General features: G+C 43.0%; 7 protein-coding genes across 8 annotated transcripts; 6 read left to right on the top strand and 1 right to left on the bottom strand.

The window, feature by feature from the left end:
* The first annotated feature begins 12,232 nt into the window (after positions 1 to 12,232).
* On the top strand, positions 12,233 to 18,145 carry tspan36 (tetraspanin 36). The gene is made up of 7 exons (XM_080851992.1): positions 12,233 to 12,363; positions 14,888 to 15,079; positions 15,399 to 15,473; positions 15,592 to 15,687; positions 15,958 to 16,107; positions 16,585 to 16,668; positions 16,781 to 18,145. Exons 1-7 carry the CDS (start codon positions 12,304 to 12,306, stop codon positions 16,853 to 16,855), a joined length of 732 nt encoding a protein of 243 aa, XP_080708118.1. The 5' UTR covers positions 12,233 to 12,303; the 3' UTR covers positions 16,856 to 18,145.
* Positions 18,146 to 24,724: 6,579 nt separating this feature from the next.
* Positions 24,725 to 32,523, top strand: mapk4 (mitogen-activated protein kinase 4; the record flags this gene model as incomplete). Its single annotated transcript, XM_080852510.1, has 5 exons — positions 24,725 to 25,267; positions 28,725 to 28,869; positions 29,625 to 29,786; positions 30,145 to 30,346; positions 31,527 to 32,523. 5 exons carry the CDS (start codon positions 24,725 to 24,727, stop codon positions 32,521 to 32,523), a joined length of 2,049 nt encoding a protein of 682 aa, XP_080708636.1.
* Positions 32,524 to 35,503: 2,980 nt separating this feature from the next.
* On the top strand, positions 35,504 to 49,679 carry me2 (malic enzyme 2, NAD(+)-dependent, mitochondrial). Its single transcript, XM_080852477.1, has 15 exons — positions 35,504 to 35,645; positions 40,397 to 40,529; positions 41,484 to 41,617; positions 42,288 to 42,437; positions 42,783 to 42,858; positions 42,943 to 43,104; positions 43,508 to 43,721; positions 43,897 to 43,994; positions 44,098 to 44,211; positions 44,569 to 44,680; positions 45,596 to 45,738; positions 46,094 to 46,196; positions 47,156 to 47,226; positions 47,327 to 47,425; positions 47,641 to 49,679. The coding sequence occupies exons 2-15, from the start codon at positions 40,422 to 40,424 to the stop codon at positions 47,800 to 47,802; spliced, it is 1,746 nt and encodes a 581-aa protein (XP_080708603.1). The 5' UTR covers positions 35,504 to 35,645; positions 40,397 to 40,421; the 3' UTR covers positions 47,803 to 49,679.
* A 417-nt stretch (positions 49,680 to 50,096) lies between these two features.
* Positions 50,097 to 52,253, top strand: elac1 (elaC ribonuclease Z 1; the record flags this gene model as incomplete). Its single annotated transcript, XM_080853006.1, has 3 exons — positions 50,097 to 50,253; positions 50,445 to 50,915; positions 51,778 to 52,253. The coding sequence occupies 3 exons, from the start codon at positions 50,097 to 50,099 to the stop codon at positions 52,251 to 52,253; spliced, it is 1,104 nt and encodes a 367-aa protein (XP_080709132.1).
* A 680-nt stretch (positions 52,254 to 52,933) lies between these two features.
* On the top strand, positions 52,934 to 59,814 carry smad4b (SMAD family member 4b). Of its 2 annotated transcripts, none has more exons than XM_080852849.1 (12): positions 52,934 to 53,116; positions 53,904 to 54,323; positions 54,494 to 54,668; positions 54,794 to 54,823; positions 55,025 to 55,243; positions 55,673 to 55,798; positions 56,284 to 56,391; positions 56,492 to 56,542; positions 56,632 to 56,815; positions 57,076 to 57,244; positions 57,587 to 57,725; positions 57,953 to 59,814. In XM_080852849.1, the coding sequence occupies exons 2-12, from the start codon at positions 54,084 to 54,086 to the stop codon at positions 58,162 to 58,164; spliced, it is 1,653 nt and encodes a 550-aa protein (XP_080708975.1). In that variant the 5' UTR covers positions 52,934 to 53,116; positions 53,904 to 54,083; the 3' UTR covers positions 58,165 to 59,814. The 2 variants fall into 2 exon arrangements, with proteins under 2 accessions (XP_080708975.1, XP_080708976.1); XM_080852850.1 differs by having other exon boundaries at positions 56,638 to 56,815.
* A 628-nt stretch (positions 59,815 to 60,442) lies between these two features.
* mex3c (mex-3 RNA binding family member C) lies at positions 60,443 to 64,956 on the bottom strand. Its single transcript, XM_080852179.1, has 2 exons — positions 64,348 to 64,956; positions 60,443 to 63,714 (listed from the first exon to the last, which is right to left on the bottom strand). The coding sequence occupies exons 1-2, from the start codon at positions 64,877 to 64,879 to the stop codon at positions 62,531 to 62,533; spliced, it is 1,716 nt and encodes a 571-aa protein (XP_080708305.1). The 5' UTR covers positions 64,880 to 64,956; the 3' UTR covers positions 60,443 to 62,530.
* Positions 64,957 to 70,447: 5,491 nt separating this feature from the next.
* Positions 70,448 to 95,041, top strand: stpg2 (sperm-tail PG-rich repeat containing 2; the record flags this gene model as incomplete). The annotated part of the gene is made up of 13 exons (XM_080852642.1): positions 70,448 to 70,553; positions 70,902 to 71,008; positions 71,110 to 71,259; positions 71,381 to 71,554; positions 72,437 to 72,552; positions 73,559 to 73,667; positions 76,219 to 76,326; positions 78,118 to 78,277; positions 78,739 to 78,902; positions 78,994 to 79,086; positions 88,450 to 88,618; positions 90,493 to 90,608; positions 94,907 to 95,041. The coding sequence occupies 13 exons, from the start codon at positions 70,448 to 70,450 to the stop codon at positions 95,039 to 95,041; spliced, it is 1,707 nt and encodes a 568-aa protein (XP_080708768.1).
* Positions 95,042 to 144,179: the final 49,138 nt, after the last annotated feature.

Below are 144,179 nucleotides of genomic sequence, written 5' to 3' on the forward strand. Positions count from 1 at the left end.
TAGACACGTCATTTTGTGATATTTGTATGGACTTAATAAATACACCTTATTTTGTGAAAACCCGTTGTCTGCCTCCAAATGTTTATGTTTCGGTCACGAGCAGGCTGTTGACTGCGTCAATGGTCTGCTGCCGAGCCACGAGTTCAGCGTTCAGTTTGCCTCGAGCATGGTAGCCGTGACAGGTTAGTTCGTTTATGGATAACTAAGTAAAGAGGGGAGAAGCTCTAGCCCAAACAAAGGGAGTGTTTCCTAGTGACGCACACGGTGGGGTTTACCTCACCAGGTTTTTTTTTTTTTTTTTCGTTGAGAGCGCATGTATTTGTACGTAGTTATAAAATGGGTTATGATTAGCGTAATGATTCTCAGCAGGCTTACATTGTATGATAATATTGTTGTCTTTGATGGGTGGTCTTGTGTTGAGTTACACTGACGAATTGGTATGCCTGGAGAGTTTAAATGCCTTGAGCTAGACAGACTGTTGTGCCGGGTGAACATAACGGCCCATTCACACGGTTGCGTCGCAATGCGTTGATCCGGCAAGGTTGACGGCGACGTCATCCTTTGCTGAACTGAATTGTGCCTCCGTTGGGTTCCGTTGCGTTGCGTTTCATGCATTGCTTGCAGCAAGAGTTGAAAAATGTTAATGCGCATGTGTCAGCCAATCAAATTTTCTTTCATGCATAACTGAGAGCCCAGGCACTAGCCAATCAAATCCCGTATATGGATACCTGTAAAGAGCGGCAAGCAAAAAAAAAAAGATGGCGGACCAAACTTCATAGATGGTCGTATTTGTACCTAAAAGTTGATTGTTTTGGCTTTTTTTTGCTCAGATTTTTTAAATGTTACCGATAAATAGACACTGTACAATGTAAAAACCCCTATTGACATGTAGGCTTATACCTTCTGCCTACCTGCACAGCGGAATAATGATATAACGGAATGTACGAAAGTTCAGCCATCAACCTCGTGGCATAATTTATTAATGAACTCACAACTTGCTGTGACTCCGTTTGGCTCTGGGCCTCGTTTCCCGATAACGATGTATCTTAACGGCCTACGTGGATTTTCGCGACATCGTACACTAAGTAGCACTTTGTATTTACGTGCGTTTCCCAACCATCAACTTAAAGTCAGGTGCACGAGCGCAACGTGCACGAGTTCTTAAGTAGCTCTTAGGAGCTGTTTACGTCAGGTTAACCTGTTTACGTTAATTGCTGTGAAATTAGCTAGCCTATGCGTGCATCGAACGTGCAATGTGCACTAAATTCGGGGCGGGGATAGTAACGCCATCTCCAGCAGAGAAGCCTATTTAAACTGTGTTCCCATTGTAAGGACATTTATTACGATCTGTCTGAGAGTGGGCTGTCAAAGCTAGCATCATCAAAGTCATACAGTACAGTAGGCTACATACATTCAATAAAATTAACCTACATTTGAGTCCAACTGCATGACCATTCTTGCCCTACACTTACCCTTACAATAAAGAAGTGATCCTATTTCAACCATAACTTCATTTTAAATAATGTCTTTCTTTATGACATTTAGTTTATAGTTTAGACAGCAACGTTGACATCTACAGTATATTCAACTGCATCCACTACATAATCTCAAACTTTATTTGTTGGTAACTCTCCAAAAAGGCTACCATTAACACATTTCTTAATGAAAAGGAAACATGCATCACAATAATACTTCAGTGTAACCTGTACCTATGTGGAGTGCAAATATGTCTTGCCATTACACTACCCAACAGCCCTACGTCTGCTAACACTACAGAATGCATAATTCCTACGGGCTATGCACTAGTTTTGTATAGCCTAATCTTTATTTTCAAATACTCAATATTCTTTATTTCTATTTTGATGGGAATAGGCAGGTGAAACAATGACATTCTCATGATGTGCTATACACAGAAACATCGTTTGGATTTCTTCTACATAATATACAACCATCTAGCTAGAAGCTACCATATAAGCCAATGGAGTGGTGGCATAAGCGCTAAATGTGCCATCAAACTACTGTTTGAAAGCTTCAGTCAAGACCTAAATACCCTGCATTGGTCGCGTAGCACATTTCCGATCAAACCGAGTCATTATAAACATATAAAAAGTTGTGTAGATAGCTTTATTCATGTAAAATATTCCTCGCTTCAAGTAGCCATGTTTTTTTTTTTTAATTCCCGTTTCTTCCGAACGACGGTCGAACGACGCCCCTGGTGGATTACATCGCTAAGTGTGAAGTTACTACTGGTCCTGACCACACGTAGAATTCCTCTCAATGAAAGATACACTTAAGCTAAGTGTGGCGTTGGGAAACCCGTCTGCAACGTAGGAATCCTCTTACGAGCGATTTCAAGTGCTTTTTAGGCTAAGTGCGCGTTCGGGAAACGAGGCCCTGTTGCGTTGCGTTTCATGCCTTGCAACATTTGGACATTTTTCAACTTTTCGAGAGGCAATGCATGCGTCAGCCAATCAAATTGCCTTCATGCATAACTGACAGCACAGGCACTAGCCAATCAGATCACGTTTATGCTTACGTCTGAAGAGCGGGAATCTAAAAAAAAAAAAGATGCCGGACCAAACTCTGTAGATGGTCGAAATTGTAACTTGAAGTTGTTTGTTTAACTTTGTTTGCTTAGAATTTTTTTTAAAGTTACCGAGAAATAAGTAAAAAACCCTTTATTGTAACTGAAAAAAACGTCTGATAGGATTTGTGAGGTGTCTGAGTCACCTATGTTAGCATGCTACTTCTCACAAGGGAAACAGCTTGCTAGTGGCGTGATTGGTTTGTTGACCTGTCAATCTCACTATAACGTCTCTGGTATTAACTCAACCCCATGCGCCAGACTCCTCCTCCGCCAATTTTGGATCAAAGCATTCAATTACAGTATACAAAGGCTTGTGAGTGAAGCTCAATTAATCAAGAAGCTTGTGAGACTGGGCTATTGTGTTTAGCCAGCTTGATTTAAAAAAGATTGTGGCAAGCCTTTGGAAACTGAGATTGCCTAGATCTTTTGGTTAATGTTGGGTTGTAGTCTTGTAATTGGAGGGGTGGTTTTCCACTCGTTCCTGTTCTGTTTAAACAACTGTGTTGTAGGCTAGTGTCTGACAAAAGTAAGGTGTAGACAGTGGTTTGAATATTTGTGTAGTTGGTGCTTAGACTCCAGTGTTTAGTTGATAAGTGTATTTAGTATTTTCTCTGATAGCACCTTAGGTGGGGTCAGTTCGACTGACATGGCTTCAGAAGTGAAGGAGATTGCTATAGAGCAACAAAAAAAACGGACGGGCGAACGGGAACAATGGCAGTTTTAATTGCGAAAATTGGAGATCGAGTTAGCTGTTAAAAACATTGAATCCTCACCATCTCTTGCCACTTATTTCACATCAGCAAAAATGTTAGGATGGTGCCACCCTTCTCAGAGCGAGAAGTATACTGTAAACGGTGGTGCAGCCGTGACCTGCTGGTTAGGGTTTCAGGCCAGAAACCGAAGGAAGGGTGGCCGGTTCGATCCCCGACCAGTAGGAAAAATGTGGGCGGGGGAAGTGGTAGACCACTGCTCTCCCAAGCCCACATCCACGGCTGAAATGCCCTTGAGCAAGGCACCTAACCCCGATCACTGCTCCCAGAGCGCCGCCAAAGGCAGCTCATTGCTCCGGGATAGTGTGTAACCTCACTTCACTGTGTGTGTGTCACTTCCCTGGATGGGTTAAATGCAGAAGTGGATTTCAGAGTGTGTGTGTATACACCACCTCTCCCATAGAGAGGACTTTCACTTCACTTAAAACTACTACTTTCCCTACTTTGAGAGAGTGGCTACCTCTCTGAAGTGGCCAAAAGAGACCTGGACACTTCTTTTGCAGTGTTTTATTGGCTAGTGCTCTTGATGTCGATGTTTCATTGCCCATAGAGCAATTTATGTCGTACGACACTGAAGAAGGAAATACTTTGCATGTATGAGGGGAACAAAATAAGTATAAAAATATTTTTAAAAAACGACTGCAGAATTTCATGTAGGCCTGGATTTAAAAAATAGCCTGTGGGCCTATGGGCAATGAGAGTGAAAGTGAGTAAGGGGAGGGTAAAGTAGCTAGTTTGGGGAAGCCCACTGTAGGTGCGGTGCAGTGCTACAAGCAACCAGCACCTGAGACCCTACTTTTTTGCCTCGAGAGACTGTCACGGTTGTCTTGTGTGACCTAATCGATGCGCAACTGCTTTGGCGTACTAAGAAAAGGTGAGTTTTAAGTTGTAGAAATGAATAACAAACGAACAATCATCATCAAGTTATATGAAATGCAAGAATCAGGCAGCTAGCTTGCCTGCCAGACAACCAGCCCGCTATCACATGCTAATTTGGTAGAAAAAACTAAGCCTAATGTCTGCTGATGGTTGGTTTCTTACATTTCATTTTTACAAGAAGAATAAATGATCGTAGAAATGCATCACATTAATTATTTCATTCAAAATGGTTAAATGTCAAATCACTGTCACAAGTGAAGTGCGGTAGAAGCTAGAATGCCTACGGAAAAGAGAAGGATTCAGGAGAGAGAGAAGCATTAAAGTGCTGTTTATACGAAGTCCAGTTTGTCTGCGTCCGAGCTGTTCATAATACAGATAGCCCTATCATTTAGACGAACACTCTCTATCCGCACACGGTATCCGCAACGATCCGAATCGGGGGAGAAAGTGTGTAGATTTGAATCGGTACGGGGGCTGGTGTTCGTGTGCACGGATTCACGCAACCTGATGATGTCCTTATCCCACGTGATCCACACACGATCTCCAACCAATATATATAACACTTGTTGTCACATTACATCTCACTCATGGTGTGTCTCAAACTCACTCTCATTAATCCAGCCTACAAAGCCTCATGGGAAATGGGATGACAGACATGTCATGTTGTACTGTTCCAAACTCTTTGAACTCTTTAGAATTCATTTTCGCATAACCTTTAGTCTGATTTGACTGATTTTATTAACCACCATAATGTAATGTTGCTAATTGGAGCTTGAATGTCTTGTGTAATGTGTTTATCCACGTTTTTTTCAGTTGTCTGTAGCAGCGCTAAAGCGCCACCAACAGGCGTGGGGTATGTACTACAGCCCGTTCAACCCAATCTGGTGGCTCCGTCTTAACGCTTAACTTAATCTCTCGTTACCAGGCTCCATCCTTACGGAATTAAAAGCTTCGATTCATGTGAAAAATGAACCCGATTCAGTGAAACTAAATTCAGCCTAAGGGAGGCAGCAAAGGGGAGCACAACAAAGCAAACCAGCAGGTGAGACAGAGACATTTCACCGTGATAAAGATGACAATGCGTAGGTTAAATAATGAATGAATGAATTAATTCATTATTTAATGTGAAACAGGCTCGTAGTTTCAGACTTATATTTGAAGCTTACTTATGGTAATGTATATATAATAACATCACATTTAAGATGAGGAGCAATCACAAGTCTCCAGACACACATAGGACTGGTAGACCTAAGTGCTGATCACCAAGAATGAGATGAAAGGACCATGCTAGAAAGTAAAGGGATAAATAGCCATATGCTGTATAATTGTAATCTTAAAAAAGGTATAGGCTATTTTAGAGATCCTTTCAAAGATCTTGCCTGAGCACAACATAAATAGCATACCACTGCTTCTAGTGGGCCTTATAATAGTAATGATAATGGTAATAACAAATATATATAATTGGACAGATGATGAGCCAAGTACATCTCTGCAGACAAAGACAAAGAGCCAGATCCAGATGAAAACAGAACAGACTTGGAAAAAAGCCATGCCATGCACTTAAGAAAAAGAAGCTTACGTAAGTCTGGGTTGGAAAGGCCAAAGACCAAAATTCAGAAGCTGCAACTGAAAGAGTGGTCAGGAAAAATTTAAGCTACGCTCAAACAAAACAATCAGAATTTGCAAATAGAGGCTCAACAACTCCCGGTGGTTCAGCTGCAAGAGACTCTGTCTCTTCTTCAGTATCAGGGTACTACCTTGAAAGCAGGACTGGTGGAGGACACCATGCTGCAGAAGCAAGCAACAGAACACACTTTGCTACAGACTGAGCTTCGACAACAGAAGGTCTATGTGTCAAGACTTAAGAGTGGATCAGAGACTCTGAGAGGAGAATGCTCAAGTCTAAGAACTGCACCAAAGGAATGAGTTGGTGGTTTCTCTTAGCAATCAGTTGGACAGTGTTAATGAAAATAATTTCAAATTGGAATCTCATATTGTTTGTTTCAAGAAAAAAAGTAGTGGCATGGCGACATGCCGAAGTTGTGGTGTTGGCTACCTCATTGTTGATGCTCTTTCTGTAGCTCAAATGATTTGCCTTGTGACCTGTTTTTCTCTTTGTTCCTGTTTCTTAGGGCCCTGGATGCATGGGGATTGCGCAGGGTCACAGAGGATATTTCGTTTTTGGTGGGCTTTTTTAGGTTTTTAGGTAACCTCCTTGGGAGGGAGATGTTACGACCCCTTCCGCCACTGCAGATGATGTAGTGGTCATGCATGTCCTGCAGGCAACAGTGGGGACGGACAGGTGCTTGATTGACTGATTACCAAAACCTTGGGAGGTGGGGAGGATAAATAGGACCAGTGGACACCTGTCTCTCCCGTGCTGACTCTCAGCGTACAGACGTTCAAACCTTCTAGACACATCATTTTGTGATATTTGTATGGACTTAATAAATACATGTTATTTTGTAGAAACCATTGTCATCTTCCTACAAATGTTTATGTTGCGACCACAAGCCGGCCGTAACGTAACACAAAGCGATCACAGAAACTCAAACTTCCCTTTCAAGTCTGAAGCACTTGCCCGAACTAGAAGTGCGCTGTCTGTTGTGTCAATTTCCGGAGGACGGCTACTGCCACTCTGATTAGTGGTACTATGGCTCCTGCTGTACCTCCTGATTACTGCTGAAACTGTGTTTCGTCTAAGTTTTAGTTGACACTTATCACTCAATTTTGTTTGCATGATCACAGGTCTTCCAACTTGAATGTCAGTGATCACAGGTGCTTTCACTATTGTTGCACTGAGGTTCTACTTTGAGGCCAGAATTTGCAATATAGTCTTACTTAAGTATTGTTTTTTTCAATTGTTCCCAATAGGAAACAATCTACTTGTTAACTTACAAATAATGCAATTATCTGAAGGTGATACAATTTTGAATATATATATACACAGTACGTATGTATACTGTATATATTTTGTCACTCAAAGGTAGGAAAAATTAGGTGTAGGTAAACCATTAAAGGAAAAAGTAATCAGCATAAATATATTTGTGAGAAGATGTTTGTCACAATGATGTCACTATGCCAAACAAAAACATAGTATAGGCCTATGTTCTTGTACATTCATTACAAGGTGAACCTGAAGTGGGAAATCAACATAAACACCATCATCAAGAAGGCCCAGCAGAGAATGTACTTCCTGCGCCAGCTGAGGAAGTACAACCTGCCTCAGGAGCTGCTGATCCTATTCTACACAGCAGTCGTTGAGTCTGTTCTTTGCACATCCATCACTGTCTGGTTTGGATCCGCAACCAAACTGGACAAGAACAGACTTCAACGGACTGTCAGGACTGCAGAAAGGATCATTGGTGCCAACCTGCCCACCATCCAAGACCTGTTCACATCCAGAGACAAGAAGCGGGCAAGTAAAATAACTGCAGACCCCTCCCACCCTGGACACAACATGTTTCAACTCCTCCCCTCTGGTAGGCGCTACAGATCTCTGTTCGCCAAGACCTCCAGAAACAAGAACAGTTTCTTCCCTCTTGCTGTCTCTCTCCTGAACAGCTGACCCTCTGTGGCACTGTAAAAATAACCAATGTAGAATTACCCCCGCAACCATATCTATTTTTTTCACCCTTCCTGTATAACCCAATACCATATTGTTTTTATTACAGTGCATGAAATGCCCTGTATTGTTATTCCTAGGCTTCTTCTTCTTCTTCTTCTTCTTATTCTTGTTACCTTTTTCTGCAATTAATTCAGCCCGAACCGCTTAATGTAGAAACTTCATTCAAACTTTGTCGCGTAAGTCTTGTAAAGCTATTTATGCTATGTATTTTTCACTTTTCTAAACTTTATACTTTTTAAGATATTAAATAAAAACGAATCAAAATTTTCCCATTGACTTACATTGGGCCATTATGACATCATAATAGGGTCTTTAAACTGGCTTGCACCTGTGCTTCACTGACACCTGCGCCAAATCCAAGGAACCTCTTCTCTGTCCCTCTCAATTTAACTGTAACTAGGAACATTAAGACACCTTCCATTCTCTACTTTTTTTTCTCTCCATCTCTCCATCTTTCTCTCTATCCCTCTCAGTCTACTTTCTCTCACACTCAATCTCTCTTCTTCACTCCATTTTTATCTCCTTTTTTCAATATTTTCACTCTTTTTCTCTTTCACTCTTGTTCACTCTTCTTTCCTTCTTCCACTCTTCTTTCCTTTCTTCTTTCCTTCTTCCACTCTTCTTTCCTTCTTTCACTTTTCTTTCCTTTCTTCACTCTCCTTTCTTCTTTCCTTCTTTCACTCTTCTTTCCTTTCTTCTTTCCTTCTTCAACTATTATTTCCTTCTTTCACTCTTCTTTCCTTTCTTCACTCTTCTTTCTTTTCTTCTTCCACTCTTCTTTCCTTTCTTCACTCTTCTTTCTTTTCTTCTTTCCTTCTTTCACTCTTCTTTCCTTCATCCTCTCTTCTCTCCTTTCTTTACTCTTCTTTCCTTCTTCCACTCTTCTTTCCTTCTTTCACTCTTCTTTCTTGTCTTCTTCCTTTCCTAACTTTTGCATTTCATGCACTGGTATTTCCTTCAGGAAATGCATTTTCTAGTTTATGCTTGCTCTTCCTGGACTCTCCACTTTGCACTATTGTTTATCCATTACACTGTTGTATTGTATTGTTTTGCACTGTTGTACTGATTTGCACTGTTGTATTGTTTTCTGTTGTGATGTATATATGTGTAATATGTGTAAGCACACTGAGAGCCACTGCACCAAGACAAATTCCTTGTTTGTGCAAACTACTTGGCCAATAAAAGCTGCTCTGATTCTGAGGTGCACTTATGAGGTTACCCATGACTTTCATCGAGATGTTGAATTATACGTGAGACTCGAAAAATAAACATTGAATTGCTAGTCTTTTTTACACGTAGTAAGTTTCAATAACTCCATACCATTACAGATAGACATTCAAGGAGCAAAGATGAGACGTCATTGTGTGGTGAGAACTGATAGAAAATCGTACACAACAACAATCGCTGGTGGGGAGAGGCCATTTTTCCATTGACTGGAATCCTGTTTTATTTATTGGTGGCACCAATAAATAAAGATTTGGGGGAAAAATGGTTGATTGTTGTTGTTTACGATTTTCTATCAGTTCTCACCACACAACGACGTCTCATCTTTGCTCCTTGAATGTCGATATGTAGGCTAATGGTATGGAGTTATTGAAACTTACTATGTGTAATAAAAGACTAGAAATTGAATGTTTATTTTTAAGCCTCGAAAGTTGCACTGGGTGCCTTTAACCAACGACTGTAAACGGCAGTAGCAACAAAGGCTAAATCAACTGGGGATGTATTCCAGGAACATGGTTTATTGTCAAACCTGGCTACGTTAAGTCAAGTAAGTGGTAAACCTCCTACTAGAAGGTTGTCCGGTAAGAACAGAAATGATGTCACTCTGAGTCCCAAAGATGATGGATTTTATTAGTACACACACCTATGGCCGGATGGACATGAAATTACCGTGTTGAACCGTGGTTTCTATAGAATTATATAAATAACAAGACATACAAATATGAACACTTATGTACACCAAGGATGAATATATGACATAGGCCTACATGATTAAAATCATGACTACGACATGAATGTGTATCCATTTAACACCGTGCAGCATTGCTGTGAACATTCCATTCCCTCCGTTACCAACCGTTGAAATAGCAGTAACAGAGTGAAATACCACAAGACAGTGATGATTACCACATTACATCAACTTAACTAACAGATATTATCTACACTGATAGCCTACTTACAGACTTAATCGCTAATAACACCAACAACAAAACACTCACTATCTTAACGACGCACGGCATGAACGAACGTGAATGTCTCTGATCTGTGAATCGTCCAATGAACTTCTCGATGGTGATGCTGCTCTCCAGTTTCGCTTGACCAACAAAGTAAACAGAGGTCGGTCGGAATTACTTAGGGGTGATGAAGGGAACCTTGAAACCGGGTTTGGGGTAACTTAAGACTGTCAGTGCATTGCCTGTGCATGCGCCCCCACGGAACGTTGGGAATACCCGATTGGGTGACCTCTCTGTGTTCCCGAAGTCTCGTGAGTGGCCTGCTCAACGGGGGTGCACAGCTGGATGACGGGGGTGCACAGCTGGATGACGCTGGTAGTGGCCGCCTTCTGAACAATTGTGATGGCCAAGAAGGAGGGGGTAGATAATGGACAACAGGGAGGCCAACAGTGACACCTGGGGGCTACCAGGGGGAACAGGAAGCCCGTTCAGCTCCTAAGATAAGGCCATATGGTATTCAAAATGTACACACACCCAAGCAGGAAAGGACAGTCATGTTTTCCTCAGCTTAAGCCTGTTTGTGATTCTGGCAAAAGATTGTAGATGATATTTGAGCACAACAGCCAATCAAATTACACTCTTCCCTTCCGTGCTCCCAAACATATGGATTGGATCAGTCCGAGCCACTTGTTTCCTGTGTAGAGAGCAAGTGTAATAACACCAGGAACTTTTGAGCGTACACAGAAGGGAGAGCTAGAGACCTGCGAGGACTAATTAACTGAATTTGACAAAAAGTGTGAAATTGCGGAACCTGCAGAATTAAAGAGCCTGAGTACATTGTACATGTAACTGTAGGCCTATAGTTCTTTGATGTTTTAACACTTGAGCATGTAGAATGATGGTATGGGAAGATGACAAGGGGGTCTTATTTTAACATCTGCCTTTGTCAAAGAGACCTGAGGTGGTCTGTAAAACTATATGAAAACAACCCAGAACCTGTTGTTTAAGTTACTAATGTTAAATTAAGTTGCTTGAGTACAGCCTTGTTGGTTGAGTCAAGGCAAAGTCACAGTGGAATTATTTATAGCCTGGTTATTTTCCATCTGAAAATAATGTCAGGCAGGGAAGTGAAAATAAAAACTCTGTTTACTCTGCAGAGTACAGGGCCCTTGGTAGTGCACAGCTTGACACCTAGGCATACCCCTCATAAATGGGGAAGTCCCTTTTGAAAGACAATTTGAAAATATAATTATGTTGAAATGACTGGTCAGAGAATGACTTTGGTATATTCCACAGGCCTTAATGGAATCTAATTGAAACTATTTTGACATATATCTGCATTGAGAGCAACACTGGTTTGAAACTGAAACCCATAATTAGTGTTACAATCTGTTCCACAGATGATCATCTATCTCTTTAAAAAACCTTTAAAATCTCATAGAAGTTTCGCAATATGGAACATTTACCACAGTTACCGACCTACATGTGGTGTGGGATCAATTCCACAGCATGCATAACCATGTAAACACTACCAACCACTCAGCTGGCACAGATAGAAGCTTGCTTACTTGCATCTTCTGGCGATATTTTTGGCGTGCTGTGAAGGATTTTCTTGCAATTTCACGAGGTGCACGATCCACACCACACATAGTGCATAGCCTGGACGGATAGTGAGAACGACATGTGTGTTAGTTTATCAGTCGTCCATATCATTTGAAGATGATCCAAAAGTAGTTGCTCATAGAAAAAATACCTCAAAAATTGGCGAATTTGTCCACTTAAAGTAGGCCTAATGTAGAAAAGTACCTCGGAGAGTCAGACAACTAAAGGCCCACTTATAAAATTACTGAAAATCTCACTATTTCCCAAACTTGATCGCTCTCCCTTATACGTCCCTCTGGATACAAGCCTCTAATGACTAAATGTGAATGCTATGGCTATATGCCGAATAGTGTTTTGAAGCAGGCTATCACTTTTAACATTACAGGCCAATTGTGAGACTATGTACCTTCGTTTTTTAGTTTACCCCACTTATTCTAGGGAGTTTTTGGTAAAGCATTTTGGGTATTTACATGAGGTGCTTGTACACGAGGTGCTTGTAAAGCGTTTGAGTCTTGTGAATTACGCAACCGCGCCTGAGCATGTGACTGATATTTCCAGTTAGTTACGTGGTACTTGGTACAAATAGAGACTGCAGGCGGAACGGTTCAGTTGAGGAAGACGCGTCGTTCTTTACTGTAAACGTATAGCACCTGATCAAAGATGGACTGTGGGATCATCACATCTAAAACTGTCTTGCTGTTCCTCAGCCTTATGTTTTGGGTAAGCCAATGTTTACAAATCTACGCTGAATGTTTAGTCTACAGGCGAATTTGTTCACTGAAATGTTGAAACGCACGGACTATGGACTAGTCGGCAACTAAATAATCAGTGGAAGTTTGTGTTGACAATTTCATAGTTTAGCCTACTTACAGAAAATGTACACTCTCGGTCAGTTGAGGGTAGCCTAGCGTGAACCACCGTCGTCGTTGAAAATCCTTATTAGGAAGACACTAAAAATATGTGATTTGCTTTGGCCAATATTCAGTTCCGCCTTTTCCTCAGGTTTTTAAAATAGTGATTTTTGAGTTAAAACCATGTTGATTTTGAGTTATATTGCGTTCAAAGTGACTACCCTAACGTTTGCCTACATTCCTAATTTAATTTGGTCTTGCGTTTTACATTTCAGGTCTTACGGTAACAGTTTAGTCTATTGGCAGTGATGTTTTGCAGATTTCTGGTTGTAGCTTACTTCTGGTTTGAATCTAATAACCTAAATTAACCTAGCTGCGTTCCATACGACTTTGCTTACTTCCGCTTCATAATGTATTTAATACATTTTATGTACATATTATTTATTTTTGCTGACAAATCAGGGTAACCACTGCCACTGTTTAGAGCTATCCCTGGTTTCAGCTAATCTGAGCATCTATAACCTCCTAAGAAAACATGTTTACAATTCATTCGAGAAAATCTCTCCGTCTTCTTCACTCTCTCCTCCTCTCTTCTCATGACCGAGTCTTTGTCTTCTCATTTATTTGAGTTAAAATGACCACAGTTTACTTCAGTGTGTCATGAGAATCAGTTTAACTCAAAGACAGAATTATGAATAAGACTTTTTATATATTTTGTTCACTGGACTCAACTGGGAAGCTTTAGAATTAGGCTAGAAAATGAAAATCTGCTGTGAAACACTAAAATATGCAACCGCCATAGTTGGTAAATAGTACAGTGGGTTATTGATACATTAATACCATTCCTAGGCTGCTGTATGTTTACATCATTGGTTTGCAAGGTTTTTTCATGGTCCCTCTCAGTACTAATCATGTAAAATCCCAATCAGTGAGTGTACAAAGTCCACTTTCTCTTGACCCATTTGTATTAGCTGCCTTTGGGAGAAGGTTTATGATGGATCTTTTAAATATAATACATGATGAGAAAGATTTCGAAGACGTTAAAAGACTCTTGGACTTCCTGAAACATCTAAACCGGAATTTCTCTATTCATCTCTTGTGAAGAGAAAGAGATGTTTTTACCACATTTGCTTATTACCTCTGCTTGCTGACGCTTTCTTAAACATCAGAGCTGCACCAAGTTCCAAGAAGGATTAAGGGGGATAGTGTCCTGGGTCCCATGACGGCAGTCTGATTGTAAGAACAGTCAGTCATGTGCTGTGGAGGGGTGAGAGGGGGACTCATGTGATTTAACGACCCTCAAACCTCAGAAACTGCCCTTTTTTTTGTAACACTTCCTGTACTGTTTTGTCAGTGTGTCATGAGAGCATATTTCCTAGCAACACATGAGTCACATTCCTGTCTTTTTATGCAAGATGTCCACGTGATCAGGTGATCGTTAATGGATCTTGGAATAAGGCAGTGGGAGAAACCTTTATAGGTGCTGATTTGGGTACCACAATAAAGCAACTGCATGTGGTACACTTTGCCAGTAGTTTGGAGAAAAAAAAATGTGGACCCAAGAACACCTCAATAAGTACACTGAAAAAACATGCGTTGTAAAACTGAAAGTAGACAGATTCTCAAGGAAGCACATCACATCAAATGTATCCTTATATGTACTGCTAACCCCTCTACCCTATTTTGATAAGGAAACATCTTTGTTGGATCCATGTTCCACCAATGAGATGAGCTGCCTGCTTTACATTTTTGTGTGGAAGTGTGTTTTACTCAACAGAGGAGGATTCACATTTTGATGATGTCCACGTATTCAGGGTTTTTCTTTCCTTAGCTATACATGCAGTTTTACCTTTGGTTTTTGAATAACAGGATGAACATATGACAATTCAAGGAAACACTTTAATTTTTTTGGTTCTGTAGAAAATAACTGTAGAAACAGACACTTATAATTAAATTATGATCCTGTCAGTGGCAAAAACTGTTCTGATTAAGAAAGTTTTTTTCTCTGTTAAAAGTTTGGACTTGGACTGGAAAGATGGGACTATAGAGCCCAGGTTAAAAAATCCAAAAGTTTTCTTTTAAGTGCAAAACAGTAGCTGAACATTACCCCGCCTGCCAAACCTTGTATTACTTGTTCCTTGTTTAAACAGGAAGATAAAACTAATAGGAACCTCAAAAGAAGATGTTAAATGGAAGCATATGATATGTTTGTGGTTTGGGGTGTGTCCTCAGTATATACTTGTGTATCAACACGTCTTGCTCTGTTTATTTAGCTTCTATTTCACTGACTTATTATTGAAATTTAAGAATTTGAATGCAAACAACTTCAAGTAGATCCTGTCTAGCTGCCCATCATGGCGAAACGTTGAAGAACCTGCATTTTCTTCTTCCAGGCTGCAGGAGCTGGTTTGGCCTATGTGGGAGCATATGTCATCCAGCGCTACAATAGCTTTCAGAGCTTTCTGGATGACAAGACCACCCTCATCCCTGCTACCATCATCATAGTTGTGGCTGCTGTGATGTTTATCATCGGGATTGTGGGCTGTTGTTCCACCTTAAGGGAGTCCAAGATTGGTTTAGGCTTTGTAAGTAGGGATATATCTCGGTTTGTTTAACTTTCATGTGTGTCATTGTCATGTCATTGTAAGTTGAACATTTAAATGATTTGACAATGGGCTGTTAACTATCCATTGCCTTTGTGCCTTGTCCCTAAACAGTCAGTCTGAAATCAAGGCAGTTGGAAATAATTGTAACAACTGAAAACATTACTCCATCAAATTATATTTTAAATAGTTTATTTAATATAGTAATATTTAACTATTAATATGCTAATATTATGTGTTGTCTATAGCTATTTACCATTGTGGCTTTCTTTTTTTTTAAACAAATTTGATCTCACCCCAGTTCATGATAATCATACTCCTCATCTTCGTGGCGGAAGTAGCAGCTTTTGTTTGCGGCTTCGTGTACATGAAAAGGGTAAGAAGAGCCTTTCACACCTCAGGCCAAACACCGCATGAAAGCAGACCATAGTTTATTCTGTCATGTTTATTCTGGCTTTGTGACTGTCCTTTTTGTGTGTGGGGCTTTTTCACAGCTAAATGGCGAATTAGAGAAATCGATGACCACAGTGTTCGCCAAATATGACGGAACGAATACAGAAACTCGTGCGGTGGATTTATTGCAGTCTCAGGTGAGTCTCTCTTTGGACCTGTGGACCTATATTATGATGTGTCAGTACTTCTATATGTTGATGCTGCTGGCTGCTGCTGTGTTACATAAGGGCACATATGGTAGTAGTTGATACCTGCAGTGCATCAGTAGTGTTTTGAAGGAGGCCTTTGCTTCACTTCAAATACAGTATTTAAACTGAAGAGAATAGACAACTGTGTATTCCTATCTCTGTTTTTCTGTCTTTCTCTCCTCTCACTGTGTCTGAAGTATGTCAAAATTCCCTCTCCAGCTTACATGCTGTGGCGTCCGAAACTACACTGACTGGTCCAGCACCTCCTGGTTCAGCTCTCACAACAACACCGTGCCCCTGTCCTGCTGCAAGACCAACAACACCGAATGTACTGGAGGCCTAGACCAGCCAGGTCTCCTCAACACTGAGGTAGAAACGGATACAAGCTTCAAGACTGTTTGGTCATGTGTTTTAAACCTTGTCAAATTCAGCTCTAGTGGCCAGTCACAGCGCTGAGAGTGAAGAATCAGACAATTGCCACACACACTGCTCTTCAATACCGCCTATATGTACTGTTTTCCACACTTGAACACTTGTGTATTTTTGAGAGTAGAGTAGAGTCGATTTGATTAGATCTTTATTGTCATTGTACAGACTACAGAGAGAACAATGCAAATATGTGTAATAGCTCTTCAGCAGCACAAGAAAACCGTAATTTTTAGGTAAGTAACGTAAGTAGGTGCGCTATGAGTAAATTGGTGCAGTTTGAGTCGAGTATGAGTAAGAACGTCCATGAAGTGCATAGTGCTTGATAAATGTTTGTATGTTTGTGGTGCAATGACTCTTGTTGAACTGTTATTGATCATATCCTGCTGGCCTGGTCATGGTTGGTGTATGTCTGTACAGGGATGTGAACCCAAGCTGGAGAAACTCATTCAGGATGTGCTGAGTTACGCCATGCTGGTCGTCTTGGGTTTCGCCATCATCAAGGTTCTTTTTCTTTTCCTTTGTAACATTTGAAATGTGTATTTGTTTGTTATAGAATATTTGTTTTGTCAGTCAACTTCTGTTTGGTTAATAAGGTGCTTTGTCTGCATTCCAGTTCTTCGGGATAATCAGTGTTTGTGTGATCACATGCCGAAGCCGCAGAAATGATTACCAGCAGATGTATGCGTGACCTCAGCATAGAAGCGTCTGAGGATCTCAGCCACTGAGGATGGGAAAACTCTTCAAACTTACACACACACACATACATGCACCTGTTGCTTACATCACAATAAGATAGAATCATTTGTCACAGTTTTTATGTTAGTTTTTTTTTTTGATGCACCAGATTTTGACGGGATTTTAATGTTGTAATTTTTAACATATCACAGGTTTTGAAATGTTATTCAATAGGAGGGAAATGAATACATCAGCTGACATATTATGCATTATACGAGATCTATGTACAGTACAGCTCAAAGACATAGCATCTGAACTATCATTAAGGTTATTAAGGCTTGCCAGGAATGTGAGTAGTTACCTACATACACTCAAAACTTTTCTAGCTTTCCTCTATATCATTTTTATGTAACAATTCCAACAGTTGCATTCCAAAAATGCCCTGCTAAAGAAGACCTTTAAATACTGTTGACTGTACCTTATCTTATGACTTATTAACCTTATTTATGTACCTGGCACAGAGAGGGAAGGTGATTATTTTCTTGTCATGTAGTATCCATTAACTTAAGATTAGTGTTTGGGTTGTTGTTCACTGTTGAGAAATAGAATGAGGACTGGTGTCAGTCATCCTGCAAGCGTATTTGGTCCATGACTTGGTTTGGAATTGTATAAGGTTAGTTTTACTCTTTAATTGCTACTCAGTTGGAATTAGACTGCAGCTGGCTCAATGAATTTACTTTAATAATATTCACTTTTGGTAAGGAAACGTGTATGACGTCAGGAAAATGTTTTGGATGGTGTGGAGTGTGGACATACTCATCTGCTTAAAACGGTTTGTAATGCCAGCTATGTATATTTCATCTTTGTTCAATATCTACCATTACAGACCGAGATATAGTTTGGTAGGCATATCGCACTGCAACTCCTGGTAGCCAGCAGCCAGTTCTTAGAAAATGTGTGCTGCAAGTACAGATAACCCTTGCAGTCAACGACTTCTGCCTATCTTTTATTTTTGATACAATTTGGGATGCTTTCCAAAAGATTGTCAAATATGGTGTTTCCCAAACACAACATCCTCATGTTTGGTGCAAACACGGAAATCTAAATCATATACAAAAGTATATTTCCATATTTTTAACTCAACAGACAGGTAATATAGTAATTAGAGTGCATGGATATGTGTTAAAATTATCTTGCAATTATTATTTCAATTTTGTTATGTACTTTAATGTTAGATTTTAATGCTGTTAATATCAATGTCACTGAATTTATTTTCTAAATAAAATCAACATATTTTATGACCCTATAATATACTTCATGTTGCACCTCACTTTCATTAAACATCTTTTAATGTAAATGTTCTTACCATATATATATAAACATATATATAATTATGTGTATTTTATGTATATATATATATATATATATTGTTGGTCTAGTTGATTGTATGTGATGTAGTGACTGCTATAGAAAACCAAGATACCAAACTGCATCTTTGGAAGTCAAGTGGATATGCTCTTCACAAGGGGGCAGCATAAACATGTTTTTTTCGTTTGAAGAAGTGAAAGAGACTTCTTGTCCTTTACATTTGAACATTTTGTTGTAGTTAAGTGAATTTGGTTTTATAAAGTGTTATCTTCCCACAACACAAGTATTATTTGAGGACTTGCTGCAGGCACTATTACAAGCAGCAGCAAATGCTAAAGAATGCTTTTTCTTTTATGGCCTACTAACAATACAATATTAAAAGAATTTATACTGATGGCCACATTGAATAAGAAATTCTAATATCTTTGCATGTCTACTCATTAAGGAGCTCTTAGAATGATTCATTCTCAGACACAAAGGATTTCTGCTTGATATGGCTGCCATTTGATTTCAGGCTAAGCAGAAGTTCTTTATTCCCATACAGGCATACTGAAGAGGTTTCCATACTTGACACTCCCTCCTGTATTCCTATACCCATATGCAATGAGTGTGCCCTACATAATGTATCTCACCTCTATGATCAAGTATAAAAACCTAACAGCTTTGTTGTTCATAACAACGAGTTACTCAGAACCTATAGAAGAGCATGCACAGAGGTACATAGTCATAGAGCACCTAGTTTGCTAAAGCTGAAAAAGGCTCTACTTCACCTCAGCAATGTGAAGGAAATTGAATAATGGAAACAAAGTATGCCATGTCTACTATACTATGATTATTAAACTGATAAAATGATTGATGATTTCATTTCACGCAGCAGCCTCTTACGTATGAGAGAGTCTTGGTAGAACTTGTAACATTCCTATAAGGCTAACTGTGGAGCTGCATGATAGGCCCCGCGTGAGGTACTACAGTTCATTGAGTCTTTTTTTTTCTAAATGTCATAATACTTGAAACCTTGAATATGCAGTAGTATGCCTTCAAGGGGTTGCCAACTGAAGATCTGTGTGAACAATGTACAAAGGCACACAACACACTTACCACCCATATGACATTTATGGACATATTTCAGGTTGCTGGCACTAGAAAGGTAAAATGTGATTCATCTCAAAAAGCTACCAAACCTAAAATGGCCTTGACTGGAAAGTATGATAATGCCTACTTTGAATACAGAGGTAGTACAGTTATAGGAAGTGGACAACGAGTATGGATATACAGCTGCAGGTAACATTACATTGACGTCAAATTATAATGGCAGACAAAACATCTAAAGACTCTTTGCTGGGAAATCAAAAGATTTATTTTGGGTGGTGTTCATGTGGAGGAAGGGCTTTATCAGTCCCATCACAAAAAGGTTTGCACACCACTTAGTCAGTTCTCCTCAAACTAAAGGTCAGCAGAGTGTCAACAATCATGCTTTAGTGGCCAAATACAATAATGATAGGGAAAAAATCTGCTGCTAATTTAGCATGAGGAGAGCACTGTCCAAACACTAGTAAAGACAATCTGCTGGCCATGCAGTTTCACTGATATTAGGAGTGTATTTGTGAGTAATTGACCAGAGAACTTAGTTCATGCAAAGTGACGTGGTAACATGTTACAAAAGTGCAATAGAAAAAGGAACCCAAAACCTCTGAAGCCCCCATCCTCAAAATCATTTTAATCTTCTACTCTACAGGCCAATGGCAACAGACAGTTTTTTGGCCTATTTAAAAAAAACTCACTCACTGAATGGATTTTTCATGGTAGATGAACATTGGCTCTACCAATGATATGCTTGGACAAGGTCACCTGTTATTTGACACACACTGACGATGGCGTAAGGCCGAAACGCGTCTGTACGAAAATAAACTGGTCTTATTTCTAAAGAGAAAAGCTTGAGAGTGCGGTTTTTATTCTACTAATAGTTAACATTCTTTTACTCGCACCCGAAAACGTATTTATATATATTTTTTGAAGTAGAGCGCGCCTATCCCTACTAACACCTGTTATTTGAACCATCCTCTTGTTTAGAGCACTGGAGATAACCTTAGTCCCCAATAATTTGCTGCTGACCAATTTGCTGATATCTTTGCAATTTGTAAATACCCTAAAATATATGGTTCATACATTATTTCACTTTAGTCCCTTTTCAATAAAACTATTTTATAAGTAATATATCCTTCTCCATTGCAGTTTTGTATCTATCTATCTATCTATCTATCTATCTATCTATCTATCTATCTATCTATCTATCTATCTATCTATCTATCTATCTATCTATCTATTCATTCATTCATTAATCATCGCTCTCTGCACTCATGGATCAAGATTCTCTGTTATTTTTTTCCTCCAGTGAGGTCACTCAGATTGCTGAGTCAGGTTGGTCCAGTGCAGACACTTCAGACAAGCTCCTAATTTATTTATTTCCACCCCCCCTCCCCCTCCATGCAGAAACCTGACCCCTGCAGATGATGAGACAGTGGGAGGGCAGCCAAACATCCTTCCCTCTCTGAGGGGATCCAAGGACTTCTGCACCGCCAGCCTCAGCAAGACTGCCTGCCTACTGCCTGCATGCTGCTGGTGCTGCTGCAGCCAGCATTTTATGCTTATGTATCATGATGATTTTTAATTCCATTCTGCAAGTTCACCACCCCCCTCTCCCCACACACACACACACACACACACACAGAGAGACATCTGCTCTTCCGGACTATGTTTGCGTATGGAGGGTGAGAGGGTTCATCTTCAGTCATATAGCACAAACCTGGTTTGCATTGGTAGCAAATAAGAGAGCTTAAGCGCAGTCATTGGATGTCAACAACTCCGGTATTTACAGAAGTGGCTTCTTTGTTGATTCATGCAGTGTGGACAGTATTTAGTTGCTCTCCCACACTGGTCTGGCCCAAACACATCACTGTATTCCACAATTTCACGATCACAATTCCGACCTTAAAGCAGAATGTGGAAATAACTGAACCAGCCACTCCTTCATCAATCACTTATGTAAAAGCATGCTTCAGGGTGAGGTGAGAGAGGTCAGTGCTGTTTATGGCATTTTCTGTGGATTTAAATGGGCCCCTCCTCTGTGTCCACCTACAGTATGTGGTAATCCCCACACTGAGAGAGACTGCTCACCCAGCAGCTCTCACTCTGCAATCAGATAATCTGGCGCATGACTTCCATGAGGTTCCATGAGAATTGTGTGTATGTATGTGTGTGTGTGTGTGTGTGTGTGTGTGTGTGTGTGAGAGAGCGAGAGAGACAGAGAGAGAGAGCGAGAGCGAGAGCATGAGTGAGTGAGTGAGTGAGAGAGATTTCAGAGTGCCAACACAACTATTGCAATATTTTTTCGTTGTTTGCCAAGAAACTAAATAAAAACACTTGGAGAGGAAAAACGTTAGACAAGACATGCTTTGCATAACAAATGTTGTTCTTGAAATATTGATCCATTTCCAGATATAGTTTACCGTATTTGATAGCAGGTGTCCGGAGAACGTAGCTGATTGATTGACAGCTCCTTGGGTGACGTCATTACGGGGGGCGCCGAGGAGTTTCTAATAAAGAAAGGTTAATGCACAACGTAGAAGACAAGGAACGCTACAAGGCACAGAGACACTTCATGCTTGGTGCGCCCATTTCTTGTCTTTCCCCCTCTCTCCACCAGTTTATCACGGGTTACATCAGAAGGACTGATACCTTCCTGGAATGAATGGATCTCCGCGCAGTGGGGAGATAGGCTACTGTAATCTTACAAATCACATCAGTGCACCATGCCTCTTACAACGAGAAGCCCTGGGAAAATGAGACAACTCTTTCTTGGCTGTCCACTTCGGTGATAAGTAAGGATCGCGCAATCCCATACAGTGATGTGAAAAGGTTTTTATGTCTAACCATATCATGTTACGGTAAGAGCTGTATAATCGCCGTCTCTACCTCTTTGTAGTTTTCTCAATGGATGGGCCGGAAGATAAAAGATACCCTACTGTTGTTATAGCGTGTCGTGGTGCAAAAGGGATATTTCATGCGGGGATGTTTTTTTCAGGGTGTCTACTTACTTCAGCTCATTATTCGAGGATGAAAGTTAAATTCGGTCCCACACATGTGTTTCAGTGCAATTGTTCAGTGGTTATCCGGGTGTCTCAGTGTTGCCACACACAAAGGCAAATGCAGCACTATTGTTTAATAACCATCTGACGGATGGTCATTGTTTTGGGGGTAAATTAATTATCTGTAACATTTCACAATACACTGTCGGACAGTTAACAAGTGGCCGCTTCGTGCGTGGCGTTTTATTTTTAGAAATGTTAGAAGCTTATTTTTTTTGCGATTTTGTTCATTCGCATGTTATGCAGTAGGCTAATGTTGGCGTGAACCTATTTCGCGTGATCAAAAAACAAGGTTTAATCATATATGTGTTCAAATTCTGTTGTAAAATTAGATTATTTCCCTCGTATGAAACGGTAATGCAAAATACCAGCGGAGCTGATACACTGAGCGCCATACTAGTATACATTATTTATAAAGTTGAGCAGTAGGCTGCGGCGAACCGCTCCTTCCATCTTCTTAGCCATTCAGTGCAACATCAAAACAGAAACAGAAAGGGGCAATACAAGTGGTTATATATTGCAAGCGATTTTCACTTGTACAGGGTTCATGTGTTCCAGGCCAGATGGGAAATCCGATTGTACAAGATTATAAGGAAATTGGGTGCTATAGTAATCTGCTACAGGTTCAAGGAAGCCTGAAATTCTTTTGGATCTCTGCGTCCAGATCTATAGTCCTGAAGAACTTTTTTTTTTTGTGTGGAAGACTTTCATTTTCTCTACTTTGAATTTGCTGACATGTGTCTTCGGGGCTGAAAGGGGTTGAAATCTCGTGTTGAAAAGAGGGTTGAAAAAGTGTTTCTTCATTTTGGAAAAGTAAGGCATCATCCTTTTTTTTTTTTCACTGAAGTGTTGGATTTCATCAACTAATTCACTGGAACAAAAACATTTCGTCATGGTGATTTTCCGAAGGGTTTTCCTTTGGTCTGTCCTATAATAAACTTTTCTCTCATCATACTGCAGGAGGATGCAAGTTCCCTGATACTGTCTCTATGATGGATTAGTTGCACTGAGTACATGAGTGTCCTAACCCCAAACATCTGTTCTATACACTTGTCATATGTCTATACATGTCTATACATCATGTCTTATGGATTTGATGCAAATGCTGATATGAACTTGACATGATGGCAAAGGATGTTACTTTGTTGAATTGTTATTGTTTCAAAGGCATATGCAGTACATTTACTGTAACACGACACAAACCAAATTGAATTGGAACAGCAATGTCATTTAAAAAGTTGAATTTGTTTCTGAAGTAGAGAACCAGGATGTATGCATGAATATAATAAATACACTTTCATCACACTTTGAAGATCAAGAGTTTTTAGGCTCTGCGAAGGAACACACACACACATACACACACACACACTCACACTCAAGGTTCAAAGCTACCGAGATAAATGTACCCCTCTCCTTGTTTTGTCCCCTTTGTGTAAAATTGGGCGTCCTCTGTCTCTTTAACTTTGTCCTTTGTTGTCCCCCCCCCCGCAGGAAATGCACAATGATGCCAGTCCTGAGCAGGTCCTCCTGGCCAGTGGAGGTTAAGGAACAGCCTGCAACCAGAGAAGGCAAGAGGCGGCCTCTTAGATTACGGACGGATTACACTTGGATTTATTAACTCACTGCCACTATAAGCAGATCTGATCTGGGCAAAACCGTCTGTGAGAGTTATGTGTGCGCAAGAAGGACTCAGGGATTCATTCACACAGAGAGAGAGAGAGAAAGACAGAGAAAGAAAGAGAGAGGGAGAGAGAAAAAGGACAGCACGCTGGGAGGCAGAGCAGGAGGATGGCTTTGATTTTCTGGGAATGTAACTCAATTTAGCCTTGGATAGATTAGAGGCAGGATTGCTCTTGTAGGCGACCAGCTGAGAGCAGAGTGCAGCCTGCAATCCTGTGCATATGGAAAGGCTACTGTACCACTGTAGCAGGAACTGTCTGTGGGATGTTGCTATGGAAACACTTGCCCTGCACCAGGGTGTTGAGTTGTCTCTCACACTAATTCTGGTTTCTTGCTGATGTCTAAGGTAGATGGAAGAGACAGCAGTTTATGGGGTTTATCTGTTCAGCAACAACTTTGAATGGGTTGTGTTCCTACTAGTTCTGATCATGTGCCTATCTTACAGTAATCAGTAGTCATAACGATGTTGTGATGCAGATCTGTGTTTATTTGTTTATTTATTTGTACACAAAAAAATGTAAACATTTAAAAAAAATATTAAAGGCTATTTGTTGGGTTGTATCTAGTTTCTACTGACTAAGTCTGGTTGTTTGCAATTCTATAAGTTGTTGGTATTGATAAATGAGAAACTTCACATGTTAAAATCCTCCCTTCCATCTCAACTCTCTCCAGAGGCACCTGTCTGAGCCATGTCCAGGCAGACCTCTTCGCCCTTCCGTCACGCCTTCGACCTCGGGGGCCACTTTCAGGACGTGCGGCCCCTGGGCACTGGCGCCTCGGGCCTGGTCCTGTCGGCCACGGACAGACGCACAGGACAGCGGGTGGCCGTGAAGAAGCTGGTGATGCACAACGCGCTGAGCATCAAACACGCGCTCCGTGAGGTCAAGATCACGCACCGACTACAGCACGAGAACATTGTGCGTGTCCACGAGGTGCTGGGACCCTACGGCCAGCCCCTGCCTGCCGACCTAACTCAGCTGTCGGCCATGTACATCGTCCAGGAGTGCATGGAGACTGACCTGGCATGCCTGCTGGAGCAGGGCCCTCTGCCCGCCGGGCACGCCACCCTGCTCTTCTACCAGCTCCTGCGTGGCCTCAAGTTCATCCACTCGGCCAACGTGCTGCACCGCGACCTGAAGCCCGCCAACATATTCCTTAACCCTGAGCAGCTGCTGCTGAAGATCGGGGACTTCGGCCTGGCGCGCATCGTTGACCCACACTACTCGCATAAGGTTGGTGGAGACAGGGCGGCGCGTCTGAGGCTCGCTCCATAACCAGTGTGTGCACTCACTCTGCAGGCTGCCTGAGGCAGGCTGGTGAATACAGAGCAGCAGCCGTAGTGGCAGTTTCATTACTCGGGATTGACCAGGGTCTGGAAATGAATTACGTTACTTTGTGGCGCAGTGCTGCTGGAAAAGGCAGGGAGGAGGAGGAGAGTTGTGTGTTTGTTTAACAGCGACTTTAAAATCACTTGTCTCTATGGCACAAGGGATGTTAGGTGTGCATACTAAAACTGATCCCCAGTGGCATAGTCTTGACACTGATAATATAGGTCTATACGCTGTTTACATTTAGCCAATACTTTGCTCTGAAGGGACTTACTTAGCTGACAAGGATGATAGTAGTCCCAGATGAATGGGATCCGATTATTGTGAGCAGATTTAAAATGCCTTAGCCAACATCTCCAGAAAACTCTGGCTTTTGCCTTGGTTTAGGATGAGTTTCCATCATCTGATTCCAACTCAGCACCCACTCTTGCAGGTTAATCTGAGAAAGATTTATATAGTGCATATAATTGCTTTTCTTATTTCCCTGTTTCCCTGTTTCAAGAATTGTGTTGGTTTGCATTGATGAGGCTGTGGAAAATGTAAAAACTGTTGCCTTCAAACTACCTCAAGCATAGACTCAAAAACACAGAACACTAGACGGTTGGGGAATCTGTTCTCTTCACTGTTTCTCTACAATCAAAGTATTATTATTATCGTTCCACTAGATGCATTTTTTTTTTTACAACATAATATACAAAGTGCACCTTTAATCACTCGGCCAAATTAACATCACATCAGTGAACTTCCTCATTAAGCCTCATGCAGACATCTTCATAGCGAGAGGGTACATTTTAGCCACTCAGATGTAATGGACCCTGCCATAGCGCTGCAATAAAAGCAGAGAGCCATTAGTCTTATGCAAGCGTACAGCAAAATGAACTATTGCTGGGACGCTGGAGGTTTCCATATGGGTTTAAGCCTTTTGATTTGTCCCCTGAGGTTATTATACAGGAATGCACAAGTGTGTGCCTAAGAAGGAGTGGATGCCTCTGGTAGGACTAAGTCACTGTAAAAAGCCAAACTGTGGACTCAATGGGTCAATGGCTTGAGTTTAGCCTTCTGAATTCTGTATTGCTTTCAGAAGTTTTGGTGCGTATAATTCCCAGGTTTGGTTTTATTTCCTTAAATAGATTTGTAATCTCTAAACTATGCAGCAAAGCATGTTCTTAGCTCAGCTTTTCGGTGGGCTACAAATATTTTCTTTGGGATGTTGTTATTTACATCCTGCTGGACTAGTGCTACCATCTAAAAATGTCTAAAAGCCTACAGCCCTGATAATAGCAAGTGTATCAGTAAGCATATTTTACTCATGCCGTGACAGGTAAATTACCGTCAGTGTTACATCAGTGCAGTGTACACAAAAACTGTTTAGAATCCCAGGACTTCCGTGAATTAATACTCTTTAGAACCTCATCAAACACTGCCATATAATGTTACCCAATAATCAAATTGAATCACTCCCGCTGTCTGAATAGGATTAGGGCCTGAAAGATGAATGTGCCAATTTACTGCCTCATTGTGAAGGTTTATTATTGCCGGGGAGCCCACTGTGTAACTCTATCAGATCAGTGAAGGCCCTGTGTGAAAGGGGGGCTTTGTGCGTGGGGACAGGATGAGCAGGAGCAATGATGCACGCGGAGGGGAAGGTTTCAACATGGATTGGGTTTGGGCATGGATGGGGCTGGCAGCAGCAGCAGGAGGAGGAGGAAGAGGAATGGAATAACAGACTTGTCAGGGTGCAGCCTGGGGGCCACAATGGGCCACGCTGTGCAACAGATACTGGGGTCAGACAAAACAGCCCCTATACAGAATTCGATGCGTAACAGACAAAGAAAGGCTTCGACACATTATGACAAAGGCTCCAGTGTCTAAATGCTCTGTGTTGGTGCAAGCGTGAGTTAACAACTGATTTCTAAAAAAAAGAACGTCCACGCCGCTGCAGTTTGGCCACAGTGTGCCTTTTGTGTGTGGGCCTCAGCGGCTGCGAGTCATATCGCTAAGCTGAAAAAAAGTCCAGAATGTCAGTGCTCTTTATACATTCCCCTCAGGCATTACTGGAGTCTGTGATGCACTCAGTTTAATAGGAGAGGACACTGAGGTCCTGCAATAGTTAAGGCTCAGTATGAAAAGAGAGACAGAGAGGGGGAGAGAAAAATCGTCAGTGCTGTGAAGAAGAGAGAGAGAGAGAGAGAGAGAGAGAGAGAAAGAGCGATAGAAATAGTTAAAGTGATAGTCACCGGATCAATGGCCTCACTGACAAGCTTCCTGTCACACCTACAGAAGCCTCTTTAAACAGCGACTGGGTTCAGCACAGTGCACCAGTACGAGACAGAGAGAGAGTAAGAGAACGTCTTGGGCAAACAAAGTGTATTTGTGCCCACACATGTCACGGTTTTAACAATCAACAACTGTGTTATAAACACTCTAAAAGCTTTCAAAGGTATGTCTATGCAGTCTTTGTTCAGAGGGGAAACACATTTAAACTGTTGAAGGTTATAACACAGTAGTAATGTCCCTCTGATTTACTTGCATGTACTCTTATATATGAATGTTTACATTACCATGGTACAACTTTGATACATCGCTTTGAACAAAGTGTGCAGAGACAATAAGCAGCCGCCACAGGGAGTCAGCGTAGCAGCATGTGTTGGATATTTGTGCCAGCTCACCCCCCAGATCCTCCCTGCTGAGTCTGCCTAGCCAGAGCCCACAAATAATTCATCACCTGGACTCGTTGTGCGTGGGAGGTGAGAAGGGAGAAGGGGAGAGACAGAGGGAGGGAAGGAGGGTATGGCGAAGGACAGAGAAGAAATGAAGGGATAGAGACAGGTTGGCTTGAGGCTGTCTCTCACGAAACACTGAGCAGCGCTCCGTCAGTTATTGTCAAGCAAAGCCGTGGAGGATTAAGAGGGCAGGCTAATACGTACCTGGGCTCTGACAGGCTCAACCTGAGATGCCAGCGCCTGTCACTGCACACAATGTGTCCTTTTCTCTCTCTTGTCTCACGCCTGATAAGTGCAAACCTCACTGGTCCTCAGCAGGTGCCTTTGGAAATGTCTCGGAAATCGTGACTGGAGAGGAAATGGAGAGAGAGAGAGAGAGAGAGAGAGAGCAAGTGTTTCTTTGACTTTCTGAAGCCTAGTTCTGTCACTCATTAGATAGCACTACACACTTTGTAGTGAGGCATTGTCGTCCAAAAATATCACCCCCTTTTTTCTCTGCTGTAGAGCATCTAAATAAATAAACTCACTCATGAGTTTATCTCTTGGTTTTTATCCCTTCTTTTTGCCTGAACTTTCTCTCTCTCTCTCTCCTTCACTACCTCTGTCTTTCTCTCCATCTCCCCCTCATTCCACCTTAGGGGTACCTGTCAGAGGGCATGGTGACAAAATGGTACCGCTCTCCTCGCTTGCTGCTCTCCCCTAATAACTACACCAAGGCCATAGACATGTGGGCGGCTGGCTGCATCCTGGCTGAGATGCTCACTGGCCGAATGCTCTTTGCAGGTAAACAAGAGATGTAGGATGAGATATGTGTGCTGGGGAAGATAATGTGATTCAGACTGTGCTGCAGGTCATAGCTCCACGATGCAGCTCTGCAGGAGTAATAACCTCAAAGTATTTGTTGTGGAAGACCATATAGGCTTATTGTCTGACACGGTGTACTTTACATTTTTGTATGTGCCTTATCAGTCTTTTTTATTGTAGTGCTGGGGTGTGGAACTAGAAGCTGCTATATTCAGATGGAAAATACGAAATAGCACAGAGCTGAAAAAAACTGTTAAGCTTCTTGATGATCTTTATTGTACCTCCCCCTCACTATATATAGCTTTTACTCTCTAGCCATTGAATGTGTTTGACATTTCTGTACTTACAGCCGTATAAATAGATAACATCCACTTAAATGGTCTTCTTCTCTCTCTGTCTTCTTCACATTTACCCTTTGGCTTTTCTGTTTATATAATGTTTTACAATATGCACTAATTTCTTCCTGTGTGTTTATATATATGCCTGTGTGTACGATTTATGTGCATGTGTGTTTTTGTAGGTATGTGTGTGTGTTTATGTGGTGTATGTGTGTTTTTGTATGTACTGTATGTGTGTGTGTGTTTATGTGTGTGTGTGTTTATGTGTGTGTGTGTGTCATGTATGTGCATATGTGTTTTTGTATGTATGTATGTGTGTGTGTCTATGTGTGTGTGTGTGTGTGTGTGTGTGTGTGTGGATGAATAAATGGCTGGTTGTCGGCTTGCGGTCCTCAGGGGCTCACGAGCTGGAGCAGATGCAGATGATCCTGGAGACTGTGCCCGTTCTGCGGGACGAGGACCGGAAGGAGCTGCTGCAGGTCATGCCCACCTGCGTCAGCCACGGCTGGAAGGTCAGGAGGTCGCTGCGGGACCTGCTGCCAGAGTTGGACACTGAGGGTGAGGGCGAGTGCAGTCGTCAGCGGCTAAAAATATCCAGTGCAGCTCTCTGGGTGTTGCCGCACTGCCTGCTTTTGAAGAATCAGTATGCAGCTTACGCAACGAGATGAGCGAAGAGCTTGTTCGCTTTAGTGCCATGACCAGACATACATTCAATCCAATTCCGAAGGCAACTCAATTTTAGTTGTATTAGAGAAAGCATCCAGGAGCAAAGACTACTTATACTTTCTCTCCTTTGTTTTCCACTCTAGTGAGATAAAAATCTGCTTCTGATTTTTGAAAACTACTGTGTCATCTTAAATGTCCTGTCAATATTAAAGAAGTGCGTTTTCTTTTCCACTCACGTATCTCCCTGTAGCTGTTTGCATCTTGGAGAGCATTCTGACCTTCAACCCCATGGACAGGCTCACCGCTGAGGCGGCCCTGGCTCAGCCATTCCTGCAGCAGTACTCGTGTCCGCAGGACGAGCCCACGTCCCTTCAGCCCTTCCGCATCGAGGACGAGCTGGACGACAGGATGGTCACCGAGCACAGCCACAACTTTTCCTTAAACTGGCACAGGTAGCTAAGTCAAGTCAAGTGCTTGAGATTCATTGTCATGTACATTGCATATAGTCTGACATCATTGAGTTAATGCCAATGTTGGTCCCGTTCAGGTTACCCTGCGATATTTTTCTCAGCTTTGCTCTCATTCATTAGTTCTGTTTTGGTTCAAAGATATCACTAACAAACACATCTGGAATCAGAATACTAAGGAGATCATTTATTTTAGTTGTACCTCTGCAGTGGATAAATGTGCACAGAAATCCTCTGAAAAAAAATATGGTGAAAACAAACAAAGCGATGACAGGTTGTGAACATGTCTTCTCTGATAGACTGCGCACACTCTCAGATAGCTTTAAATATCTGCTGCTTCCTGACAAAAATGGTCTTTTATTTTTAGTGTACAGCAAGACACAGGCTCAGAACCCAGGCTCAGCAGTGTTCAAAAAGAAAGAGAGAGAGAGAGAGGTGTTGATGAAAACCCTACTAGTCCTCATGGAACTAAGAGAACGGGCAAAACATTTCAGACACAATGCTTTCATCTTTCTTTACTCAAAATAAATCCCAGTATACTGTACATCAAAGAGGTGCGTAGACCTGTCAAGGGTGAAGTAAGAGGGTTGCTCCACACATAGCTCATGCTCGTTTCTGCATCTATTTTTCCATTTCTTTAGAAAAATGAGGTGAATTGCACAGTTCTTGCTCCTGAAAAGAACTGTAGAGGGGAAATCATGGAGATTCATGTCTTATTGAGCTGGAAGAGATGTTGGAATGAAACTTAACTCATAATGGTGACAGGATGGGTGCTTGATTATGAGACAGAGGAAGATCGGGGAGATATTGATTGGAAAGTGAGAAGAAAATCTCAGCAGACTTGTTGAGACTTAAAGCCAGTTAAATATAGCAACACATTAATTCTCCCCTTAATTGCATCTCCTGCTTAATGCCCTTACAACTTTATTGTCATGTCCTTGTTGTTCCCACTCTAGCCATATGGCTATTTATTAGTGTGCTGCGCCTGAAGCAAACAGAGCAGAAAGACATTTCTTTACCATGGATTAATGACTTAGAATAAAGAATTAATGAAAGAAAGAGTGAATGAGAGAAATATATAAATAAATAAAAAAGCACAAAGGAACAAACAAATAGCAATCTAAGATACTAAAATACTGATACTTTAGTCTTTCTGTTGTTACAGGACGGTCACCAGCTTGTCGTCTGACACGTGCTGGCAGCAACAGGAGAGGTGCGAGTGCATGCAGAGCGTCTCCGAGATGGGCGACGTGGATGAGGAGGAGGTGCAGAGGGACCCCAGGGCCAGCTCAGCCACCCTCCTGGAGGAGGCGCAGGTGGATCCGCGCAAATACTCCCACAGCAGCTCGGCCGAGCGTTTCCTGGAGGGCTCGCACTCCTCCCTGGACCGTGCCTGTGGCGGGGCCTACGGCGAGCTGGACTGTGGGCGCTCGTGCGACTACAAGGTGGGCTCACCGTCGTACCTGGACAAGATCGCGTGGCGTGAGGGCAAGCCACAGAACTACTCGGAGCCCAAGCTCATCCTGGACCTGTCACACTGGAAGCGCAACGGCCGGCCCGGCCCGAGGAGGAGGAGCATGGAGGAAGAGGAAGAGGCGCTGGCTGCTGAGGAGGAGGAGGAGGAGCCAGGGGACCTGTTTCAGGAGATCTCCCGCTGGGTGGAGAGCACGCAGTCACGCCTGCACTCCCCCAGCCCGCCTCAGGAAGCCCCTGGCACTCCCAGCTCTCCCCCGCTCCCCTTCTCCCCTACCCTGCACCCAGAGAGTGTCCTAAGCCACGGCCACAGCAGCATGCTGCAGCGCTCCACCCCCGACTTCATGGAGGAAGAGGACAGCAGGTCTGGGCCCTGTTTCTTCTCCTCCTCACCCCCGTCTCTGTTGCCGTCCTCCCCATCGTCTCCCACCCCGGGCCCCTCTTTCACCTACCCTCAGACGACCAACACGCCCCCTCCCAAGACATCTCCCTCTGAAAAGCTCCAGACACAGTTTGACCTGGATATGTTTATCTCGCGCGCGCTCAAGCTGTGTGGTCAGAGCGAAGGGCTGGGAGGCTCTGGTCCAGCCGGATCCAAGAGGCCCAACATTAATGGTGTTCCAGGGCTGTCGGACCACCGTCCAGCCTCACCCGGGCGCAAAGAGAGCTGGTCAAGCATGGCCCAGTAAAATTATTACAGAGCTGGTGATGTGTCTCTACTCCTCTCTGCAGCAAGCAATGGTGCTTCAGTGCTAAGAAAGGCCACTGAGATCAAGGGTGAGGGATTGCTTGGATCCATCCAAGAGATCACTGGGATCGGAATAGGCACCTTCAGAACACCGGCTGTTCATGGGATGTTATTTAGATGAATTTGGCCTTATGAAACACAGAGTCTTTTCCAGCATGTGATTGATAATGTGCATGTAAGGAAAGATGATTTGCCAAGTTCTATATCAGGTTGTAACAGAGGGAAGATCATATTGCCTTTAGGTGCTTCTATGATATACACAGGACATACAGTTGCTTTGTTCCTAATATTATTTCTAGAAGGCAAAGGTATTCTGATTACTCAGAAGAGGATAAAAAATGTTATTGGTAATAAACACTACATCATGAATGTATTTAACTCTTTTTACTGGGCAGTAGGATTGTAGCATTTGAACTCATCTCAAACCAAGAGAACTGCTTGGCTCACTGATGCTGTTAATATCACTGTAATGTTACTCTGTTAACATTATTGCTGAGCTTCCCGGTGATGCTGTGTAAATTTGTTAAATTTGTAAAGGTTTGTGTTCCTGCTGTATTGAAACATTTCTTATCTGATGTTTCTTAGTGTTTGATTATGGTCTATAATATGATTTTATTGTTATCGCTTTTTAAGAGAAGCAATATTTACAATCTTACTGGGAGGCCACAGTGTGTTTTATTGCAAGTAAACCATAGAAGCGGAAATGCTGTAGCCATCTCAACAGATGGACAGCACAATAAAAACAATCACCAGACAAGCATTGATTATGCACCTTCATACCCAAATAGGCTAAAATCACCAAACAGTTTGCCATAACTCATGTCACATAATTCAGGAGGTTAATTGGTTTAATCACGCTATAGGCTTTAAGTAAAGAATAAGTCTTAACCCTTCCAGATTATTTCTGAATACATAAATTTAATGAGGCAATGAAATACAGGCTTACAGTATCAGGTTTCTGAAGAGCACAGTATGCAAGCACTGCCAGATCAGTACAACTTATCTCCACTGTAGAATACACTGTAATTGAGTCATTGTTCATTTACCATGCCACTCAGCAATAATATAATAACATATATAGTAATATTATCATAGTCACAGTAATACTGACTTTTGTCCAGAAATAAACTGACGTGCCTTTGTGTTTTCTTGTGCTTCCAGCACACTTTTATTCTCATTTTTGCATGGCATGTGGAATATTGTTTTAAATCTGATTAACAATATATTGGTATTATTACTGATGTGTAATCTTTCAGTTCTAGCATATTTTGTCCTTTGGATGTAACACCTTTTGTGGAGGTCACATTGCATTTTCCTCTGTGCCGTTTCTACTTTTGCTGACAAGTGAAAAAAATAAAAATTTGCTGATATTTTTTGTTTGAGAGTGTTTGTTTAATGAACACTCACCTCAGCACTTTAGTGTGTGGTCATTAATCCTCGATTGATTTGGCATACAATATAGAGAGATAAGTGGGCATAATTTAGCATTCAAAGTTATTGGTGAAATCTTTTATAACCACTATGCAGTGTATTGTTGCAGATATGACTTTGGTACTGGATTCTCATTAAACCCATTTATGTACAAACAGATACACAGACATACACACACAGAGCGAGAGAGACAGTCCATTTGAAGAAAAAGAACATAAGCTGTGAAAAGTGAACCTGTATAAAAATCCTTTTAAGTTGATTCACGTCAACAAAAAAAACGGTAGCTGAAACCATAAAGATTATGTTTGGTGTGGTACTCCTATATTTTCATGTTTTAGGCTAAAGAGTTTTCTGCAAAACCACGTCAGACTTTTATTAAAAAAAGAAATGAAGGCTATTACATGCAACAAATTCTTAAAAGAACATGAAGATATCTTACACAGGTGTGTGCCACATCCTTCACAGAACATCTCAAACCAGTTGTAAATACAAAGAGAAGTGGGTGGCCATGGTGCACAACTGTGCAGGTGGATAAAAACATCCCAATCTTCAGTTTGAAACAGATTCCTCACAGGTAAATAGTAGGCTACCCAGAAAACATCAGTCTTGTCTTCAGAGCTTGAACGAAAAAGCCATATCCGAGACTGACCAATGAAAGGCCAGGACATAAATGGGCATAAGGAAACAGATACTGTGTGGAAGATTACTGTAAAAAATGTATAGACACTGGGGTGGGTTGGGATGTTTTGGTCACAGAGAAAAAACTTTGTGAGACATAGAACAAATTAAAAGATGCTGGAGGAATTTTTTTTTTACACCACCTGTCCGGCACGGGAGAGGATATGATGGTCTGGGAGTGCTTTGGTGCTGGTTAAGATACAAGTCTTTAATCTGTAAAACAGGGCTTGATGTGGCTAAACATCACCATCTACTGAGTCAACCTTGTAAATGCAATTTGACAGCAATGGTCCTCCACATGGCCTTATGTTCTTCTGTGTGGTTTTGTAATAACATAAAGACAAAACCTGCAACAGATTGCACATCATTAGGATTACAACAGAGATACCTTTACAACCTTTACATTTTGCGGTGACATAGGCTTAGTCTATTAGGCTACGCCTTGTTGTAAACCTATCAAATAGGCTACTATTGGAAGGGGAGGTTCAACTAGAGAAAGAAGGCTAGAGGAACATTGTCTTCACTTGTGCATTCATGACAAATATCTGCTTACGCTACAGTAAACTTTGAAACTACATTGCACAAAAGTGCGCAAAAATGATCCAGAAAACAACGATGCAGTAAAACCATTGGTGTAAAAAAAGCATTATCGTTACAATTATATTGTTTCCTCTGATATTTCTGTTTTCAAATATATTTGTTCGAATTTCAAATGCAGATACTGGCTTCAGGCTTCACCACGGTAATAAGATTTAGAACGCGCTCTTCTGATTGGCCAGGCTCTCAGCTTCTCTCTAACAGACGCCTGTGCTGCCTAGTGTAGTATTTATTCGTGCTTACCGGGCTGACAGCCTTTCACTGGTCAGAACTGCTGTGGGTTGTCGGGAGTGCGAATACCATGTCCTCGAACCACAATTAAAGGGACTAACGAAACAGACATATCCTCATTAAAAGGTAAGGACGATTAAATGAACCACAGCCGTCTTACGATAACATCTGTAGTTAGCTGCTTAGCATAGCCTGCTAACCAACGTTTTGTTAGGTGGTAGCCAGGCTAGCTGACGTTAGATAGCCTGCTCAGTTGACAAAAGCTGACAGCGAGTTAGCTGGCTAGCTAAGGTTTTCAGTGAGGTAGTGAAACGACACTGAGATGGTATGCCCTCTAAGTCTAATGTCTTTCTGTACTCTCCTTTTTATCGTGAAGCCACAAGTTTGTGTGTCATCCAAACCTATCCAGTGGTTTTTGTGTCCTCTACCCACCCAACACCCACAGCGTGACATCTTGACATAGATTTGAAATTGCTTCCTGTCATCTTCCTACATGTAGGCAGCTGGTAATTGGCACATCTTCTTTTATGTGCAAAGCTTTAACTAGCCTATAGGACACATCAATTTGGTGTTTACTAGAGATTATTCCTGGAAAGCCTGCCTTACTCATTTAAAAATCTCAGTGTCGCTGATAGTTTTTGCTAGTTTCCCAAAATAGACATCTGCCAGTTGCTGAATAGCAAGCTAAATGTCATGGGGTTACTGGCTTGTGGCACAGGAATAGACTATTTGTGGGGCATTTCAGGGGGTTTGAAATTCTCAATTTGGCCTGAGTGAGGATATCACTATCTGACAAGTTTATTATTTGGCCAAAGAATTTCACCCATATCACCTTGGTCTTGTAGAGTGTCAGAAACTCGAATGAGTGAATATGTGCTAATATTCCTGAACATTGAAGGGCAAATGTAGGAGATACTAAGGACATATTTCACTTCTTCTATTGCTTTATAAGCTGTAAAACCATAGGTATGCAGACATGAATGTGCACTTTGACTCCTAGGCAGTAAAAAAAACTTTAATCACTGCATTCAGCAAAAGGGAGTGGAATGCTTCAGGTACAGAATGGTATGAAAACAGGAGTGGTCTGTGTTTGTAAAGGCATTGTTAGTCATCCCGTACTGCTTAGGAGGCAATTGAGCTTTGGAAAGCAGTATTCAGCAGTGGACGTGAAATTTCAACGGTGTAACAAATTGCTTATTGCTTAATATGTTCCACGGCAAGACACTTGTATGGTGCAAATTGTTTCAACTGAGTAAACATGGAGATCCAGTAAGTCACGTGGATGTTGCATTCCAATGCACACTGCACAGAGAGAACGGCTGAAAATGAGTAACTGTCGGGTTAATATCAAACTATCAAAGTGATCAGCTATATTCTGGCCTATTGTGTGGTTTTGCTCTGATGCTTTACCCTAAACATACACATGCTCCAAAATAGTGTATAACAATACAGTAACTCCCGGTGCAGCAAACAGCCTGGTTGTAAAATACAATATACAGTACAGTAGGATCAACTGACTTAGGGCTATATAGACTAAAGAGTAGCCTATATGTGTGCCTCTCCCTTTAGAGCTGGATGGGATGTGAGCGCGTTTTAGACAATGTCATCATTTTCAAGTTCCGTGACTGATGTAATGCATTGTGATTATCTGAAATACAGGTGGCGAAGGTGAAATGCATTATAAGAGATTACTATTAATACTTTTCTAGCCGCTTAGCCTCTGTGTCGGCCGCGAAAAAGTGCTTCAAACAGTCGATGGCTGGTTACTAGGAATGCACGATAATTTCACCTGTTACGGCGAAAGAAATGAATCTTGGTGCATGGTGAAATTCAAGGGAAGACTCACCTCAAAAGGTCAACCTCAGTTTCTGTGTTTGGCAGGACACCAAGGCTGTCATGGCACTGTCTAATTACCATGATCCCACTGAGAAAGGGTCAGTGAAGTGAAGGAAGCAAGAGTGCAACCAAATTCGAGTGCCACTTTGCCTTTCTGACTACTAAAAACACATTATCAGTTCCAGCATTTCTCCAAGAAATCCCTCTTCTCCTCTTCTTTTTATTGGCTGTCAGATACTACAGTGCATACATTGCCGGAGGAAAAACATTCAAAGCCAAGTAGAGAGTGGTAGCAAAGAGTGGCTGGAGGATTTGACACTGAAATCCGTTACCCCAGTTTCTGCACGGAGTGCTCCTCAATCATTAAGATTTGAGGGAGCCACATCTGAACATGACTGAGAAACTCCCTCAGAAGAGAAGGATCTTTGTGTGTGTGCCGTCAAGGACTGGCACTGATTTCAGGAGCTGGAGTACTGTAACTCGCTTTTGTCTGGTCTACCAAATAAAAGCAATTAGTCAATTACAAGCAATACAGAATGATGCAGCACAAGTCCTCACTAAAACAAGACAGAGGGCGCACATCAAATATAGTTTGATTTGATTTGATATGCGTCTCACTGCCAACATCTATGGCTGCAGACTAGGGATGCAAATTATCGATTAATTCATTAATCATTAGTTGATAATCTTATCGATCGACTTTCGATTAATTGATAAGCGGCGTTTTTCACCTGAGTTTCAGTGCTTCAATAAGGCCTTTACAAATATCAGCTAAATAGTTGAGTTATTATATTACATTACATTATGATAATTCTATTCTATTCTATTCTATTATACATTCCTCAAGTAATTATGCATTAGGAAAAGAAAGCAGAAAAGTTTTTTTTAATGGTATAACAAAATACAGTCTTTAATTTAAAACAAAGCAATAAATTATGGACTGGCTCAGTTCTTGCATTTGAAACAGACATAAAAAAAAAAAGAATAGAAGAAATTAAATAGAGAGCCAAACAGAATATTATTGAGCCTATCTTGTAACTATATATGTAATCTTGTATCTAACTTGTGGATAGATTATGAAGAAACTGCATCTAGGCTATTACAAGCTAAATAGCCAACATAACTCTCTGAAGTTTAACTCGCGCTCACGTTAGTGAGGGATAGAGTACCGGTAGTTACATTCTTAATGGCAAGCCATCAGGCAAAGGTAAGCTAGCCCGCTAACGAGCTAGGTATCTAATATCATTAAGCCTGAGTGAGCTAGTCCGCTATCAAGCTAAATAGCCAACTCAACTCTTACTTACTTACTAACTCTCATGAGCCAAACTCGCGGGCACACGTTAGCGCGGGAGTAGACAGAGATATTCATATTCATAGCAAGGTGAGCTAGCCCGCTAACGAGCTAGGTAGCTAACTCTATGAAGTCTAGGTGAGCTAGCCCGCTAATGAACTAATAGCTAACCTGAGTTTTAAGACTACAGCCTTAACTCGCGGCAGTAACCAGGTGAACTGGTGGTGCCATGCAGGACAGCAGCATGCACAGTGTTCAAATGATAACTGAGTGATCTAGTGGAACTATTGTATTTCAATACCGCATTACACAGAGAACATTTGACTTCTTTGCCTGAATTAACAATGTTGAAGTGGTCCCACACCGCACTTCTTTTCGCTCGCTTCATTTTGTTTTCAACCGGTCTCTCGCGCTAGCGCCCTCTAGCGATTAATCGTGATTAATACATTTTGATCGAGCAACCTCTTAATCGACAATTAATCTAAAGTCGATTAATCATTTGCATCCCTACTGCAGACAATGCATCGTGGCTTTGGCCAGCACATCCCGATCCGTCAACACCTTCACTCATAGTAGATGATGACTAGATGATGACTTTGTATTACACTGCCTCTTTTTTTTTTTAGACTGCCACTTGAGTTACACATTTATTTTATTTTTGGTTTATTGATTGATCTATTTATTTTAAAAGGTTAATGAACATTAGGGCAAAGGCAATCATTTCAAGTTAATGCTAAACATTTATGACGTAAATTATTTTTATTTCATGTTTTTATCTGCTACAGAAGCTGCCAAATGAAAGTTTAAGTCTCCTAAAAGTTTTTGTTTTTTAGATGTACTTTGCTGAGACATGCTGACAGATGTACTTTGTTTTAGACAATTATTTCCCAGATATCTGAACGCATTTCCTGTTCCTCCCCCCTGTTATCCAATGTCCAGTGCAGGATAGTTGGCACTCGGCAGCAGCTGAAAATAACATCTCTTATCAACTGAATAAATATTCAGATACTCGTGATCACAACAGTAACTAAGGGCTGCTTCATTGCTGGATTCAAACGTGCTGGTGTTTGCCACAGCCATTAAACTAACTGGTTTTGCAAAGTCTGATTCGGAAGAACACATGCTTGAATAATATTCCAAATCTTATGGTAAAACTTCAATTCTAGCCTTCTTCAGAGCTTCTTTTGAAAGAGGATTAAGACAATCACTCGAAAACGTTTATTTCTTTTTTTGTCCTCTTTTTTTTTCTCGTCACATTCGGACATAGATTACTCCTCAACCCAGATTACAATCCGTCTGTTCTTATCATGGGGCATAATCCCTTGTGAAGACCTGCTGTGGACACGCAGTGTGTCTGTCCCAGCTGGGCTTCTCTTCTCTATGTGTACTAAGAATATGGTATAAGGTCAAGACATGGGGGAGGGGCACGCTGTCCTCATCACTGGACTGTATGTCCCTCTGGTGCTCTTTGAAAGGGGGCGGGGTACGGGCGGCCTCGTAATTCAGCAAATTTAATAAGCAAAGTACGCCTGACACCCGTGTGAATACTAATGAATGTGAATTTGCTGCTGAGGCCCTGTAGGCTAGCGTTGAACTAACATGTCCTTCATTTTTCCTATTTTGTTGTGTGTCTGTGTGTGTGTGTGTGTGTGTGTGTGTGTTCGTTAATTTTTTGGGGGCGAGCTACCATATACATGCTTGATCTTGGAGTTGTTCGGCATTGACCTCAGTGACTGCTCTTGCCTCACAGAACCACTACAAGTCATCCACCAGCCATGCTGTCCAGACTAACATCCACTGTGCGCCCGTGCGTGACTGCCTGCCGATGGGCCCACACCAAAGAGAAGGGCAAGCCCCTCATGCTGAACCCCCGCACAAATAAGGTAAGTGTTCAGGCATCATGAGGGTGGCACAAAAGAAATAGGATTTCTATTATTTGATTTAGTGTTGCAGGAAACTATGGACAAAACACTTAAATTCCTGAAGTACAGTTTGTACCACCAGCCTCCTAAATGTACTGTGGAGCCTGGACTGCATTAGAGGCATGACTCGGCACAAGTGCTCTGACTATGGGGAGAGCCCCTCTCCCCACTCTGTATTGTCCAGCCCCTTTAACTCTGAAAAACACTATGCTATGGTTTCCATATGTTGTGTGCACCGTAAACACCCACTCGGGTCCCTGCTGCGGCCACAGGGCCTCTGAGGCTGCACGTGGGAATTTTACACATGCACAGCTTGCCAGCACCCGTCTTCCGCCGAGGGGTGTCTCTCTCAGGACTCCCCTTATTGGTTTCATGGCCAGCTGCCCCTTTCTACACACACACAAAGCCACCGCCCCACCCCCCCACCCTCCTTTGACATTTCAGCCTAAGACTCCTCAAAGGGGTTCTGCCAGTTTCAGTTTCAGATATAAGGGCCTAGGTTGTCAAAACCCCTTCATACCTATTACAGATTTTTAAAGCTGTTCCAATGTCCTGCTGTTTAGGCAGTAGCTTGGTTTTGTGTTGGTTGTGGTGTCCAGTGCTCAGCCAATCAGCTAATTGCTAATGGCTAACCACAATGTTGCATATGGAGCTGTGTCATGGATGTTAACCTCATAAAGCCGTATGTGCTGCGTTCTCATCGCAGATAGCCAGATTGTTGGAGTGGAGGCTGGCTTTGTCTGTCACCCAGCCGAGTCACACTAATAAAGCTGTCTTGCAAAGCCACAAGCCAGCGTTTCAGCACAGGCTTCTGACACCTGTCTGCTTCTGAAATTGTTGCATAAATAGCACAGCACTTATCAGGTAATCTCTGTCTGTCTGTTGGTCATCCTTTTGTTTTCCTGTTGTCTCCAGGGAATGGCATTTTCGCTGCAGGAGCGGCAGATTCTTGGGATCCAGGGCCTTCTCCCACCCAAAATCGAGACCCAGGACAACCAGGCCATGCGCTTCCAGAAGAATCTGCAGAAAATGACAGACCCATTGCAGAAGTGAGACTGGCCACATCATGACCTTGCATTTTCATTTTCGCTTATTGTGATGGGAAATGCTTGCAATCTCTGATCATGTGATTTACCATTTTACTCAGGAAACGCCCTTCTGTTTCACATATGAGTTACATTGTGTTACGTGCACGGTTCAATGCATGAAACATAAAGGGGAGGCCATGCAGAATTTATAATAATAATAATATACGTTTTTTTTATTAAATGATTAAATGACAGGGTTATATTTATATAATAATTATAGCAAAAAGTGTGGTGAAAGTCAGTGTTGTGAATAGAAACCCAAAATGTAATGTAAAGTCAGTTTAAGGGTAATACAAAACAAACGACGACAACAACAATCCAAAATCCACAATCCAATCACTATCCAAAGACCAATGATAACCAAATGCAGGGAAGCCCAAAGCTCTCCCGTCTGCTGGCAGATCAGGGCTTTGTAGCCCAGCCAATCAACAATACACCTGTCCCAATCACCTGCTGTAGAGACAGAGAACAGGCATGCAAATATCACAGGACGGGGCCTAGACCCGCCAGGGTCGTAACAATTGTCACATTCAGTTCACATTAGTTTATGTTATATTCTTAGACAGTAAAATGTTTGTATGAGTGTGTGTGTGTGTGGCAAGGCACGTTCAGATGACTTGTGTGTGTTCAGGTACATCTACCTGATGGGGATCCAGGAGCGTAATGAGCGGCTCTTCTATCGGGTGCTGATGGAGGACATTGAGGACCTCATGCCCATCGTCTACACCCCCACAGTGGGGCTGGCCTGCACACACTATGGACACATATTCAGGAGGCCAAAGTAAGTTCACCTCCGAACACTTCTAGTAGTCCCACAGGGCTAGGGCCTTAATTGCATTACTTTCACTTGCACTCCCAAAGCACACCTTATGGTAAGACTTTTGGGAAGCATTAGAAGGCAGGACAGCAGGTGTGCAGACGTTAAAGGAATTGGAGAGAATGAAATGATAATGGGACGTCTTGACTCGTCTTTCTGCTTCTTTAGAAATGTACCCTAAAATGCACTTGGCTGCAAGGTTGCAAGTGAAAGGTAGTGTGATTCAGGTGCAGTGTTTGAGCAGGCAGAAGTAGACATGAAGCTGGAGTTTAGTGGTGAATACTTCAATCTTGGCCACTGTTTCCGTAGAGGTCTCTTCATATCCATCATGGACCGAGGGCACGTGCGCTCCATCCTGGATAACTGGCCAGAGACTGACGTAGCGGTATGAATTGCTTCCCTTTTTACAAATGCCTCCAACAAACAACACAAATGCTCTGTTGCTTACCTGGACGCATTGCACTGACAGGCTGTGGTGGTGACGGACGGGGAGCGCATCCTGGGCTTGGGGGACCTGGGAGTGTACGGGATGGGCATCCCGGTCGGGAAGCTGTGCCTTTACACGGCTTGTGGTGGAATCAGGCCAGAGAAATGCCTTCCCGTGTGCATTGATGTGGGAACAGACAATGAGGTCAGTGGGCAATGGGCATGGCTGGAGCGCTAGCACGCCTCCGTTAATGAATGTGTTTTGTTGTTTCGCTAACCACTACTGCCCTGAGGGAGGCTTGGGAGGAAGAGGATGGGAAGAGACAAGGAAGGGGGGGGGAGAGAGATGGCTGTTTCAGGAGAGACTGCAAAAGTGTTTTTTTCCCCCACCCCCTCCTTAAAAAACAAAAAGGCTATTTAAGTGGGTGGACTGCTTGTCCCTTCTGACAAGTTTATCAGCAGTGCAGCTACTGGCACAGAATGCAAAGCCAAGAAGCGGCCGCTGCAGAAGAGTACGCTGTCATAAATCCAGTGCCAGTGGAGAAAATACAAAATAGAAAATAAAACCGTCTGAGTGCTGGTGTTGCTAACTCCTCTCTCCCTCACAGACTCTACTGCAGGACCCCTTCTACATGGGCCTGTACCAGAAGCGGGACCGATCCCAGCTCTACGATGACCTCATCGATGAGTTCATGGAGGCCATCGTGGAGAAGTATGGCCAGGACACCCTGATTCAGTTTGAGGACTTTGGCAACCACAACGCATTCCGCTTAATAAAGAAATACCGGGAAAAGTATTGCACCTTCAATGACGATATTCAAGGTAAGTCGGAGCATGTTTCGCAACAGGTAATTCAAATAGCTTGAACAAAGCAAGGCCACTGCAAACTGTTATGTGTTTTTAAAGAATACCTTTCATTCTTATGAGGGGGACTGTGTAGTATTTTGAAAGTATGATCTTTGCACTGTATTCAGTAACAGCGGCGTCTTTATTTCAGGTACTGCTGCAGTAGCGCTTGCTGGGCTGTTGGCTGCTCAGAGGGCGATTGGGAAACCCATCACTGAACACAGGGTGTTGTTCCTGGGAGCTGGAGAGGTACATGTATACACGGCTTAAATAATGTAGATCATCCAAGTTGAAATGTGTATAACCCAAATGGAAAACCAAAGGAAATTAAATATTGTTTTCTTTCCCATAGGCAGCCCTGGGCATTGCCAGCCTTATCACCATGGCGATGATGGAGGCAGGCATGTCTCAGGCGGAGGCCAGGAATAGGATCTGGTTGTATGACAAACATGGCCTACTGGTGCAGGTCAGGGATGAGATTTTTCAGTGCATTCATAATTGAAGAAGGCTATCTGTTACATGTTCTGTTGCTATGTGTGAGCATCCTTGCACACACTTGTATTTCTGATAAGTAATATGATGATTAGGTAGTACTTATTCGGTTTTTCTTTCTCTTTTTTACGTAGAGAACTAAATGTAAGGGGAATTAAAGTAATATTCCATGGCTAACAACTGAAATAATTACAAAGGCTTTTTTTTGTCGTCTTTTTTTCATTTTGTGGTGCAGTTCACATAGGTATTGCAAAACGGAGTCATGTACATAAACCTGACTGCCTTAGAAAGCTTAGGGCCTTGACACTAATATGTTTGTACATGTTTACAGGACAGACCACAGGGCACAGACGGTAACCAGGAAGTGTTTGTGCACCCTAGTCCAGGAGACGTCAGCAGCTTCTTGGATGCAGTCAATGTTATTAAACCCACAGCCATCATCGGTAAGAGTTTGTTCTGCTCCGTGTGCATAGCATCATTAGCTCAACTATTTCCTTTACAGGGTCTCAAAATGCAACCAATGAGCAGCTGCTTCAGCAGTGGAGGTTTCTTGGAAGAGGAAATGCATGACCACTAGTTTCAGTATCTGATGAGAAAAAGGGGAAAACCTGATGTAATTAGAACATTAGTTTTGCAGCTATTTGATATGGCCCTAAATTATATGAACAGTTCTGATTATTTCCTTCTAACATATGTGTTTCTCACCTTATTAAAGCTTCCACATGTAGTACTTTTGGATTATTGGTACATTTGCAACCCACTTATTTCTGGAACTCTCCCAGGCTTTGTAATTAATCACTACCAATTTAGGCTTGATGTTCCTCCATTAATCAGGCTTTCTGTTTCTGGTTCATGGAAGGTTTGGGTTATGTGGAAGTGACGGGTGTCCTCGTCTGCCAGTTAATTTGTGTGTGCACAGCAAATGAAAGGAAGGTTTTGGCTGACGTCACTCACAGCAGCTTTAAGTGTAATCTTCTCTGGGAATACTTTTGCATAAGAGAGGCAGATTCTGTTTACTGAATAGCCAGAATCTTAGTCTTAAATAATGTTAAAAAGAGAAAGGACAAATAAATAAGTATACCTTGCTGTTTCGAATAGTAAGTATAGTATAGTAATATGAAGGGGTTTGACTGGGATGAAGTAACGAGAACATCATCCAATCATAACAAATGTCATCATATATTATTTCACAATATATGTTTGTGACTGCACATCTGCTATCCTTGTTATAAATACAAATGGCATATGCTTTTATGTGAGTGTTGGGATCAAAAAGACAATGAACTGAGCCATTGCAGATGTACGTATACTATACGTTGTAAGGACAGGCCTGTTGTAACATGATGCTGTTTTCACAGGTGTGTCAGGGGCAGGACGACTCTTCACACATGATGTCATCAAAGCGATGGGCTCCCTGAACGAACGGCCAATCATCTTCGCCCTCAGCAACCCTACCACCAAAGCAGAGTGTACAGCTGAGGATGCCTACACACTCACTGAGGTACACACACACACGCACACAGTTGGTCAGTATCATTTCAAGGCTGACTTTATTGCTATGACACTTTCACATGCATTAATAGGGAAACATGAAAAGTTCTGGTATACATAGTCCGTTTACCGGAATACAACAGTAAACCATCTAATGCAAGACATTATGTTGCAGATGGAACTGTCCAACACGATATGCTTCTTTAATTGAAGCTAACATTGAGGAAACTGATCTTTTTTTCTTTCCACTCTGGTGTTTCTTCTCTCAGTGTTTTGATGCTTGACATGGCAAGACTTCTCTCTCGCAGTTTCACAAGGGCCCTCCCCCAACACTTTGGTTATGCGTCTCTCCTGTGTCCCCTCAGGGAAGGTGCCTGTTTGCAAGTGGAAGCCCCTTTGATCCAGTCACGTTGGCAAATGGCCGTGTGCTGACACCTGGCCAGGGGAACAACGCTTACATTTTCCCAGGTGAGGCCATCACCAGCCACCTGCAACCACGGAAACCACTAATCATGATCAGATTGAATAACTCATTAATTCTCCTGTTGCTGTCAAGAAAGGTGGTTTAAAAGGAAGCCTTGTCGTGGTCTAGTTAGTAAAAGCGTCATTGTTGACCCAGCTCTATGAGCGCACTGGAAGAACATGGGTGAAGATATATCAGAATCCACTCAATGCATGTGGGGATTATTGATTCTCATGGAGATATTTAATAGAGGAAAGATTTAGGCTGTTAACAAAGGAACATGCATTGAGCTGTGTACTCTGAAGGCTTTTTTCCTTTAGTTATTTCTGGCTTCACGCACATCAGCAAAGCTAGGGAGTCATGCATGAAGTAACCCTTGGTTGAAGTGAAACAAGGAAATAGGAATTGGTGAACTGCCCCTTTTGAAACTGAGTAGTTGTCATCAAGAAAAAAGTGCCATACCCCGGATCACACTTTACCAACTCACTTAATGGAAGGCACTGGGCTACTCTCCTGAACACACACACACACACACACACACACACACACACACACACACACACACACACACACACACATATACGTATATATAATTATTATTTTTCAGTGCTGCTAGTACACTACTCTTGCTTAGTGTTGTGGAAATGTACTGTATAAAAAAAAAGGTTGTGGTGAGAGTCAGTTTATAGAGTCAGTCGAATCAAGATACACAGGAGTCTCTGTGCGGAACTTCTAGCACGAAATAATTACCTAACTGAGGTAACGGATTTCTGAAAAGCACACAGCGATGAAATGTCAACACTATACTGTAAACCGTATGGGTTGAAAGTATGGTTAAAAAATACATGGAAATATAAACACTTTTTTAGGGGGGGAGGGGTGAGATTCTGTTTATTTGGAGTGCCGTCCTCATGTCCGTGTACTCTGTGTACTCATGTCTGTGTACTCTGTGTTTACTTTGAAGGAGTGGCTTTGGCAGTGATCCTTAGTGGGGTAAGGCACATCAGTGACACAGTGTTCCTGGAGGCAGCTAAGGTAAGCAGTACTCTCACAAAAACACAGGCCTTAAGCATGTCTCCCATCCTCATATGGCAGGCTGGAGAAATTCATTCCTTTTGTTGCTCTCATGAACCAGTGTCTGGCCGAGGAGGTGACCGACCAGGAGATGGCTGAGGGAAGGTTATACCCACCCCTCTCCAACATCAGAGAGGTGTCTATACGCATGGCCATCAAGGTGAGCTAGTGTTCCGTCGTTGGCTGGAATGGTTACTTACCGATCTTTTTTTTTTTTTTCAAATGTGTTTATTGGATTACTTGCAGATCCTTTGTGTTTGAATATTCAATTGAAGGTTCTTTAGAGTAAATCAGCTTGGACTTCTAGTAGACGCACAGGAAATGGTTATACGTAATACCAAATCCTGCTCATTCTCTCTCTGTCTCTCCCCTCAGGTGGTGGAGTATGTGTATGCAAAGGGAATGGCTTTCCGCTACCCAGAGCCTCTTGACAAGGACAAGTTTGTGCGGTCAACTATATGGAACACCAACTATGACTCTTTAGTCCCGGACATCTATGAGTGGCCTGGGGTGTCCCACACGCCCTTAAAGAAGTAGAGGGGTGATGGGGTAGGGGCGTTAGGGACAGGTTCTGGTGCGGTAAGCTGACAGATGGGTTAGGGAAGGGTTAAGAGACAGGAAACCTGATGGGACAGCTTTAGATTCGTAGGGTCACCATCATCATAGTAGACTCAGGTCATCAAAGAAATTAAAAAAGCCAATAAAACATGGCATACACTCCAGTCAATGGTTTTAACCCAACTACTCGTTACTCATTGATTTTATTTTTATGCTTAGAATTGTCATCCTCATTTATTCCCTTTACCTTGAATTTCTGTCGTTTTGCACATGAGGCTTCATGGTTTCAAAGTTATCGTCAGTTATGCTTAAAGCCCAGCAAACCTGCTCCCCACATATAGGAAATATCAGATATAAATTGTATTTTTACAATTTTTGACAATTTTGTATTTTATTAGTATTTATTCACTCCCCATTTCCATGAATTGCATAAAGTAGTGCATTACATGTTGTATAGTCAAAGCAGGAAATAGTTTGGATCCAGATTTTATTCTTCAGGAGACATTGAACATCAGAAAGGCTAGTATTTTCTTACAGTGGGCAGAGATGGTTCAGGAATGACTTTCAGTTTAGTCTGATTTTAACTTTTGAGAGAGCTGTGGGTGTCATGCTTCCATGGATTTCAAACAGATTTTAAGGGTGCTAGTTCCTTAGCATCTATTTGGCCTCTATTGCAAAGTTGTAATGTCCTCTGTAGTGTCCTTTAAGATGGAAAGTTTGTCAAAGACTCACAAACAATGCTCATCAACTGTGAAGCCAGTATTGCAAGTAGGGATAGAATGAATGATGACTGGACCTGTTTCCCTTATGTACCTGTGCTCACTATTCTGTGCAGAACAGATTACGGTGTCCTTACAAACAATAAGTATATGCCACAGCAACTTCACAAACAGTTACACAAGCAGCTATCAGATAAAGTTCAGCATGGGCATTGCAAAGTTTAATTGCATAATTTGCAATATACAGTTAGCTAGTAGATATTACATGTAATACTTACATCAATAGCATAGGAACTTCGCACACTTAAAAAGTTAAGATCAGGGGACAGAAGAGAGTATGGCAGGACATGCATTTTTTCCGGTTGACCTTCTCTGAAGTGCCTGTGTTGACTTCAAGAGATGTCTTTCTCATAAACCATTCAGTTACCTAGCCAAAGAGTTCAACGCAGTTCATAAAGTTCTTTTAATTTATTTGAACATGAAAGCATTGAACAACACCGGTGTATGGTCTAAAACTGAGCTAAGTTTACTTAAAGTGTAGAGGCACTTTAAATGATTATCATTAATATCATATAAAACATATTTATGTACTTGTGGTCATTATGGTTTCATCACTAGTTCATGTTTCAAACATTTTCATATTATTGCCGTAGACTAGGTGAAATGCAGAAGTGAACATTTGGGTTTATTTTCAGTCTGGGAGTTTAACCACCTCCTTGCTGTGATATCTGGATGTCAAACCTGGATTCCGTTTGGATTCTTTAACTTATCGTTACCACTCTCACCCAATGTAACAACATAAGATGTGAAGTGTCTTAACATCATAGTGGTTTTACACAGCTGTGTCTGTGTTGTTGAAGTAAATGTGTAGTGTTTATGTCATACTGGTTTAGTTTAACTCTTAACCTTATCAAAACACTGTAAATGCCCAGGTAGATGATTGCTTATAAACCTCCTTGTTTTTTAATGATCATTTCTGATGAATAGAAGTTTGCATATGTGCAGTGTTAATTTGGTGTTTTACTCTTTTTTTTGCTATGCAATGTTGCCTTAGCGTATGAACGCACAAAGCAGCACATACATTGGACCAGCTCCCCATGTGTGCTGTAACAGAATAAATGAAATTTTAGTTTTCAACTCTTTTGACACCCCTCTTGTGTTCATTATATACATAGCTGTTTGCCTGTTTGAGAAATGTTATGGACAAAAGCTAATTTTGATTAACAACTTCAAATGTGCTCTCGGTTTACATGTATTTTAGTTCTGGATTATATAATATTTTATACAACAGTCATTATTTTCAAAACCTTCAGTAAAAACTATTGCTGATGCAGGAAGTCTCCTATCCCTCACGTGTTTGCGTTTGTCGTCTTAAACTCGTACGTATACTATCATGTGACCAGAAATGGCCAATGAAGCCTTAAAATACAAACACCTTTTGCGCACCATCCAATCAACGATCGCGTCACTTCCTCAACGGAACAACGTGGTGTGCTTGGTAGGAAGCAGATGTGAGCATGCAGTAGTAGTGCTTCGTCTTTTTAACCTTTTATTATGTCTATGGACTTGACATTCCTCGGGACGGGATCAGCATATCCGTCCCCACATCGTGGTGCTTCAGCAGTGGTTCTCCGTACCGAGGGAGAATGTTGGCTATTCGACTGTGGGGAGGGTACACAGACGCAGCTGATGAAGAGTCAACTTAAGTCTGGTAAACAGAATAGCAGGTTGCATTAACTATTTTTGCCAGATCGCATATATCACTGTGGCTTGCATTTAGTCGCTATGCAAATGAAAAATTGACATTGACATCGGCAATGTCAGTTTCTTGCAGAAACTGCGGTGAGTTCCTTGCCTTGTAGGTTTGTAAATGATTCCACAGTTCTGTGTTTTCCCCCACAGGTAAAATCACCAAAGTGTTCATTTCTCATTTACACGGAGATCACCTCTTTGGCTTACCGGGGTTGTTGTGCACTGTGAGCCTTAACTGTAGTCCAACTCAACCCCCGAACTGTGTGGACATATATGGCCCACTAGGCCTTAGGCATTTCTTACGTGTTGCCTTGGGGTTGTCAGGCTCTCAGCTCCTTTTCCCTTATGCCGTCCATGAACTTGAGCCCACTGTAGACCAGTGCCCCCCTGAAGGTCTGTTAAGTCCCACAGTGACACAGAGCAGTGAAAGTCTTCATCCCCAAGAGCGGCCAGGGCGCACCATCTGTTTGGATGGGGAGAGTGACTGCTACTTGCTTTTCGAAGAGAAAACTTTCACAGTGAAGGCCTTTAGGCTCTTTCACCGGATTCCATCCTTTGGGTTCTGTGTACAGGAGCATGATCGTCCTGGACGTCTGAACACCCAGTTATTAAAAGAACTAGGTATGTCTCTTTCCATTTCATTTGCCATTTCAACTTCAACTTCGTCATGTGTATTAAAAGCACAATTCATTACTTGACTCTCTCTGCCTTAACATAAAGGGAACACCATCACAAAAAACAGGACAATAAAGACCTACTGTAGACAACACCATGCATTATTATGTATACATAATGTTCACAATATACAGTACACAATGATCTTACATATTATACAACAATGTGTAGTGCATATGTTTGTGTCAGCTGCTCAGCAACCTGAATGCCTGTGGAAATAAGATGCGTGGTGATGCTCCAGTAACGTTTGATTAGATGGGAGGAGCGAGATCAGAACATGAGAGGGCTGGCTGGTGTCCTTATCGATGTTTTGTAGTGAGTGGTTAGATGTTATGAAGTTGTGGTAGTTCTGTGCCAGTGATTTTTGCAGCTGTCTCTACAGTCCATTGTAGCAGTCTGCAGACCTGAGCAGTCAGGTTGCCAAACCACACTGTGATACAGCCTGTACGCACACTCTGGTGCAGCACTAGAAGTTCACAAGAGCTTTGGTACTCATGCCAAAACTCTTGAGAAACATTTCTTCTGTTCTGTAAATGTGGAAGGACTATGGTGTTAAATAGGAACAAGAGTGTTTAAAAATATGGAAAACTTGAATATTACTTTGCTGTAGATGAAACTTTGAGGGGGAAACAAGACAGATCGATTGTTGTAACATTGTAGGACAAAATTAAGTGATTTCTAATTTTATATCCCCAATTTAAACATACCTGGATTTCCATTAAGTGTTGACACTCATGCCTTTTTATCTAAACACATAATCAGCAACAGGTTCACAATTGTCCTGCTCTCTCTCGCTCTTTTACAATAGGTCTGAAACCAGGACCACGGTATGGGCAGCTCAAAAATGGAGAGACTGTTACGTTAGAAAATGGACAGGTGGTGAAACCAAGTGAAGTCTTGGAGCCAGCCATTCCTGGCCGAAAAGTGTGCATACTTGGAGACTGCAGCTCAATGCAAGGGGGAGGCGGACTGAAAGCATGTAGAGGAGCAGATATTCTTGTCCACGAGGCAACACTGGCTGATGGCCACCAGGAACGGGCTGTGGAGCACGGGCACAGCACACCAAGCATGGCAGCAGCCGTGGCCCGTTCCTGTGAAGTGCGCCGCCTGGTGCTATCCCACTTCAGCCAGAGATACAAGCCTGTTAGTCTGCAAAAGGACAGTGAAGAGGACAATATCCTTGAGCTCCAGATACAGGCTCAGGATGGTTTGAGAGGCACTGCCACAGAAGTTGTGTTGGCTGAGGACTTCCTCACTTTGCCCATCCCGATCAAAAGACCTTAGAGTTGACCTGAGAGTAGGTCAGAAACCTATTTGCTACTTGTTGCAAGCTTTTATCTTATAAAAAGTTATCTGATTATGAATTGGTGTGCCACAAAAGGTTAGTTTGACTGCAAATTTTAGTGAACAAAACAAGAGCACTCATCACTACATTTATCAGTAGTTGACAAGAGATGTCCATGTTCTCTTGACTGAATAATTCTATAATAGAACTGCTGCACCGTTGCTCTGACCAGCCATTAACCTGTGGGCACTTGTTTGAAACAGTTGGGAAGCCAATATATACATTTCTGCAATTGTATGTTATTGTCTCATAATAAAGATGAAGTATTTTGTATTTATGTCTATCATTGAAAAATAGTCGTTCTTATCAGTTTAATAAAAATAATAAGCACCTCCCGGTAGCCTATCCACATACCTGCGTGTTTTTTTTTTGCTAGTCATTAAATCAAGAATAATGCGGCAGGATGTGCAGTCAATGGAAAGAAAATCAGTTTAACCATATTTAAATGGGAAAAGGGGGGGAGATATTCAGGACATTCTATCGCCGAATGAAACACTGTGATGTTTCAACCGAATGATTACCTAAACATACTACTTTAAAGTGTTTCTGGCTGTCAGATTAGGTTACTACTCATGCGCATATCGCCATGTTGATTGAACTTGCAGTCGCTGCGAGGAGCGTGGGCGTCTACATGAATCTCAGCTGATGTTTAGCGGGCTACCAGGCTTGCAATCAAGTTTTAGTTTTAATTTTGGAATTTTTCCTTTATGAGTGTAATGTGCTGATTATTTTGGTGTATGAGAAGCAAATAAAACACGTAGCAAACTGGCATACAGACAGAAATGCATTAATCGTCGGAACGGTAAGATTGTTGACTAGCTAATTTGGCTAACGTTAGCTATTTATTCTGGAAAGGGACGTCGTAGTTAGCAAGCTAAGGTTAGCTTGGTGTCCAGGTTTTCTGTTATAGTTAGGCCATGCATTGACGTATACAGATTTTTAAAGGGTGTATTAAAAGGCAACAGGTTACCTTGATATCGAACTGTAATGCACACTGTCAAGTTTAGCACATCTTTTTGATCTATATATTTATTGTCGTTAGCAGTTCTTGTCGGACTGCAACCTAACCAGCTGATGTCAGTTGACCTGAGATAGCTAGCTAACGCTACTCAACGTATTGAGGAAATTATTGTTGTAGCAAATGATCTTTAAGTATTATCCCCACAGATCCATACTGAAGTTACGATGGATATGGTATTATTTCATATGGTATATTTTCATGTTCTACATTGTACGCGCTGCTCTTTGCAGTATAGACAACTGTCTTGCTAGCATGCTGAATCAATCCATTATAGTTGGATGTCTATTATCTAGCATTGGTAGCAAGCAACTAGGCTACTTTGCGGGAGCTATGTTAGCAAAGTAGCTACATGGCTTGCTATTTACAGTCACGATAGGTGTTGCGTTCAATGTGTTCCGTTGGGAAACAATGATTTTTGGTTCACGCATTCTCAACTCTTCTTTCCAGCGACACGAATGAACACATATGGCAACCCTTTAACAATGTTTCAGAGTTGGTCTTGCTAATTGCTTCATCACCTCCTTTCCTTTAACCTCATGATTTCCCCTCCATTTTCTCAACTTCACAGCTGGGGGTCGGATGTTGAAGTCCAGTCCAGTCCAGTCCAATACCTACAGCTGCTCAGGAGGGATTAAAGTATTTTGGCGTGCTGTAATACTTCACTGGAAAGAGCAACAAGTGTGATGAATTGATACATTGGAAAACATTTTTTCGGTTCTGTTATACGACCCAACTGCAAACATCCAGGATGTCAATCACAAATACACCGACCAGCAATGATGCCTGCCTCAGCATCGTGCATAGCTTGATGTGCCATCGACAGGGTGGTGAAAGCGAGAGCTTTTCTAAACGAGCTATTGAAAGTCTGGTAAAAAAACTGAAGGAAAAGAAGGATGAACTAGACTCTTTAATCACTGCTATAACCACCAATGGAGCTCACCCTAGCAAGTGTGTGACAATTCAGCGCACTCTAGATGGTCGACTACAGGTTTGGATAAACTCTTAACAGCTCAAACATGCTTTCCAAACAAGAGATTTAACTATTTAACATATTTCAGTGCGGGTTGTTGTATCCACATTGCAGCCTTTGCTTCTGTATCCATAGACCTCAGTCTTTTCTGTGTCTGTACCTGATTTGAATGGTCCCATCACATGCAGGTGGCTGGACGCAAAGGTTTTCCCCACGTGATCTACGCACGGTTATGGAGATGGCCTGACTTACACAAGAACGAGCTGAAGCATGTGAAGTACTGCCAGTACGCCTTTGATCTCAAGTGTGACAGTGTCTGTGTGAATCCATATCACTATGAAAGAGTGGTCTCTCCAGGCATTGGTAAGAGGAACACTTTTAATTCTGTTTTTCGTGTGTCCTGTAGTTCAAACTGTGAAGATTACATATGATTTCTCACATTAAAATACGTCTCATAAAATCTCATTAAGAAATCGTTTTATTTGCAGATCTGTCAGGATTGACACTAACCAGCTCGGGTGAGTGCATAAATATGAATCATGAACTTTAATTAACAACCACTTTCAAACGGTAGTCTAGCAGTGGATGCAGTTCTGTACTTATTCCAAGGGATTTTGGGTCTGTCACATTAAAGCGGGTGCTGCACTAGTAAACTAACACAGTAATGTTAGACAGGCTGCCGTTTCACTCCTGCTCCTGGCATTCTTTCTCTCCCTCAGGACCCAGTTCTGGTTTAATGGTGAAAGATGAGTACGAGTATGATGGCCCGTCTTCTTTGCCCAGCATCGAGGGGGGGCACTCGTTACAAACCATTCAGCATCCCCCCTCAACCCGCGCAGGCCCCTCAGAGCCCTTTAGCAGCCCTGCCCTCCTGCCCCCCTCGGATCCGGGCAACTCGGCCTCCACCTCCGCCTTCCCGGGCATTGCGGTCGGATCAAGTGAGACGCAACCAGTGTTCACATTCATAACGGCTTTCTCCTTTTTTTCATTAGTTTCAGTTTCCTCCCTCCATTTCCTCATGTCTCCCCATTCACCAACAAGACATCTGCTCCCATCAGTGTTATTGAGTAGACCCTAGTGATCATTTTACAGTGTCTGTACATGTGTTTATAGTGTGATGGTACCTGTCTTTAGGAATCCAGTTTGTAGCTTTTCCATTGTCTTCCTCAACTGATGGGTATTTTCAACTCATCCCTACTGCCCATCACGACTAGTGTATATTTTGGGAGTGATTTTGAAAAGCTTTCTGGAAGCAGTACATTCTGACTGGGTTGAAAGCGCTCGACTGCCTGGTCTGGTTGTGTGTTGGTGCGCGTGTGTTTTTGTTCCTGTGCGCGCACCAATCCTCCTGCCGCTTCTCTTCCCAGCCCAGTCCAGTAGTCTGTTGCCAGGCTGCCGCGGGGAGGGGCTGCTGCAGACGGCCGCTGCCCGGACGGGACGGGGATCCCAGCAGAATGGCTTCTCCCCCTCCACGCCGGCCACTTTCCACCACAGTAAGCCCCCCTGACGACCCCAACCTGTCTCTCTCCGTACATGGTAAACCCCACCAGTTTCTCTGGAGGGGAGATGGAAAGCTTTTCAACATCATCCTAGAGCAGTGGTCTTCAGCACTTCTCTGTGCCCTGTGGTTTAGTGGCACCGCAGGGTCAGAAAGATAGTTGTGGATAATAAGATCCCATAATGATCTTATTATAAGGATAATAAGATGAGTCCTATGGGGCTTGAGGACCACTGCACTAGAGCATCCTGTAAAAACAAACAAACCTGCTCTTTCCCATTGGTTGGTGCTGACTAGTATCTCATCCTCTCTTTCCTCATGCTCCCTGCATGGTCTCCTCCTATTCATGCTCCCCCCCCACATGTTAAGTGTGAAGAAAGTTTTCATGTCAGTGGATTGATAGTGTAATTTTTTCCACTGTGGCTTTTGAATGGGAACCATTGCAAACGTATTTCCACCACCCACCCTCCCACTGTATAGATGCTACCTCCACCTGGGCAAGAACCAGCAGCTTTACCCCCAACATGCCTCACCATCAGAACGGACACCTACAGCATCACCCTCCAATGCCTCATCCAGGACACTACTGTAAGCCTCCACAGTACCAACAGCGCTCCATTGAAAATGGTTCATTAGCGAAACATTATGCCACTTCATGGGGTCCCTTTGTTTTATTTTGTCTTTTTAGGGCCAGAACACAGTGAGCTTGCGTTTCAGCCTCCAATTTCAAACCACCCTGGTAGGACAACATTCTATATCTCCTATTTGACATTCCTTATTTCACAAACAGATTTAAAACTGGTAAATGATCCTGTTTTTACTTCCAAGCACCAGATTACTGGTGCTCTATTGCCTACTTCGAGATGGATGTGCAGGTGGGGGAGACGTTCAAGGTGCCTTCAAGCTGCCCTGTTGTGACGGTGGATGGTTATGTGGATCCCTCCGGGGGCGATCGCTTCTGCCTGGGCCAGCTGAGCAATGTGCACCGCACAGAGGCAATTGAAAGAGCCAGGTACCGTCCCATGAAGTTGTTTGATGCCCTCAGAATTTCTTTATATAGGAAAGTAAAGTGGCCTCCTACTAAATGTGTGAGGGGAACACACATAAGAATTGACCTATATGCGTCATGGGTTCTAAATGTTTGACATAAAGGATTTGAAGCTTAACTGGGTGTTGTATCATTTAATCTGTTTCCCCAGTGTTAGATTTGCCAGTCTCAGAAATCATTCATATCAAACACCAGACGACTGAAGTTTTCCATGCTTCTTCCAGATTACACATTGGGAAAGGTGTCCAGCTGGAGTGCAAAGGCGAGGGGGACCTGTGGGTGCGTTGCCTGAGCGACCATGCAGTGTTTGTACAGAGCTACTACCTGGACCGCGAGGCCGGCCGGGCTCCAGGTGACGCTGTACACAAGATCTATCCCAGTGCCTACATAAAGGTACTGTGGTCTCTTTACACGTTCACACAGTCCATACATACTCATTTCAATGATTTGATCCAAAGCAACAAAGCTAAAGTGTAGTAGACGTAAAAAATTCAGCAAAAAATTTGCATTTTTTCTTTACCAGATGCTTTTATCCAGAGTACTTTTCAGATACACAAGTGCATCAGTACTAGTAGTGTTCTCCCTGGGTCTGTGCCTATGACCTTGGGGCCGTTAACTCCTTGTTTAGTAGAGCTCAGGAACACTACAACTAACTGGGATCGCTGTAAGTGTTCACGCTCTCTTAATTTGTGTGTGTGTGTGTGTGTGTGTGTGTGTGTGTGTGTGTGTTCCCAGGTGTTTGACCTGCGTCAGTGTCACAGGCAGATGCAGCAGCAGGCAGCCACAGCTCAGGCGGCAGCCGCGGCCCAGGCAGCAGCGGTGGCAGGAAACATCCCCGGGCCGGGATCAGTGGGAGGAATCGCCCCCGCCATTAGTGAGTCCCTCTATTACAGTTAGAGTTCGCTTACAGGACAGGCTTAATGTTCAGTGAACTTGAAGATTTGAGTGAGGATTGTAGGCAATAAGGGGGAGTTGACAAATGTTTTTATCTTAAGTTATCTCTGGTTTGTCCTTTATATAACGACAGAGTTATAGAATACAATGCCGTTCAACAAAGACTTTCCGATTTTATAAATCTGCCCCCGTTACACCCTCACATAGGTCTGTCTGCAGCAGCAGGCATTGGCGTGGACGACCTGCGGCGCCTTTGCATCCTGCGCATGAGCTTCGTGAAGGGTTGGGGTCCTGACTACCCCCGCCAGAGCATTAAGGAGACGCCTTGCTGGATCGAGATCCACCTGCACCGCGCCCTGCAGTTGCTGGACGAGGTGCTCCACACTATGCCGATTGCCGACCCACAGCCCCTTGACTGACCTGCCTCAACAAACAAACAAACAAACAAACAAACAAATGGAGAGCGACCCAAGACTCTCTCACCTTCCTCGTCTTCACTGTGATGCCTCCTGGCAAAGGGGGAACCCCGGGAGGATACCCAACCACTCCCCTCCCCCCCTAACAGGAGACACGTTTTCTGTGTGAGATTTGGAGTTCTGTCACCAGGAATGCAAAGATCACTTTTTAATCTTCATAGGAAGTTTTTCTTCTTCTGTGTACTCTTATCCTTTACCTCACAGCTTCTCCCTAAAGGGAGTCTATGAGACTGCAAGAGAGAGAGAGGGGGGCGCTACGTTTTTTTTCCTTCTCAGTAGGTCAGGTTTCTTGGCTGTTACCCTGGGATTGGAGCTACATGCTCGGCAGAAGAACATTTGGTGAGAGAGGACTGTTGTCATGTCTGCTCATCCCAAATCATCTCCTCCACTGATAATGCAGGTGATTTGGTTGCACAGAAAGATGGGGCAAGGTATATTTATATAAATGTGTGTGGGTGCTTGACTTTTTCCATCTTTTCTTGTGCATATTTTACAAAGTAATTGTGAAAACGTATTTTACCACTTTTTGATATATAATAATGTTAATTCCATATCCCTACAGAGAAAATGCGCTATGGAATTGAATGATAATCGTGTCAGTCGCATAGGCCTACAAGTTAAACTCCAGTACCGTTTTATTTCCCATTTAGGTGGCATAGTACATCGAGATAAACTGAATTTGACATTTTGCACTAAGCTATATGTTTGTTTGTTTTTTGTTCAAGTAGCGAAACACACTCATTGTAGTTAATTTATGTCTTTCTTAATGCATGTGGAATTTTGCATGCAAGTTGCAAAAACAATTATTATTGGTTCTTGTCCTAGAATGTCCTTCTGACTACAGTTGCAAGCCATGAACAGAAAATGAACTATTTGGATTGCTCTCTAAGCCATTGGTGTGAATCTTGACTTCAGTAAGAACTGCTTAATTGTTACTGGCTTCCTGTAGCCCCTGAGATCCTTGGAAGGATCAGCCTCCATACAGAGGCCGTTGTAATTCCCACCAGGTGAACAGCCATCTTCACTCTGTCTGCATACTTACGTCAGCATCTCTCCATTTTGTGTCATTTTCTTTTTGGCTTCTTTGTCCTTACGGCTACTTATCTTTAGATTGCCCTCCAAAATAAATGTCTTTCATGAAGTGTTCTAGAGCCATACTACAAAGCTGTCATTTTACCATTTAGGCTTCTTTTTCTAAAAGGCCTGTTACAACGGTTACTTCTTGCAGTTTTTATAATTTCTGAATTAAAAAAATAGAGCAGGTATAAAATGGTTGAGAGTTATACGAAGTCGCTTGCAGAATGTTTGACGGCAGGATTACATAGTGGCAAGAGGCATACCAGTGTGATTTCTTGCGAGTTTTACTTACACTTCTGGATTTATCAATATTTAGCAGATTTAGTTGGATTGTATATTGTATAATATAATTAGCAATATTTAATCTGTTTTTAAATGAACCTGTATGAGACATAACTGATCATGTCAATTGATAGTATGGTATTTTTGCATTATGTGAATTGAATTACAGAATTTTCTTTTTAAGTCCTGCCATAAACACTGAACAGTTAGAGGGCAATAAACAATTATTTCTTACCTGTTGTATTGAGTCTTTGTGAATTGGACATGCCTAGGGTGATTACTAGTGTCAGCATTGCATCTCCACCCATTACTTAACTTCAGTAAACTAGAGACCACAAAGCCTAACAGTGATATTTCATTTTCTTTTTTCAGTGGATTCATTCAAGTCTAATCTGCATGGTACTAAAAATGTACCACAAATTAACCTATTAATATCTGTCAACATATAAATCTGATCTTTTGTGGAATCAAAAGGGAAGTAAGGATGACTTCATGAATAGTCTGACACACAGTGGAGCTTGTTTTATTCTCTTGCTGGGCGGCAGCTGTTGCGTCACGTTTGACCCATTTCCCAGTGGGAGAGGTGAGGTAAGAGCAGCAGGAACCTCAGACAAGAAAACTGCAGCAGCCTGACCACAGGGCTGCCTCCTGATTGGCTCGACAGAAAACATCCGCAGGCAATTAACCAGGCATGTCTGCCTCCACTCCCACTGTGTGACAGGATGTCAGGCATAGGCAACAGCACCAGGACCACAAAAAAAAACACAGCAACACACAAAAGAACACTGAAAACAGGGTTTTTTTTTTTTTTTTTTTTAGAATGAAACTGCCTTTATTAAGTAACTTTTAATATCAGAAAATAAAACTCTTAATTCTCTTTACAGCAAATATATAGTATCAGTGCTTTGGCCACATGACACATGAAGGCCATTAATCATAAAATATAATTTGCATTTAACCTTATTTTGTAGAACATATATGCCCTAATGTGTCCCTACATACACAGAATGAAGGTAGTAAAATTAGCAAATACTTAACTGTTGGTGCAGTGAGCCAATATGTACACACTGTACCAATAAACAATATCTGCACATATATATCATTTCATTTATAGTTTGGTGACGTACAGACATATATGCATCTTACATGTTAGATCCTTGGCCTTTTAGTTGCAGTGTACAATGTGGTATGTTATGAAATCATGCTTATGTGCACATTCCTCCTTGCCCAAAAGACTAATTAATCTTATTTTCAATACTGTTAAACTGCACTACAAGCGGAGAGCACTGACAATCAGCAGTGCACTGCAACTCACCGAGAGATTTGCTCAAGTCATACTATAGAAAAAAATATATAACCTTATCTTTAAAATTGTAATATATATATATATTTATAGGCATATGAAATGTAACTTCTAGAAGAAATAAAAATAAAGTTCTGTACAATTTTAACCAATCTACATTTAAAAAAACAATGCAAAAAATGTCAAGAGTAATCTTGAGAGGTTATGGACCAATGTGTTCTCCATCCGTTTGACCAGGACTCGTCAGGTTCATGGCCTTTGGCTGTGGCTCTAAAACACTGGGTTTTCAGTAGTGGTCGGAGGAAGAATTGTGTGGGCTGTTGTGCCATGTGGGCCGTTGTGCGAGATTGTCTGCGCACAAAGTGTACCTTTCTAAATTGATGACCACATCACAGAGAAAAGTCACCCACCCTTCAAACAGCTCGTCAACCCCCCACTCACACATACACAAATGGATGCATGGGAACAGGTGTGGCCTTCGCGTTCACATTTGAGGAACTTCCCGAGCCATGTACTTAGGATGTACTAGGTACGCAGATAGGAAAATCTATCGGACCTGCTGACTGTCTCAGACCACAGAGTGAATGATCTGGCTGGTTCCTTTAAGGCAATAAAGTTGTCAGTTATTTGAAATCAGGTGATGTAATGAGAACCACTTTAAGACAGTCGCGCTCAAACACTGAGTTCCCTGTCTAGAGTTGACTTACTGAACCCTCTCCACTTCACGAGAAAACTGTACAGGTTTAGCTAGAATGTCAGTGCAAAAACCACACCCATTTCCAATACATCGAAGACTTTTCCACAATCCTGTGCATCTACTGTTTTAGCAAATATGAAAAGAACTAACGAAAAGCTCATGGTTGGCGTCTAGTGTTTTAGAACTAGCCAAGACAATGGGTCAAAGGCCACAGACTTGTTTTTTTTTTGTTGTATTTTAAAGTTAGAGTTCTATGGTAACACTACACCCACAAAACTAAAGGTTGGATTGTAATCAAGTGGAATTGGATTAGGCACGAGTAAATGTAAACGGAACTAGAAAAATAAAAATCTAAGCACGTTCTTTGAAGAAATGGATAGCGCAGCAATGCGCAACACTTCTTATTTCGCAAGGAAGAACCTACTCCACCCCAATTTCAGCAATGCGAAGATGGAAAAAGTAAAAAATAAGAAAGAAAATTAAAAAGAAATACAGGAAATCAACATAGCAGCTAAACACATGGGGTGTTTTAAATTAACAGGAAAAAGGTTAGACATTAGCCTTGTTTTTAACTTTGTTTTAACCGTCGCTTTTAACATTTCTTGAAAATAAAAATACAAATGATAAAAAAATAACAGGATTAATGTAATGTAAAAATAAAACTCCATATTCTTTGATATTTCCTTATTTTCCCCTTACGCCCTCTCCCTCTAACTACCAGCTACATCCCAAGGTCCCATCACAAATATTACACCTAAGTAGAACACATGCTTCCCCCAGGACCTCTTGTCTCACACCTCAGATCAGCTCACATTCTACTTAGCTTTACAGCCTGGGTCATGCGTCTGGTACACAAGTGCAGACGGGCTATGCACTGTGTAGAATACTGGGAGTGCATTCTATGCAGGAAAGACCACAATGCCCAGGCCAGGGGCCAGCGACGATGGGCATCACTCCCTTGGAAGCGTGTAGAGGCCGCCTCCTCGAGAGGTTGGGCCACAAAACTGATGGTCGGGAGGAGAGTTGGAGGTGGTGCTGTCACTGGAGGACGAGAAGGCAGGGCCGTAGTTGGGGAGCTTGTGCGCATCTGAGCTTAGGTAGCCGCTCTGCACAAACTGGGCCATGGGGTGCTCAAGGGCTTCCTGAAAAGTTGGCGAGAGGCGTGGGGTCCCTGGCTGGCTGTCGTGGAACGAGGGGGTGCGAGGGTCGAAGACATGGATGGCCTGCTCGTAGGGGTTCCACACAATCGGCACGGCACTGACCGAGGGCGGGGGCGCTGTCGCAAGGGGAAGACTGTCGAAGCCTGGTGGATCCAGCCCAGCCAGGTCCTCTGACCCCGCGGGAAGTGAGGACTCCCCAAACCAGAAGCTACCACCACCACCAACGCCTCCGCTACCGCCACCTCCGCTGCTGCTACTGCTGCTGTTACTGTTGAATGGACTTGTGGGACTGAAGTCAGCCATGCGGTTTCCTCCACCACTGTAGAACGAGTCAGAGGAACCACTGCCAAGGGAGCTCGAGCTGTCATTGCGATAGTTGGCTGTGATCCGGGCCGAGCCTGTGCCTGTTCCACGGTGGACTCCACTGGGCGGAACCGTGTTTGAATGGAGCCAGGCCGCACTCGTTTCGAAGCTGACGTCAGTACCATTGCAATGAAAGTCGTTGTCATCTGTGCTCATGTCAACACAGCTGCCTGTGCGCATGGCGATGTGTGCTTCAATCTCTTCACGAGCTCGGTCAACATTCTCGGGCATTCCTGTGACCTCAAATACAGGCTCCTTGTCGCGACTGGGTGTGACAATGTAGGTGTGAGTCTGCTGTTGAATTCGCTTAATGGTGGCACCTTTAGGCCCCACTACCAGACCTACTACACGGTATGGCACACGAACCTGGATGGTGGTTTGGCCAGGCAAGGAGGGGGCACTAGCCAGCCCAGGTCCGGTGCTTGCTAACGGTCCTGCCTTGTTCCGGGAGGCTCGAATGTGGGAAAAATGTTCAGCAGCTGAAAGAATCTCTCTTTTAGCCATGGCCACATCTTCTTTCCGGCCAGTGACTACAAATACTGGCTCCTCCCCTCTCACTGGTGTTTTGATGTAGGTGTTGGTCTTTGCCCTCAATGCCTTGATTTTGCAACCTACAAGACGGTAACCAGATTAGCAACTGACATTTCACTCATCAGCAAACAAGTCTCACATTCATGCAACGTCTTAAATTTCCACACAGATAACATGCTAACTTTGTAATGTCTCTAGCAGCAGCTAGTTCCCTATTGAAGAAACAAGCTAGCTGCTACACAGTGCAACCTCAAAGAACGAAAGCATACGGTGGTCTTCGTGTTTATCTGTATTACCAATGTTACGCATGCTCAACTACAACATTGAGTAAAATTGTGGAGAAGGCATAACAACTATGGTTGAGAGAAACAAGCTGGTTTATTAGCCACCTCATGTTTGTACCGAATTACCAGTCAACCTATGACGGCGAGGCCATGTTCAAACATGTATCGAGCTACAAAAAAGCTAGCTCGCTAGGTATATCTGAAAATGTTAGCCAAGTTAACGTTATCCACCTCCTTTCGCTAAACAACACGTTCACGTATTGCCATCTCCATTTGGTAGGTTCATCCACGGACCAGTTGGGCCGAACCCTGCAGGGGTTGCGTGGGCAATTTATGTGGTATACAGCTAACATTAGCTCCTGGCTAAATGTCTGACACAAACTAGCAAGCTAACTTATTAGCTAATGATCCAAGGCGTTGCAAACTCACCCTGTCGGCCGACTATCTCGGCTACGTGTTCAGAGCTGGGCACGTCGACACATTCCTTGGTATTGACGCTCTTTCTTCTCATATTAATCAGAGGTGGTTCATATCCAGGTTCCCCATACGGTATCATCATCCCAGGAACCTGCTGGGCAGATGAATCATCAAGCCCATCGCTGTAGAGGACGACTGACTCTTGGGCCTCATGTCCTGGGAGCATGACCGAGCCTAGCCCTGAGACATGGGCCTGTGCGAGCAGTGAATGGTTCAGAGATTCGTTTTCATTTAGTCCCTCTTCCTCAGACTTCTCTTCGTCGTCCTCCTCCGTTCCCGCTGTGTTGAGCGGTAAAGGCTGAAGGTCCAAAACAGCACCTAGCAAGCTGAAAGGCGAGGCCCGACATGGATGAGGAAGAGTTTGCTGTTCAGCTTGGCTTTGCGCGCCGTGGTCATCGATGCCCATGCCGGCAAATGTTTGGACTAGTGGCGGGAGCTCAGACTGTGTTTCCTCGTTCTCCAACAAAGATGTGCTACTGGGCATGGTCAATGCTTGACGTTTTTATCAAAACAATTACGATGTAACTCGTGCGAAACTAAGTTAACCATATAGTTACGGAATTAAAATATTGCTGGCTTAATATGTTACATCCGTTTTTGGCTGTAACTGCCAATGTTTTTGGACCTTTTTTTCTATAAAGTGGCTACAGTTCTCCAGCCTTCCCTTGGCTTCTTTGTCTCATCTTCACTGCAAGTAACCACGCCCTTGAGCAGATGAACTCATTTGCTATTGGTAGTTCGAGCATTACAGCACTCAGGTTGATGTCGTGTAAACCATAATCATTGGCTAAGATATATATATATATAAGATGCAACCATTCTATGTGATTGCAGGGTTCCTGGGAAGGGAAACGCATTGTGTTAAATGTATGGCCTTAAATATATAAACAAACAAGCGAAACATCTGTAACGTATTTTTATGAATTCACACACCACAGCCCAACATATAGCAGCGACTATTTTTGAAAAAATTAAGTAATCATCGGTGTCTCACTACGCTGGCAGCTTGTCCACGTGATTTGCAGACCCACGGACATCACAGAAGCCCACAATTTGGGTAATGTAATGTAAGAGAACCATAGTAAGTAAGACCCCCCTCCGTAAGGCTCCGAAAAATCTTGCATTGATTAAATGTTTGAATATAATTATACTGTATACATGAGGCCTATCAATAACATTTTACAGAGAGGTTCTCTGTGGAGGCGTCATTGTACAAGAAATTAAGTCCCAATTAATTATTATTTAATGAATAATGTATAAATCATTTAATGATTATTTATAATGATCTTTCCTCAGATCATTGTATTACCCATACCGCCCACCTTGTGGTTCTCCCGTCAAAAATTCCAAGCCCGTCAAGGATTCAGTCTGCCCACTTTTTTCAGCCATAAGTGTATCTTTTAATCTCAAGGCTACCACCCCAAACAGGTTATGTTGGATGTCTAGGAACTGAACATCATTCTTACAAAAACATATGTAAATTAGTTGTTCTCCTGAGAGGACAAGCAAGACAAATCACAATCAATCAGTATTACATATTTTCACCAAATTCTAAATCACTGGCTGACCTGCAGACACTGACAAAGCCATCACTATTTTCTGATGACACAATCTCTCTCTCTCTTTTTTTTGGACGTAAAGCGCAATCGTTTTTTTTGTCGCTGGGTGTTACTTCATGCCTTATGCTTTTTTATTCAAGTAGAGCTGTTGCAGTACTTAGAAAGCTGGCTTCAGGCTTGGAACAGAGGCGAACCATCACTAATGCTCTCCCACAGACATCAACAAGAAACACTCCCTTCATGCCATTTGTATCAGCAGGCCAACCCCCTAAGCACCACACAACACCAAAGGACACAAGTATCCTACAGGTTGATATCCTACAGGTTGCACAGGATTGGAAGTTGGAAGTGGATCTGGACAAAAAAATAGTTTCCCCACCAGATATTGTCATCGCAGCACTCCTGCCAGGCAAGGTACTTTGGTCCACAACAGATAGGCTTGTTGTGGAATTGACGGTTCCAAGGGAGGGTAGTGTGGAGGAGGAGGCCTACGAAACCAAATACGCCAAGCTAACATCGCAGGCGGCCCAGAATGGTTGGAAGCTAAAGTTGTTCCCTGTTGAAGAGGGATGAAGGGGGTTTATTGCAACATCCATGACCTACCTGCTTGAAAGAATTGAAGTGAGAGGGTGTTCCCGCCAACAAACCATCAAGTCCTTGTCCACAGCAGCGAAAAAAGCAGCAATTGGCTATAGATCAGAAGAAAGGACAACACCTGGGCTGCAAGATGAAATAGGAGGGTATGAAGCTGAGGGGGGTGTACCTGTGATGCCAGGTGTCACCGTTGAGCTCTCTGGAGATGTGCTGGGCTCATCAACTAAACATCAGAGAAGGAGGGTGCTCACCTGATAACCCCAACGACGTACGTACCTTACTGAGCACCAATCCCATTCCCCCTCCAAAATCAAGAGTTCTGACTCAAATTAGGGATTGAAACACCAAGTCCTTTTAACTCTATATTGCAACAAGCAATTTAAGACTATGACTATGACTCCAGTCATTTGTTCTTTATTTCCAAAAAACAGGTGAATGGGATGTGGAGAGAACATTTTGATTTTATAAAAGAGAAGGAAAATTAGTTTGGTCTGGTAATTGATTGACACATTATAACACAAGATAAAACCTGTGGATAATAATAAAAAATACTATTAATTGTGTAAAAACCTACAAATTGATAACGATAAAATGCATACAAAATTTAAAGGGCTTTAGATTTGACCTACTTTTGTTGTTGTGAAGTTGGTGTGTGTGCAGCGAGCTGTTACTGTGGAAAAACAATAGCAACACCCCCTGCAGCTGGGTTAAAGGTTAACATTGAAAGGTGTTTTCAACTGGCAGCCCGCAGGCCAGATGCGGCCCGTTTACATAATGTTCTGTGGCCATCCAGCGGCCAAATCTCGTTGCCATGTGGACGCTTTGATAAATAAAATCTGCAGCTGCAATTGAAGATGAAAAAACGTCTATTCGACAATTAAAACATGAATGGACTAAGTATTTGTTTACGTTACCATCCGTAACAAGTGTTAAACCGGTGTGTTTAGTCTGCAACAAATGCATCACAATACTTCAGGATCTGGGCCATATCTGAGCAGCATCTGGGCCATATCTGAGCCACATCCTAGCCATATCTGAGCCACATCTGAGCCATAGCTGAGCCAAATCTGAGGCACATCTGGGCCAAATCTGGGCCAAATCTGAGCCACATCTGAGCCACATCTGAGCCGCATCTGAGCCACATCTTGGCCATATTTGAGCAGTACCTGAACCACATCTGGGCTGCATCCGGGCCATATCTGAGTCATATCTGAGCCACATCTGGGCCATATCTGAGCCAAATATGGGCCATATCTGAGCCAAATCTGAGGCATATCTGGGCCAAATCTGAGCCACATCTGAGCCGCATCTGGGCCATAAAGCTTAATTTACACATATATTGGAATGTGTCGCTCAGCATATGGACAAAAAAGAGAGTTGCTCATGTTGCTGCATTTATGCTTCAGTGAACAGTCTCCTTCGCTCAACGGTCACTTGACACTCGACATACTGACATAGGCGGACACATAGCTTTATTTCCGATACTCTCTGCAATTTCCCCCCATGAATTTTGAATGATTTTGGCATCTTTATAATATGGCAGGGAGGCATCGTACAGGTGGGGATATTTGTTTACTATCTCTGCTAGCCTTTCCTCTATCCCCTCCATATAAAAAATACAGCGTGGAGCGCCGAAAACCCAAACAAGTCAGCGCCACCTGCCGTCTATCTAGCCAATCACACTTGTGCAACACTATGAGACGTAGTCAGCAACAGGATCATTTTCTCTTGGTAGCAGACACTTCCAGGCGACGATTAAAAGAGTCGACCAACATGACACTTCTGTCGGTGACGGTTTCAACGGTGTCGAGAAACTAAGCAGAAATTCCCTGTCCAAGGGGGAATTGTGGTGCAAGCATTAGCCCCAACTCTTTACGGGCTTGAGCGCCCACGGGGACTGGGGTTTGAATCCTGTCCGCTGTCATTTCCTGATCCAACTGCCCACCTCTTCTCTCCATTTAATTTCCTGTCCAAACCTGTCCTATCTCTACAACGGCAAAATGCACAAATTCCCTGTCCTATTATAAAGATGCCCAAATGATTTCCCAGATGAATATGCCACAAAAGACAACAATTTAACGGCAGATGAATGGAAAGCTACCGCTGGCGTTGTACGTCAGTACGTCGAGCGTTGAACGCATGAGACCGTTCGCTGAAGCATGAGTGCAGCAACATGATGAGACTCTCTTTTTTGTCGGCGACACTTTCCAAGAAGTATTAATCAAGCTTAACTGTTCCTAGTTTATTTTACCAAAGAAAAATACAAAACTAAAGTTATATCTGAATAGAATTACTGTGTAGTGCCCATCTACTGATTCTGTTTGGATGGCATATTTGATAAATAACCAACGAATGGGGGCCTCTTAAGCACCTTCTGTCTGATTAAGATGTCTTGTGTCTGATTTAAAAAAAAAAAAAAATGTAGGCAGTGTACAGTATTTTCCCCACTGACACAATTATATGTACAATACAATTAAATTATATGTATGGGGTTATATGTTTAGCCTGGGTTGTTATTTTACTACCCAGATCTGATCACATGAATGACAAAAGCCTGTTTTAGTCTGTCAGAGTTCTATAGCTAATCGTTAGCCTGGGTGCCATCCGTTTTGTACGCACTCCACTGATTGCTGCCTTCTCGCTGAACAAAGAAGGCCGCAATCAGTGGAGCGCTTACAAAACGGATGGCACCCAGGCTAGCTAATCGTACCTCATTGAGAGAATATTTGTATTGTTTCACACAAATTGTTTCATTGTTGAATTGTTTCACTTATGTCTTTTACAAATATGTGAATGTGGCCTACTTTTGGTTCTTCAGGATACTGTTTCACTAGTTTCTTTTACAAATGACAAATGACAAAAGGTCCCCATGAATAGTAGTTATATTGCCCATATAATGAAAGTTTTGTTCGTCTATCTGACAAATAACCAATAAATTGGGGCAACAACATAAGCACCCATGAGATGTTTGAAAAATTAAAAAAATGTTTTTGTCTGGATGTATGTTATCTTTCATATCCAGTGTTTCCTGGAATCTTTTACTCTGACCTTATTAAATGTAGTTGGATATGAATACATGCCACTTGACAAGCCAGAATAGGAATATATTTTTAGTGGTGTCGCATTTTATGTGGCCCCCGAAAACACAGTGATTTCCCAATTTGGCCCTGTTGGTACTGAAGCCCATAGACATGTCTATGCTGAAGCCCTGCTCTATGCTATCAAACATTATTCCCCATACCTCCGTTAACCACTAGATGGAGTTACTAGATAACATTTCAAATTATATCTGGTTAAAGTGGTATCATGAAAGAGTAAAGCGCAGACAAACGGGTACAAAGAAGTAGGCTAGGATCTGTAATAACACCTTGTCTTTATCATTAAAGATCCACTTAGATTAAAGTGGTATCATGAAAGAGTAAAGTGCAAATTAACAGGTAAAAAGAAGTAGGCTAGGATCTGTAGTGTAACACCTTGTCTTCATCATTACGGATGAAACACATCTTTACAATGTCAAAGCAGTAATGACAGCTTCAAGTTAGTACTTGTTATTTGAACGCAGTTGCCTGCAGTGGACCAATCAATGACTCGAAAATGTAGGCTTTTCTTTTTTCTCAAACGTGTCATGTCAGTTATACGATACGCTCGTATTTTGTTTCCATGTTCCCTTGAGTGACCACACGTTTCTCAGGTGTCCAAGCAACGCAACATACAATCGAACTTTGTCTGGCTAATGTTGAATTAACCAGAGGAGATTAACGATAGCTAGCTAGCATAACACTCTCCGAACAGTGTTGATATATACCTAAATACACCAGAGAGATTTCCTTCATTATGATGTAAATATTTCGTGTCCGGTAGAGTTTACTAGGTGTGCTGCGGATTAAACATAAGCAAGTATGTATGGTCGTTCCCCCCGAGTTACGCTGTTTACAGTGGGAAGTACCTCATCCAAACTCGGTCCAGGATCATATGAGGTCAGCCAATACCAAACCAGTGCATCGGGTAGGTTTTAGGTGGAAGCAAGTTAACAGAGGTGTTATTTAAACCAGTTACATCAATTGATGCTGTAAGGTTAAACGTAAATGGAACATGGCAAAATGAGCACTGTTTAACTCACCAACTCAATTAAGGTGTTTGGAGCGACACCACTGTTTGATTAGCTCTGGTGGAGAGAGCAACATTTAACCAGCATGGAACGGTAATGAATACTGTGTTTTTAAAGATCCACTTAGATTAATTTAGTATTATAGTCAAGTAACCATATAGCACCTTTTCAGATCAGCAAAAACGTCAACAGCTAGGCTACTTTTAAGCAACGCTATAATGCTCTCAATCTTTAATTTCTTTCAGATGGCTATGCACCATTTCTATCATTAACCAAGAGACGGACATTGTTTCACCTATCTAATGATGAGTTGACTACCCCAGGCCCAGGCCAGTACAACTCCCTGCTTAAGGTGATATAGAAATTTGATTGAAAATGGAGTAGATCTTCTCCATATTTTGAGTTGCACACTGTCTCCTATTGATACAAATTATTACCATCACTGCCATGTAGGGTCATGTTCCTGGAGGAAAGAGTCTCCAGAATCGCTCAAAACGCTTTGACGAGGTGCCTCCAGATATCCCAGGCCCAGGAGCATATAATCTTCCCCTAACAATTGCATCTAAACATGAGGACACCTCACGAAAGGAGAATATGAAATTGGTATGTAAACACTCACAGAGAGCACAACTGTAAGACTTAAAATTGCATACCTGAATGACTGGTTTTAATGAAATCCCCTGAACCCTATGTGTAACACCTTGCTTTCTCCTCTACACTGTAGGCCGTGCCTAATCGCATCAGGTTTATTCAACAACCTGACATACCCTCCATCCCATCTCCTGGGCAATCTTATGGCTATGAGGAGAACAGTCAGGGACTGCTTTCCAAACAGACACCTCCAGAAAGGGATGCCACACTGGGACCTGCTTTCTACAAGCCACTGCAGGTGAGAAATGTAGTCTCACAGAGTCCATACTCTCTCTTTGTCTCACTCTCTCTCCCTCTCTCTCTCTCAAACACACACACACACACACACACACACACACACACACACACACACGCACACACACACACACACACACACACACACACACACACACACACACACACACACACACACACACACACACATTTATCTTCCTTGTTCTCCCTCTATTTACAACATAAAATAGGAAGTGTGTGCCAACGGTATGAGAGTGGTCCATTAGCAGCAACATATCTAATGCACCACCGGGCCTCTTAATTTGCCAGAATCTATTTCCATTGCTAATGATGGTCAAGCCATTTTAAAAGTCACAGAGCACAATGTTAATCCATCCTGATGTCAACAAAAAGGGCCATTAGTAATTATTCTTTAAGTTATATTACAATATTCACTTACAATAATGCAATGCCTGCTGGTCTTGGCTTCAATTAAATCATATTTCATTTGCTATTGACTAACCAAGTCAACAATGTCCTTGAGGTAGGTTATGTCCGCTGTGTGTGCCAGACAGGAAGAGCTCAGTGATTTACATTTATTAAAGGAGCATCAATTTCTTGCTTTCACTCTTTCTCCCTCTCCCTCCCACTTGGCTTGGCATTCAATCCTCGGTTTGACTCAGATGATTCGGCAAAAAGCTTTTGATGCTATGCAGTTGATTGGCCCACTAAGAGCCTGCAAAAATAGCATTTTGACTTCTTTCCAGTTTTCCTTTATTCCCTGTGTGTTGGTTTATTTGTTTAGTCTTTTGGAATGTGTTTGGATGAAGTGACAGGCTCATGGGTGGTCTTTTGTTTGAAAACCAGTATTCATACTTCCACCTTCTTTTTAATTATTGTCTCATCCCTCTCTCAGGTAGATAACTCATCCTCTCTCAAGTACAAAGGAATCCATTTTGGAAATATGACTGGGAAACGCAAGGAACAGAAGGTGATAGATGGCCCTGGCCCTTGTCATTATGACCCTGATGTGTAAGTAATCTCTAAGTAACCTAACTTCAGTAAAATCAGCTGTCCTATTCAGTAAAATCAGCCATTAATACTAACTACAGACAAACTGAGGCCTCACAGCAAAATAAACTGTGTAGCCTCCAAGCCCTAATAAAAGCTTAATACTGGGGACAAAACCTTGTTCTTGGAGGGACATTTGGTTTGACTTCTTTATTGACAAGTTTGTATTTAATGGCTCCTTCGAAAATTTGAGTGAGCAGACATTTTCCTTGAATGTACTGCATTATAAATTACTTTGGTATTTGACTGTGATAATTTGACTCTGTCCATGGGGTTAGTGGAGGAATGTGTGGCAGGAAAAATACTTCAGGTGGAATTATCTTTGCTCTAAGCTTATGGGGCCTGTAAACTAGTACGGTTTTAAATTGAATACATCTGAAACCAAAATGTCTTGGTGGCCTGTCACTCAGAACGCCAGATTAAGAGAAAGCTTAGGTTACCCTTTGAGCACTTCTTCAAAGGTAATGTTGTATTTTGGTTTGCCACAGCAGATGAATAAAATTGAATTTATTTCCAAAACCTTTGCCAGTGACACGTGTCGGTGTCAGAGAATCAGAACTCAAACTAGAGCTCTAATGCTTGTCGGGTCAGCCCCTTACCTACGGCACCATCCACAGCAGCTCTTTTCTTAAGATGAAGCAGATGGGCTCTTACTAAGCATTTTCCCATGCTATGACCCGCCCATCAATAGATAGCGAGGGTAGAAAAAGGCATTGACAGCTCTGTTGCAGGAAGAACACTGGCAACCGCACTCATCACGCCCCCACTCTCTGTAATTGAGACAGGAGACAGAATGTATAAATCACATCTCCCGGCTCTTTTCTCCAGGCTCTCTGCTCATACACAGATATACTGTATGGGAGCAGATTTATCATGCCGAGTGGATGGAAAGCAGGGAGATCGATCGCGTTGAGGTCTCCTGTGCTGGTGACTGATGGTCTGCCGTTGCTTTTCTCTGTCTGAATAGGCATAATGCCACTTGCTGTGAGAACGTCAACGTGAAGAAAGAGAAGAGCAGGGCGAAGCTGGCCATCCCTCGTTACCACGAAATAGTCCCCCTTCAGGAAGAGAAGAAGGTGATCATCTCTCCCTTTTTCTCTCTCTCTTTCTTTCTTAACCAACTCCCACTCTTCTCCTGGAATCCTCATACTGATTTCAGTCATCCTTAATGAATTTCTGCGCTTCAAGTGTTGTTTTGGGTCGACCCAACGAGCTGCTTTACCTCCTGAGATATAAGGCATGAACGATGAGAACAAGGCATAAAAATGGGATCACTGTCCTATTAGCATGGGAATTAGTGGCATCACACAGCCTTATTATTTTCAATGATTTACCATAACACCTCTCTTTCACACATTTTAAGGCAACAGAGATTGAGATCAAAATGCCAAAATGCTGCTTGAAACAGTGAAATGTTTGGCTAGGTAAATGTTTTTTTTTCTCTTTAGCAGTAGGGAGGCTCTGTAAGTCCACTCTCAATGCTTACATCAAACAGATCACTGTAAAAAGTTGCTTTTTTGTGGCTATACAGTTTGTAGTCTTGCTTTAACATGTGTGCAGAATAGGCATGTTAGACTCTTAGTCTGCTATAAAAAAATTGTTGTGTACCTGCCAACAAACATACATGCATTTTCATCATTCGCCTTGACCCAGTTTCTCTGTGGATGGATCATAATTGAAACTAGCAGGATGTGATGCCCCACCAGAGGGCGCTAAAGCTCAATGTATAAATATTTGTGTGTCAATATTCTAACGTGTTTCATTTGTGCCAAGTGTTGACTGCTAATGCATTTTTCCGTTAAATTCTGACTCAGTTATGCTGCAGAGAGTCACAATCTGAAAAAATAATAAGAGTGAATAACTGATCAAATGATATCCATATTTAATTCAGTTGATGGCACAAGCTTCATTTCGGCATCATGCAAGATAGTTAACCGAAGTGATGATCACTAGTATAGTTGTGGAGTCTCTCCCATCACTCTGATGTCCTAACAGAGGTGTAATATCAATCAGAATACAGCCAAAGCCAGAATGTGAAAAGAAAAGAAAAAAGACTAAATCACAGGTGGTACTGTTTTCTTTAGGGGACTTTGTTTCCGTTGCGTTTAACATTACATGACAGTTTCATATATATATTTATGAAACGCTAGTAGACACAGATGGTTACAATATGGAAAATCCATATTCATTTTAGGTCTGATCCCCTTTCCTCAACCCCATACTTTGGCAGGAAAGACATCTCATTTGATACAGTTGCATTTGCATGTCTGTATGATAATCTTGCCTCAAGGGTGCATCGTTTTGCCAGCAGAGGACAGCAATAGCACTATGACTGATAATTACTTGAATTCCTGTTTTCATGATTCAGAAAATGAAAACTGGGTTGAAAATAGTATCATACTGGAAATAAGTGACAGTAATTGGGCCACCAAAACTCAGAGTAAACATTAACGTTTACTGTTAGCAATAAAGTGCTCAGAACCATTTTGGAACTATGAAGCCTTCCTTAAGAAAAGTGGTATGGTTTTCACCGGGTACCTTTGCCATGTTAGTAGCGAGATAGTATTGAAGAATCTAGTGGTATAGTAATAATTGGCATCTTGGGCCCTTACCTCACCTGCACCCGGTTTATGAAGTTGTTTTTTATGAAGTTGTGTTTTTTTATGGAGTGCTCTGAGCCAGTCTCCACTGCATCCATGGCCCATGCACGTAAGGGGCCACAAGCCATGCAGCACCTGCGGTGTGACCCTCCCTCCCTCCGCTCCGCTGGAGGCCCACTCCCACTGCAGTCATTAGGCAGCTTTGGCTTTCTTACCCAAGAGCAGATGGGTCTGTGCTGACCTTACTCCAAGAGACGCATCCATAAAGATGTATTGATATATACCTTTTCTCTCGTGCGGCGAGAGTGCAGGTTTGACACCGAAGGTGTTGGACGAGGTGCTGTGCAGTAGGACGGATCCGACGGTGGCAGGAGGGGCTAACACTGATGCTTGTGGTTGTTAGCAATCGTTAAAATCACAGGTGTGGCGAGATGCCTATGCTAGCAGTTCCCTCCCAGACACCGTTCCACCTCATTTACTTTGATAAGCCTCTCTTGCAAATTTGTTGGTGTAGGTTTCGCTGCGGTGGGGGGTTGTGGGTGTAAGGTGTTTGTGTGTTTGTTTTCCTTTGTTTCAGAAAGTGTATGACCTCACTTGCCTCTCCTTTCCCCCTTCCCTGTAAGCTGACATTAGTCTTGTGGACTGTAATTGCCTATAAATCATGGTGTGGAGTGCCATGTGGGACAGTCTTCCCAGGGAAGGTGAGAGGGGACAGGGAAGAGGTGCAGCGTAATGACCGCCTCCGCACAGCACTCTAATGTCTGATCAGAGGAAGGTTATTCTCCCTCTGACAATCTCTCTCTCCCTCTCTCGGTCTGCCTTTGATATTCCTGTCCCTGTCTTTGTCTGTGAGGTTGAAGCTCTTCATCTTTGTAATTGAGTGTTTGACAACTTCAAGAGAAAAAAAAGGGTCTGGGTTGGAGCTTGAAGCTGTGAAAGATATCCTGCAGGCCATATATTCTTGATCAATCAAACCGCATTGATCATCTGTGTGTTTCCTCGTTATTTGCTCTCTGTTGTCTTTCAGGGTGTGCCAGGACCTGGGCAGTACCACATTAAGAGTCAGTTTGAGAAGCCCAGCACCCCATACGGAGCCCCCCTGGTCTACATCCCTCCCTTCCTCTCCCAGGCCCAGGTGAGCATCTGTTTTTTTTTCTTCTTTTCTATCCTCCTTTGATCTTCTCTTGTTTCAGCGCACTTAGAACTAAAGGCCCCACGCTCTCTCTTTCCTTGTCATGTTGCGATACCGTCAGAACATCTGTTGGCTGGAGGAGTGCGGTGCCGGAAGAATTGATTTGAATTCGATTGGCGGATTGATAGACAGCTAAAATGGACGCGCTGACAGGAAGTGACAGGCGAACAGGGAGATGGCTCAAAAGGGTTGCCATCTGTCTTTATTCTGGTGGTGTGAAGCGGGTTTGACACTTAATATGCCCCTTGGACACGATTGAGATTGCCATCCAGTCTCACCCACCCATCTCTGTCTCACGGTGCCCTGCGCAGGGGAGCCGAGGAGGTCTTTCCAGATGTGCTCAGCACATGACTGATGATGGCGGCTGGGAGAGAAATCCAAACCTAATGACCTTTTCAGTGTTTTGATGTGGGATGGGATAGCTGTGCTGTGGCGAAATTGTTTTTTAGGTTTTTTTTTTCACTCAGAATGTGCAGAGGTTTTTGAGACAGACGTCATGTGGTTGTCTTCTTATTTGAGGTGATTTGATATGACACTCCAAACCTGAGGTTATGATTCTCTATGAAGGACTTCTTTCCTGACACTCAGGCACCCTCACACACTCCCAAGTAACTGCCACATGGTACTGGTGTCGCCATGATGAAAACCCTTCAGTCTTATACACACACCAGACAGAAATGCTTACAAGGAGTGAGAAAGTGCTGAAAAAAAAACTCTCTGACCTTTTTTTCCATCTTATTTTTAATTAGATTATTTATTTTCAACATTGGCACAAGCTGCGGTCGCCTCTGATCTTCCATATGAACTCACTGGTGCCAACCTGCGAGGTGCTCCCGTGTCTGAGATCAGACAGTCGGCTAGTGGCTCCAGCATCTGATGGGGCCCCTGTGGACGCCTAGAGAGAGTGTGAGGGGGGGAGGGGGGAGAGAAGTGGAGCAGCTGGAGCTCAGCCTCTTTCCTTGAGAATTTATCCACTTATGATTATTAATCAGACGCTTTCTACTGCTCGTGTTGAGGCTAGATCTGAGCCGCAATTCCCACAGTCCACATGAGTTAATGCAGCACTTTAATGCAATCTGGCACATTCAGCCTTGGCTGTGTCCTGTGTGGAACAACTCGTAAGAGCTCTATAATTCAACAACTCATTACTAATACACACACACACACACACACACACACACACACACACACACACACACACACACACACACACACACACACACACACACTTCTTCTTCTTTTACTCCCCCTCACCTTAGCCTTGTAGCATTGAAAGAAATGCATTGATCGTCTAGTTCTTTTAGGTTTTAGGGGAAAACCACACACGTGAGAACTTCTGACCTTGAATTCCTTCAGGTGATATGTCCCTGGAAGTCGGATGCCCTTGAGTGTCGCTTTATAAGATGTAGACAATTCTTACTAAGTGAATGCCTCAGCTTGGGTTCCTGACATTGAAACAGAGGGAATGGATTGTATATCATGGTGACTTTCAGGGTGAACCATTAGACTCTCCAAGGTGAACCTTTAGACAGTTGGAGAGTGAAAGCCATTCAATCAGCACTTTCCTAGTTTCCTTTTAACTTTATTTGGAGGATTTATCTGTTGATATAACTTTGTGCCGTACACTTTATTTTAATATGCTGGTGTTTTAAACGTCAGATCATAAAACAGTTTAGGTCACAGTCACAGTGGCTCTAATGGATGATACATCATGCTGTTTGGTTTGACTCACAGCGCTTTACCACGGCGAAGGAAGTAGCGCCCCCTGTTGGTGCCTACAATGACCCGCGCTGTGCACTGGAGCTGCTGAGCAAGACCAGTAGTCTCAAGAAAAGCCCGTTTGGATTGACAGCCGTGCGCTTCGTCTCAGAGAAGAGGAAGCCGTCCACTCCAGGTTTGTTTTTGTGTCCTGAGTCTTTAAGCATTTTATCAGGCCCATCTCCTCTAGGCTGTCTCTTTTATTTCACCTTAGCAGGAGACTTTTAAAAAAAATAGTTTTTATGATTATCATGCAAACAATGGTAACAGTGTTGCCACCCACTCACTGCAAAGATGTCAATGACTCAGTGTTGTGTGCCTATAAAATACTTTTTGATTAAATGAATGCAGAGGAAGAAAACACAGCAAAAAGCCTGCCACCTTAAAGTTACTATGGATGAGGTACATTTTGCATTGTGTAGATACTCCGCCACAGTACTACTTAAACATGCCTTTTTTGCTGAAGGTTAGTTTGTGCTCAAAATGAATTCTGTCAAGGTAAAATTAGAGTAAACACTGAACCATGTAGCAGTATTCCCTTCCACCATTTTTGGATTGTTTTTCTCTCCTTGCCTGTTAATGTCATTTCCATTGCAGGCCCTGGTGCATATAACGTGTTTGACTACGGGCTTGCGCAGGAAAGCATAAAAAAGGCTTTCTTGGAAAGCACGAGGAGAGGGGCATTTGGCTCGTCGGCACGCCGGAGCCCCTTGTTCTTCAACAAGTCAGACATCTACGATCCTGGGCCGGGCCAATACAAGGTAGGGCTGAAGCTTGTCTTATGTGGGTTGGGTTTTGCTCACCAAAACACTGCCCTGGTTTCAGATTTGAATACGATGCTCCGTGCTTTAGGTGGAGAAGAAGACTGAGGAGCAATACAAATGCCATCAAACCGCGGCATTTAAGTCAGAAACAGAACGTCTGTCAACCTCGACGATGATCCAAGTAAGACACAGAAAAGCCTTTGAAAACACCGATTTTCCATACAATTGGACCACGTGCTGATGGTTACTAAGCCATCTGTCATTAATGCAATGTTCAACCGACCACCTCCAATGTTGGAATGACCATTTCTACATTAACGTTTGACAAAATCAGATGCTTTGATTGAATTAACAAACATTTCCTTGCCATGTTTACTCTTACACCTTGGCACTTTTAGTGTGAGTGATGTCTCCCTTGAAGGATTCTGCTGCATGGCGAGAAAAATACAGCTTGAGAACATGTAAACACATAGCAGAGTGCTCTTCTCGTTTTAAAACTGATCAAACATGAAATTGTTGTCGGACTCTGTGTGTGTCATCACATTTCTAGCGTCTGCCTCCCCACAGACCAAACAACTCTCAGTGCCTCACTATGTCTTTCCTACCTGTCAACAACAGTATGTTTTCCCACTGGCAAAATCAGAGGCAGCTGCCACTGCCATTTGGCGCATAGACCATGTGTTTTCAGGCTGTCAGAATTTGGTTGTGGCGAGGTCTTGTTTACCGGCTTGTACTTTATTATGAAGAACTGGTTACCATGGTGAGGGCCTTCTTCTCTCCAGTCCAGGCGACATGTTGTGGTAGTGGGGTGAGATGCGCTTGTGACATGAAAGAGCCCGGGGCTTCTTCACAGTGGGTGGAAGAGGCTCCCGTTGTCTGTTTGAAAACGTCTTGTATCTTAAAACTGTGACTTTTCATCAGAGGTAGGAACCTAACCATACAAACTGCTACCTTATAATGCTCTTACTAGTATCAATCAGAGCATGCAATACGTTGTCTTGAGTGGTTAAGTGATCCTGGTTTAAAAGACTCTGTGCAGGCTGTACTCTTATGTGGTGTTCTGTTGAAAAGAATTGCAGTTCTCCAGGTACAAGCTGAAGTTGTTCCTATCTCACCCACTGACAACATAGTTAACTTTCCCTTTCTCAGTTGTCAGCTCGGGGGAAAGGCATCTCTTGGGGATGTGTGTTTAAGGTGAGCGGGGGCCCTGTGACTTATTTACCCATGCAACAGACACGTCTCAGCACTAAGCTTTTCTGTTTGATGTGAGAGCCGCACACTCCATTTGAACCAGTGGAGCTTCGGATTTCAGTTCACCGCGCCCTCCTACCCATTCTGTTGCAGATGTGTTGTTTTCAGTGTCTGCGTTTGACACGAAGCGCCCGGGCAGCAGATGCCTGGAACACAGGGAGGCGCATCAGCATCATAGCTGCTGATGTTGGAGGAGCTGCACTGTGGGAATAATAAACATCCTCTATCAATAGGCAGTCTCAGCTGGCATCAACTCTCCCTGAGCGTCCCCCTACTTTGAATAGCAGCACTACATTCTGTTAACACCAGCAACCCATTCCACACAATGCATCCTCCCATGTTGATCATTTGTAGACCCTCATACAAGCAGACACATAATTAATATCCCTTCCGTCATGTAGCTCCTCTTATTAATTGCCTTTAACAGTCATTAAAATATGCACTTGGCACTTGGGGTAGGTCTAATAATGACTGTAGACCTTTCATTAGTAGAGGTTAGTGTAGAAATGGCTCTTTTGATGGAGCTGTGGAATTGGCTGCAGTAGGTAATTGCTCATTCTGCTCTTGAAAGAGGTGTACATTTTTAAAGTTTTTCCCCTGTAGTGTACCAGAAACAGATATAATGGCTGCACTTTTGAGAGCATAAAATCAAAGAGGAACTATGTCTCATCTCACGAAAAACGTATGCAGTTGTCAGTCAGGATTATGACTTTGTGCTCTGTTGATTTATGGTATGGTGTGTCCCATTATCTACTTACTTAAAGGTCAGTTGAGGTCACTTCATTTTCTTGTTCAATTACATGTATACCATATAAATGAGATTTGTACAGTCCAGGGCTGGTGTAATGATCCCTACAGTTCATGCCAACCCAATCTTACACCCTACAACATTACAGTTATGTGTCAAGAGAGGTGCATTTATGACTCACCCAGATTCTTGTACACTTGGGCAGTTCAGAGACACAGAGTTGTTGTTTTACATACTTTCTTGAACGCTCCCCTAGTTCTCTTCCTTCTCTGTGTGAGGTGCCCCACATAGTGCAGGATGTAAGGGCTCAAATAATGCAGCGCCTGGCCCCCCCCCCTCAGCACAGTTAATGAAAAACCCTGAGACGCCTTAGCAGTTAACAGCACAGCATGTTCCACATGCTTCTGCGTCCCACCGCGTCCTATATTAAAAGTGTCTAATCATTGCCTAATCAGGCTTTTCTGTCATGTTGATTCCGGGAAAGGGTGTGGAGAAGGGCCTTTCTCTGTCACTGTCCATCTTTTACTTGTGTGTCTGTCAAAGTAGCGTGAGGAGATAGGAGGTTTTCACACTGTGCAGTGTAAATATTTTGTTGATGTTGACGTTGTGGTCACGAACAGACGAAATATGGCATGCCATTAGTGCCAGAATCATTGTCAGGTGAATTGAGCACACAGGAATACAACCATAAATGGTCAAATATGCTAGGGCAGTTAGGTTAACGTTGAGAGTTATTCCAACTCATTCCACTCCATTTGAGTAATATTTGAGTATATTGTATCTGAGAACATGGCTTATATTCCTTAACATAGTGTAACCATTTTTCCCTTTAATTACTTATTTTCCAAAACAATGTGATGGCAATTCTTCATTCAACTCACAAGCCCATTAGATAAGACATCGACACTGAATATTGTCTTTCTCAGTGAGAGTCATTAATAATATGAGCAAGGCCTGGTAGGCACTACTGCTAGTAAAAGAGGCTAGTTTCATTACACCTAATGTCTCAAAAGGCTTTCTACACACCGCATTATGGCAAAGTCAGAATAGCATGGCATCAGACCCAGAGACGCCCTTCATATAAATAACGCCCATTTACTGTCAGTGCGAATAGCAGGACAGCCACTAACAGGAAATGACAACCTCAAGGTGAGGCATCAGCATCAGTGATGACAAGGGTAAGGAGGAGGAACAAATAATTTGTTCCATGTTTTTTTTTTGGTTCTTCTTTAATAAGACTTGAGAATCATTATTCATTCAGTTAGAAGGCCGAGGAGATAATAAGCCTCACTAAACATACATTTATCGAACAAGCATTACATCGATTCATTCAACCATCCCCAGAGGAGATGGATGAAAAGGGGTGCTGAGATCCGTGGGTGAAATTATACCTGCCTAGCTATTAAAAGTTTTTGGATGTAGGTGTGATGGGTTTGTGGTAGAGCCTGGGTGTGATGGGATGTATGGCGCGGAGGTACAAGGTCTGACACTAGACGCTGAAGGATATAGATATGATTGTCAGTTATAATGTGCGTAATAGGTCTAGGCTGTCCGTTCTCATGAGTACTGCATAGTAGCACGTCCACCCCGAGGCTTCAGGTGCCATTTTAGCCTTTTTTTTTCCTGACAGAGAGGGAGAGAGGGAGAAAAAGAATTAGAAATACGGTGGTCTTTGGTGGACAGTGTCGACGGAGATGGCGGTAATGTCCTGCGGCGGCCGTATTGACCTCCTTTACTGACAGCTCTTTCCCATTAATGTTTTTTATCGAGCTGAGACCTTGGTCTGGTGGAACGCCAGAAGGTACAGATGCCGCACTGTTTCTGCACTAGTTTCACTGGGCCTCAGAGACAGAGCTGAGAGTCCATTTCATCTGCTTTTTCTATGAGGAAACATGAAGTACTGAATGTGCTGTATTTGAGAATATGACCAATGAATGGTATATTGTAGAGGTGGTGGATTTCTGTCTTTATTAACACAATAGTTTTTTCTTTATCGTTTCTTTATGTGCAGCTGGCTTATTTGTCATTTTTGATGGTTTGTTTACAGTGTGTGCCCGATGCCCATTAGTGGTAGGAGATTGTCGAAGGTTCAAAGGGCAGCTTTTGTCGAATATCTCTTTTCCCTGGCCTTGTTATTTTCCAACTGACCAGATCAAGGAGAGCCTGCCGTAAATCAAATAAAAAAAAGTTTGCCCAGCAAGCTTGTGGCATCGCCAATTTCTTTTCCCCCACACCCATATCCTAATGAGTAGGAGAGAGAACCTAATTAGGATACTGGGCCTTGTCATCCATGCAGGAGTCAATTAGCGTTTGATTCAGGATCTTTGTAGGCTTTCACACAGGGTGAGTAGCCCTCCTCCCCCAAAACATAACAAGCACAAATACTTTTAATTGACACATAATGTGCATTTATTCAACACCACTTGTTGGGTAAGGCTGGCTAATCATACAGTTGCTGCCCCTGTGTTACTATGCAGATAGGACGTTATTATCCCAATGCAGTCCACAGTCTATTATACATAATGAGCTATCATCACTCATTAGGGTGTGTGGGCATGGACAGTGTGTGTGTGTGTGTGTGTGTGTGTGTGTGTGTGTGTGTGTGTGTGTGTGTGTGTGTGTGTGTGTGTGTGTGTGTGTGTGTGTGTGTGTGTCTGTGTCTGTCTGTCTGTCTGTCTGTCTGTCTGTGTGTCTGAGTCTGTGATGAGAAATTGATATAAAAGCATTCTTTAAAATGGCCTTGCATGGCAAACCTACACATTTATTTGCTTGGAATGGCCTGTGTGGAATTCATTACGGTCTTTATTGTGGGGAATGTATCTTTGTTGGAGCAGAGATCACAAGCTCTTTGAAAGACTTTGCTCATGCTGTGAAGTTGCAATTTGCCATCCATCCAATCCCCCCAGACAAGAGGGTAAAAAGATGCAGTTTGCAGAAAACATCGCCTGTAGGCCCTTATAAGTGAGAAAATCAGTAGCGAGGCAAAGAAAGAAATAAGTGTTCAAAATAACATAAGTCTTTAAAATAAAATAGCGTCTTACATATGCAGCAACTGTCAAGCACCTTGCATAGGATGAGAGTGCGAAGGCTTGTAGTGTGAAAATCGACACCTGTAAATGTGTCACATACTACCAAGGTGAGAAAACGGCATTCTTTACCATTCATTTCAAGAAATCTGTCACAATGGATAATATATATTCTACAATAAGGGCCCGTCCACACGGAACCTGGATTGCCTGAATACGGAAGGAAATGTTGTCTGAACGGCCTCTCTTCCACACAAACCCAGCGGATTAGGTCACTGAATCCGCAACCTTTTGAATCCGTCTCCAGAGTGGGTAGATTCGAAACCCGCCAGTGGATCCGTGTTCGTGTGAACACACGATCCGCTGTTGTTAAAAAGCTGGCTAGGAAAGGGATGACATTAATCCATCACTGTTTAATCTATTTTTATCAGACCATTGTTCAAAACCGGTTTTTAAAAGTGTCAGCAATAGCCTATATGAGCAAATCTGACTGACAAAGATTTTTATTATAGACTGCAGTTTCAAAAAGGTAACTTAACACAAATGATGTTATGGCGAAAAGCGCAAATCTAACTAGTCCTGTTTGAGGGCTGTGGTAACAGTGATTTCAGGTGGTAGAGAAGTCGTTCAGCAATCGGAAGATTGCTAGTTGGAGCTCAACTTCTGTCTTCTCTCAGTTTATGCGCATGCTCCATGACGTCTTTACAGCAGATTCAACCACTCCCTTCTGCTCCAGCGTTTCTGTGTGGACGCGATAAAAAAAAGTACCGGATCCAAAAATGTTTCCGGATTAAGGCAATCAAGTTTCCGTGTGGACGTGGCCTTACATTCACATTGAACGTTGGACGATTTGTGTGTAAATGTAGCCATTCGCAATAGATTGCGTCAGCGCCACCCCAGTGCGTGTTTTCTTAATTCTCTGTAAACAGGCATCTCTCCTTCCACCCAATAGTGTCTGTGTCTGTTTGCGGGCCAGTAGGCCTGGCTCCATCTGCCAGGCTCAGCCACATGTGGGAAACAGCTGTGTGGAGACAGCTGTGCAGAAGCAGGTGAAGTTTGGGGAGAGGAGCCGAGCCGCCACAGGAGGTGGGAGCACGATGTGAGGTGCCCACTAAGTGTTTACTGAGCCAAGAGCCTGGAGCAGTCCGCCACATACAGCAGAGGCTTTTCTCTTTCTTATTTCTCTCTCTCCGCTTCTCTCCCCCCCCCCCCCTCTCTGTCTGTCTGTGTGTATACTCTCTCTTTCTGTCTCTCTTTTTTCCTCTCTGTCCTACTGTCTATCTCTTTTTCTCTTGAGTCCATCTTGTAGCCTGCTTCTTCAACACGGCCCATCTTGTCTGAATGAGTCTTTCTCCTCATGTAAAGCTTTTCCTCCTCATCCTCTTATGCTTCCAATCTGTCTGTTCACTCACCAAACCTTAGCTATGCAAGCTATTGCACCAGCCAGGCCAGGGGGAGGGGTGAAAAGGGGAGGCCAAATGATTGACCATATCGACGTGGTTAATCTCTGAACCCTGATGGCTCCCACCCCTGTGCCCCTTCCATGGGGCTACTGATTTTCTGACAGTTTATATGTTACTCTGACTGTGAATGAGTCCACACACACACACACACACACACACACACACACACACACACACACACACACACACACACACACACACACACACACACACACACACACACACACACACACACACACACACACACACACACACACACCCTGCCACACAGATCAACTCTGACTGTGAATGAGCCAACACACCCACACCCCCTGCACACACAGATCCACTCACTTTCTTCTAGCTTTATTATCCATCTGAAACCCCATCCAGGGCCTGATAAACTGACCAGGAGTAGAGCTGTGCCGACATAAACGAAATCCTATAGCAAACTGTAATTATACTTGGGGAGGGGGCTAGTAAAGAATGTTTCCAGAATAGGAGATGTATTAATATAACCAGACATGTGGGGGACATGTGTGACGATTTAGACACCTTGAAGTTCATTATGGAGGTTTAGATGGATAACACACAGGTGTTTTACCAGGGACTCGACGCACGTGTGAAGCCAGAGGTTTTGTGTGCTTTTGGCCTAAGTGTGAACCTTAAATGGTTGCCACATAAGCCACAATGCATTGAAATTATCCCTTAAAAGAAAAGAAAATAGAGAAACATCAGGCACTACAGTCGTATGAAAAAGTTTAGGCACCCCTCTGAGGCTGCATTATTATTATAATATCACCGTGGTATATAATCAATTTGTCTAGTTATCACTAAGAACTGGGGTGTTTTCCAGACAAAGATATTTAATGTAACGGTATTTAGTTGTGTGAAATGAAATCAAATGTGAAAAATAGTCTGTGCAAATATTTGGGCACCCTAATAATGTTGTTGATTTGAATACCTGTAACTACTCAGTACTGATTCATTGCAACACATAATTAGTCTGATTAGCTTGTTAAGCTTTCAATTCCATAGAAAGGTGCATCCAATCATTAGAAAAGGTATTTAAGGTAGCCAATTGCAAGTTGTGCTTCTCTTTGATTTTCCTCTGAAGAGTGGCAACATGGGGGCCACCAAACAACTGTCAAATGATCTGAAAACAAAGATTGTTCAGCATTGTGGTTTAGGGGAAGGCTACAAAAGGTTTCCCAGAGGTTTCAATTGTCAGTTTCCACTGTGAGGAATGTAATCAAGAAAAGGAAGGCCACAGGCATAATTCTTGTTAAGGCCAGAAGTGGCAGGTCAAGAAAACTATCGGAGAGGCAAAGGCGAAGGAAGGTCAGAATGTTCAAAGACATCCTTCTGACCACCTCCAAAGACCTGCAAGATCATCTCGCTGCAGATCAAATCAAATCAACAATTTCAACATCGCCCAACAATTCAACGCACTTTGCACAAAGAACAGCTGTATGTGAAGAGTGATGCGGGAGAGGCTATTTCAGCACACACGCCACAAATATGCTCGCTTGAGGCATGCAAAAGCACATTTGAACAATCTAGATTCATTTTGGAACAAAGTGCTGTGGACTGATGAGACAAAGATCTATTTGGTGGCAACAAGAGGCGTCATGCATGGCAGCAAAAGAACACAGCATTCCAAGAAAAACACTTGCTGCCCACAGTCAAATTTGGTGGGGGGTCCATCATGCTGTGGGGCTGTGTGGCTAGTGCAGGTACTGGGAATCTTGTTAGAGTTAAGGGGCGCATGGATTCAACTCAATATCAACAAATTCTTTAAAATAATGTTCAAGAATCTGTTACAAAGTTGAAGTTACGCCGGAGTTATGTGTTCCAGCAAGACAACAACCCGAAACATTACTCAAAATCTAATCTACCAAGGTATTTATGCAGAGGATAGGCCATCCCAGTCCCCAGACTTGAATATTATTGAAAATCTATGGGAGGACTTGAAGCGGGCTGTCCACACTAGGCAGCCATCAAACCTAACTGAACTGGAGGTGTTTTGTTAGGAGGATTGTCCAAAATACCTTCATCCAGAATCCAGACACTCATCAGAGGCTATAGGAAGCGTCTAGAGGCTGTTATTTTTTCGCAAAAGGAGGCTCAAGTAAATATTGATGTGATTTTTGTGTTTGGGTGCCTAAATGTATGCTCCTGTCTAATTTTGTTATAATGGATATGGCATATTTTCTGTTTATCCAATAAACCTTATTTCACTGCTGAAATATTACTGTGTCCATGAAGTATTATATATATGACAAAGACGTTACTGATCCAAACGCCCAACAATTTATAATTTAAAATAATGGAAATGATTGGGGGTGCCCAAACGTTTTCATATGACTGTATTGTGTAAGCCTCAAATGACAAATACCTAGTTGAAGGATTTTAAGGTGAACATCACATCAACATATGAGTTTCCCATAAAAAGGACTGCATGAGTTGGACTATGTATCGTAGCCCGACCTATTATCCCGCACGACCTATTATCCCGCAAGCGCTGGTACACGTTACTTAATATTGATTTCGGTGCCATCCAGGATCGCGGATTTCGGAAGACTTAAGTCCCTGCCCAAAAAGGGTATTTAAATTAGCTTGGTAGCAAAAATGGCACATATACAGCGTATTGAAGTGTATAAGATAGTGTTGTAATACTGCGTGTACAAACCAGCCTGATACAAATAGTAGAATTTTGATTTTGCGACGTTCGGTGTAAATTCTTTTTCTTGTTGAGCTTTATTTCCAACGGCATTTTAAATCAATGCGGGATAATAGGTCGTAGCCAACTTTGTTGCCATTTCGCGACTGTACAAAACAAATCGGAAAATACGGTAAGAAATGTTCCTGCTGAGAGTCAAACAAGACTTCGTGCATTGTCTACACACCTGTCACTTGTGAAATATGTAAGGTTGATTCATTAAACCATATTTATATTGATAAAAACATATTTGTTAAGTGGATTTTTTGGTGGCCCGCGGGATAATAGGTCGCGTTACGATACGTAAGTCATTTGAATATGGTATGAATGACGTGACTATCTATCCCTCTGTCAGGACACCCCCCCGGCCAGCCTGTACAATGTCCGGGAGGCCTATGACAAGACCTATGGCCGCAAACACTACTCAGCACCCCGAAACAAGGACGCCCAGAGGAGACAGGGGTCGTTCCTGAGTGCCACACCCCGAAAGTCCTTCTTCATGCACCTTGACACCGATGTCCCAGGTACCCTAAAACAAATTAATGTTCCCTGTGTTGCTCACCATAACAGGACTCCTGCATTCAGTCATTTCATTTTCATAGCTTTTAATTTAAAGTAGATGTGTGAAATGTATGTGCCTGTTATATTCGCTGCTTTTGACCTTTCGTTTTACCAGATTTGACAGCCCTTATCTAATGTCAATGTAGGCCATGATCCATCTCACATTTCTTGTGCAGTTAGCCAAATATTTACATCAATATGACGTTTCCGCTTGCAGGAACTGTTTAGCTCCTTGCATGTATAGGATGTGTGAAGCCTTGAGGTGTCTGAAAATGGGAGAAAAGACAGCTACGTATAAATACAAACATCACATACTACCAAAGTGAGAAAACTGCGAAGGCCCTGATACCGTCATGGCTCTACTGCTTGACCTCTTTTACTATTTACTCCTGTTTTACTATTAACTGGCAGCTTGAGGTTAATCACAAAAAACAAACATCAACACTGTGTTGATGTTTAACGGCATTGGATTAGCCAAGTGCTGTTTTCAGGAAAGGATACCGGTTAGTCACCTGAAGGAATCATACACATTCTTTACCCTTTACTTTAAGAAATCGGTCTTAATGAATATTATGTACAGTATTCTACACTAAAGTTCACTTCAAATGTTGGACAATTTGTGTGTAAATGTAGCCATCCAGTAGATTGTATCACCGCCTCCCCAGTGTGGGTTTTCTTAATTCCCTGTAGGAAGTCCTCCTTCATATGCCCCCACTCCGTCATCCCAGGTTCCCTAAAAAAACACCGTAACACACATGAGTCATTTCTGTTTTCATGGAAGTGTTTAATTGGAAGGAGATGTGTGAAATGTATGTGCCTATTATATTCGCTGCTTTTGACCTTTCGTTTCATCAGATTTGACTGCCGTAATCTAATGTCAATGTAGGCCAAGAGCCATATCCATTTTCCTGTGCAGTTAGCCAAATATTTACATCAATTAGACGTTTCCCCCCTGCGCCTGTTGTTTCAAACTGGAGAGTTTCATCACTTCTTTGGAAAAATCACACCTCTCCCCCTTGTGCCCAGGCCGTCACCTGGCGCTTAATAAAAGACTGATTTGCATTTAAATAGATTTGACTGTTTGCAAAGTTTGCAGTCAAACACATGGGTAGTTCATTTCACCTATTACGTTATTTGCATTTTCCAGACTTGTGTGTGTGTCTGTGTGTGTGTTCATCTTTCACCTCTCATCTGCTGCCTTGCTGCATCCCTTCCTTTGATGGGAGGTTGATTAAAAACACATTTTCAATCAGCATTTTTTTTTTTGACAGGTGCCTCTTGACACACCCTCCAAAAACTGTTGCCAGTCGTAATGGGGTGCACGACTTCCAAATGTGCTCCAGGTTAAAACCGCAGCAGTGAGTGCAGGAGTGCAATGCAACAGAGCTCATAATACAATCAGGTTTTTTCCTTTTCCATCGCTGTAAGCAGCGTTGCAGGTGCTGGGCACCACACTTTAATTTATTTATTTTTTGCTCTGGGAGAACCCCTCCTATAAAACCTCTGATTAATTATGACTTATTTCTGCCGAGAGAGAGCGAGAAATAATAATTGAGAAGGCCTTTCTCTCTCTCGGTGGAAATGTCACACGGTACGAGGTTGGCCATAATTACTCGAGTCCGCTCCCTCTCTGCCCCTCCATCATTCCATAACCCTTATCAGTCCCTGGCCGAGGCCCACACCATTCAGCTCTCACCCGTCCAAAATGAAAATATGGGTTCATTCATTCAAACACATGTTATATTGATTCTTTCAGGATATGGGGGGAGGGGAAAAAACATTAGGACTCTCTTTTACTCGTAACTTTTTTTTCTCCCTCTCTCTCTCTCTCTTTCAGGACCGGGTCACTACAGCCCAGAGATCAAGTCCAGTGCCAAACTGGCACTAATCGGGTCCCGCGAGGACCGCTTCAAGAGTCAGAAGGACACGACCCCTGGCCCGGGCACCTACCAGGTGAGTCTGTGGTGGATGGTGGACAAGTGCCTGTGCATAAACACTGTCTACATGGGATGAGTTCAGTAGTCAGAGATGAAACACTGTCATCATGGAATATGTTCAGTAGTCAAACAGGAAACACTGTCATCATGGGATATGTTCAGTAGTCAAACAGGAAACACTGTCATCACGGAATATGTTCAGTAGTCAGAGATGAAACACTGTCATCATGGGATATGTTCAGTAGTTAGAGATGAAACACTGTCATCATGGGATATGTTCAGTAGTCAGAGATGAAACACTGTCATCATGGGATATGTTCAGTAGTCAAACAGGAAACACTGTCATCATGGAATATGTTCAGTAGTCAAACAGGAAACACTGTCATCATGGGATATGTTCAGTAGTCAAAGAGGAAACACTGTCATCATGGAAAATGTTCAGTAGTTAAACAGGAAACACTGTCATCATGGGATGAGTTCAGTAGTCAAACAGGAAACACTGTCATCATGGGATATGTTCAGTAGTCAAACAGGAAACACTGTCATCATGGGATATGTTCAGTAGTCAAACAGGAAACACTGTCATCATGGAATATGTTCAGTAGTTAAACAGGAAACACTGTCATCATGGAATATGTTCAGTAGTCAAAAAGGGAACACTGTCATCATGGGATGTGTTCAGTAGTCAGAGAGGAAACATTGGCATCATGGGAGGTGTTCAGTAGTCAAACAGGAAACACTGTCATCATGGGATGTGTTCAGTAGTCAGAGAGGAAACATTGGCATCATGGGAGGTGTTCAGTAGTCCAGTTTTGAAACCTTACAAGAGCAGAGCATTTAAGACTGAGATAAGATGATAAAAAATCTCAGAGGCAAATTTCTCAACGCTGTCACAGTCTAAAAATGATTCACGCAGCGATACAAATGTTGACTTTTTAATACGCTACCTCAAATCCTCAAGAAATGACATATTACATGAGTCAGTGATATCTCTCGCTTTAGTTTCACCTAGCTCCTCCAGCCCAAATTAAGTGAATCTGTTCAGGAATGTCATTTCCAGTATGTGCACACACATGTTAACAGAAGACGTTCAAAAGGAAAATCCACCTGAATGTCATTGCGTGTGTTAAGTGTTTTTGGCACTCTTCTTGATTATGCAGAGATGAAATTATATTTAGCCGCGTGGGGCTCTGCCTGTCTGTCAGAAAGAAACAGCAGTGAATCTAAACTCCCAGTTGCTCTGTGCTGTTGGACAGTAGAGGGTGATTGGCCTGGCCTTGACCAGCCTGCTGGTGCTACAGTGAGCAGATTGGAAGAGAATGTAAGGACAAAAGAATGCATCCGTCTGTCTGAATCTGCCCAGTCAGTCCTCTGTGTCTGCGTTTGCCAGTAACTGGTGTGTGTTTGTGAGCATCGCACATCCGTGTGCTAGATAGCCCTGGTGAGCTGATTGGCTCGAACTGTTGTTGGCCGTGTCGTGCTGTGAAATGGCAAGAGCAATGATCGGGGGACACGCGTGTCTCATTTCAGTTGTAGTAATCTTTGACTTTCATACAGAGGCTTTATGACATACACTGCAGTAATATACTGTGATGTGTAGAATATAACACAATTTAAGTGACTGCCACAAGATTCTCAGAAATTGACAGTTTTTTCTTCAGCTCTTCTCTTCTGACTGTGCAGAGCAATTAAAGGGAAGTTGCAATCCATTATCAGTGCCCGTGTCGGTGAAACGATTGCTGCTCTAATGACTGTAGATTTATAATGGGCAACGGCTTATCCTCTTTGCCAGATGCACCTGTGCGGTGTGTTATGTGCTGTCAGTAGTCCTTTATCAGCTCACACTGACACCTAAAAATATTCTCCTAGGGTTCACCCCCGTGCGTATAATTGCTATGTTTTGCTAAGTAGTCTGTCAGTATGTTGGACACTGTTGAGAACTGGAGACACTGGTGTTTGGTTTGTTTTTGGTGTGAGTGGAGAGATGTCTTGGTTTTACCCAGGGCACTGGCATTTTTGGCAGGTCATGATCACAAATTCCACACATGGTCTAACAAGTGGAGAGAGTGTGTGTGAGTGAGAGAGTGAGAGAGAGAAATGCCCTTTTCCCTTCTTTTTTTTCTTTCTTCTTAATCTTCTCCATCTGCCCTTTTGTTCCCTCCCATGATCCTCCCTTTCTCCTTAAAAGTCGGGTGCCGTCGCCCTGGGTTTGATCAGCCCTCCGAGCTCCTACTGCGCCCCGTTCCCCGGGTGCCCCATTACCATGCGGCGGTGAACCTGGGGCCCGGCACCTCCCGCACACTGGGGGCATCCCAACGCTGAACCTCCACAACCAGATCAATAATTATCTGAACGCCGCACCCTGCTTCATCCCCACGCACCGTCACGCCAGGCATACAAAGCGCAAACCCTCCGCTGCCGTCTGCCGCAAGAATACTGATGAAGTGACGCAAACTCAAGCATGTACGCATACGTGTGTGTGTGTGTGTGTGTGTGTGTGTGTGTGTGTGTGTGTGTGTGTGTGTGTGTGTGTGTGTGTGTGTGTGTGTGTGTGTGTGTGTGTGTGTGTGTGTGTGTGTGTGTGTGTGTGTGTGTGTGTGTGTGTGTGTGTGTGTTGTGTATTTGCGGGGGATCAGGCTTCCCAGGCCCAATGGAGGTGAGTTTGAGGTCAGGCTTTGAAGTGCCACTCAGATCACCTCAACTCCTCCAACTCACATACACACACACACACACACACTCACACACACACTTCCCAGCTGTGCATGGTGGAGCTGCCTGATTCAGTACACACTGCCTCCATAGCCTCTGCGATCAGCACACAAAGCGTGTGACAGAGCAGCCTGCCCAGCATGTTTCTTTATTCTCGCTCCAGGCTCCCGGAGTGTTTTTTTTTCTTTCTTTCCACTGGCCATATTTCAGCAGCGTGGACAGCAGAAAGTGAAGTATTTAGATTCATTGGCCATCGGTAAGTGTCATCAGGCTCTATCAGGGGACTCTGCAGGCCAGCAGTGTGCAGCTCCTGCCAGATCAACTGGACAGAGAAGTGGTAATAGTTTTATGGCCTGGAGTTATTTACCATCCAGCGTTCTCAAAGTGCAGAAATGTTTCCTGTGTTTTTCTGTTTAAGGTTTCGTTATTTCTGGGGTCATTGCAAGTCCAGAGTGACACGATTGTGGCTACTCATATCCAGGGTTTCTTTCCCCCTCCTCCTCACGTTCTCAACCACTCTATACATCATATTTGACCATAGGATAACATCTGTCCAGAGTACCGCAGAGCTACAAGAGAAGTCCATCCTGACCAAGACTGCTACAATTGTCTTTGATCCTGTGTCTCAAGTGTGACAGCCCTGTCACAGTCATCTGTGAGATACCAGCAAATCCAGCCGCTTTCTCGTTGTTCAACTGGATGTGGTGAAGATTGAGTCATTTTACATCACATCTTCTAATATTTATCCTGTATCAGTGATGTGTTTCCATCGTTTCCAAAACATAATATTAGATTTTGTATAACTTCAGCAGATATTCAATCTGTTAAATAAATACAAACATTGTAATGCTTTGGGGTTTCTGCAGTGTGGCGATTCCATGTGAATTTTAAGACCAGTGTGGGAGTTAGTGGCCTTTACATGACATTGTGCATGCACGGTCTGTTTTCATGTCGAGATGTGAGACTCTGTTGATGTCTGTCAGTGTACATCACAGGTCAAGGGTATGGCAAATGCCATGTGAAAGAGCACATTGACAAGAGCAGGGGAGATCTTGAAAGAGTGAATAAATCAGGGCAGAAATCCATATGGATTTACTTTTGTTGTTCCCAAGAGTGCCATGTCATCACTATTGCTCAGCCCCTCCTTTGCTACTGATGCCCTCCGCTGTTGTTTTCCCCTCTTCCTGTTTTTCTTTTCTGTGGTCATCTCCTTTATTGATGGCCGGCTCCTGGCTGTAGGACATGGTGTCTCCCCTCTAAAGGGACTGGCTTGAGGGGGCGCAGCTCGCTCGCTCGCTGAGACTGCCGCGCCCAGAGCAAGAGGCTCGTAATGTCTGGCTCGCTGTTTTAAACACACTCACGCAAGCAGCCATTATGGAAATGACGCCGGAGCAACTTCACTCTGCCAGCATTAAATTTAGAGACTCATCGAAAAACGTGCGCGCATTATCACTTAACAGCGCTCTTGAGCGCGACCCCGGAGCCTGACCTGCGATGATGATGATGATGATGATGATGATGATGATGATGATGCTGCTGCATGAATTCTCTGTGGGTCTCACTTCCTGCTCTGTCTCTCTCCCTCTTTCGTTCTCTCTTCCACAGCTCAGCCCTGCAGTCTTGGACACGGTGCTCAAAGGCACGTTCAACGTGACCCTACATAACCCACTGATGGCACAGAGCCCTGCCCTTAGGCCGCGCAACGACATTTTGGAGAACTTCTCCATCCACAGCACATAGTGCCACGTTAAAGCTCACCGGACACCACCAGAGGAATCCCACATGTGGGGGATAATTTCATTGCATTTATAATCTCGATTCTCTTCAGTGGTCACTTTTCATCCATGAAAAATGAATAAATGATAAAAAAATAAACAACTCAAGAACTTCAGTCTGTGAGTCTGTGTTGTATTTTTTTGTTTTTGTTGTTTCTCTTCGACCGTTTTACCACCAGTGGTTTGATGACTGTGAGGGGAATGAATTAGGTGTATTGATCTGCAGACACAGAGAGCTGGACATGTTTACAGTTTGACCCGTAATTAGCCCATTTAAAGTGAACAAAATGGAAAGGCACTGCTGGTCGTCTAGCTGTTTCAAAGCATTAATCGTATTGATTGATATAAAAACATTACCGAGCTTGTTGTTGGTGAAAATACCCAAATAGATAAACCTCATACCATTTATACATTATACAATATAATTGATCAATTATCTATTTATCTGTCCATACACCTTTTAATCAGCACCCCCTTTCTTCTAGAGAACGTGTGTGTGTGTGTGTGTGTGTGTGTGTGTGTGTGTGTGTGTGTGTGTGTGTGAGAGAGAGCTGTGTGGGTGTTTTTGTGTGTGTGTGTGAGTGTGTGTTAAAAGTATCGAGGCTTCTGAGCAGGTCTGTCTCCCTTGGTATCCTCTTATATGTCCCCAGCAATCATAAAACATTCATTAAAACATCCGGGCTCCGTCACACTTGCGCACTCATGACAGGCAGAGTGGCGATGTGCACCCGATGCATCTCCATCAGCAAGGAAGCCAAGCAATGAGAAGGCTCTCAATTTGGCCAGAAGCTAGGAGAGGTGACTGAGCACAGAGGCTTTATGATACGATCGCAACAGCCTGTGGAGAAATATGATGAGTTAAGCGTGGAAAAAAAGTAGCAGGGTCTTCTTCCCTTTAGTGAAGTTTGAGCATCAGTGGCAAAGTGATGGGTGTCCGGATGCAGACAGGGTTTCTTCGATCACGATAACTTTATTCATAAGCCTTGCGGCTCAAACTGAGAAAAGGAATATCCTTTTATTTGCAAGTTTCAGGCCTGGCTTACGCTCCTCTTCAATAATCTCACCTTTTGGTACCATTTGGATGGACAAGAACGTGTCATGTTTTCCAAATGATATTCAGCCTTTTTCAAAGAGGCAGCCTTACTTGAAAACTTGGTAATATTTGTGTGTTTACTGTGGGTGTGCTCACAACAGTCAGTTTGCCATGGCTGTTATGGGCATAATTCATGTCTTTTCAGCTCCTCCACATAAGATGCATGGTGAACTAATTCAATAACAATATTGACTTTGGCTGACATCTTTTCCATTGTATCATTATCGGTGTGACTACGGCAGGAGACAATTAAGCGAAAGTGAAATGTGACTTGTGAAATTAATGCATTCCTCTGTATGCATAAATCATACAATTCATTATCCATATTTGCTGACGACCACAAAGAGGTGTGAAAGTCACATAAAAGAGCCATAACTTATTTACTAATTTCCACTCTAATAAGATCTCCTCGTTAATCAATGGTTACTCCGCCCTTGTGGAGTTGCTGTAGTCCTTGTCTATTTCCAGGCGTGGAGCCCAACACAGTTATAATTTAACTTTGCTCCTGCTCTAAGTGGTACGAAAAACCTTCCTGAGGGTATAAAGAGGTTTACAGACCTGGATGCATCCTTATAAAATATTTAGTGTAGCATATGTTTGCTCTCCATGTTAGGGCAGACAGCATTTTGAACCCGAAGAAAGGCACCTTGTTGGGGACTTTCTAAAAATATATATAACTGTGTGGGCTATTACAAAAGATCTAAACCATCGTGAATGGTGTCTATTTCAACCCCCCTCAAAATACCACCAAATTAATCTATTGGCCATGATGTTGTCTTTACCTTTTTATCACGGTGAAGGTGTCCATGTAAGTAATGCCTCAAAGACATTTACAGGACATTCACATAGGTATGTCCTTATTATGTTGGCCTTTTAAGCACTGCAGATAATCCATGGTGCCTTTCGGAACACGTAAACAAATGCCAGCGTAAAGAAATGATTTATCCTTCTCCCCCCTCTCACATGATCACTCAAAATAAATCACGTGGGTTATTAGCTTATTCAGATGGTTGGATCAGCTTTCTTCGGCGCCCATAAATTCTCGAGTTGAAAGTGCAGGGGGGCAGTTTGGGGAGAGTGCAAAACAGCTTCCGAGTGACCGCTCATAAGTCCCGTAAACAGAACGCTGATGGTAGTCGGACATCTGTTTACCTGCAGTCAAACGCGCTGTCTTCTGTTATTGCCTTGAGACAGCTTTGCCACACCCTCTGCCATGGCATTGTTCGTCAAAGCCTTTTAATCTAATTAGGCATTAAGCCCCTATCATTATTTAGCAGACTGAGCGGGAGAGAGGGTGTGTTATTTATGGACGACTTTTACCTTTTCATCACACCGGCCTGTTTTACAGTGGCAGACTAATTCAATCAAATAAATCAGAGCAGAGAGCTGAGTGTTTGATAAAATAAATAAATAAGAGCGAGTAAATAAATAAACAAATGCAGAGATTGAATAAGTCTGGATTACGGTGCATTACACAGGACATCATTCATGTTGTTTATGAGATTTAAAAAACAAAATGTGTGAACGGTACAGGGGATAAAAGTGATAAATGAAAAACTCAGCCTTCAAAAAAAGATACCAATCAGCTTAGCCCCTTTACTTCATCTCAGCTTGTGGTTTCTGCATTTCCTCTTCCTGGAAACCAATATGGCTGTCATGCTGTCGTGTGTTTGTGTCTAGTGCAACTCACAGATATCCATACAGCTTATCAGCTAAACGTATTTTCCTCTGACTCCGAGTCAGCTGTGTGACATTAGAACATAATTTTAACGTGTCGTTCCTTCCTATTTTTACACTATTTTCGGGAGGTTTCCTTCATTGAACTGCTGTTGCGTGTTTCTAATTGATCAAAATGGGTCTGGAACAGTGGCACACCTGAGATGAGGGAAATATGACTTGTAATAACATGCATTACTCACATAAGGGTGCACATACATTCAATTATTCTCATGCCTGTCTGCCCTGCTGTATCCAGTCACATCATTTCTTTGAGAACACTCACCCTTCCAGCCAGACACCTTTTTCCCCACTGATATCCAAAGCGGGCTGCCAAGATAGACACCTGTTGCTTCAAATACATCACTGCCACTTCCCCTGACTTTAATTAGTGTGTGAGCCCTTTTCCATTAACATTAGCCATTTGTTCAGCAATTCCGTGACTTATGGGTTCAAATATCAAGGAAAGGTTAAAGGGAACTGCATTCCTTCCCAAACCTATAATAGAAAGTTCATAAAAAAGGGAACTGCAGTGGCTAGCTCGGGAGACAGTGTACCTTTGCAGTGCCAACTTAATGGGGAAGCAGCCATAATGGTTATAATTTGCTCCCTGTAGCGAAGGGAGAGCGTGGTCACCCACCCTACTCACACTGGGGTCAACCTACCTGGGGGTCATTCACACGGTTTTACGGGCAGGCCTCCTATGACCTCAAGCAAGCCATCCCACTTCTGACACCATTTGTAGCGAAAAGATAGCGTGGTCACCCCATCCCGCCTCAAACCCGGGTTAAAAGGGTGCCAAACATGCACTCTGACCGCCACCTCAAAGAGCCTAAAAGAGCCTCATCTGAAGTGGCGATCACATCGTCACACTTCATTTCAGTTCCAAATGAAGAAACATCACAATGTAAAATGCACCCGAGCCCATAAATACGTAGTTGTTACTCAAGTATTTTAACTCTAAACTCTAACAAAGCTCCTGTACAAAATCCACTTTAAACTATTATTGTACTGAGCACACTTTGGTAGACACTCACACAGGGTGAAGGTTTAAAATGGTGGCAAAGCAATTAATGACAATTATGGTCAAATTTGTAATCAAAGATTTAGTTGACCTGTGTGGGCTGGTAAATTAGAGTGTGTCAGTGGGGCTCTGATTGAGGTGCAGGTGGGAACGGCAGACCCCACTGATTGCCTGCTTCCTCATTAGCACTCATCTTTTACAGCAAGCTCCCACTTTCTCATGTGATGTGATCTGTACAGTGAGTTTTTTATTATAGACGGAAGTTTCAAAACGGTAACTTAACACGAACGAGAGTTATGACGAAGTGCGCGATTCTTACTAGTCCTGTTTGAGTGCCTTGGTAACAGTGATTTCAGGTGGTAGAGAAGTCGATAAGCAATCGTAAGATTGCAAGTCTGATCTTCAATTAATACTTTTCCCCCCTCCATCCACATCAAACCACCCCCTATGTGTGTGTGACAAAGAGCAAAAAAAACACGCATATGGAGAAGAGATTGAACGGTGTGAAAGGTCAGACATAAATAGAAATGAGAGAACAGAATGAAATGATTACAGTGAGCTTGCTTAAGGTGGATATACAGTAAGGAGACAGAAAGCCTGTGAGGATAGTGAATAGCCTTATCAAATATAACACAGGAACAGAGCTGAATAGGGAAGCAGGAAGGACAACAGCAATGGTAAAGACCGGACTACAGTGAGGATGGAGATTCTAAAACAGATGAAGCCAGAGGCGTAGATGTCAGGAGAGGTACGAGGAAATGGTGGCTGGTGCAGGACCGTCTTACATCTCTGTTTTGAGCAAGTAGAAGATCCCTCTGTGACTTCCCATTGAGTTGATCTTTAAAGGAAGCTTTGCAGTATTAATTCCATGCCACTGCCATTTAATGATTAAACATAAAATTATTTCTGTTCCATGATTGTAACTTAGGTTCTGGCACCTGAAAACACTGCAGAGCCTGAGGGTGGGTCATGCAGAAGGGAACATGGTGGAGGATCAACCCGAAAAAGATGAGGCTAGCTGTCAAATGATTCCTGGATCAGGATTTAAATATGAAATGGCACAAATGAAAGGCAGAGTTGACAGGAGATTTTAAAGGTGGCAGAGGAAAGTGGAAGTCAGAGGAAGAGAGCACAAGAAATAGAGCCTGACAGAGGAGAGCCCTTTGAATCCATTGCAGGATGAATGGAAGAAGCCTTGGGTGTTTGAAGTTGTGACAGCAGCATCACTGCTCTCTGACATCCTTTGCATATGGTTTTGACAATCCCTTGAACATAATCAGGCTTAATTGGCCTGTGTATGTTTTGCCATTTCAGGTGAATAATACCTGTGCATTTTAAATTTTTAATTGTTTTAGGTGTATGCATATTTTGAATAGTATATCCTCTGGATAATTTTTTTTTGCATTTTGAAATTTGATGCAAGTCACCAAAAATCCACTAAGTACAAGCAAAGCTTCAGCGTACTTGATCTGTTGTAACACAAGGGGACTGTGTAGGCATTCAAAGTGGATTTTGCAACGTAACAAATACACTTTGTTAAATGATTTGTTGCCTTGCAGTAGATGTTGATGATATTGTTGTGAGTGCTAGAGAGGAAAAGGAAAAGAAATATTGTACTTTTATCTTGCTAATCCAACACACTTTTTACATTGAGAAAAATGATACCAAGGAGTTGGTTGTGTGTAATGAAGGTCCATACAAAAACATGGAAAATGAGAGGTGGAGTGAGTGAGCTATGTAGGCAGGAATTGCTGAAATGAACAGAAGGACGGCCTGAGATGGAGCCCCCTATGAGTGGGAACTCAGGCGGCATGTTCAACCCTATTTGGGCCTTATGGGTCTGCTTATAACAGAGAAAAAGGCTAAACTGAGACAAGAGATGACTATAAAACTAAATATTCTGTTTTAGTCAAACAGGTTCTTTGTGTTCAAATTTGATTATTGATGGTCTGAGGATGTGGCAACAGCCTAAACATGAAGCTGAGCAACAGGGCAAAAGACAGAAAAAGACAGATAGACTTGCAAGAAGGAGAGGCTAAGAGAAAGAGGTGAGAACTGTACCAGACGTCCTCTTTTACCCGAACACGTCCTCTTTTCGAGACCTAAAAAATGCGTCCGGCAGGAGATTTAAAATTGTCTGGGATTTTGCCTCGTTGGATATTTGTGTTTCTCTGGGTCTTTCACAAACTTGGTTTTTACGCCCTTACAAGTTTTGTAAAGGGTATCTCCCTTACGTTTCACCTTGTTGCGCGAGCTCTGACTGTAGAGAGAACGGTCATTGGTCGACCACCCTCTCAGTGTTGCCAGATGCATGATAATTATCCTCCAAAGACGATCATTTTGAGCATTTGGTATGATATTTTGCCATTTCCAATCTGGCAACACTGAGCACCTTTCAGCCTCCACTAGTAACTATCTTTTCCACATGCAGATGTCATGTGCTGGTATAAACAATGCAACTAGTGACTAGTAGCATTGTTTACAACAGCACATTACACAGATGTCATGTGCTGTTGAAAACACTAGTTGCATTGTTTACAACAGCACATGACATCTTCATGTGGAAAAGATGGCAAAACCTCGTCTCGGGGAGGGGGCGTGTTCATCTGTATGCTATACTCTACCACGCCCCCTCCCCTGCTACGAAGTGTCCTCTTTTTCTCAAACTCAAACATGGTCATCCTAGGTAACTGTAGCTATTTGGTTCAGGGTGTCTCTTTCTATGGAGAACAGGCAGTATAGTGAGGTACTGAACTGAACATGAAGGGAAGAGACAAAATAGAAGAGGTGGGGGGCTAGGGGCAGAGGAAAGGGACCAGGAGATAACCTGGAGCAGTCAGGGGCCGAGGAGAAGCAGAGAACAAAACAATATCGGGGGGTGGTGTCCTCAAAAAGGTAGGGCAGGAACAGAGGGACAGACAGACAGGGAGTGTGGTGCCAACCGGAGATCCAAAGCTGAGGAGAGGAGAGAAGGGAAGCTTCTGGCTAGAGAACCTCACAAAGTCAACGAAGTTCCCTCCCATCGAAACTAGACACAAGACGGGATGAGCAAGAGAGAGAGACAAGCGAAGAGAAGTGAAGGAGGCCCCAGAGAGAGAGAGAATATTAGGAGAAGTGCATGACCTTTCTGTGGATAAAGACTGGGGAGTAGAGAGGGGCCTGTGGCGAACAGGAGGAAGAAGAAAATTGTGAAAAGGACGGGACGTACGGTTAGAAAATGAGAAATGGAGCGAACGTATGGACGGAGGGAGACCTCGGCGGAACAGAGGCGCAGACGAGCAGAGGAAAGAAGGAGGAGAGGAGAGCGAGAGAACATATCTGCGGTGCCTGGAGGAGAGGGGGGAAGGATGGTGGTCGGACTGAAGGGAAACATCAGAGGTGGTAAAGAGACCCCATGGCAGTGCAGTTGCATGGAGGCAGACATGGATGCAAATGAGTCTCGTCCTCAGACCATGGGCAGAATGATGCATTAAACAGGCCGTTGCCAGTGATGGGATTAACCATTGCTTCCACTGCCTCTGAATGTCCGTGATGTTAGCCACATTGGCCTAGTGTGAGAATGCTCCCAGATTGTCTGTACTTTGGCTCTCTAACACCAATTAGCTTATAGCCATCTTACTCCAAATACTGAATATGGGAGAGTTTGTGGATGCTGTTGCTAGGATCTCAATGAATGAGTGATTCTTACATGTTTGTCAGTGAGATATCATATAAACACTAGTCTATTTCAACATCAGCTGACTTGAGGAAAGCCCTTTGTTACTTGTAGACCTATGCTAACTAACAGGACTTATGGCATACCCACAGGTCTATATTGAATGCCATATAATTCAGTTAAATCTAATAGATACGAGATATTCTCTTACCTCTGTGCCTACACTTGAGACTATCAGTGTTAGACATCTGTCTGATGATTTTTGAAAGTACAGAGAGATTATTAATGCATCAAGTCTGACTTTTACCAGTCAGGTCCATCCCCACAACTGAGATGCCTGCTTATGATAAATATGCCTGCGAGCGAATTCATTATCTAGTAATTTCTTCATGAGATTGCTGTTATTATGTGTTTAATTCTAAGATCTCTATCAGGACTTCACCTTTTGACCCACACGTCTTCTCTGGAAACCCCTAGGAGTTGAAAATTAGTTTTGCTTTCGAGCTTCTGAGCTTTAAAAGTTTCCCCCTTTCAGCTGCTCACCATCTCTCCATGTGGAAGGCCCTAGCTGGGTGCTTTTCTGTGGAGCAACCCAGAGTAAATTTGGAGAGTTGGTCGTTTGCTATTTTATGCTGTCTCAGTGTGTGTCGTGTGCAAAACGATTGTTGGAAAAATGTGTCTGCTCTCGCTCATGCCATGGTGCATTATCACCCTATTATGAATTCAGATCAGTTCAGCGCATTCCACCATTCGTCTGCGTCTGGGCTGTAATATAGATGTGTCGAGAGAAGGCTTTCACTCAATCGGAAACATCCTATTTTCCACGGTGCATGAGTTTGACCCCCGGTCTGCATTAAGCGTGCGGCCCACGTGCCATTGTTCATGGCTGTTAATAGAGCCCGGCTGCTATTAGTTAGCCATGCAGAAGGAGGGGTCGGAGGCAAGGAGGGATAAGGATTACTCGGGAGGGGAGGGGGTTGAGACTAGACGGGTGTGTGTGTTGTGCAAGTGGACATGTGTTTGTGTGTATACGTATATATACTTAGATATACATATATATGGTATGCATTCCTGTGTATACATGTCTATTTGGAAGCATGTGTGTATACATAGGTGTGTATGTATTTGTGAGTGCATGTGTGGTGTGTGTGTGTTGTGTGTGTTTATGTGTTTATGTTGCCTCATTGCTGTAGAGGCAGCAGGACTGTTGGGGTATGGTGGGGTTAGGGTGCTTAGGATGGGGGAGGGGATGTGTGTGCTCTGCGTGAACGATCCCTGAGGGAAGCCTGGCATGAGGAAGCAAGTGGGGGTCTCTCTCCCTCTCTCTCTCTCTCTCTCTCTCTCTCTCTCTCTCTCTCTCTCTCAGAGAGAGGACCCGTCTTTAAAATGTTTCCTTAAGATGACAGAGAAGAAGCTGCAGTAGCAGCAGCAGCAGCGGGTGATTTCCATGCCACTGCCAGCACTACCACCACGCCTGCCGCCACCCGTACCGCCACCGCTCCTGCCGCCGGGCACTCGGAGAGCCTCCATCAGTCCCAGCGCTCCGTGAGGCCTGGGCGTCACCCTTTTTCATGCCTGTTTAAGCAAGCACTTTAAATGGAAATGCACTTGACATTTTAGGGATGAGATGTAATCAGGCAGTATTAGAATGCAGCTGATTTCCTAGCCGAATCGCACTCTCTCTCACACACCCTCGCTCTCTCTCTCACTCTCTCTCTCACTCTCTCTCTCTCTCTCACACACTCTCTCTCTCTCTCTCTCCTTCACTCCCTCATTGTGCCTTTCTGAGCCCCTGGAGGGTTGGCTCGGAGAATACAGAGCTAATTTGATTTACACGCTTTATAATACACAATATGTAATTATAATAGATATCACAATTTCATTAGCAGATCTAATTTAGCTAAATCTGTTGGAAAATAGGAAATAATACCCAAGAAATGAAGGCAAGAAATAACATCAAGACCTTTATAGCTGAGTGCATTTACCCAAAAAAAAAAGATTAAGTAGTGTCTCACTCCATTTATAAACAGAACCCTCAGAGATTGCATGATGGTAAGTGAAGGACACAACAGTGAAACAAAGAGAAATGGTCAGTCACATGTGGCCTACATGATGTCCTCATATGCATGATTAACACCAGATCAGTAAAGAAAATCCCAACTTTATTTCCAATTTGCAAATTTCATTCGTAAAAGCAGGCTTCTGCACGTTTTTAAAATGACTTCATCTTTTACCAGAGTTACCACTGAAGTCCACCTCATGGCGATGAGGGAGAGAATGCCCCTGTCCCGTGAAGGTTAAGGGAAAAAGTGTAGAATTACAGGCTCCGAGAGGAGACAGACGAGACAGCCTGAGTTTTCAAGGCTTTTTATGAAGCTGAAAATGCCTCTGGCCTCTTCTCACATTATAATCTTTCTTTGGAGGGGTGGGTGGGCAGATTTAGAACAGGCGCCAGAATGCGTATTGACAGAGAATTTCCATCGCGGCGGGAGTCTTTTCCCGGCTTCGTCTTCACAGGCCTCCAATGAGATAGTTGTGCTTTTCTCCAGCGCCTCGTATGAAGAGGCAGACGAACTGAAGTCATTTCATTCTAATTCCCCTGTATCACCTCGCTGATCCTCCCTCCTCTCCAGGGCCCTACTTGAGGGGCTTGTCTGTCTATTATCGCAGTTACATATCTGCTCATTTCATTACAGTCGTGTTTGAAGGCTCTGTCGCTAGAATGACAGTGTACATATCACACAGCTGGTGCCCCTTTTCCTCTCCCTCTGCTCTCTGTCTCTCTCTCCTTCTCTCACTGTCTCTTTCTCTCTCTCTCTCTCTCTCTCCTTCTCTTCCTGTCTCTCTCTCTCCCTCTGCTCTCTGTTTCTCTCTCCCTCTTTCTCTCTGTCTCTTTCTATCTCTTTGTCTCTGTCTGACTGCCTAAACACCGCAAAAGTGGAGCGAAAAAAAGATGGCGCGAGAGGAATAATGTTTGCCCTCTAATTCAAAAAGCGGCACGCTTGGGTGAGAGCGAGAGCGAATGTGAGCGCGGAATCTGGTGTGAGTCGTGCTGCGTGATAGTGGCTCAGCTCGGCAGAATGAAGTCTTTAATTTCCCTCCCTTTGTCACACAGGGAGCTGATGGAGAAGAAAACTGCTTTACATGAGCCGCTTCAAGGCACTGAGTGATTTAAAGGTCAAGTGCATTTTTATCTCTGACATTACTGCTGGAAGATCATCTCTGTTTCAAGCTGACTCCATGTTTCAGTTGCTGATGTGTATTTTTTGGAGTGTATGCATATACAGTATGTGTAAATATATGTGGTGTGTAGTGGATATATGTATAAATGCTCGTTGTGTGTTCAAAATGTGAAATATGAATTCATGTCCTAAAGGGATTAAAACGGTGCATGTTAAGTACCTCATTTAGGGTATCACTTAAAAATATATCTGTCATATAATAGAAGATAATTCACTGTTGAAAACCTTATGAGACCATTTTAATAAGGGTGTCCTTTCTGGAGTTTATGCAGTAGGCTTGCATGGACTAGCCCAACTTGTTTGTTTTTTGAAGTAGGCTAAATGCAACTGAATTAATGGAATGTAGTTTTTCAGGGCATGACTTATGGACCCAACCATCTAGCTTGCCAATATCAGAGCTGACGTCCGTGACACTCCTCAGTTCCAGCCATCCTGAAGACTGAGTGATTCTGTTATTCTCAGTGGAACATGGGCCTCTGTGGATGCATCTTTGGTGTGCCTTTTCCCCTCCATTTCCCCCCCCCCCCCTTTTTTTCCTTCTCTTCTTTGTTTTTTTCTATTTGTTTGTGAGGTGTAATTACAGCGTACACCAACACGCTGTGATGGAGGCGCCCACTCAGCCAGACAGCGAGCATTAGTGTTTCTTGGGGCCTCCTAATGACACATCTCCTCTCCTCTCCTCCTGACTGCAGATCCAACCACGGCCCCAACGCCACCATCACTCCGTCTCCCGAGCGCTACACTGCGCCTCACGCTGCTCCTGCTGGGGAAGGGAGATTGGAAACAGGACATTGTAATGTAGCAATTACAAGAACAGCATCCCTCCAATATTGGAAAACAAAAAACAGGCGAAAAACTTTCTGATGGGGCGAGCTGAGGACTGAGGAAGTGATGTTTCAGTTGATTTATAAAAGAGAGAGTAGGAGACTACTATATTTTGTATGTTTGTGTGAATATTGAAGTTCTGTCATTTTTGCTGTGTATGTTTCAATGCACCCAGTATGACATAGTTGATGCTAGACGAATACTCAACGAAACTGAGCAGAAACTTGACTCCCATTTGCGAAAATGTGTTCTACTCATTTATGAATAGAATTCAAGTCAGTATGATGTATAGGCAATTGAAGCCAATCGAAAAATTGAAAACAACTAAAATGTTGTTGTTTTATGTTGCACACAAAACATCAAACGCCTTGCGAAAATCCTACCAGGATGTCCCGACCCCTTTTCAAAGCCTCCCTGCTCTGACTCCACAGTGGCTTGAAGCCACAGAGCACACATGGAGGACTCTGGCCTCAGTGTCAGCAGCTGGTAGCGATGCAGGAGGTATGGTCCACCAGAGTGGATTGCAGGATCCATAGCTCTGAGCCCTGACCAACATAAGCCATGGGCAGATGTCAGAGCTCCTCTCAAAGCCCCAGCCAAATATATTGCGACTGGAGGGCATCGTAAACAGCACGGCAGCATCCAGCTCCCTGACATATTTTAGCACTCTGCCATGTTAAAGGGGACAGCTATGTAAGAGAATTAGAACATAGCTAACCAGTGGAACCACTCACAGACATACCCCCCCCCCCCCCACACACACACACCCAAAAACACCCCCCCACCCCACCACCCACACCCTTCTTAGTTCACCAAGCACCGCCGCCCATTTATGATTTATAAGGTCACATGACTCGTGACTCACCTGCTCTGCCCACCAGTTCTCAAATCCTCTATACTGTGGAGTCAGCCTCCTCTGAATAAAACATGGGAGTAGCTGTGCTCCTGAAAAATAGCCCATTTGCTACCTTAGGATCCCACATTAGCGGCCCCCCCACAGCAGAGGAGGGCCGCATCCCTGGCCTCAGAGATGGTGATTAACATGAATGGGAATGGGACTCCGTGAGACATTTTTATGCGGGCTGGATTTTGCCTTCGCTAAAAGCCTGCCGTCGAGGCAAAGGAAGGGGGAAGGGGGGTAGGAGAAAGAAGTTGATAGAGAGTCCGATCTCATTTTTCATGTCGTTTGTAAAGATCTTGGAGGGAAAAAAATAGATATGCCAGCTCACTACTTATTATAGCAAGAGGAACAGATTAATCAACATAATGCACTTAAGCAATTATCCTTGATTTGATCCGGCTGTATGGTAATTGAATACAAATACCCTGTGATTTACAACCCTGTGTTTATTGTTGTGACTGCTTTCAAGGTAGAGGATGCTCCATGAGTCTTACTAAAGAGGGTTTGGAAGTCCCTTTTACAGACATCTACCATGTTTATAAAAACATTATTAAAACCGATAGCTTTGTTTCAGGCAGTGGATATAAGACAATTCTCTCTCTCCGATATACGTTTGAGCTCCTCTAATGTCATTTAGCATGTTTGCCTTCTTTTTTAACTAGCTTTTGTTTCTGCTGCATTTCTCTGTAAGAGTTGCTAGACATCAAGAGTCCAGTCCTTGGTCAGAAATGCTTTAAACATCATGTAGATAATGGTCTGATGGGGAAATGAATAATTTCAAACAAGTCTAGAATCTCTACTCTTGGAGGCCTCTTGTGTATATCATCTCAAGTGGGAAAATGCATCTGTAATTTGGACATGGAGGATTTGGGGATAAAAAGCACATTTCAGTAATCCCATCATCCATTTGGAAGCTTACGTTGAGATGTTTTTTATGTGTCAGCAATTTGGACATGGAGGATTTGGAGATGAAATGCTCATCGTAATGAATCATATTTTTAAGGCACTTAGGATACTGACATTATGATACTGCCATTGCCCACCTCATATCTAATAGATTTAGTTGCTAATAGATATTCATTCACATCATAAAGAAGCCTATCTTTAACTATATCTACAGCATAAAAATGTTTTGCATTGTTCAGTCAAGTCACGTTTAAGCTTTACATGGAGGTCTCAGGAACAGCTATCACAACTTTTCAAACCTTATGTAAGGCGCCTCATTTCAGTCTAAAAGAGATGCTTTACACTGCCCACCCTGGGGGTTTGTGTATAATAGACACTAGTCAACACCTTTGATGTCTGCTAGACGTGGAGATCTATGAATTGAGGTAAGGAGGGGGGGGCATTATCTCCCTCTGTAACTCCACCTGCTGAATGTAGTGTGAGTCCTAGGACACATGGTCGAATGCATCGTCTCACTCGAGCCGCATCCTCGTCCCCACAATGAATTTATGATCGGCCGCGAGTCACTAAAGCATTCAGACAAGCTGGCTAGATGCAGTCTGATAAACTGCTGCCCTGCAGTCATCATCTGAGGAGGGAGGGAATTTGCATTTTCAGTGCTTTTGAATAATATCACCTTGATGTCACCACATAGAGAGATAAGAGTGGAACCAGGCTATGTGGAGAAATCAACAAGGGGAGGGAGAGGAGAGGGAGAGAGAAATAGAGAGAGAGAGAGAGCTATAGCGGAAAGAGAATGCTTGCTGAGAGACAAGACAGACTTAATGAAGACATTTTTCACAGAGACTGGATTATTACTATATATGTATGTAGTGTTCTGGTTTGGAGCAACACGAGCTGCCATTTTCTTGCAGTTTCTCTATTTTCCTGGCGGCCAAAAGTGTGCAAAACACAAGCCGTGTTTTCTACCGAAATTTGCTTGTAATATTTTTGAGGGGCTCCGGGCAGCGTATTGGAAAGGCTCTGTCTCTCTCTCTCTCTCTCTTCCTTTCTCTTCCCTTCTCTTCCCTTCTCTTGAGTGTATGCCACTCTACAGCGGCGGCTAACAGGGGGGAGCCAGTAATGCCAGTGCTTACAGATCCTGTTAAATCCTAAAATGAGATTGTTCTACAGGTGAAAATGGGTACTTTCATCTCTAACTTGGCTGCTGTGCATGAGGCTGGGCTGGTAAATTATGCTGACCCCTGCTGTTTGGAACCCAGAGCCTCACTGGCTAGTACCGCGCCATCCCCGGATTAGTGCCTCCGCACGCATACCACCAACTGGGCCCTCCAAACACATGTATATATATATAAAATATATTAGCATATTTTAACCAGTCAATTGAAGGTAAGCCTGTTTTTAATTTAGAAAGAAACGAAACAGTCATACAACTAGTTATGGCTAAGTTCTTCAATGAAAAAAAAAATTCTAATCGCAATTTTGTTCCAAAATTTTGCAGACACCTTTGAAGTGTAAATACCTCCATGGCCGTTTAAGAAAACAAACACGGTCTATAACTGCTGGAATTTGCAATCAGCTCTTTAAAAAACTATCTTGCTGATTAAACATACTTTTAAAATCGATGTTTAAATTGTTTATTTTTTTTATTTTTGCATCACTTGGTCAGCACATTTATTAATGGTGCAATGAAGTTCGTGTCAAGACTTTACTGGGCCCACAGCACTTCTGCCATATGCAGCTCCCATTTTGTTAAGAGCTCGCCAAGAGACAGCATGATCTTGCATCTCCTGGAGGGTTAATAAAAGCGAAACTTGAAATCATCTTTTGGAAAACAACATATTGCATCATGTTTTAATTGGGCTAGGTAATAGTCCTTGAAGGCTTCTTCATTAGTCATCGAGGCAAGCTGTTGCAATTGCTTGCTTTTTGGATACCTCCTTGGCCCTGTGCCTGTTCCTAAGAGTATGCTCTCTTCTCAGACTATGCTCTCGCTCTCTCGCTCTCTCTTCCTGTCTTCCTCCTCCGATTTGTTAGTTACAGGTAATACATCATGTGGACTTCCACAGACAATTGTGTTCAGCATCATTTATTGATTCAAATCAATATTGATTGAATCAAAATAGCAGCTCTTACCACACATTAATTAAGTTGCCATGGATTCAGCTTAATATTGCATTTCATGAAAAGGACAGGACTCCAAAGGGTGAAAGAGAGAGAGAGAGAGAGAGAGAGAGAGAGAGAGAGAGCACTTGAACAAATAGAATCGCACACCTTTATACATTTTCAGCCTGGTTTTACTTTGACTTAAAGGGTAGCAGATACCAGGTATCTATCAACAAACCCACCAACACAGTCCCAAATAAAGACTAGTTGTCTATTCATTGTGTAATGCATTACTGCCATTACTTCTGTGGATTTTACTGTGGCTTCAGAAATAAAGGGGAAAAACTCAACTTTATCAAAGCACTGCCTGATAAATAATTGATTAGCTTGCATCCAGGCAGAGGATGACTGGGCAACTCAGAATCAGCTTCTGTCTGCAACCTCCTCAAACCCCAGACTTTGAGCTTCTGATTTCTCATTGTGAAGGTTAATGTCCTCTACCACATCATTGAGTCAGATTCACACTACCTGCTTGCTTACTCCACACCAAAAATATGGAGTTTTGTGTACCAGTCGAATGACTATGGCATTTAGAACTTTGGATTTGGATATGATTAAAATGTCTTACCATTTATTTGAAGTATATACATTGTATATAGTCTTCATTAGAGTATTCACCCTTTCTGTATTCAATACTGCTGAACACTTCCAGATGACTGTTAAGTAACAGTTCATTTCATTGCAGCAGGGATGGATCCCAAGAGACAATGGAAGAAGCAGCTTTTCCGTTAATATTTAAATATTGAATATTTTAAAATACATTCCATCACAGGGGGACCAGGCTGGCGAAATTAAGTTTATTTGAGAACAATATATAAAACAGCCCAGTGGCATCTTTTACAGTTTCATACTGGTTGAAAATATTATTATGGACTCATATTATTTGTTAGATGTAAAGGAATTAAGACAGTGCTGAGGTAAATTTTCTGTTAAAAAAAAAACATTATTCAGGTAGTAACTACACAAGAGGCTCCCCTGAGAGTGATGGAGATGTCATGATGACAGCGTTGTGTGGTAATCATGAAGACGAACGGTCCAAGAGAGAGAGAAGGACGGGAGAAATAGGGAGCGATGGAGAGAAAGCGAGGTTGCGGAGGGATTCGGAAGCTCCCGTGGCTCCATAACTCAGGCGCGTGCAGCGGAGGGCCCTCTAAATTTTTCATGATTTTATTCAATTCTGTTTCCCCCTCCCCTGCTCTGTAATGGCGCTCCTCAATCGTGGATGACCAGCGGCGGAGGGCTGCTGGAGGTGGAGGTGGAGGGAGAGGAGAGGAAGGAGAAGAGTGGAGAGGCTCTGGGGTATTAATCAGAGCCGAACGCTCGGCCAGCCCGCACCACTACATCATCCCGCCTGCCGGGGAGCCGGGAGAATGGGGCCGTGTAGCGCCACTGACGCTGACAGAGGAGCTCCGTTTGAGGGCATGGCACCAGCTCCAGCCTTAGCTCCAGCTCCAGCTCGGTCTTTAGGCATGGTGTGTGTGTGTGTCTGTGTGTGTGTGTGTGTGTGTGTGTGTCTATGTGTGTGTCTATGTGTGTGTGTGTGTGTGTGTGTGTGTGTGTGTGTGTGTGTGTGTGTGTGTGTGTGTGTGTGTGTGTGTGTGTGTGTGTGTGTGTGTGTGTGTGTGTGTGTGTGTGTGTGTGCAAGCATGTCAGGACCCCGGCAGGTGTGAGGGTGAATGAGACTTGCAGTAGGATTTGGTTTGCGTAGAGTCTGTTCAGAGTCCATGAAGAAATCCCTCTGACCCCAGCAGCTTGTGAAGGGAGAAGAAGGGTGGGTAAGAGAGTCGGCTTAGAGCACACACACACACACACAAACACACACACACACACACACACACACACACACACACACACACACACACACACACACACACAAACACACACACACACACACACACACACACACACACACACACACACACACACACACACAAGCACACACACAGTATCGGTCTTCCATCTTTCTCCACTGTCATTAAAATGAATAGAGCATCAGACATCCTCTGTTCTGCCTCTGTCAGTTTTCGGGGGAGAAAGGAAATGAAGTGATTCAAATAGGTTGACATGTCTTTAACTGGAGGCTGCTTCTCTCATTTACATCTCATTCAGGATATGATGCTGTTTTATGATCAGATATCAGCCTGTAGGATGACTTTGTAATGACATTCAAATATGCAATTTTTGATTAACTTCTCTGAGGTTTGCACTTATGATCTCCTTTTCTAACTAACGTATGCACTTGTTTGTCTAAGCGCTTCACTATATACAACATTGTATCAACTGTTAGATGGGTGATCATACAGTTTCATTAAGGAAATATTCCCTCACTTTCACTGCTTGACCACATAAACAATCCGTATATGATAAGATGACAGTTTTGATCAACAGATATGTCAGCCACACAGTCACTGTAACACACCTGTTGAATAATCTGGTTCTAAAATACTCTCTTGGATCTGCACCATCATAATCTTCCCTTTTCTGAGGTTCTGTGAATGTCTTTTTTAATATTTAAAATACATCTTTAGTTTCACAAAACTGTTCAGACATGTATGTGAATAATTTATTCTCTGCGGATGGAGGGAAGGGAAGGAGGTGTAGGAACGCAGCTGGGATCTGGTGAAGCTCCTTTGGTGGCGCGGCGCAGTGGTGCGACGCGAAGAGGCTCAACATCTTCATCTTCGCTCTCTGTCACCACAGCCACATATCGCTATCTGCCTCCATTAACGGCAACAGCTGTTTTCGGCACGGCAGCATTTGATTGAACATATATATTTTAGCAGTATCATCTGTATGTGAATATGTAGGCTGTGCCTATGAAATATTCATCCTGGTGAAAAATGGTTTAATTTTCGGCCAACAGGCCTCTGTACATCTCGGTTTCGTTGATAGCACACATACTACACCACAGGTCCTTCACCACAAGGAAATGTCCTCCTGCTTTCATTTGCAGCGGCTTTCGTTTGAATTCAATACACCGTAATTAGTTAACAGGAAAATCTTGTGCCATGGGCTTGTATTGCCTGCTTAGTCTTGCCTGTCCCGAGTATAGGCCCATTTAAAGGAGGTTTTAAAGCAGAGACTCCAAATTGAAAAAGGCTCTGAGATCTGTCCTGTCTTTTAAGCATGGCCTGATGCAAAGGATTTTGTGGAACCCTAGCACTTTATTGACTATTTAAGGAATCGATCGACTTGAAAGTGTCTGTAGGCTATTAAGATCCTGTCCCATTAGCTAATTGAAAGGTTATCCAGAAAACACACACACACAATAGCTTTTCAGACACACACCAGCATTTGGCTTCAAGGACCCTCCTGTCAGGTCTGAAGGTGTCAGACCTTTAAGGAAAAGCACAGTTTGGCTGTCAGAAAATGGTGGACTCTAGAAACATAGCTTCATTGTATTAAACCTCCATCATAATAAGCCATTTCGTGTTCACCTTCATCCAAACAGACAGTGTAACAGAATGATAGTAATTATAATACAGCATAGAGTAAGCATACATCATATCAGTGCTTTCACTCTCTGGGAGTTCAGCCCTGTGATCCTTGCATCATTAAAGAGAAACTCTGTGGTTCAGATGTATTGCAGTGACAGTCCATGTTCTGCCCATTCCCCATCATTAGGGTTTTGAAATGATTGTGGGAGAGGGAGAAAAGAAAGGGAAAGAGAGAAAGGGTGATGAAAGCCGCAGGAGGTGAGCGGGCTGCCTCTCCCTCAGATCCCGCTCATCATGAGCCTGGCCTCCTCCATTAATCACCCGACAGAGCGCCTCCGCACTGCACTACCCAGCAGCCCATGCCCTACATCTTCATCCCCAGCTCTCTCTCTCTCTCTCTCTCTCTCTCTCCTATCTCTCTACCGACTTCTGCCCACCCCCGTGTCTCTGTTGGCATTCGTGGCACTTTTACAGCCCAGTAAAGAAGCCCCACCCTGCCCTGAGCACCCACAGCACAGCAGCAAGAGCAACAGACATGGCTCACCGGCTACCATCACCATCGCCCTAACCACCACTGCTGCCGAGTGGCGATATTTATGTCCCTCAAAGGTGATGTGTCCTATAAATTAGAGAGCTGTTCCTCCTAGCAGGGGAGAAGGGAGAGGGATAGTTAGGGGGGAGGCTGTGTCTCCGCTCAGGCAAAGCTCCAGCCTGGGGGACCTTCGAGGCAGTTGGGACCAGGGGACCTGTCGCTACTGACCAGCACATCAAAGGCCCAGCCATTGATTTGGCAGTGAACAGGCAACAGGCCCGTTGTGTGTGTTTTGCTCAGGCCCAGTGGCAAGATGGTCTCCAAGGCCTCAGAGCCCCACACCTCGCCCCATGCAAAGAACACTGATTGAGACCCCAACCAACCCAACTGCGGCCTGCATTGAATCACTGTGACTTGGTGGAGACAGGGTTAATTGCACTCGCACCTCCTACATGTGTCCCACTGGTACATAATGTATACACACACTTTCGTATAGATCAAGTTTGAGGGTCACGGTATGCTAGTTGGTATATTGTAGTCTGTGTGAATGTCTTCCAGGTTACGTTTCTTAAAGACCATTGTACAAAGGGGGACTTTTAATAAATTATGGACATTAATTCTTGGCAAGGTTTTTGTACATGGATGCTCACTTATTAAACTTAGCCCAAGGTCTTCATTGTGGTCTTTGAGGCACAGCTAATTAGATAAATAACCATTGAATTTAGCAAATTACACACAAACCCACTTATCACTCATGGGTGCGCACACACACACTTATCTTAACACCACCCCACACACACATACACACTTGTGCGCGCACACACACACACACACACACACACACACACACACATACACACATACACATTAATTCACTCTGACCGCACAGTTTTTAGAGCTCATCCTTGAAAAGGCACCAGTTGTGGGCGATGAGTTTGGGAGCATCAGGGTCAATAATCAGAGTGGTCCCGGGGCTATAACTCACACTGGCGCTCTCTGAAGAGCAGAGCCTCCGCGCCACACTGTAAGCTAACACAACCAGAACAGTGCCCTTTGCGAACGCGGCAGAGTCCTTGCCCACAGCTCGGCTGGAGCGGCCAGCGCGCACCCAGCGCTAAACTTTGAGACCTGCCTGAGGGATCGGCAGTGGCATTATCCTCAATGCATATTGTCCTCCAATTACGTAATAATCCAGTCAGAAAATGGAAGGAAGATAACGGGAGGTCTGACAAGTACGTTTCTGTTCACATTTTGTGAGACCTTTTGTTCCACCCAGTGCATACCATTCTGTTCTCTTCAGCTGAAATTGCCCCAGGGAAATGAAGCAGGTTACTCTCAATGGCGTGACAGAATATGCTGTCATCATATGCTGTACGTGCACACAGTCATCATAGTGTTGAGACCAAATGATGCAAGTCGCATGTTTGTGCGCTGTTGTGGCAAAATGGGACACACATACACATGGCCGAGGGTGTAGCCGGTACCCTCTGAATCAAGGCAAGATAGGCATCTCTCAGCGGCCATACCCTGGACAGGCTCAATGAAATTAGCCCATAAGCACAGACAGGGGGGGGGGGGCACAGCGAGCTTCAATGAAGGCGTATCATCTGCAGATAAAAGAAGCACGACAGCGGGGCATTGCTTGCATCAGAACAGCGCCGGTGGAACAAGACCTGGCTGTTTCGGCTCGGCCTGATTGATTGATAGGAGGGGAGAAAAGGGGGCGCGAGTCACCGTCCTCCTCCCGCTGACACATAATAGATGATGTAATCAGAACTGTGCCGTTATTTATCGCCTCCCGCTCCTGGCCCCGGAGACGATAAGAGGAGGAGAGAAAAATAACCACAGGGAGTTGGGTTTGGGCATTGGTGGCGGTGGTGGTGGAGGTGGAGGAGGTGGAGAAGGTGGAGGTGGAGGGACACTGCTGCAATAACCAGTCATCATAGAATCTGAGAGATGATTTAGGATACAGCAAGGCAGGGGAGGGAGGGGACAAACAACCTTCACCCTTATCGAGTTCCATCGAAGAGGAGAGATACCAGGGGGGGCAGGCTTGTGTCATGTTGCGCTGTCCCCAGAGGGAGAGAGAGAGAGAGAGAGTGAGAGAGAGAGAGAGAGAGAAAGTGAGAGAGAGGGAGACAGATTGGTGCCCGAAGTATTGGGGAGTGAAATAAGACAGAGAACCCTAATTTCATTGAGGAGCAATGAGCGAAGTCCACCGCACATGAAATAAAGCTAATTTAAAGACTTGGCAAAATCATTTTGCGAAATTAATACCACCAGCAAGAGCAGACATGGGTGGGTCAGCCACACAGTAGCTTTAGATCGTGCCCAATGGACTTTGCTCGTTGCTCGTTGCTTTGCTTGTTGCCAGTCAATGAAATTAGGGCCCAGAGAGGGAGAGAGAGAAAGAGATAGAGAGAGATAAAGATGGGAAGTGAGTAGTGGGAAGAGTGAGACAGCGAGACAGAGACAGAGAGCGAGCGATTTCTCAAGAGAGGAAGACAGAGAGCAAAAGGGGACGTGGGTGCGGGGATGCCCACTGTGTGACAGTTATAGATGAGTGTCGCTTCGCTTCAGCTCCGCCTGTGCAGTGAGGTGTTGCGGAAAACGACACGCGGGCCACACCAGTGTCTGTCACTCCCAATCTTCCTGCTCCGACAGAGCAGACAACCTCCCTCTCTCCCTCCCTCCAGACCCCGCACAGTGATCACCACCATTCTGTTCTTTAATACCCGACAATACTAATGTCATGTTCACTTTTGTATGCTTTACGTTTATAGTTTTTACATTAAGAATGTATGAATGTGTCCATAACAACACAAAAACATTATTAGCATCTTACTGTTATTTTAGTATCTTACTAGTATCGTATCGTTATTTTACTAGGTATCTTGCTAGTACCTTAATGTTATTTTACTAAGTACCTTGCAAGTATGTTACTGTTATTTTACTAAGAATCTCGCTAGTATCTTAATGTTATTTACTAACTGTATTCCTTGTTGTGGTGTGACATTTTACCATACATGACTTATGGGCTAAATGTCCTCATGTCTCTGGTTATCTTTTAGTGTTTTCTTGTGTGCCACCAAATACCAGAATGTCTTGTCTGTTTTATGTTTGTGGAGTGTCACCTTAACTGAACAATCTGAAATAAAAGCATCCCTGTAACTGCATAGCCTTGTTTACTGAGGCGTGTCTCATCCATGACTTCTTTAGGATTAAATTCTTGTGCTTCTTGACGTTTTGTGTTGTCCATTTGTGTGTGGGTAAGCATGGCAGATGAAAGAGGCAGAAGAGAATAAAAAGGCGCAGAGAGGAGAAATGAGAAGAGATGAGAAGAGATGAGGAGAGGAGAGGAGAGGAGAGGAGAGGCAGGCAGAGTGTGAAATAAGCGGTGGGTGGGTTTGCGATGAAGCAGGGCTCCGTGTCTGGAGTGCCCTTCACAATGTGCTGCAGTGTTCCACTCGAGCATTCGTCACCATCTGCTTCCTTTGGTGTCTCTTTATTACCATCACCCCCTGCACACATACACACACACACACATACACATGCACACACACAAACACACACACACACACACACACACACCTCACAGTCAGGCACACACACGTCCCACAATCCCCCCCCACCCTCCCCCCACATACACACCTCACAGACACACACACATAAGCTCACACACACATGAGCTCACACACACACGCCAACCTCACAGACACTCACTTGAGACACACACTCACTACTCACCTGTGTACTTTGGCGCTAGATGTTTCGCAGAGGTCAGCCATAGTTCATTTTGCTCCCATCGAAATCAGAAAGGCCACCTTCATGTGCTCCTTGTTTGCATCCCATGCCGTGTCGGTGAGGTGTGCACTTGTAATGACAGCTTGGCGGTTGCTAAGGGAGACCCTGGCAACTCCCATGACGGGGGATGAAATCTGGCCCAGGTAGGCTACAGCAGAGCCGTAGGTGGTTGTGTGTCAGTGAGTGTGTGTGCATGTGTGTATGCGTGTGTGTGTGTCTCTGTCTATGAGTGGTAAAGATGGGGCTCCAACTCACAGACATCCTGCTTTTTTCCAAGGACACTGGGAGGACAGCGGGCAGGAGTACGGGGGTGGTTTGGGGAGCCTGACATGCACTGGAGGGTTTTTTTGGGTGCTGGTGATTTATGAGGGGCCTGCTTCTGGGCAGCCGAGCGAGCTGGAGGTGCGGTTAAGGGAGAGAGGGAGGGGGGCTGGAAAGGGGGAGGGGTGTTAGGAGCGGCAGGAAGTAGCAAATGGTGGAGCGGTGAGAGGTGCGGTGCTGATGGGACAACAACAATGGGGAAGCAATGGAGGCTTTTCAAGTTCAGCAATAACGTTGCTTGTGTTTGTGAGACCAACCCTCCCCCCAGAAGGACTGCATCATCCTTGTCTTAAATTATAATGAAACCAATACAAAGTGGTCTGTTTTTATACATGAAGTTGGTAATTGACTTCATTTTTTTCAGGACACTGCAGAAAAATGCGCGGTATGACACTAACACACCCCATTCTAATTAGCTTTTGCCGAGGAGCATTGACATGGGCATCTTAGTGCAAGGACACTAGAAATCTGTTGTCTGCAGCAGGATACGGGGAAACAGATGTAATTATTCCAGCAGGAAAATGAGAGGATGTTGATGGATGGAACTCGGCATGTGTTTGTGGAAGTTTCCATCAGACAGATGGAGGGAAATGTTTCTGTTCTTTTCTTTTTTTTCTTCCTTTTTCTTTTCTTTTACGAGATCCCGGAACTTATTTTGGAACGACATGATTGCGGAATCCAATTTACTGCAGTTGCAATCACATTAATTCAAAGCCTCGCAGTTTTCTCTCAAACGTATACAGAGGAGTAGTCGAAACACCAGAGGTAATTTAATGACTCCTGAATCCTCCATGGCTGCATCTCGTCTGTGTTTAAACACTGCAAATTAAAAAGTCCACACAAATGCTGCTCACTTCTTGACAATTGGGAGAAGAGCGAGCTGTTAAAATTAGCTGTCATCCCCACCACCCCTTCCCCATCACACAAACTTACACACACACACAGACACACACACACAGACACACACACACACACACACACACACATACACACACACTCACGCTCATGTGTTTGCACACGTTTTTGACACCCCATCCATGCCATTGGCCTTCCTTCCCAGGCGCTCTAATGCACTCTGACACAGCACATCGCTGCCTCACCGGGGCTTTTAATACCCATGCATTATTCATCATCTCTGAGGGAGGGGGGCGTGAAAAAGGTCACAAGGCAGTCAACCTCGGCTTCCTCTTCAACGCTCGATCCCCCCCACCCCCCTCCCCCCCACACACACACCTCCACCAGTCTGATGTGCTATTGAAAGCTGCACCACTGATAGACCGGGATTGACTTCCAGTAGATGGCAAGGGGAAAAGACAGGACAAGTCTAGGAGTAGCATGGACAGGCGATACTGTAGGAAAACAGTGTCCGCTTGGCTGCCAGGCTCTTAAAGCTGTATATTTGTATGTTTGTACGTTTCAAGGCAGGAGGTCAGCCAAGGAGAGAGCTACGTTTCGGAAGAGGGGGAATGAAATCAGCTTTATTCAATTTATAACAGTTCATTAGAGACCCAAAATGGAACAGTGTAGTAACTGATGAAATTACATCCATTAGAATGCTTTAAATCAAACATTTATTTATTATTTTTTTTTAACAAAGCAGGAGGTCAGCCTAGGAGAGAGCTAAGTTTTGGAAGAGGAGGAATGGAGCTGTTGGATATCGGATTCTTCAGTAGTTCTCATACATCTCCAGACACATTGCTATATCAGCTATATTCACTTTATTACAGTTCATTTGAATCCCAAAATGGAACAGTGTAGTAACTGATGAAATTACATCCATTATGATGTTTTAAATCGAAGAAATTTGTAATTTATTTTAATTTTTAAAAAATCATAGTGGACTTAACAGCATTGATTCAGGCGGAAACAAAATCCCCCTCGAATGAAATTAGCGATTGTGCTTATAACTGTTTAAATCTAGAACATTTATCCAAATGCTTTATCGGTGCACTGCAAATGGACCCTTTGTGAAACAGTGGGGGACTTCCTTCTATTCTAGCCCCAGTAGTTTTTTTTCCTTTCTGAATTAACCTAATGATGTTTTTCCCCCTAATTATGTGGTGGACCCATTATTTCATCCGAGTGCATTAGCCACTAATGACTTTAAAGACTGAGCATGAGCACAGACGGGAGTGGACCCATTTTGATTGATAGAGAAGCCCAAGCACTCCAGCACTTTTTGATTTTTGTCCTTGCCACCAGCACTGGAGCTTTATGGCCGGTGGTCAATTATGGCCCATTTCCTCAGATTTTCAACGTCCATTTCCCCTTCCTCGCTTGCTGTTTTCCTGGGGCTGGTTTTCATGTGTGTATCTCAGGTGTCTGATTTGGGCTCAGCTGATCCAGGCCGGTGGACCGTAATGACATTCCTGACCTGCTGGAAGGCAAGCTGCCGGGAGAGCCCCCAGGGTTTTTATATTCTGGGCATCCTTACTTTTGAATCTGTCAAGGAATCTGGTCCTCCAGGAAAAACATGTGCCTGACGTTGGATGTTCTCTGGTTCTTAGGAATATGTCAGCATAATTGTCCTAAACATTTGCCAAAACTGTGTTTTTATCTCTTTGACTGGTAGTATCTATTCTCCTTTTTTGACTCTTTTGACGCTTTTCTCAATGTCTACCTTTAGGCATCTGATCTTAATTACAAGTGAGTGTACTCATGCATGGCACTTAAAATTGGACATTGAATGTTGCAATGTTGTTGTAAGGGGACCCTGGTTTGAATCCGACTTGCCTTCATTTCCCGGTCCCACTCCCCATCACTCTCTCCAGCTAATTTCCTGTCTACCTTCACTATCCTGTCTGATTAAAGGCTAAAAGCCCAGAAAAAAACGTACACCTACCTCCAAATACCACACAGCTCCAGGTTGGTCACTGATAAATAGCAGAGATCTGAGAGCACGACTCGTTCATCGCACCTCTCCCAATCCCCCTACATCTCCGATCAGAGCATTCACTGGGCCTTGAATAACCCGCACGGATATTCCCCTCGCAATTAGAGTGACACAGTACCTCCCTGACTGTGGGGGCTTATGTCCCAGAGATGTGTTTGTTTGCTCTTATTGCGTGTTTTGTTTAATAGTGGTGCTATGGCCACAGGGCGCCATTACAGATAATAGTGGTAATAATGATGGCACCTTTTCACACCGGATCATCCATCCCGGCCTGATTTAGACAGCCCCCTTTAGCCCACCTTTATTGCAGACATAACACCTATCTATGATAACACAGGTGATTATTGTATTAACATGCTCATGAATACATCATAATATGCGCTCAGTGTTGCGGTGTGTCACGAGAGAGGGATAGTGAAAGTGAGTCTCGTCATTGTCTCTACTACCTTCAACATGTGGACTCTCTGAACATCAGTCCTTTCAGTGAACATCAGAGAAGCTTGAAACGAAATGACGTATGTTGTCATTCCATTTATTGGCATACATTTTTACATGGATTAACAAGAATGTGAATATGGGCCATCATTTGGGTTGATGGATATTGCTATACATGCCAGAGAAGAGTATTTCTACAAAAATGTCAATTGACATGTAAAATGTGTAAAGGGAGGGACATGATTTATAAGGTTCCATAAAATTTGGGTAACAGGGCCATAATGAGATATTTGCCTGATTCAATGACAATACTGAATGTTATTATTCAGCAACCTATGAATCACTTTTAGTGGTAAGGGTTACTATCACCATCATAAAGCAGGTCCTAAAATGGCGATACAACAAAAAAAAAACTCTCAACCTTTGCAAGCAGCATTCTAGTTAATAGGGAGGATGCTTCCAGAAAATACCATTTTAGACCCCTTTAATCATTTGATTAGCTTGTATGTATTTAGTTTGAAAAGAAAGGTAAAGCATTCTTTTTTTCTGAATTCAGGCTTCCACTTAGTAGTGGTGGGTATCAATCACATATCAATCCTACATTTGCATCACATTTTAGGGGACGGCTTTGAGCTGTTTCAAAGGTCCTTCTTAGAGAAAAAGATTCTTCCTTCTCCACCTACCCCTCTAACATCTCAGCTTTCTTATTTATATTCCAGTCTCTCTCTCTCTCTCTCTCTCTCTCTCTCTCTCTCTCCTGTCAACTTCAGTGCCCTCCATACGCTGATGCGGGCAGAATCCAGTGAGCCTGCTGATGGCTAAATGTTGCCTTCCCCATGCAGGGTATACTCAATCAGCCTGGCTTTGTAGGGTTCAGCAACACAGTATCCTGTGTATTGACTCCCACTCTTCCTACCGATGCCTCACTCCCTTCATCCCTATAGAGAACGAGAGAGAGAGAGAGAGAGAGAGAGAGAGAGAAAGAGAGAGAGAGAAAAAAACAGGGAACGAATGAAAGAGAACAGATGAGGGGGAAGCTGTCTGGCTTTATGAGGTTCAGCAACACAGTTTCCTGTGTATTGACTCCCCTCCTCCGACTGATCCCTCTCTCCTCCCATCTCCACAGAGAGAGAGAGAGTGAGTGAGAGAGCGAGAGAGAGGGAGAGGGAGAAAGAAAGAGAGAGAGGATGAGGAAAGCCTGTGAAGATAGCAAGGCGTTATCGCCAAGCTTCATTCCGTCCACTACCAGCAGGGGACTGGCCTAATCGCCACCAGCGCCGCGGGCCTCCCACCATCTGAGGGAGACAGATAGACGCCTGTCACCAAAGCATGCCGGAACTTTGCGCACAATGGCGCCGTGCCTAGACGGAGCCGCCACCCTTGCTTTTCAAAGGGGGGGAGGAAACAAGGGAGAGAAGAATGAAAGAGGAGAGAAGAGATATGGGCAAGGGGTAGGGGAGGAGGAAGAAAAAAGTCAAGTGAACGAATGAGAGTAAGGGGTGGGGGTGGGAGGGAGGTGGGCGGGATGGGGAGGGGACAGCATCTAACCGCTGTCTCCGGCCTTCATTTAGCTCATGCCACGATCAAAGTTATAATCTACATAGGATTTTAATTGAGTGCAATTCTGTTATCAGGGTCTTGGACAGTGTGTTCCTTTTCTGAGGATGAGACTGGCTTTTTCTCTCAAGTTGCTTTATATGGGGATGAATGCAGCAGCAAGCAAAAAGACGAAGTTGACTAAGTTCAAGCTCAGAAGAGACTTCAAAGACTATTGAAATGTCACATTGATTTCTTGTCAAACTTCAACTTGTACTTTTAGTCTGTGTCCAATGGCTGTTTTTTTCTCAAATTTTTGTCCCGAAAGGGAGAAATGGATAGCTTTTGGCAGCTTTCTAGTAACAGTAACAATACAAAGAGCTTTACTGTTTATACAAACACAATGATGTAAAGAGTCACTTAATGATGCCATGATGTCACATGAAAAATGACCAAGGCGAATTTGTATGATTAACAGGGAAATCCATAAAACGGGAGGTTAGGATGTAACACGTAAAGGCTCTTAAAAGACCTTCATAATATATGCACAAGCTGTGAGTGGCATATGAAGTAGCATGTTTACAATAGCACTCAATGTATTTTTGAAAGTTAAATCACTTGATAGAAGGGTAACTATGAAACAGAATCTCTCAATTTTTTTGATAGGATGTATCTGAAGTATGCCTTGTGAAGAAGTTTTGATACTCTCTAAGTAAAGATTATATATTCTGTTTATGAGACTTTTGATTCCCCATTAGCTTATAGCTAAGCTAAGAGCTTGTAATAGCTACTTATTAACACTGACATTTACATTGTTATTTGATGAGGCATTATGATATCCTTGTAGAGAAGCCTCAGAAAGAAGTGTTACTAGACAGGAGAGCTGTTGCACAGTTGTAACATTGGCGTAAACGCCCAGGTTTGAGCCCAGCCTGAGGTCAAGTACTGACTGTTTTGCTCTTGCTTTCTGTTGTCCCTCTCTCTGTACTTCTCTGTTCACTTATATGCCACAGAAGCTGCAAAGAAATAACTTTTAGAAACGTGCTGCTGGTTGTATTGTTCTGGAACCCTCTATTCTTATGGATCCTTTAATTGTTCATTTAAGAAAATTCCACATATTTTGTTATTCAGAACCCTTGTGGTTTTGTGGCTTTGTGTGGTTTCTATCCTTATTGTTTTGCTCAGTACTGAACCCCTACTCTCCAGTGCACCAATTATGTTTTTTTGTTTTCAGTTTTTGTTTGTTTTTAGAAACAGTATTTGATTTGAGTGGATAATTTGTAATTGATTTGGCTCCTGAGATATTAAATGATTCATTTTTGAACATGAAGCACACAGTACACCTCCAAACCTACAGCAATTATGGTCGCCCTCTTTGGGAATAGTCTTCCAATCTGCTACAAATGATGTTTCTGACAATTGCCTCAAGCCAATCAATACCTTCTGTCAGTTGAGCCCCTCAGCTGCAAAGAGACCTGGGCCCAAACTAGCCTAATAGAGTTAGATTACCATATCCCTGTACTATAAGTAGGCCCTGTGTATATACTGTGCCGATGTAGTAGTAACTCTATATTGGAGGTCATGACCGGCAAGGGCACCCTGAAACTACTCTGTGTGGTTTCTAATGGTTCTGGGATTGAGGGGGCTCTCGATTTCGACCTGGCATAGAGTCGCACACGGAAGCCATGAATGGCTATGAGCCGAGGAAATCCCAGTGAAACCCCAGAAGGGAGTCAGAGGGAGCCTGGCACATTAATCAGGAGGATCCATACAAGAACACTGAGGCCTGAATCCCCAATCCCAAAGTGATTCATTCACAGGCTGCTATTCCATCTCCTCAGACGGTGGCACCTTTGGTATTTTTTAATCTTGATAATAGCACCGACGGACCATAAAACCATCCAGCCGCCATTTGTCACCACTCTTTACAACACCACTTCTGACACCCTGGCCCACAGATCGTGAACCCAATTAAGATGGACAATGCACCTTTAATCTATAGTAAACAGGAGTGGCAAACAGACACGCTGCCTCTATCCATACCCCAACCTACCTTAATATCCGCTGCTTTTAGAGGAGTTGTCACTGAGGAATCTGATGTTCAGGAAAATAGATGATTGATAGAATGTTTAATAATGGGTTGGCTTTAGATTCCTGCCATGACATTTTGTCAGTTTAAAAGTTACGGCCTGGTCCTTTTCCATTTACAGTGCAGATGACGAAGGCGATCAGATATTGCCTTGTAGAACCTGATAATGTAATAATTTCCTGATAACGTAATAACCCTGATAATGTAATAAAAAATCCCTCATAAGTCCCTAAAAGATGTAATAAAACCTGATAATGTAATAATACCCCGATAATGTAATAAAGTGCAGGTTAGCCTCAATTTTGCAAAACCTGATAATGTAATAATTACCTGATATTGTAATAACTTTGGTTGGTGCTGTAGCATCAGGTCTCCAGTTTCAGAGGTCCAAACAGTGAAGCTGTCCAGAGACCTGCTGCTTCACTATTAGCAGATACAGTATATATTTTATATGATTGCGAATGCACAATTTTTACAATGGTGAAAGGGATATTCAGTGGTAATCAACTAATAGAGAAATAATGAGAACATTTTGGTATGTTATAGACCGGCAGCTAATGGGCACATAGAACATTGAGTTTCTAAGTCCTCATTGATCATCAATAGCTGACATTTCGCTATTTGATTTATATCAAATTCTCTTTTGATTTTGTGTGGCAATGTCCCTTAAAAATTACACTGTACCAGGCCAATCAAATCGTCTTTTGTCATTCGTCAGTCGCTCGGATTGGTTGTAGCGCCATTCCTATTGTGTGGCATTGCGTGCAGAGGCAACTTAACAGACAACCGTTAATCCCGCCCACACTGAAAATCGTGTTGTGCCAGACCCTTGTACAGCTTCTTGCTGTACAGGTTTGGCTTGCGAGGCTAAAGGCCTATACCATTGGGATCAAAATATGAGCAAAACAATAGTGGGTGGTTGTCTACACAGCATCACTACTTGGTCTGAATAACTGGTGTCCCAACATTTCAGCACTGACCAAAGTTTTTACAATATCAGGAATTTATTACATTATCAGGTTCTGCAAAATTGAGGCTAACCTGATAATGTAATAACTTCCCATTAATGTAACATTTTATTACATTATTGGTATGGCGATTGTTACATTATTGGGAAATGCACTTTATTACATTATTGGGATATTATTACATTATCAGGTTTTATTACATCTTTTAGGGACTTATGAGGGATTTTTTTATTACATTATCAGGGTTATTACGTTATCAGGAAATTATTACATTATCAGGTTCTACATGCCTTATTTTACAAGCTGATGGATCACCCAAGGCCAGTATTCGGGATGGTTGGGAACATTTAATAAATGCCTGTCAATTTTGTATTTAATGCACCATTATACTCAGCATGCAAGTGTCAATGAGTCTAGCAGGGCCATTCTCAGGAGATCCAGTTAACTAAGATCTGGGTATACAAATTGGTGTAATCGATGGTGAAGATGAGTGTGTGAAATGTTTCAATTATTCATCGAAGACAAGCACTAAACAGCCAATGAAACTATCAAAGAGCTGAAATAGTGAGCATCTGGGAGAAGACCGAACCCAGTGGGCCCAGACACAGAGGCTATATCTCACTCACTTCGTAATGAGGCAGAGACAGCTGGATTTCAATAAGAGCCCATCATTCCACACATCAATCACATCAGTGTTTTGTTCCCCGCTGAACCTTGGTGTGCTAACTTGGGATATCAAACCACGTTCCTCTGAGATTTATCAAGGAAATTTGTTGTTCGTGATTTTTTGTCTTCCACAGAATCAAATTCTTGGTCTGATCATTAGTATGTTTTTTTTCAAGTAAAACATCATACATACATGTCTACTCAAGGCTGAAAAAAGAAATAGTCATACATACATCAAGAAGACTCTCTCTCTCTCTCTGTCTCTATATCTCTCTGTCTCTTTCTCTCTCTCTCTCTCTCTCTCTCTCTCTCTCTCTAATTTCTTTTTACTTCTGCTCTTCCTTTATTTTTCGTTCCCCTAGTGATTACTCTGTCACGTCTCCCCTCTTACTGCTTTCTTTCTCAGGTGTGCTTCTCCTTACCTCTTTTGTCTGATGAAATATGAGAGCACTTAATAGGGCCTCGCAAATTCAACTCCATGGCGTCACACCACACCAAATCACGCTCCTATTCACCAGCAGACACCTGTCTCTTTCACTTTGACAAATCGTTATGCACCTACGCCAAAGCCTCCTGCCATCAAACCCACTCCGAGGCCCACGTGCCCCGCAAATTGGGCAAGCATGGCGAAAGGGTTGTTGGCTTTCACCTCACGCTAATTTCTCCGTCCCCCTTCCCAATCCCTGGTGTTTGCTGTGTCTAGCCCCTTCAAACCCCCTTCCCACCCCACCAACCACAACTCTCCACCCTGTTAATTCCCATTAAATGTGGGACAGAATTTGCATACCTTCTCCTTCATGGGGGCCTGGGAAGGTTCTTTGCTTCCCGAGGTGCTTCCTTGTTCTATCTAGCGTGTCTCTGAGTTCCTCTTAGACACTTTAATTGCCAGACATCAAGGGGGTAATGATTTTATGATGCATTTGCTGCCATATCTTTGCCTTTGCCTTACAGCTTTTGGCACTGGTGCTTTTTTGTTTTTGTGTAGATGATGAAGTAGTCTGGGGCATGGAGTGGACCTTTTTTACTAAAGTAAGCTAAGAATGTGAAAACGCCCATGTTCTTCCTCTCATTATTGTCAGGGGAGTGAGAGAGTGTCCATTCATCATGCACAGTGTGTGATTTTAACACAGATCTTTGAGCCCCAGTATATTGATCTGCTCATTAGTGAGGTTAATGAGTACATTAAAACGTATAATTACTGGAAAAGTAATATGCCGTTCCACTGCCAGACACCCACAGATACGGTACATGCAATATATATTTGTGCATTGTCTCTGTAACACACACTAGAATGCACTCAAAACAGCTCAAACACATATATTTGGTCTTTTGCTCTCTCTCTCTCTGTCTCTGTGTCTCTCTCTTTATCTATTTTCTGCACTCTCTCACTCAAATTGATGATTCATTGAATGTGTGTTATTTTGAGATTACACTGGTATGAAAGATTAGACATAAACACAGCTTCGGTTAAGATCAGACCATCTCTCACACTTCTGGAATCCCACTCTCTCTCTCTCTCTCTCTCTCTCTCTCTCTCTCTCTCTTAGCCTATAGTCACATGTCTGATGTGGGGAAAAAACAGATATCAAATAATAAACGTATAGTCCGGAAATATGTCTGCAGAGGAAGCCATACAATCCTTTAATTATGTTCATTATGTACATTCATCAATCTCTTATGAAACCCCAGACACATTTTTCCCAAGCAGACACAGAGTGTCCTGTTAGTCGCGCTGTGTGCAGTGTTATTATTGGCCTTAAATATGTAGTTGATATGACTGTTGAAAAATGATGTGCGAGAACCAGATTAAGCAATAAGGATTCATTGATCACAGGCTACAGTGCAGGCATGATAACCACATAAATACCTTTGTTGTTACACTATAATGACCAGATGATGTTCATGAATTCCCTGTCATACGTACTGAGTAAATGGTTTTTCTGATGGTTAATTTGGGTTGGTCTCTAGTGGGTTTCAATACTAATTATGAAGCCAAGCCAGCAGGTGTCAGTCTTTTTAGTGAGGCAGTGAGAACTCTTCTGTGTTATTCATTCATCCAGACTTCATTTGTTTGAAAGTGGCTTGGCATTGCACATCTATCATGTGTCCTCTGGGTTGGATACAGTGGTCTGTGATGTACTGTATGTCTTTGTGCACATCACAAAACCCTGTCTTTTCTAAGGACGCGCAAAAACAAAAAACTAAAAAAAATTATATTACGCCATACACAGACAAAGGCGATATTTCCATCATGGTCCAATATTGAGGATTCTGCCACCTCCATCTCCCACCGTTTCCCACCAGACACCCCACCAATAAAGCGGCTTTGACGCCCAGGACATACATGTCTTAGTCGTGGATTAGAGATCCAATGGGTGTCTGAGAGCAACGGGGCCCGGGAGACGGATAGAGACAGGTTGCCAGGCCAGCGCCTCAAACCAACACCAGCCAGCCAACGCTGACCGTATCCAGGCCAGCTGGCTCCCGTGCCTGAGGCTTTCGCTGTGGTCTCCTGTGGAAGACATGGCACAGAAAGAATGGAGAAGAGTGAACATAAAAAAAAAAAATCAAACTTCAGTCGCTATTAGGAATCGGTGAAATTGCAGCTAATTTCAGGTTTACCCGGCGAATCACTAAATGAGGCCGCCTTTTTTCCATCATCATGAATCCATCTGTCAAAAAGGCAGAGCACCGCAACCAAATGATGCTTATTATTGCAAATACAGGGCTTTGCACTCACATGACAGCTATTTGAAGTTGATGGTTTCAGATGTGAAGTTTAATATTCCACCTCAACCACTGGAGCTTTCCCTCAGGCACAAACAAGATGATGAAAAGAAAAATCTCTCAAAAATAAATAAAATCCATTACATTTTTTGGAATGGTCTGCATTATCAATATCACATCATCCAAACGATCATCAGTCTATTTATGCATATGTTATGGTTTCCTATACATGTGCAATATAAAATCGTTTATAAAATAGCAACTGTCTGCTTTTGGTTAAAGATGAACTGAGTCATCCAAGTTATTTTGAGGCAGTGCTAATGTTTACTTCATAGGTGATGAAGACCGATAGTCAAGCTCTCCGACATGCTACTGAAATGGAAAGTGAAAATATGAAAAATAATAAATATAGAACCCCAGGAGACATGAGCTGAGGCGAGACTGCCATGTGCTAGAGAAGAAGGGAAGAGATAGCAGGTAAGGAAGCCACAACAGTGAAATGTATTAACACAAATTCAGTCTGAATATGTGAAGTGAAAGTGTAGACCTGAAGGTTGCAGTCTGATGGTTAAACAACATGAGACACATGGGGGAAAGAGAGGATGAGGGGGTCTATCACCATTGTTGACCAGGGACCACTTCTCTGGGCGATGAGATGGTAAAAAAAGGTTGTAATTAGATAGTTATATATATTATTAATTTTTGTTAATACTAAAAATTTGAATGATCAATTTATTATACAAATACTTCAGAAGCCTTTTCAATACAAATCCGAAATGTTTCAAATAAACATCACGGCATGAGAAAAGCATATGAAGGCTTGAAAGGCTTACACACACACTTCAGGTTTTGCTCCCTCCATTAACACTGCCCAGTATTTTAAAAATAGTTCTTCTCAAAGAGTGAAAGAGTGGAATAACAAGAAATAGTACACATCCTCTAGCTGACAGAAGGCCATTACTCAAACGAGAGTACTGCTGATTTGTCTTTGCACACTGCCCAAACGCCAGGCATTGTGGCATCCAAAATGCCAATCATGCCATGACAGGGCACTTAGCAGTCTCAATCATGCCCTTAATGTCTTGGAACAGGGTTACCACTGCCAACAAACCGCTTTTCACGCCAGACAAAAGCACTCATGCTAAACTTGATAATCTCATGCCTTTCACAATGCAATCACAGAAGCTTGACAGCTAGATCTCACACATACATAGCATAACAGACGAACTCTTATCCGATTTTAAAAATGAGAAATTTGTCATTAAAACATAATTAAAATGAGTGAACTCTCAGAAGAAAAACAAAATGGTGTTTGTTTACTGTTCATTGGCGTGTTGAATATCTCTGTTCGTAGGGCCTGCTGAGTGGAGGCCCAGCCTTGGATTTCCTTCCGCAGCGTGAGGCTAAAACTGCGCCAGCTGCTTGGGATATAACCTTTTATCTTGGGGATGATAAATGAAGCCCCTGTCTGCCTCTGCCTCCAGATATTGTTGCCAATTTTCCTCCTCCTTGATTTCTAACTATAACCGATTCCCTCTGAACTTTCGCTTTATCATTTCGGATGGAGGTTGGAGAGGAGGAGGATGGTGGGGTGGGTGGGGGGGTATGGGGGTAGGGTGCAGTCTAATGCTGGACACCAAAGAGCCCTCGCCACGGACGCTGCTCTTGATCCGGATCGGCAACACTCCTCTTCATCTCTCGTGTTCTGTTCTTCAGTTGAACTCCTTTTTCTTTTCTCTCTCTCTCTCTGCTGCAGAAACTCTCTTTTCTAGCAATGTCTTTCCTCAGAAGTGCGCATTACGCACCAGTGCATTAGCTTTGGTAGAACTGTAACAGACACAACTTCTGTAATTCATTTTCACAACCTCTGAGGAAAGGTCAGATCAGACCTTACATATGATTCATTTCTATCAGCTGAATTAGTTCATGTGCACCATTATGGGAAGATGGTGGTAAGATGTGGCATAGAAACATACTAGATTACATGGTAGAAATATCACTTCTACAAAGCATTTTTTTTACGGTATAATTAAAACATTTAGCACAGTGCTGCGTATTCGGTAGCACGATTAGCAGAACATTGCCACTCACACTCTTACATAAAAATATGGATTAGACTTGGGTTGGGATTACAGTGTTATATGTCAAAGGTGATGCAACACTGTAAAGGTCATTCTTCATAAAACATCATGAATGGATCATTATAGCCTTCTAAAGCACAGGTAGAAACTACTGAAAAATACATTGTTACATTGTCACATAATCAAATAAATCCACCAAATATTGAGCCTTCTTTATCTTTGACAAGCTAAGTGCCTGTCAGTCCTGATTGTGAAAGCTTTGTCTGTACAAAATGAACGTACTGCAGAGCTACGCTAGCAAGAATCCTAAACTTAATCCCACCTCTTCATCTTCCCTCACACACGCACGTCCTGCTTTGAAACATGAGCCTGTGTGGCAGTGGGTGGCATTTGTGTTGTGGATGCTAACGAAGGCTGGGAGTGGCAGTGAATAATAGGCGTTTCGTCTGAGAGGCTCTTTTGGAGAGGAGGGGAGTGCAGGACTATGACAGCAGATGAAGAGAAATGCGTCCCCCCCCCTTCTTCTCTCTCTTCCTCTAAATGCATTAGAGCAGGAGCCATTAAGACCACCACTGATTAATACCAAATTTGTTAGCGTGTCCTACCAGTGGGGCAAACGACAGCCTAATGAATTCACTGCTAGAGCCTTTATCTGATTTAAGTCACAGGAGCACATAGGACCCATTTTAAACATACAATGTACAAATGCCCTTATGGTAACAATGGCTTTCAGACCACAAGTAGATCTTGGTCCGTGTTTAGTTTCACAGATGTCCAAAGCTTAAATGAAAATCTTTATCAACTGCAATCTGTACTACCTCATCCCCGGTTACTGCCATTGAGAGGATGACGTCGCCCAGGCGCTTAGACAGGGTTTATCATGGCTCCTTTTTGACCCTGATGCAGCTGTCATACTTTCATTTTAGAGAACACAATAGCCAGGGTGACATGGTGACAGTTCGAGCCTGCCACAGGCCGGTGGTCCACCGAGAGGAAGGATTATTTTGGCAAATAGAATCCAAGACAGCAAGATTTTTATCTGCCAGTACGTCCACCCTCCTCATAACACCCCCCCCCCCCCACCCCCCACCCCTCCTGAAACCAACCCTCGCACCCGCAACTCCTCTATGTTGTTTCTCCCAACCCTCCCCCTCCCCTCTGCTAGTTATTCCCCTGAACCAGGGGAAATGTACACACTGCGTGGCCACCCCATTGGGTCTGTGGCTCGATTAGTTAAACGAAGGCACCTCTATTTGTATCAAATGTGTTTACCAGCTGCTTCAGCCCGGCAGATCCTGTCTTCCCAAATAAAGGCTTGTGACAGCTGGGCAAAATTGCACCCATAAATCATCTGTCAGGGGCAGTTAAATTTTATCTGCCAACCTGCCCCAACTTAGCTGCCGACAGCCAATCAAAGCCTGACAATCACCCAGACATCCAAAAAATAATACGAAAAAGAAGCCGTTTCTGTCTGTTCTTAGGTAGGGATATCTTTTAAGGTTTGCTTCGGATTTTGCTTGACAACGAGGTGGAATATGACAATGGATGCATTACTTTTGCCTTGCAGAGCTGCATTTAAATAGAAATCAGTTTGTCGGGTGTGTGACATTTGCGGGAAAAGTGTTGTGATTGGTTGCCGTTTGGCTCTGGGGCGATGTCATCCATCAAACGTGAGCAGTGGTAAATGGTTTATATAATTCTGTTTTTGTTTTAGATGAATTGCATCTAGGATGGATTTCCCAGCTAAGATTACTGTGATCTACATGCAAGTATTATTACTAAAAAAATCTGGAGAACTCAGGAGTATTATTTGCTCTCTAAGGTATGTTGACTTGACATAGTTTTGTAGACGTATTTTGGGTCAGTGGACATTTTGTGCCGTAATGAATGTGTAAGATTCTGTATTGATTTTTCTGCGTTGCCTATGATAATGTTGAACACTAAATTCTCAGTGCTGCCCCGTGTCCTTGCACTTTACCGTCCATAAATTAACTGAGCACTTTCAGGAAACACAAAAATGAAATATGGCTTGAATGACTTGAACCACGGAGAACCAAACAAGCACACAGGAATAAACAACCCACCCAACACACACAACTACACACACACACACACACACACACACACACACACACACACACACACACACACACACACACACACACAGACACACACACGGACACACACACACACACACACACACATGCAGGCACAACAAACTGACACAAATTATAAATAACTGAATAAACCTATGCTAAGGTAGACAGACAGGCAGACACATCTATATATTTTCCAGCAGGCTAGCTCTTCCAATCAATAGACAGTAGTGAGACACAATTGGGTCTGCAGTGTCAGGAAGAAAAGAAAAGAAAAACTTAAGCCTACCTCTGTAACAAAAATAAAATGTCCAACAGACAAATTTCAATCCCAGGGCAATTGTCCGAGCTATCATTTCACACACCGCTTTACTCGGTCTCCATTCACTGCATTAAGTTACAGCGTGGAGGGAGAGAGAGAGAGAGAGAGAGAGAGAGAGAGAGAGCGAGAGAGAGCGAGAGAGCGAAAAAATAGAAAAGACATCCAGGCATTTTGATCCACAGTCCCCTCAACTCATTAGCCGACCAAGTCCATTTCACCCTCCTGTGCTTTTCCGCAGGCTCTCGGGCCTAATGGCTCCGAACCTGACAATGCCAGGTTTGAGTATGTATGACAGTTTCAGGGACTGTAGAGGATGGGGTGTGGGGTGTGGGGGGTGGAGGGCAAACAAATGGAGGGTATAGAGAAGTCACGGCAGGCTGATCAACTACACTTTCATACCCCCTCATCAATTACGCCATTAGGAAATCAATAAAGCAAACATAAAAGACAATGTAGGTTGAGAGAATTTAAAGGCACCATCTGTTTCCCTCACATTAAGAATCTCTCTCTCACGCTCTCTCTGTCTCAGACATTGCGAAGATTCATAATCAGGGTTTACTGTCTTGAGGCTTGAGTTAGCACCGGAGCAGACAGCATATACCTTCGCCTAATTTCTTTTACGTGAGTGCACTAATTAACTTTTAACTATGAATCATTAAACTAGGGTGACCAGGACACTTCGGTATAATGACATTTCTTTTTTTACTGGACGCAATGATATATTAATCAACCATTAAAGGAGGAGGAAAAAAAACAAATCTATAAAACATGACATTTAGCAAGTGGATTGCCGAGACTGGGTTCTGTGCAGCCTCCCCATCTGTTATTGATTTTGGATTAGATTGCGTCCAGATATCCGCAATTCGGTAACAGACCGCTGAAAACTCCTCTGTCCAAATCTAACCGCGGATCAGAGTGACAACAGGGGCAGACGCGACGGGTGCGCTGCCAGGTAAACAAAACAACCAGCTGGCCCCAGGTACCGACGCACGACGGGCCTCGCTCTCTCCGACACCGTGCTACCGGACAGCTTGTACAACTTCCTGGAGCGCCGGGAAGCAGGGACGGATCGTTGAGCATTAACACGCCGCCTTGGATGGGCGGACCATTGTGTTGTGATCAAGTGGCCCATCCTCGGGGCTTCCTGCCGCTCGCCCATCTGCCCCGAGACGAAAGAGCGACCACAACCAGGCATCCCAGGCGCCTCGCCCCGTGCTGCTGGCCTGAAAACTGGATCAGCCAATCCACTTGCACAACTCTCATACAAGGAAATGAAATGAGGGGGGGGGGGGGGGGGGGGGGGTGGTGGTGGGGTGGTCATGTTATGGTGGTGTGCCCTTGTGGTTCTCACCCACTCTTGCAAACTAAACTACACTGCACTGTCTCCATCCATCATGAGAGTCATAAAACACCATCTGCTGGAGCTTGGAAAATAGTTGTGTTTGTGGATTCTCTGAGCATGGGCATGTGCTTGAACAGCTGTTATGGTTGATGCATGATTAGTGCAATCAGTATATGGCCCCGTAACATATTCAGAAATCTACTACACAAATGTAGGAGGGCAACGCATAATTGAAGTCAGATAAACTGGGAACCACCAGCATAGCCTCTACAGACAGGGGCTTCCCTGTTGGCAAGTACACACACAGCTATAACTCAAAAAGGCAGATATATCCAGAAAGGCATTATTTTAAATAAATGTCACTACAGGTCGGCTTAAAGGGGTGATGTATGTATATACTGGAGGTAAAGTTCCATCCCAGTAATTTCCCTGACCGAATAATGTCCTTTTAAAATGCCTATGTCCTGAATGGAAGAGTAGTAGGATATAATGTATTTGTCCTTTAACTAGTTTGCACCTGGGCTGTCAGGGAATATAAACCAGTAATCTAAAAGATGCTGAACTAGGAACAGCAACTTCTCATTAGGAATGTCCTGAATATCTTGAGCCTTAGTGATCTTGCCCCCCTTGGACTCATTATGTTGCATTCCCTGTTTCAGATCATGTCTGAATGTGAGGTACTTTGGTACAAGCCTGACACTGAGAAACTGAGAAAAGACCGTTCGAAAGCGAATCAGCATTATTCCTGGATGTATATCCGAAAGTGCTACAAGAGAGATGTTTGACAGCATCGGATTTGCCAGAGTTTGTGCCCTCATTTGTGACCTACTCAATCATGACATTCAGCCACTGAATGTGTGACACATGCTGTGGTGATGTTTGAGTGTGTCACAATTGTCACAGTGAATTGTAAATAATTAAATAAAACATATATAGCCGCCTATATTTGTTCAAGACTATCTGAGGGTATTCTTGGGGGAAATGTTCCTTCACGCTGTATTGCTCGGTTAAATTCCGCCACAGGTGACAGCCACGCTCAATTTTCGTCAGCATTTGTCTGTCTATGAGACTTAGTTGGACTGAATGTGACTGCTCATGCCTTCAGCAATAACCGAGTAGAAGAAAAAGAAAAGGAAAGAAAAAAATACATGACTCACTCGCTCCTTTTGTCATATCTATGACAGTCAACTTCTCCTCAGTCCCACAGCTATCACATTCAGTCATGGGAGGACCAGCCACCACTTAGACATCTGCTTGTGGTACCACTCAAACTGCTGGACACTTCTTGGCATTGGGGCGGGGGTGGGGTGGGGTGGTTGAGATGAGCAGAGTACAAGTGTGCTAACAGATAGTTTATGTCTAAACAGTTTCATTTGGGGCTCTGCATCGTTGGAATGAATGAAAAATAGATGAAACAAACCCGTCCCCTGGTCAGTTTCATCATTCTCTCCACTCCGATGCTCCTGGTCTTCTATTGCCTCTGCATAACACATTTAATACCTCCACCAAGGGCAAATGCCGTGTCTTGCAACGTTAGCAAAACCAAAACTAAATGTGTGCAGATGCCCGTGAGACAGATCCACTCTGAAATGTTCTTCCTTGGCTCATCATTCACCTAAAATCGGGCCAGCAGTTTTTGTGTAATCTTTCTAACAAACAAACAAACAAACCAACAAACAAACGGACATGGGTGACAACATTACCTCCTTGGCAGAGGTAATGAATGAATGTACTGTATAGGCTGAGGCAGAATACCAGCTCAGGCTACAGTCCTCTGGAGTTTTCACATTCCACACTTCTGAAGTTCAGCACAGGTAACACAGTACAACGATAAATAGATGGAAATACAGCATTCTAAAGATGTCTACATGCACTGTTAAAATGTCAGCTGGAAAACTGTCTTAATATTGCATGCAATATTACCGAACCATAAATATCTCTTCTATAAGAAGTCAGACGATAATTACCCACCTCTGCAAAGCGCCTGGGTGTACCATTTCACATCTAATATAATATTATCGTCAAGTGATATCATTTCAGAGGGCTCTAAAGAGTTTGAGGAAAGCCTCTTCAAATCACAAAGGGGTCATTTGCAATGCAAAGCACAAGCACAGAGGGCATAGCGTTTCATGTTAATGAAACAAGTTGTGTCTAAGATGACTTCTCTGTGGCTGTTCCGTTACTGATAAAGCTGCCACGCCAAGAGGATGCTTTCATCGGCGTTGGAATTTGAAAGTGACTTTGGTGTGATCTTGGCCGGCGGAGGAAGCTTCCAGCTCCACGGCACGCCACAGCCACCACAGCCACCACAGCCACGGATAGTGCCGCTCAGCGGAGGGGTAACCGAGCCAGGGGCTGCCTCACACACACCCTGAGCCGAGTCGGGCCCAGTTGAGTTGAGCTGAGCTGTCCAAAGTCACCTAACAGGATGTGTGGAGCAGCAGTGGAGGCAGCAGCAGTGTCGGCGGTCAGGAGAGATAACTGGGGCAGCGCGTCACGCTGGGCTGCTAACTCTGTCAGCTGGGATGACAGCATGGCACAGGTTACTGCCAACTTTCTCCCCCTTTTTTCCATTATTGAACATATTCCCCCCATCCCATCCCATACCTTCCCACTCCACTTCACTCCCCTTCCTCCATCCCCCTGCCACACACCCACTCACACACACACACATATATACACACACACACACACACACACACACCCACTCCCTCCCTCCATCCGCCTAGCAATAGATGAGAGATGGACATCGGAGATGGAGCAAAGACAGAGCCACAGAGCCTAAGAAATGGAGAGGGCGAAGGGCTGGGAGAGGAGTGATAGAAAACAAATGTATTTCATCTGCTAGCTGTGCAGCGCAGGCACTGCAGATGATTTTCACTGTCTGATAAATCAGCCCTGGGTCCCTAATGATAAGCCGTAGGGTTCGAGGTGGTGGCGGCCTCCATTAAGTGACGTATGTACGTGACTCAGAGCAATTCCTTTAATTACCCAAAGATTTGCTCTAAATACTGTGGCTGTTGCCATTCTTAATGACAGTGAGGAACATTAGGAGGTTCCATTAAGGAGAAATGGTGTTCTCTTCAGGCATGTGTGTGGATGGGGGTGGGGGGTGCATGTGCTTGTGTGCCAGGGTTTTTTAGAGGGGTGAAAAAGTCTGTGCTGCCATCATCATACTTCATCAGCCTTACGGGAGAATCAGTCTACACAAACACATTAACATTAGCAAACCCCCCCCCTCAGCCGTGTGTGCTGCTCTGCTGAGTTCATCTTGGATATTTATTGTACACATAAGAATCCTCAAACGGATGTCTCTACAGCAGAGGGAGATGCTTGAATTTCCATTTATTAAGCGTTTATAAAAGGTGTTATAACCTGTGGGTAAACATGAGCTTCTGAATTATAGATTTCTTTTATTATTTTATTTTTCATTCCAAAGGTGCACTTCACCAACTTCAATTTAACTCCAACTTGGGGATGGATGTAAGGTGATGTATCCTTTCGTCTTCTCTTTCAGCATAAGTGAATAAATGACACAACTGTCTGAAATTGTATTAGACTTCATCTTAGCGTTCCTCAATTCAAGAGTCAGGTACTGTACCACCACAGAGGAGGTGGTCTCACATTTACTTGTTTTAATTATGGAAGTTAGGTATTTCTCTACGGTTTGGATACATTAACATTTTGTTGTTTTGAAAGAGATCTGATGAAACAGTCAATCCAGTAAACAATAAATACAGTATATGATGCTGTGAAGGCCAAACTATGTGGACCAATGTGGAGGGCTATATTTTAATGGAAAGACATGAACTGACACTCTAGCTTTGTGACTACATCACACAGCTTTAAATTGCAAGTAAGATAAAGATAATTCCCAATGCTGGATGAATTTATGACTGAAGCCCCTCCCCTTTATGTTTTGCTCATGGTAACACATTACATGTGATTTAAACATGTGCACACCTTTAAAATGTAGTATTCTTTGCGCTTATTGTATAATGAAGTATCACAGTCTCAGGGCCTGATTTACTAACAGGATTGTGCCCATTTCTGGCGTAAAATAGCGGTCGTAAACATCAAACGGTGTTTACTAACAGGGCGCAGCGCATATTAACGCTTTGTGGGTGTGGACGGGGAGGACACGAAAAGGTGGGTGGAAACATGCGCAAATATTTGGGAGGAGCGAAGATAAGTGCGCCTAATGATGTATTGCGGGGTATTTACTAAACTGCCTGGCAAGCGCACCTCTCCGATTTGCGCGCTAATTCTCCGCCTCATAAAAGCACGTCTTAACCAGGAAGCGCATTTTCATTGAGTCTGAAAACGTTGATATGGCAGCAGTGATAAGAGAAAGGCGAAGAAAGAAGACAGAGACAGCGCACAGAAATTATTTTTTCAACTCGTATAACACATTTTCAGTTAAATGAACCACAAATCATTAGACGGTACAGGTTAACCAGCCACGCAATACTTCAATTACTGAACCAGATCAGAGACGACATCTAACCCTCCAACCGGAGATCACATTCCATTCAATCAGTTGGTAAACATTGCAAATATTGGCACCGGATCATTTCAAACAGTTATAGTATCAGCAGTTGATATATCTCAGCTTTCGCTTTCGCCAAATATTCACACAGGTACTCGACGAATTGCTATGGCACACTGGCCAATACATTTCCCCACTGCCACAGCTGAAATTATAGACATCAAACAGGACTTTTTTTGAAATCGCAAACTTTCCGAACGTAATATGAACCATTGATTGCACCCACGTCCATATATATTGTAGTGAACCCATGTCCCTTGTAGAAATTATTAATCTCGCCATGTACACATCTATATTGTTATAATAGACAGTTTATGCATTAATGCCACCAATAGCATATTCTTTATAATCGTGTTCTTTTAAACATCTTGCTGTAGGTGATGGCGGGCAGAACAACAATATAGCAGCGCACACATTGAATCAGGTTCAGTGATTGAGCGAACGTGAACCAATATATCTATCTCCACTTCGCTAAAGCTTAATTTTCTCTTCCTAAATAAATACCACGGAAAATGCGGATAAACACTGTGCGTTAATGTGCGAATGCAGTTTAAGCAGCGGTCGCAATATTAGTAAATCAGGCCCTATACAGCTTGCCCAGCGTAGATCTGGGTTGATAAATACCACGGAAAATGCGCAAAAACATCGTGCGTTAATTTGCGAACGCAGATTAAGCAGCGCTCGCATATTAGTAAATCAGGCCCTCTGTCTCTCTAGTACTGTTCGAAGCACACACTGAAAGTCTGTACGTTTTTCAGTTGTTTATTTCTTTCAGTTGCTTTCGTGGACGGAATGCATTCTATAACCTGACGTCTCATGTCATTTACTGGACAATATACCCTTCTGTGCACTTTTTTACTAGCAAAACACTGATTTCTACGAAAGTTTGAACAGCCTTTGCTTTCATGGATGGAATGCCCTCAGTAACCTGCAGTCACAGACGATATAGCGCTATATCTCTTTCATGCACATCATACTTTCAGTATTATAAAAGAACCGTTATGTGGACAAAATGAACACACAGTAGTGAGGGGCACTTAGCATTTTTAGTCACAGAAGTATAAATGTCGGCTTAGCACATCTATTATCTCGGCAGAACTACTCTTTTAGTTTATTTGTCCACAAGGTGAGAAGTGCATTCTGCCTTTTGTCCACAAATTAAAATCATAACGGTCAATTTGGTGCACGAATCAGGAATCAGGAATGTTTTCTGTGAATAAAAGAATGTGAGGTCTTCAATCTCTCGTGGACAAAATACATTACGGTGTTACATTGTTTCATAATGAATAAATGCATTTCGCAGCACAGAAGGCATTACATAACGTTGCACATGATGCCCACAGATATTCACATTCCTTTAAATGCTCACCACTAACATGTCTTAAAAGGGGATGACCAGTGTAAAGGTACAACTCTGAATTTAGTGCTTAATGTGAAATTGAAAACATATATTATTAGACTTTACTAAAACCTTCCTTGGTATTACCTCTCAATACAAAATAGGAAAAGACTTATTGGGCCCTTATGTGATTGATGAGCAAAGTCCGCAATGCTACAGCTAAAGCTATTGGGTGGCTTGTAGAAGCATTGTGCTGACACACTCATGTTTGCACTAAGGATCTTGCTCATGGTGTTGTATTAGCAAAATTATTTGGCAAGTTATTCAAATTAGCTTTAGTTCCTGCATGGCAGAATTTGCTTGTTTCTCGCTGCTTTGCCTGTTGCCAGTTGCCCGTCAGTGAAATAAGGGCCCATATTCTCCAATAGCATCATATATTGAGAGAGCTGTAGTGTCAATTACAGACAATAATGACATAACGATGACATACACTAAGCTAAAAAGAAGTTTAACTAAAGTGTTGACTTAACATTTTCCTTCTTGTAAATTACATCAACTTCGGGGTCCTAAAACTTCCCCTCAAGCGCATTCGGAGTCTACAATGAAAGTGTCAAGCCATTCATCTTGATTCAACAAACGCACTTCTAGGTGACACCAAGCAGCAAAACAAAATTGAATTGAAAACATTTGAGTACTTAGAATCAGCTTTATTGTCACCCCAAATGTATTTTTTTCCTCTGGCGCCGGTCCCCAGTTTGATGGGTTGACTAAAAGCGTCTCATCGAGGGTGCCTGAGCTGCCAGTGAAAATGAATGGCACGCAGCAACATTGTCTATGCTCCACAGAGGGAGACTCATCACAAGGAGGCAAAAAAATAGCAAATTGTCATTTCAGAAAACTTGCACCACTGACGCCAAGTCAGTACTTGAAAGCGTGCAGTTTTTACCAAGAAAATGTTTCTTGGAAAGGTTTCTTGCATTCATCCATTCTCTGAATCAATAAATGCGAGAGATTGTGAAGCAACTTTACATAGTTCACTGTATGTAATCAGTTATTAAAGACTGTTCATTTACATTGCATTCACTCATTTGACAGATGCTATACAAAGAGTCGGACAGCGAGATTACAAACCAACAGCTCATGAGGACAAGCCGCTGAAAATAAGTAAAACATTTCTCGTTTTCAAATCAACCTGACATAAGTGCCATTGAAAGTATAGAAAGTGGAGGCATGGTTATCTATTTATTAATTTAGCAATAAATCTGTGAAATGTCTACCAATCTATTTGGTGTGAACTGTCCATGGAGGTCATACATGTGGTATGTAACACAGTCAGTGTGGGAGGAGTTTGCTCAACAGCAAAAACAGCAGCATGTTTAAACAAAAGCAAATAGCATATGAATCTAAGTACTGCTGATGACAAAGAAAACTATACATGGTAAATATTTTTGTATCTAGATGAAAGAAAAATAACAGTAGTATTGAAGAATGGACAAGGCCAACAGATGAAACACAGTTTGTACACAAAGATAGCCTGGCAGTTAATGTGTCGGCTGGTTGAAGCATTGATCGATGTCAATTAATCAATGGCCCATAAATCAGCTGCTTGTCTGAGGGCATTAGTGATTATGATAAGGGAAAGCTGATGCGGTGGAACATGTGATGACAAAGTGTGCTCACAGCCAGGCTTGAAACCTCTGGAATGTCTGGGGAAGCAGAGGACTGCCTCCTCGTCTATCAGGTAGAAATTTTGGAGTTTGCTGGCAGTCCTGTTTGGAAATTAATTTTGGAAAAAGTAGAACATGAAGGCTAGATTGAGGGGTGGTTTTAGTTTTTTCCCCTTTCTTTCATTTTTCTTTCTTTCCATCTGTCTTTTTTTCTTTATTCCTTCCTTCCTCCGTTTAATGATTTCTTTATAAGTCTTGCTCGGGATTTCTCCAATTCATATGTTCAGAAGGCAGAGCAAATCAAAAATTATAGATTTTAATGAGGGAATGTGAGACAAAATGGCTTTCCATAATAATGTTATGCAGTGCTTGGGTCTCATTCTTATCACATTCAAACTCCCTGAATGCTACGGTCTGTGAGCTTTGATTGAGTGAGCATGTCTTTATGACCCCGCCAACCCCCCACCCCCTAGTCGGTCCTCAGTAGCTGGTCAGACAAGGGAGAGAAATGGGCAAATCAAATTACACCCCCAAGGTGACATGCATGAGAAGAAGACAACAGAAAGAGACAAACCGTCTTTCACAATGAATAGAAAGCACTTCACACTGAGCAAGACCTACAATTAGCCAATGAAAGAAAGCAGGCCTGAAACTATAGCCTGTCCATAGACATAAAAATGAAGGGTAGTATCCATCAAATGTCTTCCTGGAATATACTTTTAGGTGTTTCACTTGCACAGTGAAATTGCAGAAAAAGAATTTCCCACAACG

Source organism: Sprattus sprattus (genome assembly GCF_963457725.1).
Source record: "Sprattus sprattus genome assembly, chromosome: 15".
Classification (NCBI taxonomy): domain Eukaryota; kingdom Metazoa; phylum Chordata; class Actinopteri; order Clupeiformes; family Clupeidae; genus Sprattus; species Sprattus sprattus.

Coding starts and splice junctions, on each gene's coding strand:
- mex3c (XM_080852179.1), bottom strand. CDS start 64,879: ATGCCCAGTAGCACATCTTTGTTGGAGAACGAGGAAACACAGTCTGAG. Junction 63,715..64,347: donor CGAGATAGTCGGCCGACAGG/GTGAGTTTGCAA, acceptor ACCGTCTTGTAG/GTTGCAAAATCAAGGCATTG.
- tspan36 (XM_080851992.1), top strand. CDS start 12,304: ATGGACTGTGGGATCATCACATCTAAAACTGTCTTGCTGTTCCTCAGC. Junction 15,688..15,957: donor TGGATTTATTGCAGTCTCAG/GTGAGTCTCTCT, acceptor TTCCCTCTCCAG/CTTACATGCTGTGGCGTCCG. Junction 16,669..16,780: donor TGGGTTTCGCCATCATCAAG/GTTCTTTTTCTT, acceptor TCTGCATTCCAG/TTCTTCGGGATAATCAGTGT.
- me2 (XM_080852477.1), top strand. CDS start 40,422: ATGCTGTCCAGACTAACATCCACTGTGCGCCCGTGCGTGACTGCCTGC. Junction 40,530..41,483: donor TGAACCCCCGCACAAATAAG/GTAAGTGTTCAG, acceptor TGTTGTCTCCAG/GGAATGGCATTTTCGCTGCA. Junction 44,212..44,568: donor AACATGGCCTACTGGTGCAG/GTCAGGGATGAG, acceptor ACATGTTTACAG/GACAGACCACAGGGCACAGA.
- smad4b (XM_080852849.1), top strand. CDS start 54,084: ATGTCAATCACAAATACACCGACCAGCAATGATGCCTGCCTCAGCATC. Junction 55,799..56,283: donor GCCGGCCACTTTCCACCACA/GTAAGCCCCCCT, acceptor CCCACTGTATAG/ATGCTACCTCCACCTGGGCA. Junction 57,726..57,952: donor AGGAATCGCCCCCGCCATTA/GTGAGTCCCTCT, acceptor ACCCTCACATAG/GTCTGTCTGCAGCAGCAGGC.